The sequence below is a fragment of the Dendronephthya gigantea genome, unplaced genomic scaffold (assembly GCF_004324835.1).
Source record: "Dendronephthya gigantea isolate DGI-Jeju-01 unplaced genomic scaffold, DenGig_1.0 000033F, whole genome shotgun sequence".
In the NCBI taxonomy this organism is placed as follows: Eukaryota; Metazoa; Cnidaria; class Anthozoa; order Malacalcyonacea; family Nephtheidae; genus Dendronephthya; species Dendronephthya gigantea.
This window is the reverse complement of record NW_021163043.1, coordinates 1,431,332-1,574,881: the sequence shown is the minus strand read 5'-3', so window position 1 is coordinate 1,574,881 and position 143,550 is coordinate 1,431,332. Positions and strand designations below refer to the sequence as shown.

Here is a 143,550-nt window from a genome sequence, read left to right as displayed (position 1 = left end):
TACTAAGTTAACTAGGATTTAACAATGCAAAATGTAGTTAAAAAGTTTTATACAACCTGCCCCAGGACCTTAATTAGTTTTACACTAATTGCTGACCTTTTTATCGACAGATAAGCTGTTTCAAAAATTTTTGATGAAATATTTTGGGATTGAGTATTTCTACGATTCTTCACGTTCAAAAGATAGTAAAGATTTGGGCGTACTTGTGTTCTCTTAATAAACTGTGCATGCGCCGAACATTATGTCCCTGCAATTCTTCCTGAAGACGAGAAAACTTAATACTTTACAAACCAAGCAGAATTACAAAGATAAAATATAAAAAAATGTACATGTAAAAATAAAAGACAAATAAAAATTAATATGAGCACCACAAACATGGTAGTCAACAAGGTATAACAACTATTTATGACAGTGCATTCGACTCAGTGGAGTAACAGCATTGTTGCAAACCATGTTTGTGGCGCTAGCTGTCTAAACCCACTTCCAACAACTGGAAACACGGTATGAATTTCCACCCCCGTATCTCATTACATATCTCTACTTATTTATTACTTTATTTAGGTGACAGTATAAGTGATCATCACTTTCTCTCTTTTGAAGTTCGGTATACGTCGCCTGATCTTCGTCCACGGGGTCGTAATTATTTGCATTACTGGTTTCTGGAACATCATAAATATATGCTGAATTATTTCTACCCTCGTTTGTACTTCTGTCCGAAGTGTTTTGTGAGCTGAGTCTACGATTTTGATAAACCAAATAGGCAATGATTACGAACGAGGCAATCAGGAGAATTATGAATACAATCATTCCGACAAGATAAACTTTAGAACCAGCATCGTTTCCCTTTGACGTCGTGCGCGAAACTTGAACTAAAAAAACAACGCAATTACTATTAAAAAGAAACACCCCAGCGATTTCAAGATGACTACTAAATCTGGCTTAAGAAAAAGTAATTTGACAGTTAGATATCAACCATATCAAGTCATATTGCATAACAAGAAATGTCTTAACTATTGGGAGTTCGGACAAGCAGGACGATCTAATTTCGACAATCTATGCAAATTTGAACTATATTTATTCATTTCTTTAGAAATGGGTTGTTTTTGCAGTGAATGAACACCAAAATATTAGTTTAACGGGAATAGGTCTTTAGAAAATTTAAATGAGAAAATAGTCTGTGAGAAAAATCTGTTTCTTTAATGACATTTGAACTACTATAGTTTTTTACCGAGGTTTGACCTCGATTCGATTCGGTTTTTTGTTAGGCTATTTCTGGACAGTGCTGTATTTAAATTACAGAACAGTACTTTTGGGGTATTTTTGGATACAAATCGGGTTGATCATGTGTTCTGACCAATAAGACTTGTGGACAAGAAAACAATCGCAATACATGATGGTATTATCTGTAACTTCTCATGCAGCTCCAAATGTCACTAAATACGACAGATATCCATAAATCATTCTTTTCTAGGTGTGCAAGAGTATGGAAAGTTCTTCCAAAAGGGCTGACAACGAAGAACATAAGCCTTTGTCGATTCAAAAACGATCTTTATAACTATTACCATTCGGCCTTGAATATATATGACGCCGAAATCCTAGAACTTGGAAGTCTGTTTGTTTGTCTTGTAGCGCGTCCCGTAATTTGTCTAATTCTAACACACTGTTTTATTTGTTTTGAAAGCGCTGCTGTAATTGGCGTGAGCTGTAGCAATACCCTGCCTCGATTATTGTGAATACTCATGGATTTGTATTAATTTTGTGCTGTTCGTGTTTGTAATATTGTATGTATATCTTTCTCGCGTTTTAACTGTGTGAATAAGTCTAATTAAGCGTAGCCTTTGGTACCTAGCGCCATGTTTCGCATGATCAAACGTTTGTCCATGACCTCGCGAACTTTCCCTCGACGAATATTAAGCAATTTCTACACCTTTATGAAAATCTATGATGCAGTAAAATACAACTTTAATTGCTAATTCATGATGCAGTAAAATTCAATTTATTCTTTTAAAGAACTGGGTTCATATTTTATTATATAATAACGTAAAGAATTCAAGCAATTTCATTGGTCGAGAGCCATGATCTATAAGAGGACAGACGCACGGAATGACGTCACAGCAATTTTCTTTTTACCGGTTTAATTTTTGATTTTTTTCAGTTTTATTATATAAAACAAATAGATTACAATGAACCGTTGTCTGTTCAGTTATAGATACACGGTATGACGCCATATGTGATAAGAACAAAAGAGTGACCACTCGCCCCGGCGGCTCGTGGCCACTTTTTTTGTTCTTATCACATATGACGTCAAACCGTGTATCTATAACTGATCAGACAACGGTTCATTGTAATCTATTTGTTAAATCTTTCACCAGTGGAAATGACTGGTGATAAAGACGAGTAAAAAATTTGAATGTTTAAATTTTATTTTTAATTGTTGAATGGAAAACTTGACAGGCTATGTTTGGTACCGCTGCTCTAAATCTAAAGGAACAAATTATATGCTTTCGTTTAAGGTTAGTGGGAATTGCAAATGAACATAGCCAATATAGATCGAGGTATAGATACCTGGATGATTTGTCGTTTGTGAAACGGGACTCCAGTCAGTAGAGTAATAATCACCCTACAGGAAGAGAACAGCTTATTTTATGAATTTGTTAAAAAGCCTGAGAGTACAGACTTTAGATCCCGTAGGTTAACGCCGTCCAAACTCGTTTCTCAACTTATATCTGTATAATGATATCATCTATCCTGAAAATTCTCGTTGAATCTTGCAGTAAGAATTAACTTTAACTGAAATTATACTGGGAACAGTGTCTTGAATATTTTATAGTTCAAAGTTATAACGAACTGAAGACATTTAATTTATCTTTTCGACAAACTCCCTCGAGCAATGTACTTTCAGTTCTTTCTATGGAATTCTACACCGGCCCATGAATTTCAGTGTCAGAAATAGAAATGTTAACTACCTTCTTAAAAATATGTCTCCGGCAGACAGCCTCGCACGCCTTGAACCCCAAATAATGCATTAAACAATACACAAATACCTTGTCATTGATGATAATCCTTTGAAAAATACTGTAACGAGTGCCAGGCTCCAGCGGACCATTAAAATATTCTTTTGAATCTAAAGTATCACTAGTTGAATCACTTGTATTTCTGCCATCACCAAGTACAAACATGTCTTTTTGAAAATCGCTGGACGAGAATACTGCAGCAATATACGGTTGTGGATTGGTTAAATTTTTAGCTTCGGCATACATCACCAATTCATCGTTCTCGTAGCGGTCGGATGATAAGGGCTTCTCGTCGTCTTTCAGTTTCCAAGCCACCACATAGAAACGCCTAAAATCAATTGATACCTTGTGTATTTATTACTCCGGCGTGAGCAACGGAGTTGAAAATTGGCCTTGGTTTTGTTTTGTTTTCCTTTTTTTTTTTCGTCGTCGCAAGTTTTTTTTTACGCGAAATCTACTAGTATTTGAAATGTGTATGTGACCGTATTTATCTACGTCACAGTTTTGTCTCCCAAGAGTTGTGGTGCACAGCTTTGGTTAATTTTCCGATGCGCGATTCGATTTCGCTCGCATGATACGGCAATTCCTCCAAGAGGAACAAATAAACCGTTCTCTTGATGCTGGTCGATTAAGTTTAGATTTAATTGGGGTAAAAATATATTTAATACATGTAGATTCTGTTCCTATTTTAATAATATCGCTGCTATTTTGCCGTTTAACAAAATGTGGTCGTGTATGAGCGCGTTGACACGTCGCAGTTTGCACAGAATTGAATATTTAATATAAGCGCGAATTCCAAAGGCAAAGTGTAAGACAAAGTGAACGTATTATGCGGTTAATTTACATTTTTGAACAATTGGACTTCTATACTTTTTAAAGTACGATGTCCTTCTGAATTTCCCGATCGCATAGCATTCAGTTTGGCGAGGCATCTAAATGAGTATGAACTGTATTGTTTATGTTCAGAAGCTTTACATTGAAGACTGGCACGTGCGCGCCACGCCGGGGTTAACGCCAGAACAAGCGTCTTGTTTACTTCATGCATTGATGTGTGCTGGTTTGTCGTCAGCGGCCTCTAGTCCTCCAAAGAGGTTAAGAGGCTAAGAGGTTCTACCAAATTCGCGCGCATAGTTTTGTTTACATGCACCTGTAGGACTCAGAGCTTATTTGCCGGTGAGCGGCAGTAACATCAACTTTCGCGTATTTCCGGGACAAACCACAATATTTTGTACTTTCTTTAGTGTTTTTTCGTATTTCCTTTGTTATTTTTTGTGAATGGAAGGTGATCGAACGGCGACAGGAACTATTTATGTGGAGTATCTGGTCTCGGATATTTTTCTCCAGTCCCCTCTCTCGCAGGCCACGCTCATTTGATTAAATACTTACTTAAACATTATCGTAGGAATCTCCAAGGAAAAGTTAAGTGTACTTGGTGTTGCTCCAATCGCTTTCTTCACTGCTCCTATGATAACACATTGACATGTTTGTTAAGTAAAATCTACCGAAGTTGCGTTATGTTCAATTCATTTGGTACAAGATAGTCTAGCTAGCAACGATGCGGCGATAGTTTGCACTCGTATGATTTCGCGCCCTTTTTTTTATCTTTATGGAAAGACTCTTCGCCGATACGGGAAACGACAGATTAGGGCCGTATAGCCAGTTTAATTGGGGCGGGGTGTATATTCATAGTATACGAATATATGAATATACCCCCGATTCCTCATTAAGCTACGCCAATGCCTGAGAGATAACTTTCCAAAATATTTTCAATTGAACTTTTTGAACCGAACTTGAGAAATAAAGCTATTCTGCTTCTCCAACCTCACGATTGGCTCGCATTTCTTCTTGACTGGGATTCTTCGTGCGTTTAATGCTCAGCTCAATTTGTGATGTATAATTATTTCAGAAGTTGACTCGTCCTTCGGACTCGCGCTATTTTGCAGTCTTTAAAAATTCACTCGTGCTTGTTAATCCGTAATTGCACTCGAAATTATACTATTTCCTTTACCAATCATACACTATACACTTATTGTATGCTTCTGAGGGAAATAGTGAGTTTCGTTTTCCCAAGAGCGTGGAATCATAAGAGTGCAAACGAAACGAACGAGACGAAGTCGAGGGAAACATTGACTAGCTATTTCCCGAGGTAGTGTACATTAAGTGCTTTGTTATATAGGAACAAAAACATATACATGGCAACAATTTCATTAAAAAAAAACACTTAATATGTTATGACAATATGCGGTCAACAATTTTTCACTTGTTCCCTGGCGGGAAACATTGCACTTATTTTAAGTCATGTGACTACGGATGAACCAATCACATTTAAAATGAACAGCTCCTATATATAACAATAATGATTAAATCGAATAATTTCTACTTACGTTCATTCGTTAAAATTCCTTCACTGTTGCTGTAGTTACCGCTTCCAGCTTTATTACTGGCCAGAACGCAAACATAATATTTTGTTGCTGGTTTCAGGTTCCATAAAAGCCACTCTGTTTCATCGGTAATAAATTTCTGAAAGCAAGATCCATTTTCTGAATGTGAAAGGCACGCAGTGTAACTGGTAATGACGCCATTTTGTTTACTTTTCTCTGGAGGATCCCAGCCAAGAAGCAAAGATGATGCACTTCTTGATCTTGCTTTGATGTTCATTGGAGGACCACTTGGGGCTAAATGTTCAAAAAAACGATTTGCAGTTTTCTTATTGGGACAGCATGGGGTGTTTATTCATATACTCAGTTCTTCCTGACGAATTTCTTTTGTAAGTGCAATAAGGGTGGCGGTTATAGGGACGGCTTCAAACAGAAAATATTTCATGCGCGGAACATGACAACAGTACTAGGCTACCAAACCCTTCGATTACTAAGACAAAGCGTTTACACTTTAATTGTCATTTTGCAAAACATTAGGAAACGTACACAGGAACATTATTTTATTCATCATGGCTTGAATTTGACTTAATTTTAATCTAAAGTCATATACTCTATTTAATATCAATGCAATACAGTACACAAAGCTTATATATCATCCAATACATACCTTCTTCGGATGTTAAGAACAGAATAATTGCCTTTTTCCCGTATCCATTGTGATTACCAGCAGAAACGGATATTTCATACGTAGTGAACGGAATAAGATGGTGCATTGCATATTTATGAACAGATTTATTCCTGGTGATGTTAAGAATTGGCGAGATATCTTTCGTGAGAATAATTAAAAACAGAGAAACATGTCGCGCCCAAGAGCCTCCGTCATTAGGATTTTCAGGATCTAGCCAAGATACTTCGACACTTCGGGACGTGATGTTATTAACTGTTAAATTTCTAGGTTTGTATGGCAACGCGGCTTGGAAGAAAAGTACGAGATAAATTTTTATATTGTGCAAGACAAAAAATCTATATTCTCTGGCAGCAGGAATTAACTCTATGCCGCTCTCCATTATATTTGAATTTCTATACAGGCCGTTTTATATTGGTATTTTAGAGTGTTTCAAGAACTGTGCATTCAAGTATATCGTTATTTGCATCTGCTTAGCACGGGGAATAGTGTTTCACCGCCTTATACGACTATCTCAATTCAAAATAATATCGTAACTTACCGTATCCACTGGTCTCGACTCTCATACATGGCTGACCAACATATGCTACAGGGATAAATCTCAAAGCTCTTGTTTTAATGTAAAAATACCTCCTATATCCTCTAGCTGCATGATCGTAAGCATTTTTATTTCCTTGAAAAATCTACAGGAAAAAATAAAAAATGAACATGTTTCACTTCCCAGGTTCGTATAAGGACATTTTATTGTAAGCGACAGCATTAGTCACATTACCACTCACCCCGTCCCTGTATAGTCTCCAGATAACCAAATCTAGGGTGTAATTAAAATTATACGTGGCGACCCATTTTGGACTAGTGCTGTCACCATACGTTATTAAATGAAATAACCAATACAGCGTATCCAGGTCCACTTGAAGATAATGCTTATCATTTGCGACAGGAGCACACCAAGAACTTCCGCTTGACATTCTTGCATCGGAAGGACTGTGACCCTTTGTAGAGGCAGAGGCAGAAAATGATGAATCAGGAAAATTTACTCTATCACCAGCTAACAACGGTCTGAACTCTTCCAGAAATCCTGAAGGGCGAAAAATTTTGATTAATCAAAATTTTAATGTACAATTCTGCCTATTGAAAGCCTTTTTCGAACTTTATAGGTATTTCAAATCACGTGTGTTATTCTTCCTACATTGGCGACTTTTTTGTTTAATTCTCCTTTCATTTATCCCTGTGTTCATTCTATTAAAGCGTTCCTATCTCTTACCGTAAAAAGCACATTCAATGTATGATAACGCAGAACAAACTTTCGTGGAGGCAATTGTTGAACACTGGGATAAATATTTGTAATCATAAGAACAGGTTAAATTTCCCGAAAAAACAGCATCTCTAGCCCCCTTTGGAACAGACATATTAACCAGTAATTTTGGATAGTCATAACCAAGGTAACGACATAAGATTCTGACGTCTGGGTACTTTTTTAAACTTTTCCAACAAACATTCATTGTCCCACTATCTGTGCTAATTTTGACAACACCGTTGAAAGGTAGAGATGAATGTGTCAAGGACACATCGTGAACTACAAAGAAAAAGACCGATAGAAAAATTATCGAATGCAATTGTTAAAGATCATCGCCCGTTCATGGCCCATGGTCTCGTTTTCCATACAAAAATAAGATTATTTGTGTAGGTACACAAATGTACATTGGTGTCAATCAAACGTTAATTGAGGGGGACCGTATTCACTTTCAATAGAAATTAGCCTGGCATAACAGATTATGTGAATTTGGTCCCCCTCAATTGACGCCCATGCAAATGTATACTAGAGTCTTTCTCATTATGTCCCGTCTTTCCCTAAGAAGTCATGTAGGGGAAATTTTAATTATAGGGGAAATAATATTTCTTAAACGTTAGTCGTAAATACTTACTGCAAAGTTCTTTAAACGGTTTCACGTTAAAATGACATTGATATTCAAAATAAAGATATGTTTTCAATCCTGGACACCAGTCACTCGGAAACAAGGTGTTATCCACAAGCATACTACATTCATGAAGACCATCACATTTCTTCTTTACAAGACATGTTACATCAAGTTCACAACTATAATCCGTTAAAATCAAACCACAAGTCTTTGTTGCGAGTAATCCACGGAACGAGGCAATCTTGACCACCATGTATTGATTTTTAGGACAGTTGGCATTCTTCACCATATCACCATAACATGTCACGGAACCTTCATTAACAAATACATGCAATTTTTCTCTGTTTTAAAACTTTGCCAGAATATTTATCTTATTTGAAGGGATACCGCAATTAAAATTATCATTGTCTATTTTAAAAGAGCGTCATGATTATGTACAAAAATTCGTTTACGGATTTTTGTTAACTTTATTACTTCTCAAGATATTTTCGAATGAAATAATCTTCCATCCGCCATTTTGGATATGCATATTCTTGCTCTGATATGCATGACGTCTTAAGCTGCAAGAAAATTCGTTTTGTAACTTTAAATTAACGACCCAGCGAAGTGATAGTTCCATTGTATTACAATTCCACGTATCTCAAATTATAACGTTTGAATTATAAGAGTTCTAAACTAAAGCGTGAACATGTAATTGTTATTTTTTAAGCGTTAACCCTGCTTTCGACATCACGTAATTATAGATCTCATTATAAAATAAGATGGCGGATGTATCCCGATATGCGATGTTGTTAATCGCCAATATCTTGCGAAGTAAGAAAGATAAACAAATTTTGTAAAAAGGCTCTATAAGAAGTGTGAAATTTTCTTTTCAACAAAACAGAAATAATTTTTATTGCCATATCCTTCAAAACAACCTTTCCTGTGGAAAATATATGTCAGAGTCATTTCTTCTTTGTGAATGAATATATGCATAAATAAAGTAATTACTTCTGTTCGTTTCACAATCCTTAAAAATAATCACTAATAAAAATTTAATATAATTTTACTAATTTAATTTAATTTTACTCATGTGATATCGGGTTATTGTAAAGTTTCGAGAGGATAAACTGAATATATAATTAACACTTATTTACCGTGACGGAAGGAAACATAATGTTTTCTGTAAATAAGATTTTTTTATATACCACTTTTCCAAGAAAAAATAAACACAAGGTAAACAGTGGAAGATCTATTCATAAAAAAACATTATTTAATTTCAAAACGGAGGAACAGTCTAAAGGTCGACACAGACTGGACGCGAAGCGGCAACGCAACGCGAATTTTGAGTTTTCAGAAGCATATAAATTAAATTCTGGAAGCAAAATTTGAATCTATTGACGCCAGAGCAGTCAAAATGTATTATTATTATGTAATATACCAGAATATTATGATAGGTTAAAATTTATTTGATTTTGAAAAATAAAAAACGTTAAAAATTCGCGTTGCGTTGCCAATTCGCGTTCTCTCTATGTGGGCCTTAAAGGTCGTATGTCCAGGTGCGCCCCACGCGATTAAAGTTTTTATTATACATTGGGGGGGAAATTTCGTTACTCTTCCAATGAAACGCTACTAATGAAACACCAAACTTTGACAAGTGGTATATTGTAATAACATCATTTAAACTGTATGCAAATTAGCTTTGTAGTATTAAATACTTACGTGCGTGCCTACAAGCTAATTTACTTATACAGGGTGTATCAGAAAAAACTAGATTCTAAAATGTTCAGAGAACTATCATTTCATCAAGATATCTCAAAAATATATTTACGTCTAAGTATTTTAGCATCTTCTGGCTTATCTAACAGTAAAAACTAGCAGAAAAATTAACCTCGAAAAGCGGGAGAACGGTTTGTAAAAGCCTCATTTTTAACCGCTTGAGCAAAGAAAATGAGACGTGGAAAATCCAAGTATAAATAAACATTAGGTCAGCCGCGAAACGTTTCAAAATTGGATTCTTTTTTCCCCGTTTACTCCGCTCTCTCATAACTTTTTACACGAAAGAATGATTACATGCATGAGTGATAGTTGGAATGACATAATTACCAGCACTCTTTGTTAAATGAAAACAATAAAACAAGAGTATTCATTGTTAGTTATGCTTAAGTACTTCATTCCAACTATGCACTATGCATTATGCGATACATTGCACAAAAGATTCCAAACTTTCACCTCTTTAACTGAACTTGGATTTTCAACGTCTCATTTTCTTTGCACAAGCGGTTAAAAATGCATGAGGCTTTTACAAACCGTTCTCCCGCTTTTCGAGGTTAATTTTTCTGCTAGTTTTTACTGTTAGATAAGCCAGAAGATGCTAAAATACTTAGACGTAAATATATTTTTGAGATATCTTGATAAAATGATAGTTTTCTGAACATTTTAAAATCTTCTAGTTTTTCTGATACATCCTGTATTCATATATCACCACGCAAAATTGCAAGAATATTATCATTCAAATTCTTACCATCAACATACCAGAGAAACGTGAATGGTTAGTAAATACGATCAAACAAACAAAATTTTGCTTTGAAAACATCGAATTAACCGTTAGGGACGACACTTTTTCAAACATCCATATTTCTTTATTTCAAGCAAGCATTCTCTACTAAATGAAAAAAACGCATGAAAAATATAAGATATGTCTATCAGAGACCTACCGAAAATAAATCTTTGGTTCCAGTTGTCACATCTTGTACTCAGTCCAATGTGTTGATTGATTGCGTATTTTTTGCTAAGTTGATAGTTATATTCATAGGTTGCACACCAGGTTTCAAATAAACTCTTGCCATGCCCTTTATAATAAACAGATAATGCTCCCTGTGTGGTCTGGTTTATAGCGCGATAGATTCCCTTGTTGGGATTTTGAGCACAAGCAGCTGTGTCCAGGCTTACTGAGTCGACGTAAAGATAAAATAAATCAAGATTAAAACCAGAACCAGACAAAGAACCACCGGCAAGACAACCTTGTCTATTCAAATTCAACATGGCGCCATTTTCTCGAAACCGAAACTGAGCTGTCAGGTGAAGACAGCTGTCGCCAGAAAGTTCCAGAAAATATAAGTTTCCCCAACTGCCGTTTGACTGTATTATACCTGTGTCATTAATACAGTAGGGAACTCCACTATGACCATCCCAAAAACGCACGAAGAAACAAGCCACATCTGCGAAAGAGGAAAACGATGCAAAACTACAATGCAAAGTAATTAAAACCAAACAAGACGCCGGCTCGGCGTTTACCTTGGGTCGGTGCATATAGGGTTTGTTTGGAAACTTTAGTGTGGTATAAACCATGGTTTAAAAGACTATTAAACTATTTGCAATGCTAAAGCTCCGTGACTGCATGATTCATTCTGCCACATATGAAAATTGACCATTCCAATGTAATTGTTTACGAATCAGGGTCCCTGACCATCAAATACCGACAAAATGAATTGAAGCAATTGTGCTTGCGAAGCTATAACGTAACACACACAACTAATTATTCTTGTGAAATTTTATGATGAAGTGACTTGCAAATTTAACGTTTCATACGGATTAAATATTATTATTTAAGTATGGAGTAACAGTTGGTTTATCTAACACGCAAAGTCGAATCTATCAACGAATCTAAATTATTAATATTATAATTTCCACACAATTCTGTCATTTTCATGTGTTAATTTGCACTCAAAATAAACTTCGATCATAAATAAATTTTCAGTTTAATTTCTTGGAGATCCATTAAGGCAAATTCAATTTCATCTGTCTTCGCATCAATAGACAAGCCAGCTTTGTTAAAGATGAGGTAAAGTCCGTTCTGCGCATAAATTCCGCGCATCAACACATTCCATCAGTGGGAGCAACTTTTGGAATGTTAATGATATGCGATATTAGCGCGTTGTATTACAAACGGCAGTTCGGGAGCACAATTATTTTATTTTATGTCGCAAGGCGAAGAGGCTCGAATTGCGAGTCACGACGATAACTTATCTTATCATAAAGCTGCTAGAAAAAGCAATATTATGCTGAAAGGAATGCTCCAAGAATTTATTTGTTGAATAAAGCCCGAAATGGCGAGGCTATTTGTTGTCGCTACAGACGCCACCTTCTCGCTTGTCCTACAATTACAAATATATAACGTTTTAAATAACGGCCGGTTTATTTACAAGCTTCGCTTTATATTTTCTTCAAAATATAACAATATTTTCTTCAAAATATAATAAAAAATAAGCATATTCATCACAGATCACAGCCCGTCGAGCGAGAAGAAAATAATAAATTATAACGACGCATACGTCATGTAAAGATTATATAACCAACGTAAACAAACATTGTTATGCGCAGAATATATGCTCAGAACGGACTTTACATCATCTTTAAGCAAAACGGTAAAACGGTGTTTTGATTATGACGTAACCTTCGGAAAACTCCGTAAATGTCGTGCGATTCGAAGATTGAAGAGTAAGAAGTTGCAGTAATTTATGCGCCGTGGCCGCGAGGGAGACTGCTACCTAGAACCCCACCAAAAAAAAATAATGAAAAAAACAAAGCCGAATTTATGACCTTATGTCTACCGACCCAAGGTAATTAATAATTAATAAAGCCCACGCTACACTCAGGATTCGCCTTCGTTGACTATTCGCTCATAGACAACTCGGACTCTTTGTCTAATTGTTAAAAAAAAACACGCTTCTCGACCAATCAGCACGCGCGTACTATAAATGTTATATTGTAATGACAATTTACATACAGAGAATAAAGTAAAATTTCCAATGGGACTAAAAATTGGACTATTTAACATAGTTAAAGATGGCTGTTTACGACAATTACGATTAAGTATAAACCAGCCCGTATAGTCGCATTTACATTATGAACAACATAACTTGCAAGTCAACACGGACATGATAAGGGCGAGCAATTCACTTGCGCGCAAAAAGTATACGATGGATTAGTGCACAATGCAAACTACCTTTCCGGACTAATTTAGCCAGATATTGGCATCTCTTTTAAAACATAACTAATGCGTTACAAGTACCGATACTCTGGTTTTAAATAATGAAAGTAATCAAAGACTACATTCATGCAACAACCAAAGAAAAAGTATTCTTTGACTACTTTCATCATTTAAAACCAGAGTAGCGATTAATGCGATGGATTGTATTCCTGGTTGTCTGGACGTGTTAACTTCAATTCATTTCAAACCAAAGCCGGCAACTTACCTTGGAGAGAAAGAAAAAAAGCAAGCAAGGTAACAAAATGAACACATCTTGGCAACATCTTCAATCGGAATTTGGAAAGAAAATACGTTTTAATTCCTGAAATAATTTTTTAGAATTCGTGAATGCGAGTGAATGCGAAAGACGAGACGAAGATACTGGGAAAAGCATCGTTTTACATATTTCCGTGACTTTTAACCCCTTAATCCAACGCACCTATTGTTATTTCGGTAAAATGGGTAAATAATGTATATAATATAATAAGCTCATGCATTCATGAGCATGATAAAATTACTATACTATACCTATACCGTCACGCTTATACTGCTAGAATAATGATGGTAAAGTAAAGTGTCGTCTACCTTAGACAAGCATTCGAAGATTGGGTTTAAAATATATTAGACAACCACTCAGAATTAATTTAATTGAATGGCTTGAATACTAATGGGGATATGCAGGTCCAAACATGCTGTTAAAAATTATCTCCAAGACAAACGGGATTTGCCATATCATATGATTTTGGAAAAAAAACACTGAAAAGTGGAGAAAACGCTGACTGTTGCGATCACGTTTAAAGGGAAAACCCGCATAAGTGTTACTGTGCAGAATCCAGACCCCATCTACTAACCTTAGAGGATTCATTCAATGAATAACTTCGTGGATTTTGCGCATTGAATTATAACCATGTCGTCCATCATATCTGACTCAGGTTATGTGCACACGAGCGTCGTTTTCAAGCGTTTTCAAAATCATTTTTTTCTATTTTATTGCTTAGACGCCCTTGACCTTGTCTACACGATCCTAAAAATATTCCTGATATATTAAATTAGCTTCAACTTCTATTGTAAATTGACAGTGTTTGAAACCGTTTGCACGAAAACGAATGTGACAGCAGAAAACGCTCGGAAACGTTGCCGTGTGCACATAGCCTCAATCATAATCATGAATTTCACCCGCTCTCGCCAAATAACTTCTTCTCTAAAAGCTATTTAACGGCTTGATTTTTACTCGAGAAGTATTAGAAGGAAATTTCCGTGAATTATCCGTGATAAAATTGCGTTTAAACCAGTTTAGACAAAATATCTATAGCTACTGACATTGTATTAGTGATCAAATTTCCGTTCAACAGCGTTTGCATGAAATATGTTTGGTATTTGTGAAGGCTGGCCTCCCAGCGTGAGAAAGATAATTAATTTGACGGCATATAATATGCTGGTGGATGGATTTTACATAATCACGATTTGAGAAAGGTGCGTTTCAATATCTCTGTGACTGTGTTGGGCGGGTAACATTCTCACCGGTTTTGAAAATATTTCAAAACGCCGATGAGACTTGCATGAAAGATATATACGTGCATAGTATTATAGTCATAATTATATAGTTGTTGTATTTTTCTCCACGTACTGCTCCGCTCAAATTTCCATGAACTATGCAACTCTGAAATTTTTCTTCATCGAGCGAGATTATATATACCAAAAATTATATCCCTAGTAGTAGAGGTCATCCACCATAAAACGTAATCTACTTCGTAAGGTGTATACGTGTATGGTTCTATGGTCTATGAAGTAGGCTGACTTCGAAATCAACTTGATGTAAAATGGTTTGTTTATATGGCAACGCTCTGATATTTTGGGTTTGAATTTTTAGAATTTTAGAATAGATTCATTCGATTTTGACCAATCATCTTAAAGCTACAATTTTCAATATTCCATTGCTGTTGTAATATAGAATCTTCTTATATACCAAAGCATGTATTCTTTCTCGAATACTGATAAATATTGCCAAACCGGAATATAAACAATTAACTTCCGGCTAGAATTAGCGTTTATAATGAAGACAGACTTTCGTTTCCTCATATGTTGAGAAAGTGCACAAAATGAGGTCTAACCACAACCTCGCGCTATGGTCTAATTTCGTTGGAAATTGGAAAGTTTTGAATGAATGTTTTGAATATTCAATAATAAGTGGGAGACTGGGAGCATTTGGCCTTGGGATAACTTGGAAAGCAAAATTTGTGGATTTCACAAAGTTATAGCCATAGGAGTTCGGCAATTAACTGGCAACCCCTAAACAAAATGTGGATGTACTGTATAGGTAATGTTTTGTGAGGCAGTTACTCTTTTATCAGTATAAACTATACAACTAAGAACTGCATGTTCAGTTCCGGATGATGTATGTACTAAAAAGCTGACATCATCAACATGAAATAACTCATTTTTAACTATAGTGTGCAGAGCATACATCATACTAGGTCAAGCAGGAACCTGCACTTGTGACCGGTGCATGCATTAAACAAACAGCAAACTATATTCAAATTCCTAAAAGCCCATTTTGTTCAACCGCACCTCGATTTGGTTTGTATGGGCGTTTGATAAGCAAGTCAAGTACTATATGTGATAATGACAAAAGTTTCAATGATAATGACCAACATTTCAGTAGGCATCATACTGTTCATGCAGCTAACATGATACCCTCCTCTTGGGGGAACAGTAAAAATTTTGAATGAGAATATGCCCGATTTGAATTTCAAAATTTCCCAACTCAATTAGGCAATTAAATAAAATTAGTTTTATTTATTTATGTAACAAATCTGATTAATTAATTGACACAGAGTTATTCTCAGTTATTAAAGGGTCATTGCCACAAGTTTTTCTATGATTATATATAGTTCAGCGATAACTTTTAAGCTATTATTTATTACAATGATTTATTAGCTACTTTGTTATATATTTATTACAATTATTTATTAGCTACTTTATTATTTATTACATGTGCTCTACAATCTGAGCAGGCCTTCCACAATCTAAACTCTACCTTTTTAGATAAGTTAGATTAGGAATCTATCATTCTCATGAGTGAAAATTACTCCATCAATTACTCCATATATTTTTAAAAAACTATTCCAAGTTTACTTCAAAAGCGATATGGTGTTTCTTAAACCAATTACAACAAATGTTCAACTGTAGATTTTATAGAAAGGCAATTAAGGCATGACATCTGCACGCAATACCCCATACCTGCCTCCCTTTAGACAATTGTGTATACAGTATGTATATACAATTAGTGATTAACAACTTGTATTACAATATTCATTATAGTTATATGTAGGGAGGATTTGTCCTTTCAAAATATTTGCTGACGGTAGTAAAATATGACCAGCCATTTATAATTGCCTGGTTGAACTAGAAATTTAGCTTTGTGAGAACACATACTTGTAGCAAATCTGAGATGTTGTGTGAGATGTTGACTCGTCATTAGGTCAACTTGCTCAAAAGGCAATTTTCATGGTGATTAGAAACTATCATTCCTTTGTTATACATAGTTTAATGTTTCCATTTGAAAGAAATATTGTATATTAGCTATAAACTTTTTCATGTCAGGGAAATTGGAGTCAAGTACAGGCCAAGGGCACAGCCAAGGGCCAGGTCAATGCCAGGCAGGAGCATGGTGATCAGTAGGATATGGAGGGATTTGTCCCCAACCCCCTCCCAATAATCCACAATAATGAAATGTTGGTCAAATTTGTTATTGGTAAAAATGCAGCTTCAAATTCAACTAAATTGGCTAAAACTAATCACTGTTTCCTAAGCTTCTTGTAAATGAAAAAAGCATTTTAACTAAACATTGTTAATCCTCATTCACAATTCTCAGTAATTTTCTCAGCTCTTGCATGCAGTCACAAAAATAGAAACTGGTCAAATTTCTTATTGGTGAAAAATAAAGCTTTAAATTCAATTAAATTTGCCAAATGTAATGACTGTTTATAGTTAAGAAGAACATATTTGAACTAAACTGTTTATTCCTTATTCACAATTCTTAGTATTTTCTCAGTACCAGTCTCATCATTGGAGGATATCTCAGTAATTGCCAGATACAGTGAACATGATGGGTATCAGGGCAATGCTTCAGGTGCTGGGCTTGACAGGCTACACCTAATAAAATGTAACTAACTTTAGGTAAACACATATACCACCATTTAGTGATGTCTTTGATTAATTTACTGTGAATTGTGAAACACCTTATCAAGCTAAATTTGTATATTATACTTAAAGGGAAGCTTAAATTTGGGGGGGGGGAGAATCAAGCGTAAAAACAATCTCCATCAAAAGAGCTCAGTCGGAAGATGAATATATGAAGCTCCCCCCCCTAATGAAGCTTCTAGTCCCTGTGACTCTTTACTGTTTAACAAATGGCATATAAATGCAAATTATATCACGTGAATTGAAAATCTTGATTCAACTATTTGATGGTACGTCAGACAGAAATTCTCAGGGTCATAGCTGGCCTGCTAAAATGGGAGGGTGGTAATTCCATATATTCATTTTTACATATTGGAACAATAGCTTCCAAAAGAAATCAGTCAGGCATAAGTCGAATGTATGAATATGCACCGTTTAATTATAAGCTTACTCTTCTAAGAAATTATGGAGAACCTGGCTAGCTTCCTGTAAACTACTGTATAATTTTGCACTTTATGTTTTATTAGACATTTTATCATTTTTTTCTAGAAAAATGAAATGTTTTTTCCTTCATTCTTTGCTTGTAAACAGTGGTTTAGGCCTTTTCTCTCAGTGATTGTGATTTAGTGGTGTGAGAGGCTCTCATATCACTGATTCTTAATCTATACTTTAATCCGGCTGTAATGAAAACTTATTATTTAACTTAATATTAAAAGTCTGTTCCCGCTTATTTTGTTCCAGATGATCCCAGATATCTATTCGTTTCCGTGGACAATACCTGGACATCATACACAAGATGGCTTCGATCGATTTGCAAGAAAAAGCAAATTTTACAAGACTTAGTAGACTTTTGGTTGACAAAGGAACTGACGCTTTGAGAAATACATTTGATACCATCCATCCACCTGTTAGTCTACCTGGAGTACTGGCTGCAAACAAAACATCTCTTCAAAGAATAAAACCTCGAATTATTAATAATTCCCAGTGGGATTTACTGTTTCCTCCGTCTGGGAACCCGCCAGATTCCAAAACCTTTGATGTCACATTACTTACAGTTCTATTCCGGAACATTTGTGGTTTTCCATCAACAGGATGGGGTGTAATGCCTCCGGATACTGATAGGTCAACGCAAGCAAATATCGCAAGAATCAAGTGGTTAAGAAACGATGTTTACGCACATGTAACAACAACTAAAATCGACGGTCCAACATTTGAATCTTTATGGACGAAAATTTCCCAGGCGTTGGTAGATTTGGGCATTCCTCAAGATGATGTAGACGATTTAAAATTATGTCCTTTAGCACCTGAGGAAGAAGTGTTCGTGAAAGCACTTGAAGACTGGAAATTACAAGAGGATGTGTGCATTACACTGCTTGGAGGAATTGAATCTTCTGTAAATCATTTGACACAAATCACTGAAGAGCTTCGTAAGTCGACTTTGGAGCAACGAAATAACGCGGTAGACGTCCTGCAACGACCCATCATTAGCGACGAAGATTTGTTGCGAAATCTTGCAAAGAATAACTTCAGGGCGGAAATTAAGAGTAAAGTAAAGTTTTTTCAAACAGAAACAAGAAATTGGTTATTAAAACAAGTGGATGAGTGGTTTTGCAAGAGTGATAGTGATTCAAGAATATTGTTGGTTGTTGCTGGACCAGGATTTGGTAAAAGCGTGTTTGCCGCTAAAATCTGTGAGAATTTCGGGAAGAATGGAAAGCTAGCTGCTTGTCACTTTTGTGATCTCAGTGAATCAAATCTTAGAGATCCAAAAATGATGCTGCAGTCCCTCGCAAGTCAAATGTGTGAGAACGTCCCGGATTTTAAAGAGAAGCTTCTTGATCAGTTAAAGCGACCTCACCACGTCCAAAGCCTAAAAGATGCCTTTCGAATATACCTGCAAAATCCGTTAGATGAATTGGATTTCGACGAATCATGTTTAGTGGTAATCGATGGCTTGCATGAAAGTGCCGCAGATGATAAGAATGAAATCGTGGATTTGATTGCTGATTACTTTCCAGTTCTTCCCGAGTATGTCAAGCTTTTGGTGACGAGCAGGCCGGGAATTGCCGAGACAAAATTACGCGGAGTTCAAAAAATTGTTGCAGACTCTGATAGCCAAAATGACGTAAGTAATATTATTCGTTGTATTATCTTTTTGTACTCCGTTTGTTCAAAAGTGTGCAAATAATTTTCGTGTCATTGGTGTGGAAAACTGCAATGAATCTCGTATCTGCATGTGCACATGACAGACGAATATCGCATTTGTAGGTGCCCACGTACTTATCAGCCATTTTTCGGTGAGTGGGTTTGGGTTATAAGTGGTCATAAGTTGGGTGATAAATTCATTTTCATCAAAATTGTTCAAATTCCTGTTTAATGGCATGCTTACTCCTATTTTGTCAATCAGTCAGTAAAGCCACAGTTAATAAAAGCGAAGCGTCAATTGGTCAATTTAATCACAGATTTAATCATTTATATAAAGTTCATCAGTTTTCCAACAAATGAACAGCTGTTTTTGAATAATGAATTGCTGGAGTATTATTTTGTCAACATTTCAATTGTTTCAGGTTCTCACAATTTCTGGAATGTATTTTGGTGATTCTATTATCCAGTCTCGAATAATTAAGGGACTGTTTACATGAGCACGGTTACCCGAGATTCAACGAAGCGTGAGATGATTTTGAGGTATTGAAATGAGCAAATAACATGATCCTGACAGTCATATAATCACCACAACAATAGCATGTGCTTGTTTGGTATCATTAAGACTTATTTCAATACTTCAAAGTCATCTCACGCTTCGTTGAATCTCGGGTAACAGGGCTCATGTAATCAGCCCCTAAAAAGGCATCATCCTTAGGCCCATTTTCCACTAGGTGAATTTATTTGCGCGGCGCGAAGCGATGTCTAAAACCGGTGATGTGATTGGTTCGCGAAAACATCAGAAGCGTAAAATTAACAGCTTTCTACTTTTTATCAGTTTGCGCGAAAAAATTCGCCTAGTGGAAAACGGGCTTTTGGTATGAAAAAATATAGTTTTCAAAGGCTGCCTGCTCGCAGGTAACGGCTGCCAGTGACCTGCTTATGTTGCTAAACAACGCTCTTTTTTTAGCTAGACGTCTTCCAAGCTGATTTGAATTCAGAAGTCCTCACAAAGCTGGGCGCTAAGGATGAAAATAGAAATTTGAGAAATGATTTTGTATTTGTTAATATTGATTCTTCAAAAGCGGGAGCAAGTGAAGCTACTAACCACGTGGTGATTTCAACTGGAAACGGTCGCAGTTCTGTGCATGATTTTTTTTATAGTTACCAGGAACCACGAGGCCCGCCTACAGCTCGAAAATACACCAATAAATCCCAACCTAAAAACGATACAAGTTGTCAGGACGGTTGTTGCCCGATATGTGGTCTATTTTTCACCAATGTTAGTAAGTTGCAGGCACATGTCAATGAATGTTTAGAATCTGATTCTACTGAGTCCGTCGGAAAAAATATCTGTCCAGTTTGTCAAGGGTCTTTTTCAGATGTGGATACACTTCAAGTTCATGTCATGGAATGTCTTGATGATTCTAATACTAGAACACAAACAAAACAGCGGAAAGCTAAAAAAACTAAGTCAAGCAAAAAAAAGGTTTGTAAAAAATGTCACAGGACTTTCCCTAATTCGGACGCACTTCAGGATCATGTCATGAAGTGTCCTGAAGACTTGAGCTAAAAAGCAAAAAACACAAACAAACGAAAAGTGAAACTACTGATTCAGTCGGAAAATTCAAATGCAAACGTTGTGACGCAACTTTTCAAGATTGGGAAACACATCTAGAACATGTTACAGGCGGCGATCTTGATCCAAGTGATATGATTTGGAAGTGTCCTGATGGCTCTAATACTAAAAAGCAAGAAAAACAGTCGAAATCTAAAACTAGATTTATATGCAAACATTGTCAAGCATATTTTCCAGACTGGCAAACACATCTAAACCATTCTATACAATGCGCTGTTCAGACTAAAATGAGAAAAAAACAGAGGAAATTTAAAACTGCTGATTCAGTCGGATTATTCATATGCCCAGATTGTCAAGCATCGTTTCAAGATTATCAAATATACCAAGACCATGTTGTAGACTGCAAAATTGATAATGATGATACTTATGATAGCGATAGTGATGATACTGATGATAGTGATGATATAATGCTGGGGATTCTCCCTGATTATATCATTCTTTACACCATTTTAATGTTTTATATAATGTTTCATTTATTATTCCTTGCCATGCATGTACATACGATGCATCTCGCTAAATAAGTGATAACGATTGAATTTCGAGCTTTAGGGGCTGATTACATGAGCCCTCCTACCCGAGATTCAACGAAGCGTGAGATGACTTTGAGGTATTGAAATAAGTCTTTATGACACAAAACAAGCACATGCTATTGTTGTGGTGATTATACGACTGCCATGATTATGTTATTTGCTTATTTCAATACCTCAAAATCATCTCACGCTTCGTTGAATCTCGGGTAACCGGGCTCATGTAAACAGCCCCTTAGACAGTTTAAACATGTAAATAACATGATGACGATATTACGGACATAAGTAAGAAATAGCTTTATATTTTTCGGGATAATTGCTAAGGCCTTTTAGTTGTCTACAGGGTGTCCCAAAAAAAAAGCAACCACTTAAATATGCAGAACATTAATACAGCTCTAAAGCGCAATAGATAAGCACCTCTGGGAATTGAAAATAGCTCTTAATCCTTCATTTACAATGCTAAAAGTCATTTTAGCTGAACTATGGTGCAAATCCGAACAATATTAATATTCTTGCATATTTAAGTGGTTGCGTTTTTTTTGGGACACCCTGTATATTTCTCTCCTCGTCAGGGATGGATCCAGCAAGATTGCACTAATTTGCATTACAAAACAAAATGGCTATTTTGAGCAGTTTTCTTGTGTCGTGCAAATTAGTGCACTACAGGGTGTCCCAAAAAAACCGAAAACTATTGAAATCACCCATAACAATGCCATTGTTAGAGTTTGAATGCCTAAGCACTCTGTTGGGCCCACAAGTGTATAAATCGGGGTTGCCATAAGCATTTTTATGCATGCATATGATGCTGTAAAATTTGCTTGTTCGCAAAAATGATATTTATTAACAATATTTACAATTTACAAATATGGATAACATTATTTAAATGTGCATCTCAAGGACCATGACCTTCGACATGTCCCCTTTCTCTAGCAACACAAAGCATTTAGCATTTTATAAGTTGCATTAAATCCCCACGGCGAGCTGAAATTCGTGAACACGGTATTCAATTTTAACAATGAGTGATTTCAATAGTTTTCGGTTTTTTTGGGACACCCTGTAGTGCTGGATCCACCCCTGCTCCTCGTCAACGTGCTGAAAGTGAGAATCTGGGTCAGGTTTTTCGAAAGGTTGATAAAGTTATTCACTGGATAGTGGCTTTTTCAGCCGTCGTAAAAAGTTTTGAAAACGAAAAGGTACTTATATTAATTTATAATCGTTAGAAAGAATTTTAACTTCAAAATTGTGAAGTTTAATCTTAGCCATGTTAAGGGGTAAGGATTATTTTAACGTTTGAAATAATCATTATCCAGTGGATAACTTTATCCACCTTTCGAACAACTGCCTCAGTTCTTGATTACCTTACCAATAGGATTGGAATCATCTTGCATAATATTAGTATATAATATAATACAGGGGTCGGTTGTATGAAAACGTAGTTAAAAAGTCGTTAAAAAGTAGTTAGCCATCTAATATGAATCTTTTTTATCGCATTTTTTCCAATATTTTAGATCAAATGCTGTCAATTTTTGTAAATACGAGTCCACAGTCTCGTTCAAAATCAATAACAGCGGTGAATAGCATGGAGATACTTCCTGTTATTTGACAAACAAATAAACAAATATTTGACAAACGAACAAAATTTTGATTATTCCGGCGAAACCAAATATAATCGATGAGTTTTTATTCAAATGTTCTAGGGAAAATTTCCACACCAAGAAATGGGCGTTTCTCGTACATCAAACGTTCAGGCAAACTGTGATATTGTGATATAACTAAACACCTCAATTTCCGAATGCAATATTTACATCAAAACAGCCTTTTTTTCAAACAGCCTTTTAAAATTGTAACATTGCGGGCTCGGTTTCTTTAATATTTGTCATGTAAACGCGAAATTCAGATGAAACCAACCCCGGTGGCCACGCCCCTGAACTCGGCCAGTATCGAACCTATTGAAATTTTCCTTCGATTATCTGCCACAGAGTAGACAATATCAAGTAAAAACTAGAAATAGACTGCATGTCTGAAAAGATTTATATCCATTTCGATGTTGCCAAGGAAACCAAACCAGTACCTCGGTTGTTTATCCTTATAAAACAAGGGTGAATTTCGTTTTTGACCAATCAGCATGTTTGTTTACATTTCAGTAAGCCAATCAGAATGCATAAATCATGACTACTCACTTCCGGTATTAAGTATTTAGGATTCTGATTGGCTCTGCCTGAAAAATGTAAACAAACATGCAGATTTGTTCAAAACGAAATTCCTCCTTGTTTCCTTATAATGAAATGACCACCAAGTTTCCTTCCATGAGCGATGGAAACATACCAACACACTTTTTGCCGAAATTTCATTTATTTGTTTTAAATTTTGACCTCCCGCCAGTGTCGGAAATCTCGGTCAGATGGGGGCAGCCTTTCCTAAAACAGGCGATTAAATGGTAAAAAGAGAGAAAGGGAAATGACGTTTTGGAAAAGTGGAAACACTGGTAAGAAATTTGCACTGGAAATTTGAGATTACGCAATGGAAACAAAACCATATGGACTGTCGTGGAGGATGGTTAAGGGTGTCCCAAAAAATGTCCCCTCTATTGAAATCAAGCCTTTGTTCGAATCTGATTGCCTTAATATTATGATAAACCCAATTGAAAGCAAGACGCTTTATTTGAATGCCTCAACCTAATAAATATGCTATTTACACACTACTGCGTTGATCATGCATTCAAATTCCAACAAAAGCTTCATTTCAATAGCGGGGACTTTTTTTGGGACACCCTGTATAGGTTTGGTTAAAATGGTATAAAGAATTTTATGAAAATACTAAAATAGGTGTATGTGATAAGTGAGGTGCAGTATAAAGGTAAGAAAGGATTGGATTTTGCGCTTCATTTTACTGCTGACGGTGTTCAAAGAAAACAACACTTTAATAATTTAAAAGCCAGTTTGTGTTTAACTCCACTCTCTTTAAATGTGCGGCAATTTTGCAAAATTACAAACGTTCTGCATAAAACTTGTGATGCTCAGCAGTAATGTAAGAAAGCAATAGGCTATTTCTGATGTATTTAGAGAAGCAGCAAATGCAGCTTTGCCGTATGTGTTTCACGTTCGCCGTATAAAATTTAATGCTTGAACGGCTGAGGGTGTATACAGTCGTTCAAGACAAAGGTAGAATCTGTTTGTTGAATCTTGCCCATGTAGTGGAATTTTCGTTTTACAAAATTTAACAAGGTAGGTTACAGTTTTCATAGCGTTGGTCATGTTTTTTAAGCATTTACTCTGTGGCGCTACAGTGTGTTGTGCACCGTGGTAATAGTGACCTAAAGCATGTAGGACGGCAACACGACGACGACGTGGTTGGAATACTCCTTTATATAATAATAATACTCCTAAATAAATGTTATGTTAAAGCGTTGTTCTATATCATCAACTGTACTAATTTAACGAGATATAAGACGTTGAAGACATTGTGTATACGTTTAGGGAAAATTCTATAGAGCCTAATTCGAGGTAGCCCTCGCTGGGTCATGAAATGTAGACGTTCTACAGGGTGTCTCAAAAAAAACGCAACTACTTAAACATGCAAGAATATTAATATTGTTCGGGTTTGCACCACAGTTCAGCTAAAATGACTTTTAGCATTTTAGATGAAGGATTAAGAGCTATTTTCAATTCCCAAAGGTGCTTATCTATTGCAATTTTGAGTTGCATTCATGTTCTTGCATATTTAAGTGGTTGCGGTTTTTTTGATACACCCTGTACATAGGACGTGACGACGTTTTGTCGTTGTAAACAGAACGTAGATCACGTCTAAAGCTCCCATAGGTATTTAATAATTCATCAGTTCTTTTGAATGAAGCTTTGTATTGATAGCTGCCGTCGTCGTGTTCCCGTCCTTTATGCTTAGGGTCCCTTGTAGCATTTGCATGTCACAAGCAATTAATGAGTGCTTTCAATGCAATTAATCCTTATGCAGTTATACTGTATAGGGAAAATAATCGTTAGTATGAGTGTATTTAAACCGTGTTCAACTTGCAATCACTAAAAGTGTAGAATATAGCAGAAAGATTACGTAGAAAACTGATCTCCCAAGAAGACAGAGAAAGAGGATTTCGTGCAGTTGAGGAACCAGGGGCCGGTTGTACGAAAGCTAGAAACAGCCGAATATAGCGCTATCCATTCCACCGGTTAGTGTTTTTCAATCGTTTTAAAATCGCCCGTTGTTGGGTATAACTTTAATATAATCTTACTTTTTAAAGTACGACGTGCTTCTGAATGTCGAAAAACATTTAGGCTCGCAAGTCATCAAAATGAGTAGGAACTGTATTGTTTAAGTTCAGGAGCTTTATATTGAAGACTGGCACGTGCGCGGCACACCGGAATTATTAAACGCAAGAACAGGCGTCTTGTTACTCCGGCGTCAGCGACGGAGTTGAAAATTCGCCTCGGTTTTGTTTTGTTTCTGTTTTTTTTTATTATTATTCTTTTTATTATCTTTCGTCGTCGCAAGTGTGTTTTGGGGCGAAATATACTATTATTTGAAAAGTGTATGTGACCGTATTTATCTACGTCACAGTTTTGTCTCCCAAGAGTTGTGGTGCACAGCTCGAAATCTCTGACTAATTCTCCGATGCGCGATTCGATTTCGCTCGCATGATACAGCAGTTCCTCCAAGGAAACAAAAAAACGTTCTTTTGATGCTGTTTCATTAAGTTTAGCTTTAATTGGGGTAAGAATATATTTAATACATGTAGATTCTGGTCCTATTTTAATAATATCGCTGCTACGTACGTATCATGCGGTTTATTTACATTTTTGAAAAATTGAACTTCTATACTTTTTAAAGTACGATGTGCTTCTGAATGTCACGATCGAACATAATTTTGGTTCCCAAAGCGTCTAAATGAGTATGAAATGTATTGTTTATGTTCAGAAGCTTTATATTGCATGAAGACTGCACGTGCGCACCAGGCGCCGGTTGTTCGAAAGGCGTTTAGCTTAAACGGTGCATGGATAAGCCAAAGTTTAAAATTACTCTCATGCATCTTGTGAATGACTACATCTGCATCTTACGCATTAAATATGTACTTCCATTGACAATTAAGTTATTTACATCGAAATATCTCGGCTCAGTTGTCTCCCTTCGGGTAGTTAAAACGTAGTTACGAGTTTTATACAACCGGCCCAAGGCATCAAATAAAATATTCAATACAGTTTTTAAACAGGGATATTAGGCATCTAAATATTTCAGTAGAAGGCTAAAAGTGAATATGTTCTGTAGGAAACATATCTACAGAGGAAATCTATTTAGAACTTGTGCCTGTTACCCGTTACCATGCATGGCAACAGGGACGTTTCAAAATGGCCGCCAAACAGAGTTTAATCGCGTGTTTTTATCGCAAACGAGTTCGGTGACCCCCAATTTTTGTGCATTAAACGATTACGCTATAGATGCTTTATCTATAAGAAAGTCTTAAAAAAATTCTGTCATGGGGAATTTTTTCTATCATCATAAATCAAGCGCGACACTATGACACAAAAACCATAACCAGCAGACAAGTTAAAAAAAGTAAAGTAAAAAACAGCTTTCAAATAAACAGGACATCTTAAGAGTCAAAATATGAATCAAGCAAAACACAGGTTGAAACTGTCAACTTTTTACTTTATTTCATATTTATAGTCTCAACCTGTGTCTTGCTTGATTATTCATATTTTGACTCTCAAGATGTCGTGTTTACTCTGAATCTGTTTTTTTACTTTACACTATGACACAACCGGTATATTTATATATTTTATCGGAAAATTCTATCAAAAAGCTCTTAAATCAATATAGAAGTACATGGATGCAACACCCATCACATCCAAGCACATAATTTCTTGAGCCAGCCTGACCCAAGCTTACACAATGAAGACAATGAAGTTAGTCAAATGAGTCTCTATATAGCCAATATTGGCGATAATGGGGGGAGAGCATTTTCATATATATTCGTTCTCCCCGACGAATTTAGCTACTATTGTACGTTTTTCACCATGTTTCCGACTTTTAAATTGCAAAGCGGTGCTTGAGAAATTTGCAAAAAATAAAACATAACCCGAAATTCAGGACACGAAAAAATTGTCACGCGTAAGTACTGAGTTTCTGCCCGTCTTAAATCGAAGTCTGCAACTGCATGCAATATGTAAGATAGAAGTTGCTTCAATTTCAAATTTTGTCTCTTGCCTTATATAATTCTATTTTAACAAGGAAGCCATCTTTGATTGCGAAATCCTGGCATTGTGGTAATTATGTCCTGGATTTCTGGTAATTGAAAAGTTACATGCATGCATACATACATCCATACATACACACATTCATACATAATAAAATTATCTCATATAAACCTGCCAACGATTTTACTAAATTCAAGTTTGCAAAATTCCGGCTTTTGGAACATGCAACTTTTTTCAAGAGGAATAGGAATGCTGTTTAAGAACTAAGTCTTACTAGAATCTCGGTTACTTGCTTCGGCCTTTTTTTCGCTTTCTTCTACAGCTACTGGTTTACGTTCCCCCTTGATCCATTTCATATTAACTCACAATACTAATTTCTGACAACAATTTAAGACAGCTTGATCCGCCAGATCAGATCGGAGGGAGATTAATGTTCTCTTTCTATGCTTGTATGACTACACGAATACCTATCTAATCGAGGTGTCTAAACAGGTCCCGTGGAATGGCTTCTGATGAACTGCGAGAAAGAGCAAATTTTACAAGACTCAGTAGACTTTTAATTGACAAAGGAACTGAGGCTTTGAGAAACACATTTGATACATTCTATCCACCTGTTAGTCTACGTGGGGTACTGGCTACAAAAAAAGATTATATTGAAAGTTTAAAACCGGCTCGAATTATCAGTAATACTCAATGGGATTTACTGTTTCCTCCGTCTGGCAACCCGCCAGATTCCAAAACATTCGATGTTACATTGCTTACAGTTCTCTTCCGGCATATTTGTGGCTTTTCATCAGCAGGATGGGATGTGAAGCCTCTGGATACTGACAGGTCAATGAAAGCGAACATCGTAAGAATCAAATTTTACAGAAATACTGTTTATGCTCATGCAACAGTAACTAAAATCGACAATTCAAGATTTGAAACTTTGTGGGAAGAAATCTCTCAGACGTTGGTAGAAATGAATATTCCAATAGAGGATATTCACCGCTTGAGAAATGATCCTTTAGAACCAGGTGCGGATGTCTATGTAACGAAATTGGCCAAACTCATATTGTTGGATGAACCGTTACAACGTTGTTTAAAGAAATTCTCACAAAACTGTACATGTAGAGTAGAACGTTTTAACACAATTCGTGAACTTAGAGATTTTTCCAATTCCATTCGTGAAAAAAGTGATCTTGATTATTTGCGAAAACTTGCAAAGCATTGTTTCGAAACAACAATTACAACTAATGAGCAACGTTTCTTGTGCGGCACAAGAATGTGGTTAATAAAGAAGATTGACACTTGGTTTGGTGACGCTGATAGCGAATCAAAGGTTCTGTTATTAACTGCTGGCGTGGGGTTTGGAAAAAGCGTTCTTGCTGCTAAAATCTGTGCGGATTTCAAGAAAAGTAGACAGCTCGCAGCTTGCCACTTTTGTGATTCCGGTGACTCAAACTTGAAAAATCCTATGGTGATGCTGCAGTCTCTCGCCAGTCACATGTGTGAGAACGTCCCTGGCTTTCAAGAGGAACTCCTAGATCAGTTAAAGCGACCCCATCATGTCCAAAATTTGCGAGATGCCTTTCGAGTATATTTACAAAACCCCTCAGGAAAATTAATAGGAGATGACCCAAGTTTGATCTTAATCGATGGCTTGGATCAAATTGCTGAAGCTTATAGAAATGAAATTTTAAATTTGTTTGCTGGTCCTTCTCTTGGTCTGCCTAAGCAAATCAAAATATTGGTGACGAGCAGACGCGAGTTTTCCATTGCAAGATTAAGAAGTGTTTTAATGATCAATATCCAAGACAACGATGCCTACAATAACTTAGATCTTGCACGTTATTTTATGACTTGTCTCCCTAGTTTATTTGAAGGGAAAATAAAATTGAGAAACGCTGTTGTTAGGAAGTGTGAGGGTTCTTTTCGACGTGCATATCATGTAAAATCTGAACTAAATGATTGCAAAAATCTTTCGAACATAAATTTTTAAATAAAATTGTACATAGCAGACAGCGAACTGATTTTTCAGGATAGTTTTACAATTATAAACAATTATTGGATGAGGCTGAGCATGATATCAAGAATCATGCAGACCAAGGTCAATGTTATTTGCCGAAGCAAAGCTGAGTCCGACTTCGTCTTGAGCGATATTCACCTCGCCTTCGGCGAATATCATGCGAAAGCCGAATCCAATAATTGTTTTATTATACATTTAAAGACATCAGAAACGTGCGTGTCTTTAACGCGTAGTCTCTTGTTTGTTTTTATTCTTAGGTCATTATGTTTATTTCAATTCCGCGCTCTTTTGGGTTCAAGAAGCTGGCGCGCTAAGGTCTGGGGACGAGAGAGTCCAATAATTGTTTTTTGGATGCAAGTTGATGCAAGTTCGATACAGAAAAATAATTTTTGGACACTGAGCACGTCAGCAGTTGAAATTACGTAATAAATTTAAGATAGAGACCTTTAGTTTGACGTTTACGGCAAACGCTAAACCGCTAACAAAGTTTGTGTATTAACTCAACTCTCTTTAAGTGTGCGGCGATCTCGCTAAATTACAAAAGTTCTACATAAGATTTGTGATGTTCAGCAGTAATGTTAGACAGCAACAGGCTATTTCTGATGTATTTAGAAAAGCAGCAAATTTAGCTTTGCCGTATATGTTTTGGTACTGGCTGCAAACAAAACATCTCTTCAATGGTTAAAACCACAAAAATCACTTTTGTAATTTTAGTGATTCAAAACTAAGAGATCCTATATATGGTGATGCAACAGTCTCTCGCAAGTCAGATGTGTGAGAATGTCCCTGGTTTTAAAGAGAAGCTCCTTGATCAGTTAGGACGATGTCATCAAGTCCAAAACCTCAAAGATGCCTTTCAAATATATTGGCGAAATCCCTTAGATCAACTGGAAATGGAATAGCCACGTTTAGTCGTGATCGATGGCATGGATGAAAGTGCTGCTGATAATAAGAATGAAATTACGCATTTGATTGCATTTTTTTTCCTGATCTTCCCGAGTACATCAAAATCTTGGTGACGAGCAGGCCAGAGATTTCCGTAGCCCGCTTACGACTAAGAGGCGATCAAAAGACGGATATTACCAATGTTAACGCCAACAATAACTTGGATCTTGAACTTTATTTTAAAGAATGTCTTCCAAGTTTAGTTGGCAGCAAAATAAATCGCAGTAATGTGAACACTGATTTGAATGAGTTTTCAAAATATGTTCCTTGGGGGGATGAAGCTATTAGTGTTGTGAGGGCTCATTTCTCTATGCATATCACTTGCAAACTGGGCTAAGGGCTCGCTATGATCTTAAGAAGATAACAGATAACGATATTATGGAGTTTCTTCCAGAAGGATTGTGTTCTTTTTGCCAACGATATTTTATACGCCTTGAAGATGAGCTTACTCAGCGTAGCGACATAAAAGATGAAAAGTTTGATTTTTTAAAATTCTTAGAAATGTTGGCTGCTTTCAAAGGATCTCTTCCCCTCACTTTCTCACTTTCAGTGCTCAGGATTTTGGTTTAGCTCCAGATTGTCGCGAAACGAAAGACATCATCAACAAAATGAAACCATATTATGCTTGTTATACGCTTCAGATGACGTGTTAATTGTTTTTCACAAATCCGTTATTGATTGGCTTTTAGCAAAGGGCTACAAAGATCACCAGTATACTGTCAAGGTCGATGATGGACATGGATCGCTTTGCCGTTTATACGAAAACGTTTTTAAAGGAATTGTGGAAGGTGTTCGCTCAGGACTTAAAGTGAACTTTTCTAGTGAAATAAAATACGCTCTGGAAAATGGTTTAGAACATATAAAAGAAAGTGATATAGCGCAAAGCATCTTTTCGACCTTCTATGTCGTGATTCTATATTTTATGTTAACTCTAAACGCAGAGAAGAAAAGGTATATTAATCTTTGGAGTAGAAGTCTTCGAAGTTCTACAGTTAAAAGCGAAGAGCTACGTGCCCACATTTCATGGCATATTATTGAACTTAGCGTTCTGTATCCCGCTGTAGATTCTTCAAAAATTTCACAATTTTATTTGGAAGTCGTTCTTATACATTCTCTAGAAAGCTTTTTCAGTGAAGACGAGAAGAAAATCGCCGAGTCACTAGTTTCACAAATCGTCTCGCCATTTGTAGAGCTAAATTCCTATGAAATATCAGTTGTGCCGAGAGCAGTTTGGAAATCTAATTGCCATTTTCCATATGATGGTGTTTCAGCTGTTGCTTTATCTTATGATAGAAAAAGAGTTGCAGTCGGAATAAATAATTTTATCCTTGTGATATCCCTACCAACTTTAGTCGAAATTATGAGTTATTCAAAAAAATCGGAAAGAATTCCATGCTGCACATTTTCTCCAGACGATTCCCTCATATTATTTGGAATACTTGAAACAGCGTTTAACATTGCTGAAAGAAAGGAAGTTCCATTTTTCCCTGGAAATGAAGACACGTTCCTGTCATGCGCGTTTTCCCCTAATGGCAAAAGACTAGCGACAGTTCAAACACCATTAAACTATGGAACGTATCTAAACAAACGCTGCTGTCGTCGCTTTGTGCTGAATTAGTTATATTCAACGCTCTGATATCGATGAAAAAAGTCACGAATGAAAGAACAAAATAACGAATAGAGACTACAATAATGAGGAACATATGGGATGCGATTGTTTAAAGATAATTATTTCAGGTATTAAATAAAATGTTTGTTTATTTCAGGTATCAATAAAATGTTAATTAAATAAAATGAGTTGTTTTCTCAAAGATCTATTAGTTTTATTCGATCAGTCTATAAGGGGTTCTTCACATGAAATGGACTTTGAGGCATTGAAAAAAGTCTTTTTGAGACAAAACGACCACATGCTATTGTTAGGATGATAACATGACTACCATAATCGTGTTATTCACTCATTTCAATACCTCAAAGTCATTGTACGCTTCGTTAAATCTCGGTTACCGGGCTCATGTAAACAGCCCCTATTAAGACCAAGTTATCAATAAGATAAGATCAATTTCTTTTATGCCAATGTAGGATATCTACAATACATTTGTTACATTGTATACATATGTATACAATTATTTGCAGATGATTTTTCATCAGATCAGATCGTTTTCATTGATCTGTACGCAAACTACAGAGAAGTATTGTTTGAAGGAGTTCTAAAAAGTAATTTTGAGCAAAGATCTACCAGTGCAATAGAAAATTTTAATTTTAGTGGATTATTCTGCCATACACCAGTTCAGCCACCGCTAGTGTAAACAAGATATTCATTTTTTCATTCACGAATACAGGGTGAATAAAAAACCCCCAACCACTCTAATTTTTCATGAATATTCACTTCTTTTCATTAAAAAAGTTCCAAGGCCTCAATAGGGAACAAACCTCGTAGGGAACAAATCGGAACAATTATATCAGTTTTTATACACCCTGTATACATAACTAACAATAAATAGCCTTGTTTCATTGTTTTATTGTTTTACTTAACAAAGAATTTTGCATTGTACTCACCTGGAGAATGCTCTGTTAAGGAAACAGGTGACCAAAGTCAGTCTTTTCGACACCAACTCCCTCCAAAAACCTTGAATTGACTGGGGTTTTTTTCATATAACCTGGTCAGTATAAATTCCAGCCGGTTGAAGAAAGCCTACACCCTCAGTTACAAGAAAAAACTCTAAGAACGGCTCTGAGACTGATTCCTAAACGATCGCCAACAGTGGAAACGCCATGCAGGTTAGAATTAATGGGGGGCATTAAAAAGTTTAAAGAAATATTTTGAGGGGGCTCATTATAAGCGAAACGAACATCGAATAAAATTTTAAACTGCTTATGTAACATGAAAAGATCTGGGGAGCAACCCCCCCCCCCTCTCTAGCGTTGCCACTGTCAGATTTGTACCCTCACGATGTTAAAAAATTGTAATGCCTGACCCATCAAAAGCCCGGTCCCAGATGATATTCTAATTGAATTTTTAGGCATCTTTAAATTCCTGCACCGGCCCACTATAACGCACCAGGGGCGTGGCAAGTGAGTAAGAAGGATTGTGGGGGTGTCATGTGATTTTTACCAACTTTTATAATGAGTCCGTGTTAACCAATTTTATAATGAATCCCATTTTGGAATCCGGGTACGGGGGACAGTTTTTAACAAGCTGACTTACCATACTGATATACTCCATTTTTATTTTTGGAGGATAGCCTTATAACATTGTTTTATCTAAATACCATCTCGAAACTGCCATTATATATTTATTGGCAAGAAAATCGTTTACATTTCAATCTTCCAAATCTTCAGAAACGGCCATTTTGGGCTGGAATAACATTCAATATTAAAAAATAATCAGTGCAACAACACATTTTACTCTAATTCTGTGCTGTATTTTTTAACAATAACAAAGCATTTTGAATAATTTTTGACATTGCAAGGTATTGTCTATTAACCTGTGTCACACGACAGAACCAGGGTACAAGGTTGTCACAACCCAACCCCCGCCCCACCCACACACCAATCACGGTGGCTACGCCCCAGTACTCGGCTTGTATCTAATCTATTGAAATTTTCCTTCGATTATCTGCTACAGAAGTCAGAAGCTCTGATTTCCTCACGAGTAAGTAGACAACATTGAGTAAAAACTAGAAATAGATTTATACCAATTTCGATATTGCCAAGAGAACCAAACTAGTACCTTGGTTTCTAACCTGATGACAAATGACCACCAATGACCAACTTTCCTTCGATCCATGAGCGATTTATTTGTTTTAAATTATGACCTTCCACTAGTGGCCAAAATCTCGTGGTATGTGGGCACTGGGCACTGGGCAGCCCGCGATTATATAGTAAATAGAGAAAATGGGAAATGATGTTTTGCAAGAGTGGAAACACTGGTTAAAAATTTGAAATTACGCAATGGAAACAAGACCACATGGATTACATGGAGGGTCATCGTTTATATATTGTTTTGGTTAAAATGGTATTAACAATCGTTTCAAGATAATAAAATAGGTACAGTATATATGAAAAGTAAAGTGTAGTATAAAGGTAGAATAGGATTGGATTTTGCACTTCGTTTTATGTTGACGATGTTCAAAGAAAACAACATTTAATTTAAAGGCAAAATGGTTGGATCTGGACAGTTGAGCTAGTAAATACATGTCATAGGTGTCTATAATTAGATGGCAGCTTCTTGTAAAATAAAAAGAGGTTTAACATTTTGAATATCTATTTGACAGAACATTTATGATTTATGTCAGGGGGGGGTGCATATTTCACTGTTTGGAGTCCAAAATACTTTGCTGTATAAACTGTAACTTTGATGAGATCATATTGTCCACACATTTATTTTGTGTTCGCTTTACACTTCCAAAATTTGAAGGTGTCTGTCTATGCAAATATGAAATACTCATACCAAGCTGATGCAAAATATTCTGTGAATGATTCTGTGGCATTAACAATGGACAATTTTGCTCTGCTGACCTTGCAGAAAGCAGCCAAAAAATTATTGTCTGAACAGTGATGTGCAAATTACATTTGGTTTTTAACCACCACAGGTACTCAATGAGCTACTGCTATTGAACTGATAAAGATCAGTCGCAATCTGGATTTACGTACCTAAAGCTTTGCAATAATAAAAAATTTTTTATATTGTGATATCACAATGCAAAATTACAAGAATATTAGTTGTATGAAATTGTAATATCAATAGTATAATACCTTTTGTTATTCCTAAAAAATGTGACAAAGGAAGCTCCTGCATTCACAAAACTGGCCTATTGGTAGTTTTTGTGGAACAAGCATAAATAAAAATGGCAATTTAGCAAAGCAGGCTTACCTGGCTTTATGAGTTATGAGGCCTTAATGAATTATGATTGCCTAAATTTAAGAAAAAATTGTGGAAATTTAATTTAGAAGATGAAAGTCAATTGGTTTTTGTTAATTATAATATTTGTTGAGTCAACTAAAGCTAGAGCATGAAACTTCATATTCAGTTAAAAGATTGTGATTTTGTTTACAAATTACACATGTTAGACATCTACATGTAAACCCATAATCTATACAAAGACTCTGTAGCCTGACAGCTAGGTGACTTTGTGACAGGTTTTTAAAGACTGTTAAAAATCAAACAATTTAATGAAAGTGTTGATCTAATGTGAAGATAATTCATGAAAAATATATGATAAAATGCCTGTCTAGCAAATCTTTCATAAAAACACCTTTTACTGAAAGGCATGTTGCAAACAGCTGAATTTGGTATATGAAATTGTTAATTTTTTATTTAACTTAAGGTGGCTCGATACAGTTTCCAAAAATTCCATTGTTCATCACTTTGACTCGTTCAAACAACGCATTTTTATGATTTATTCCAGAGATATTGGGGTTTTTATATATTTTGATGTCTCTACTTTTGAATCGTATTGGTTTTAGTAACAAATCGTCCGTTGCTATGGCGACATATACGTGTACAAAATTCACTCCAAAATGACCAATTGCCTCGGATAGTTGGAAAAGAAGAAAGGTGACCCCCAATTTTTTTTCTTGCATTATTTTACTTGGGAGAAAAACTAACAATTAGCAATATATAAAATTCTATTATGCCACATTTTCGAAAAATGCATTTTTTTTGCCATTATAGAATTTTTGTATTTTTGGTATTATGAGAGACACGTGTAGTACAATTCAGCATGCACAATTTCAGCATAGGTCACCGTACGAAATAACGAGATATAGCGCGCTTTTTTGGCCCAAAATGGAATTTTTTAATGACGTGGGGTGAAAAACACGCGCGGTGTCCAAAACACGCATCACGTGAAACAAACACGCGTCGCGCGTGCTGTTCTGATTATTTTGATTCTGATAGCAGCATTTATGTTTATGTTTCTCGCTAGTTTTGGCAGTGCGTTCGAAAATATACTAGAAATAGGAATTCGCAGCATTTAGCGCCCGTGATAGGTCAATCTGCTACGTGATTGGTCAATTTTTCCCGCCAAATGGCATGACGTTGCAGATGCTGATGCGACCGAACCGGAATAAGAGAAAGTCCAACCAAAACTCTGCTAATTTATCAAATACTCTTTCTTATTGCACGGCTAAAAACTCAGAGCCTGTGGTTTATCAACATTGCATGGAACAATGTTGTGCTTTCAATATTGTTCACACTTGTCAACAACATTGAACAATATCGTTGAAAATGAAGAATCGAGTGTAACTGCAATATTGCACTGACGAAGTCCCCAGTTAACGGACCGAAAGCTTTGCAGTAGAGAGGTTAAGATACCCCGGTTCCGGTGTACAGGTACGGGTAGCCTTATTTTGTTTAATGACAATGAATGTCCATCAGTGTTTCTCAATTTTTTCGAAGATTAACTCGACAATTATTTTCTAGTAGACTTTAGCCTCTTGAGGTAAGCACTATTTGTATCTTTAAACGTGCAAACAACAAGAAATTCCAATTAACAAAATATGGCTACCCGTACCCGTATATCGAAACCGGGGTATCTTAACCTCTCTAGTTATAAATACTTACGTGGAGCACCCACAAGCTAAGTTAGCTACTTATTGATGTCACCATACAAACATACCAAGTACAAGCAGCGGGCAGCACAACATCGTTCCATCCTGTTCATCTCAATATTGCATCAACCTTAATCTTATAATTGTCAATGTAAATCATGCGTACGTCATGTTATTTACACATAATGAAACTTGACTCAAATATTCAAATACTGCATTGTGTGAACTACAGTCATGTTTCATTGTCCATGTTATCTTTTAATTGATGAACCAGCCTATTAAATTACATTTGTTATTTGTATTTGATATAGAGTGATGGAAAATCCGATACTTTATTCCGAACAACGAAGAAACAAATTGTGTTCATTGCATGAGGTGAAATTGGTTCAATCTAGAAACGGATACGTTTCTAAGCGATCATTTTAATATGGATCCTGAGACAGCAACAAACCTCCAGAGTCCCTACGAGGAACAGCCTGAACAAAATATGGAAATTGAAAATAGTAACATCAATAATAACGGAAAAGACTTTCTTCAAAAAGATGCGGTCGAACCAAAAGATGGATATACCGATGCCTGCAACCATAACAATATCTCCGACCCTCAGGTTAGAGATTGCAGTAGTAACACAAACACGGCCCACGAAAACCTCAAAAACGAGTTGACTTCAAATACGACTGCTTTAGAGAAAACAGATTTGATTATTCCAGCAGATGTTGATACGGGGGAACCTAATGTCATTTCTGATAATAATGAAGGAAATTTTGGCCACGCTCGTTCAAACAATCTTGTCGTAACCCACAACGGTAGCAACCAGTCGCTTGACAAGGAAGATGTTTCCATTGAACACAGTCTTCCTAATGAGAGTGCAGTTCCTGTCGAGGAAAATGCCAGGGTTGATTCTTCAGTGGGCTGTGAAAGCCTGACGGCTGAAGAAGGTCAGCAAACTGAGGCCTTTCCCGAGGATCTTCTTGTCGTTTTATCTATTGCTGAAGAAGACATGCGAGCGCATCGTTTGAGCTCAGCACCAATTGCTAGAGAGAGAACGAATGGTACGAATCACATTGTGGCATTCATCGAAGATGAATTCTTAGACACCTCATCGTCGAGCAGCGAGTCTGATGATTCAGATTCAAACAGGTGTGAAACATTAGCAAAATTAGTAATTTAGCTTGTAGGTACACCACGTACAGTATTTAATACTGCAAAGCTTTCAGTCCGTTAACCCGGGCCTTCATCAGTGCAATTACCTAAATACACATTGTTTGGTAAGTGAAACCGTTTAATTAATGGCACGACTAACGTGATATTTAAGTGACGTGTAGATGTGTGTTCAGGTAATTGCACTGATGAAGGCCAGGGTTAACGGACCGAAAGCTTTGCAGTATTTGATACTTACGTGGTGTACCTACAAGCTAAGTTACTTTTTGATGTAACCATGCAAACATACAAGAATATTATTAGCAAAATACTTTCAAATTATACAGCAGTTGGGTCACGAGGGGGAGAGGGTGGTGTAATCACCTCAGGGTCGAGGCTCTTTGCTGTGTTCAGGGTGCAAATAAAACGAGAATACCATTAAGTTGCGAGCTATAATGGCTTACTGGAAGAGGTAGATATATCATATAAGTTTCTGGAATGCCGTTTGCGACAATCTAGAGATTTCCAATTTGAAATTGTTTCTCTCAGGTGCCGCCTGCGGGAAAGGCCACAAACGATGCAGGGGCGGATCTAGACTATATCAACTGTATCAAATAATACAGTCAGATTTTGCCGAAAATAATATCTTTTGACTGTAAGAATTTCTACATTATTTATAAATGCTTTTATTTCATCATTTTACATCATTTGGAAATCGTTTTTTCGCTTCATAAGCTGACAAGCGGTTACGGAACAATTTTTGGCATTTCGCATTCGCCAGCCTACGGTTCACTTCTACCTGCTAACAAGCCCGCTTTTTGGGAGTTTGCTTCTTCGTTCAACTCAATAACATAACTCAGAAAGACATCGTCGTAGCAGTTGAGATAAAAATAGAACATTTTTGATACAGTCAGCGGGGGGGTATAAGCTATATTTAGACCGTTCGACTGTATCAAACCAATCAGAATCGCGATCACTGATACAGTTTTATACAGTCAGATGCTGAGTCAGCTACATTGCTCTATTTGAACGATGTCCAACATTCCACGCAAAAGGCGCAAGTCTCATTACAAGCAAACTAAGTCTATACGCAGTTTATCTGGCTATCATAGCATCACGCGCTCTGTTAGACAAGTTGAACTGTGCGCTCAATAAGCGAAATTCTTTGGCTGAGAAGGTCGAAGAGCTAACGAATATCAAAATTCATGCGAGAATGATTTTTCTGCTGCTCAAAGACGAGAATAAATCGCGAGATATACACATGTCAATTTGCGGAGCTACAGTTACCCAAAAGCCAGCGATTGCGCTCTCATAACCATTATCCCGTCAGGTAACTACAAAGCTTTGTGAATATATTAATATCTTATTCGTTGTGATGATTTTGTGAAGTTAATTTGCATTATGAGTGAAAAATCTGCATGGTTAAATTAATATTCATGTTTGATATGTATACAATAATAGCATTGCGTTAGGATCAATGCACGTGTTTATATTAAAGCCGCTATTATTAATATTTTCTTAAGGCTGGTATGCTAATAGAAATAGTGCTAAAGTCGTTACTGTCGTTAGAAATTTGCCTGAATCATTTCCTAAGCTTTGTCCATCTAGTTTTAATAGCTATGAGTTTATGAAACGGAGTTTGCTCTAAAATTTTGACTGTGAAATATGAAATGCTCACAATGGGAAATATGATACCACTATGCCCCATGAATAACCTTAACATTATATAAGTCTAGTCAATGACTGCTGGGAGTAGAACTACCTTTAATTTACTGCAACTTCCAAATTTATCAATTTGATAAGAATATATAATCATAATCATAATAAATTTTTTAAGTACGCATTTTAAAGCCGGGAAAAATCTTCTTTGCTAAGAAAAGCCGAAAATTTTGGTAAAAAATATATCAGGAAAAGTACGCTCAAATCGCGGGAAATGGCATCTCCGGGCTTCCAGTTTCAAAAATTTTCCGGGGGGGGATGCCCCCGGACCCCCCTAGTTATGCGAGACCTAGTCGGTGATACAGTCAGATTTTCGGCCAGATCCGCCCCTGCGATGATCCAACGAACAGACCCAGGCCGAAATATTGTCATATATGACCTGCTTAACCACTCGACGGCCACTTAACCACTTCGACCACTCATTTACCCATAACTATCGATATTTTCATTTGCACAGTGATGAAGATAGAGCAGAAGACAGTAGAGTCAAGAGATCAAAAATGCAAGAAGGAGAAACAAGTTATAATACGGGCCCACCTAAAACTAAGGATGAAATCATGCTTTCGGTAAGTTCAATTTGCCTTATCAACGGATGTCGCGGTAGTCACCAGTAATGGATAATTTCTGACAGGGGAATTTGAGGGAGAAAGCTCTTACGATATCTTGTTAAAAATTAGACTCGTATAAGATGAGGCTTGTTTAACTTCTATACGTCTTTGTCACTCACTAAAAGTATCTTTTTCTATCCTTTCAGGATCTCCCCAACGTTGATCCACTTAATCTTTTCGTAGATGAATCTGTTGTAATAGAGCCATTGGGAAAAATTGAAAGTATAATTTATGGGGAAGCATTGGGTAAGGTTTATGGCTTTATGCAGCCAACTATACACGCAGTGAACTATCTATACATTCTTAGCTGAATATAGTTTGCTAGTTCAACGCTCTACCAACTGAACACTTTTTTTCGTAATAACTTTAATTCTATGCAATTAACTTATTGAACGACTTGGCCCAGTTGGTAGAGCTTTTGGTTGGAGCAAACGAATATTTTGCTCGTCTGGTTTTGCCTTATTCATACTGTTACCACAAAAATGTACTTTTTATTACAAAAACCGAACCGAACTACTAAAACTATGCGATAAGATTCCAGGGATTTGCATGCACTGTGCATTAGGAAACTCAGATATGATAGAGTTCCTTTCAACAACCACTGTGATTGCAAGAAATTCAACTGCAAATATAAAATTATCCTCTTTAATTACTTCCGAAATTTGCACTTTCATTACCAGAAATCACACGCCGCGATTACCAAAATGGCATTATCATTAAAAAATCTTTCTTAATTTGTGCGTTCCACGTCGTATACCAGCTTTAGAAAGTCATTTATTAATGTGTAACTGCGAATTTGTAACGATCAATCCTTATCACTGTATGTTAAATGAATCGTATCCCACACTAAGTTCTCGCAAGTGCTTGAAACCCTTGAAGTACTTAAATGTCATATTCAAAGCTACTGTACTTGAAGTCCTTGAAAAATGCAAAATAAAATCAAGTGGCGTAAAATACTTCAATATCGCACGAAAACATACGAATGCAGTTAGTACGGTTGCAGTTAGGATGACGTGCAATTTTATTCAGTATTACCACGAGATTGAAGTGGAGTTTGACCGGGGGTCTTACAAATCGACAGAGCAAACTATTTGTCCGAGGTTCTATAAAGCAAAAAAGTCATGGCATTAATTAGAAATGCATTTTTTCGCTCAGTAACCTATACGAAACCGTTTAGGTTCATCTAAATTTGGACGACGATTAACGAACACCGGGCGTCAGTTCCATCCCTGCATGTGACAATCTTTGCATGTCATTTTTTGCCCTACAAGATGGAGTAAGATTTCAAAATAATCCTGTGATATTGTTACTCTGAGTTACCCACCGTGCAACCCACCATGCAGTACCGAAACTAGAACGGTAATTGGGCGAGGGGGGTGTTTATTCGTATATTCAGTTTCATCCGACGGTTCTCTATTGTATGATATTCCACTTACAAAAGAAATCCGTCGGGTAGAACCGAATACATAGATACCCCCCCCCCCCAATTATCGTTCTAGTTACGGCCCTGCCACCATGCAACTAGTTTAACCACGGTGGAAATCGAATGGTTTGCTAATACAATGCTCTTCCGACTGGCCTCGGTCAAAATGTCTTGACCTAGTAGCTCAGTTGGAAGCGCATTAGACTAACAAACCAAAGGTCTATTCCGGTATCCCCTACGTAGTCAAGCTACACAAAGTAAAGCAAGCTTGCCAGGTTGTGGCTCGAGTAGCATCAATTCATATACCCGAGTCATATACATCATCACTATAAAAATAATGTGTTAACACGGTTGCCACCACGTTTAAAATTATTTATTCTTTCATTTAGTCATAATCAAATCATTCGAACTCGTTCCCGCAGTTGACGCTGACAGTATCTTGCTGTTGGAAAATCGATCTGGCTTTGGCAAAGTATGATTTCTTACAGTGTAATCTGGTTATCCTTTTGCCAATTGCATTGGCGTACGAGCCTTAGAGTATTGCTTGGAAGGTGTGGGCGGCTGAAGATTCTAGAGAGGGGAGGGGTGGGGGAGTGGCAGAAACGAGATTTTTCGTTTCCTCTTGGGCTTTGCCGTATTGGTAACTTAAAGATCCCTGTTATCTGAGGTTTCACCAACAGATAATGCATGCTTTGCCAAAGTTATGGCTAATTGCATGCAAGATGGTAGTTTAATGACGACTGTATTTTGCTGCCTTGTTCGGTCAATAATGTTTAAAATGTATTGGTAGAGGGCGAGGTTCTCAGTCCGACTTAAGGCCCACAGTCGTGTTTTTATTGTGTTTAGGTTTTTGAGATATTCGGGCAAGTGAAATCTCCGCATTATTGTGTGAGATTTAACAACGATGAAGAGATAAAATCAACAAAAGTTGAAGTTGGGCAAACGGTGTACTACGCTCCGCAGGCGAAAGATGTCACTCATTTTGTATTCGTCTCCAAACTGAAAAAGTAAGATAAACAAAGCAGTGGCGTAGCCAGCATCGATAATTGGGGGGGCCCATATTCATATATTCATGTTAACAGACTGTAAAGACAATTGATTTGAAAAGAAATTAAACCCGCGTATCACGAATATATATGAATATTGCCCCCCCCCCCAATTATCGTTCTGGCTACGCCACTGAAACAAAGTAGCGCGTCTCCTAATATACCAATCTGAGGATTTTTTGCAACAAAAATTATTAAGTCTTCTAAGTTAAGAACTGCTCTATTTTAGAGGGGAAATTTTTAAATTTTCAATATTGCATAAAACTGTCTAAAGTAGACAAAAACACTTCACGTTTCGACGTAAGGGCCTTCATTCGGATAGCTATTCAGATACTAACTTCCTCACGAAGGCTCTTAGATCAAAACGTCTAGAGTTTTTTTGTCGATTTTAGGCAGTTGTTCTACAACATTTTATGCGAAATTGTTTGAAAATGCTGCCACGCTGCTATATTGGAACTCTCTGGTTATATTGGAACGTATCTTACACTATACCATTTGTTTAGTGTGAAGGGATCTGATGCCTCCTGGAAACATGATCAGGAACCACCTGAAACGGTGAGAAAATATCAAGTCTATTCTATTAAATCGTGTGTGATTTTTAATAGACAGAGGGTTTGGAAAAGACATAAGTCACGTGGGTACCACGTGATACATTATATGGTACTTCTAGTGATTGCAACTGAACGATAAGTAGTGGTTTAAGTTGAACATATCAGTGAATCAACATCACCACCATTGTTCCCGTTCACGTACCATTATTCCCATTTGAATAATCAGTGGCGTAGCCAGCCTGACGATTTAGTCATGCTATTCAAATTTTATGTTATTATCATTATTCATTTCTTTAGAAATTCATTGTTTTCACAGTCAATGAACACCAAAATATTAGCATAACATGACTAAATTGTCGGGCTGGCTACGCCACTGTAAATAATAATGATTAGGCTGCCATATGGAAAATCTGTTTTGATCCATTAGTACAGTGGCGATTGTTTTAGAATCGGGTTAGCCATATTCAGCGCTGTGCGCTCTGAATGAACACGATTGACTGGATTCTTGCTCTGAATGAGCACGATTGACTAGATTCTTGCTCTGAATGAAGACGATTGACTGGATTCTTGCTTTGAATGAACACGATTGACTAGATTCTTGCTCTGAATGAACACGATTGACTGGATTCTTGTCTGAATGAACACGATTGACTGGATTCCTGCTCCGAATGAACATGATTGACAAATTTTTGCAATTCAGAGAGCCTCCCCTAGAATGAGCCTTCTTTTTTTGTTTCAGTTATTGGAGTTCTCAGACGACGAAGCTGAGGCGAAAGCAAAAGCAGGGAGGAAAAAAGCGAATCAGCTGAAGAAAAGGTATAAAATCAATTACGTCATGGGTAAAAAAATACTAAATTATTTATGTTGGGAAAAACGTTTCCTTGCCGCATTGCATTGTGGTACCCGTATGTAGAATTTTACTCATGGATTACCTTACTTTAACAAGTCAAACAGCAGTGGTTTGATGTGTAAACGTTTTATTTGAATTATTCAACTTCTTCCTTTTAGAAATGAAGAGCACCTTCAAGAGAAAGGTAAGCCACGTACAACCCCCCCAAACACCCACCAAGAGGAATTTTATATTGCCTATAGACCCCGATCAGTTTATCTCTAACGATAACCTAGTAGCATTGTTAGAGCGCCTTTTTCTAATAAGCTTCCTCCCTTATAAGCTCCACCTATTTCACCTAAACGATTTACGTAGATTTTCGACACCCACCTCACAAGAGGGTTCATAGGGTAATCATGATTGGTTAACTAACCAAATGCTCTTTTGTTCTTCGGTCAGTTACAACCAGGTTATCTAAATTGGCGGGATAGGACTGGGACTAGTTTTCAAAAGAATATATTTCTCAGTTGAAGCAACTTAATATCTCTTCAAATATACTTCGGTTTCAAATTTATTTCATAAACTGTAATTCTCATAACTAAACGTAATCACAAAATTTCGGCTAGTTTTATGAAGAATAACATTAATATGATTGATTAAATACTGCTGAATGGATTTTGACCCAATGATAGCGATATTATCTTTATCGAACGACGTTTCGATTCTAAAATAAAGATAATATCGCTATCATTTGTGTCAAAATTGTAGTCAAAGAGATTTTTGATGAATGGATTTTATTTCGACAACCCTTCTGAACGCTGATTGGCTAAAGTATGAGCGCATGGTAGCCTGGAAGGGAAATGCATACCAAGCGCATGTCAGTTTGTTAACAAAAAAATTGAATACAGCCTGATATGAACTTTTATATTTCTCGTATTTGTTTTCCTGCAACGAAATCGACAATATTTGTCCAACAAATTTTGTTTGTTACTAAAAGGTGGGTATTTTAACAGTCTTGCCTATCCTGCTTATTGATAAGTTCAAAATTTCAGGTTACAGAGACCTATCTATGTACATGTATTAGGCAACTCATCTTTAACTATAAATATTCATATTTTTAATTCATTAAATAATTTATACTTTTCTCGATTTTGCATTTTCCAGACACGACGGAAGAAACCATAACCATCACTAAAAAGCAAAAACCGTCAAGAAAATCTTGCAAACACGCACAAACAAAATCGCAACATCGATCTCAGGTTACCCTCCGACCCTCTCAGCAGCCGTCCCAAGTTGTTCCCCGTCCCTATCAACACCCACGAGCCCTCAGAATACCACCAGCATCATTAAGATACCGAACACCCCCAGGACCCAATGTGACAAGGGGCCCATGTCAACCACTCCCCCCGCCTCACGTGGGACCACATTTTGATCAACAGTATTATCCGCAAGCTGCACACAGATTTGCCTGTGGACCGCGATACGGCCCTCCGCACGATAATTTTATGATACCTCAAGGACCGCCCGAATACATTCAGGGGCATTACAGTCAAAGGGTGCCGGGTACCGAATTTATTGGACCACCATTCCAAAATATGGTTCCACCGCCAGGGGTGCGTAGCACCTCACACAATGTGGGGCTGGGGGCTTCTCCTGTTGAGCGACCTGATCATCCAAATACGATGGCACAAGAACAAGCGACCGCATCATATTTCAATCAACCACCATCACAAAATGTAATGCAAAGACCACCGTGTATAACAGCGACGCAGCCGTGGATGAGTGGTGGTAATGTTTTACCAAATACGCCACCTATGAGCCGTTGGCCTGTCGATCAACCCCACACAAGGGTAATACAATCACCCCCACCTCTAATGCAACAACACCCATCACAGCCACCAAACATGAAATACGAACACGCGCGAAATATAAGGGAAGACCTCCCGCATCATGGAACTCGACCATCGATGACTCAAGGTAATGCTTCACCCTGTACGCCGCCTGTGAACCTCCATCGTTTGCCCACCACGCAAGGGTCTGCAATGGAGCATTCGTCACAGCCAGACCCGCCAGGTGTAAAATCACCAAAGAACCCCATTCAAACAGGTCAAAACTTTGGGGAAGTTCCTGAACCGCCTAAAATAGTACAGGATTATCTCGATTCGTAGACAGTACAGTTGAAGGGCCGTGAAAGAGAGGGAATTTGTATTGAACAGATGGACACTCCTCGTCAATAAACTGTCCCTGACTCCCTGTTCTTGTTTATATTACTTTTATTGGGTTCTTTCAGTTTTGACAAAATAAGCCACCATTTCGGGTGCATGACATGAGCCTTTTCTTTAACTGATTAGCTTGATTACTGTAAATCCGTAGTCGTGCAATTTCAGTTGTTTGGTTTGATATCAACCAGCGGTATTTTTAATTTGCCACCCAAAAATACCGACAGGGGACAAGAAGTTCGAACTATGACGCCACTAAAAATTGCTTGATCACGAGATCTGGATTTTGTTTCAAATGATGAAATCAACAAAGAAACATTTCAGAGTCTTAAATTTGTTGCATGGTGACGGTATACTTAAGATTTCCCTCACAACCGCAGGTTATTCATTTGTAACAGTACGGTGAACCAACTGCATACCAGAAAATGCCGCAATGGAGTTTTGCTTGTGCCGTTAAAACGATTCTTCCAAGTAGCATCCCTTTCCAACAATTGGCTTGCCACATATTCCTTGCCAACGGATCTTCCTGGATACCTTTTCTCTTTTTCTTCTTTTCCATGCAAAAATAATCTTATTAAACATATCTTTGAATTTGATCCCAACCTTTGAATTTCCTTGAAGAACTGTTTTGTTGTTGGCTTTTCTTGAATCGCCATACTTTTCTTCTTATTAAACATCTTATTAAACATATATTCAACGGAATTTTTCCCAACCTTGGAACTTCTTGAAAGAATTGCTTTGTTCGCAAAGCACGAGAGGTTTGGTTCCTGAGAAATCTTAAATACTGAGTTTGTAATTGCATGTATTCAAGTGATATAAGACTGATGAAAGAGCATAAGTAAATGGTCACACTATGCTTGATTCGGCAGTCACGACATATTTTTACGTTTCACAGAAAATTTGTCTGGGCATATGAAATAAAAACCTTCACAGCTAATGCAATGCCTGCAAAATTTGATCTGGTCCCGTATCGAGGGGTTAAATTCATGTAACTGCAAATATCGTGTGATTTTCGTGTAATTTTCTGTGTTTATTTTTGTCCTGAAATAGTCGACTGTATTGTAGTGATTCTGCAGCTTTAGATACACGTATATATTTGAAGAAGTGCATGGTAGTAAAAAGTTGATGTGGCCATTAATTGCTTCTTAAATAAATCTGAAGCTACTTAAAATTGCCAGGAAACGCGAAACTCTTTCGTGCTTTTATATTAAAGTGCATGCTTTTTAAATTCCTACATTGCTTTTCTTTTATCCCCCTTCTGTTATTTAGTTGCGAGGCCGGACTTAAGTAATTGTTATTAATATGGCTGCTTACCTAAGAGCGGTATATCCGCTCATATACGGTGAGTTAATGGCCTTTTTTGTTTTAGATGCCAAAGCGGGTAGAGGTTTTCTCCTTTTTGCGAATGAGTATGTTTTTCTTTGATCTGCCCAGGAGTTGGTCAATTTAACGTGTAAACATTCCGCGAAAGATTGACTGAAATTAAGGCAATAGCTGATCTAGTTAAATTTTTTATACAATATAGTAGCTATATTATGAAATAATAATACCACTCGCTCTCGTCGTATATAGCTGATAGCCAACTCGTTGGTACTTATGCACCTCGTCAGCTATCAGCTCATATACGACTCGAGTGGTATAATTCTTACTTAATTCCCACGAACGAGAAATTTTCACTAAAATTTTTCAAGTGCCAATGTTTTCTTTTCTTTAGTGCTCTATGTTGTCCGCGTCTTCTTTGTTTTAAAAATCCAGAATTAAGAAGGCTCTTTAATTTTTTCACATTTCAACTAAAAACAGGAGCTGCGAAAATAATTGCAAATTATTGGATATCTGGGACGGGGGGGGGGGTGTAAATCAGGTATTAAAATTAGGCTTTTTCACAAGGACACGTCTCCAATTGAGATTTAGAGGCAATATCGCTTGATACTTGAAGATGTGGAATCCGGATCAGAACAATGTCGTTACGTCTGGTTTTTACCAGCTGCGTAAGAACTCCCAATAGTCGCAAATACAGGCAAAACCTAACAATATAAGGTCTCGACGGCTTTATAGAGAATAGAATTTTCATTTTCACTGTATACTGCTTAAATTGAGGCATTTCGAAGTTCAATAGACTGACTAATACTGACAACTGACTACTTTTTTATCCATGCAAGAAAATTCATTCGGATTAAGAGTACTAAGAAAGATTAGTAAAACTATTTGGTCTCGGAATATTGTTAAATGAGGAAGGTGTAGCGTTGTACTTACGTGAGAAATGAGCTAACCCGTACCAATCGATCTCTGATTAGGTGATGCTAAATGATCAAATAACTAGGAGCTACTTAGTAATTTTACTTAATAATTGTACTTTATTGAATTTAACCATTAATTTATAATATTAGATTGTAGTACATGTATAACAATGCCTGATTCCAATGAGATAATAATAAGAATCAATCAGAAAGCGTCCTCCGATCGGTACAGGATTCAGTACTGACGGAGACAGGCAAGTCATTTTTACGATGGCCTTAACATTATAAAATGGCCTCAACAGAGCCCCTCCTCCTGGAACTTTAGCCCAACCCTTAAGTGATTAACGAGTGGAAAAATTCCTTTTAAATTGAACTATTTAAAACATCCGCAAGAATATGTATAAATAAAGCCTGTTTCCACTAAGGAAGACAGAAATTCTTCACCTCCGTCAGGAATTTTCAGCCTTGCAGACTGTGCATCGAATTTGAAGATTATGTTTCGTTGTTCGATTGTGTTCTCTGCGCTTCTTTTTTTCTCCACTGCACAAAATACCGATAAATTCATCAAACTGGCTCTATCTGTGTCGAAAGCTGCCTATCTGCCATTCTCAACTGAGCGGTTCATCAGCAACGGTTATATCCAAGAGAGAACGACACGCCATGGTTACCGAAGATCCTGCAGCATCGGAGATTGGGTGGCAAAAGGCTACGAAAGACGAGATACCGAGGTTTTGGTGTTTAGAAATCACAAACAAAAATTAGCTGTTTTTGGATTTCGTGGAACGAATACCTTAAATGATTGGTTAAAAAATTTCAACGTAGTCCTAGTCGAAGTGAAAATTAGGGGAAAACGGTTCAGAATTCATCAAGGATTCAGAAATCGTTACTCCGACATAAAGAAATGGTTTGAAGCCGAATATCGTTCAATCCCACGAAGTTACAAAATCATTGTAACCGGTCATAGTCTTGGTGGAGCGATGGCAACCGTGGCCTCTACATTTGTAAGTGGTCATTATCATCGGCGACCAGATGCCGTCATATCATTTGGCTCTCCAAGAGTTGGGAACGACGATTTTCAGAAATATTACAGCCGTACCGTTGGATGCAAGAATACATTGAGGATCGCAGCAAAATTTGATATATTTCCTGATCTTCCCGGAAAGAGTTTTGGCTACACAGATACATGCAAGCCCCAAAAAGTCAATAGCGGCGTCTTCCCGTTCAACCCTTTCATGAATCACGACTTGTACATTGGATATGAAGGAGGGTTGAAAAGAAAATTCGGAAATGATATGAAATCTATTAATTCTGGTTGCGATCGCATTCATCGCGGACGCTAAAATGATTGTACGAACAAATAGTAGTTTTATAGCCTTGTTGTACGTATTTCAAAGTAAAGTGTTGTGTTAAACGCTCTGCCTTAATAAGATTAAATACGCTTCAATACATAGTAATTTTGCATCAATAAAAACTCGTCACCGTTTTCATTCGTATTCGTATTATGCAATTCAGAAGTCCAATCCACATGCACGTACTCCAAATATACTGCAGACGCATATATCTGTTACTGCTGTGACTTGGATGGCTGAGCTAGGCCCGATCGTTTTACTTGAATGCTTCATTATTACCTAAGAAAACATCCTACTTTGCCCTTGCTAAGATAGCTGCAAATATTTAGCAGGGTTTCCACAATTTAAGGAAAGTGTCTTCAAAATGAGAGAGGGAGGGATCAGTGTTGATAAGATATAATATGCAGTCTTCAAAAGTGATAAGATATACTATGCAGTCTTCAAAAGTTCTTTGTTTTCCTCTTATGTCATTGCTATCCCCCTATGAAGACAGTGATATGCAAATAAGTTGCGGGAGCCCTGATATTAAGGTTTTGTAGGTTCAGGAATTTTATCTTCATCTCTCAAGCCTGGGTAGATATTTTTAACATATGTCGAATTTACCAATTTTGATAAACTTCCTTACAAGTTGTGGCTAAAAATAAAAGGCGTCTTTCTTCAAGCATTTCATGCACATACAAAGGCATACACTTAGTCTAGTCTCCAGGCAACCTTGTTTCCTGCGTCTTTTCATTAACTCTAGGCTTCTTTATTCAAAACTTTATTATTCAAAATGGCCGGTCTTAGTTTGAGGTTTTCGTTTAACGATTACTAAATTTGCAAATGCTAAATTATTTCAACTGACTATCGAGTGATTTATTACAGCTGAATGTTCAGTTGAAACCAATGAGGAAACCGGTTTTCTTTTTGGTTCAAATTAGTAACAACCAGCTGATCTGGGTACAAAACTCAGCCAATCACAATTAAACTTTTCATTTCTTTCATTTTTTTATAACTTCATTATGATACTCCAAATTATGAATGATCCTCCTGTTGTTTTATGTCTCAAGCAGTTCGTTTATTGACAATTGTAATATAGTATTTAAATTTTGCTCCATGCATTTATGCTCTTATTAGGAAAAACGGGGCAAATAGACCTTTTGGCTTTGCATAATAAACGAACTTTTGATTTAGGCGGGAAAGGGAATTTCTGAAAAGTGCATACTATTAAAAATTGGTAAAATTGCAAAGTTTAGGTGCAAATATTGTGAAGTATGGATTTGTATTTTGTATAATTCTGTATTACGGGCGGACATGTGTAACAAAATTAGTTTTACACTTTAGCCCGTAATAGAAAAGTATACAAAATTTGCCCACTTTTCTTGGCTATATTTTCCGAACTACTCGACCTTTCTCAACTAAACTTAAACTTAATTGGCACTGATTATACTAATTTTAGTATGCTCTTCTTTTTAGCTATCTAGCTGATGTAATTTATTTCCTGCTTGTTGCCTAGATCATAATCGAGTCTAATTTGCAAGTGGCCATCAGTAATAACTAATAAGTCTGTTTTGTCGTGGCGCCCTTATGACGTCATGATCTCAGATCAGCTGGATTAGTGTGACACTCAAGCTTCGCACTTAGCTCGCACTTTAGTCATCAATCGCTGATAAACATGTTCCGTGATTTCACGTCATTTACGTAAAAAAAACCATTTACGGCTGACGGTGCGAAAATGGACGAATGTTTTTTTTTTTGCTTCTCAACTGAGTCTCAACCACTGACTTTTAGTAGCTGAAAGCAATTTGTCAAATCGGGTTGTTGTTTAATGGTTTCATATTTTCTATACTGTGGAATAGTGTAAACTATTCCTGCACGATTTCCGGATGTCTGAGAACCGGTATCTAGAGGTTGACGCCATAGAATGGTTGACGCCAATCGAAAAATTTAAACGTCTGAATGTTCAAAAAAGTCTCTTCGAAGTCTAGTAACCACATTTTTATAGCAAGAAATGAAACATCGGCCTAAATTGCCAGCTTTTTCCTGCGATTTTAGCCATGTCGTGGAATTTTCAGCATTATAGTGCTTTTACGAATTTGTTTTCCATCTGTTGATAGTAATAGTAATAATTCCATAACAGAAAGCAGGAACATAATAGTCCTTTTGGGTTAGTAGGAAGCACGTACAAAGTAACAGTTTGGCTTCTGTGGGTCGAAGTGGATTGACTTCGAAGGGTTGTTTGTTTAAATCCGGGCCGATCTGGAGGTGAAAAAGAATTAAGCCATTCCAAATGGAAATTAAATTTAAATCCTATCCAATCTGAAAATTTTCACACATGCGGACTAAGCATGGAATAGCCGCAGAGAACTGGATGTAAATTGTCAATTATATATATATATATATATATATATATATATATATATATATATATATATATATATATATATATATATATATATATATATATATATATATATATATATATATATATATATATATATATTTATTGAAAGACTAGCTTAGCTACTCGGAGTTTCACGCTATAAAGCGATCATCAGGCTAATGGCAGGTCTGGTTGCTATTCTCTATATTTACATCGTGATATAAGGTGTCGAATTACGTGTCTACATTTCGTAAAGAGTTCAGAGCGTTTGTTCAGCAGTGTTCTAGTTTTGTCTTTCATGATATGGAGTTTCTCCTCAAGGCAGAGGTTGCATCTTCTTGAACCGGCTTTGTAGGCTGGGACAGTTTTCAGTAGGGACCATGAAATCGAAAAATCTTTCTTAGCTTCCTTCAGCTTCCATATGTGTTTCGACAGTTCCGTCTCCTTGGCATACTTCTTATTCGCGAAAGATTTTGCGTGATTTCGGTAGCGTGTTTTGAAAACGTCCGCAGTGACTCCGATGTACCTGGCTGGTGGATCGTTGTTGCGCGTGGACACTTCGGCTTGGTAGACTACGTTTGATGTGAGGCATTTACCTTCAGCTGGGCATTTTTCCGGTAGTCTGCAGTTGCATTGTCGTTGTTTGCTTGTGTCGTTTGTGTTTGCGTTTGTCTGTTTTGTGTGTTTGTTCAGTATTTTCTTGTTGTGTTGTTTATGAATGAGCGCATGTTGTCAAGACAGCCGTAGCTGATTCGTACGTTATGTCGATTGAAAATTTTATGGAGTTGATTGGAAGGTGGGAAGTGTTTGTCTAACAGATGTAGGAATTGTTGTCCGATGTTCGTTTTTACGTTTTTCGAATAAGGGGGGTTATACCAGATTATATGGCGATGCCGTTTACGTTTTTGCGTTGTGTTGCTGCTGTCGATGTCTACGTTGTTGGTTGGTTGCTCGTACGTAAGTGTTGCGTCGTAGTTGCTTTGTCTCAGTGCGTTGTTGTACAATTGAGACGCAGCGTCAAAAGTTGTTTTGTCGCATGATAATTTGTTGATTCGCTTGTTGATGGATGATGGAAGTTGTCGTGTGATAGCGGGTGGGTGATTGGAAAGGCGGTTGATGTATAGTGGGTCGTCGTTGGGTTTTCTGTAGGGTTTGTATGTTCCGTTAGCCAAGTCAAGTGTGACGTCAAGAAAATTTACCCGCTTCAAGTTGGCCGTGGCGGTGATTTTCAGCCCGAAATTCGAGAAAGTTTTAGTCAACTGTTTTCTGGCTTTGTCACATAATCTGCCTGATGTAGTGCGTATAACGGCGAGGCCGTCATCGCGGTACAGTCCGACGTTCTCCAGTTGCCCTTCAAGTTTATTCAAGATGAATAGACCGACGAGTTCGCAGATTTCGGCCCCATCAAAACTTCCCATCGTGACATCAAAAGCGTTTGCGGCATTCGACTTTGTCCACGTTTGGTTGTTGTTGAATAATAGTGATTGTCTGGCGTGCTTGATTATTTTGATATCCTGATCGCTAATTTTGGAAAACTGTTTAGCCCATTCAATTGCTTTGTCGAGTAGTTGCTCAGTAATTGATGGGTAGAATTCACATATGTCAAAGTTCAGGAAAGTGTGTTTGTCCTTGTTTTTGATATCCTTGAACCACGCGATCGTGTCATCGGTGTTGCGCCGATGACACGATCGCGTGGTTCAAGGATATCAAAAACAAGGACAAACACACTTTCCTGAACTTTGACATATGTGAATTCTACCCATCAATTACTGAGCAACTACTCGACAAAGCAATTGAATGGGCTAAACAGTTTTCCAAAATTAGCGATCAGGATATCAAAATAATCAAGCACGCCAGACAATCACTATTATTCAACAACAACCAAACGTGGACAAAGTCGAATGCCGCAAACGCTTTTGATGTCACGATGGGAAGTTTTGATGGGGCCGAAATCTGCGAACTCGTCGGTCTATTCATCTTGAATAAACTTGAAGGGCAACTGGAGAACGTCGGACTGTACCGCGATGACGGCCTCGCCGTTATACGCACTACATCAGGCAGATTATGTGACAAAGCCAGAAAACAGTTGACTAAAACTTTCTCGAATTTCGGGCTGAAAATCACCGCCACGGCCAACTTGAAGCGGGTAAATTTTCTTGACGTCACACTTGACTTGGCTAACGGAACATACAAACCCTACAGAAAACCCAACGACGACCCACTATACATCAACCGCCTTTCCAATCACCCACCCGCTATCACACGACAACTTCCATCATCCATCAACAAGCGAATCAACAAATTATCATGCGACAAAACAACTTTTGACGCTGCGTCTCAATTGTACAACAACGCACTGAGACAAAGCAACTACGACGCAACACTTACGTACGAGCAACCAACCAACAACGTAGACATCGACAGCAGCAACACAACGCAAAAACGTAAACGGCATCGCCATATAATCTGGTATAACCCCCCTTATTCGAAAAACGTAAAAACGAACATCGGACAACAATTCCTACATCTGTTAGACAAACACTTCCCACCTTCCAATCAACTCCATAAAATTTTCAATCGACATAACGTACGAATCAGCTACGGCTGTCTTGACAACATGCGCTCATTCATAAACAAACACAACAAGAAAATACTGAACAAACACACAAAACAGACAAACGCAAACACAAACGACACAAGCAAACAACGACAATGCAACTGCAGACTACCGGAAAAATGCCCAGCTGAAGGTAAATGCCTCACATCAAACGTAGTCTACCAAGCCGAAGTGTCCACGCGCAACAACGATCCACCAGCCAGGTACATCGGAGTCACTGCGGACGTTTTCAAAACACGCTACCGAAATCACGCAAAATCTTTCGCGAATAAGAAGTATGCCAAGGAGACGGAACTGTCGAAACACATATGGAAGCTGAAGGAAGCTAAGAAAGATTTTTCGATTTCATGGTCCCTACTGAAAACTGTCCCAGCCTACAAAGCCGGTTCAAGAAGATGCAACCTCTGCCTTGAGGAGAAACTCCATATCATGAAAGACAAAACTAGAACACTGCTGAACAAACGCTCTGAACTCTTTACGAAATGTAGACACGTAATTCGACACCTTATATCACGATGTAAATATAGAGAATAGCAACCAGACCTGCCATTAGCCTGATGATCGCTTTATAGCGTGAAACTCCGAGTAGCTAAGCTAGTCTTTCAATAAATATATATTATCGCTCTGCCAGTAATGGTATTGAGCGCTCTCCAACCATTGTCAAGTTCTGTGATCTTTTGTTACAGTCAATTATTTGGATATATATATATATATATATATATATATATATATATATATATATATATATATATATATATATATATATATCCGGAAACTCGTCTACAGACATTTTGTTGATGCTGACTATGGATGGCACGTCTATATTAAGTATGGACTGACAATAAATTATTGCATAAATATATTCATTGGTTTCTTTTTCAGTTTTCTTTCTTTAATTGGATAAATTATATACATATTAAAAATGAATGTAGAATGTTATCATGCATGCATACATACAACTTCGCCATCCATTTCGTGTTCGGGGTCAGAGCATGCCTAATTTATGTCAGTGAAATTTTCCGATTAGAACTCTACGGTGGGGCTGACCGGGCTGTGGAAAATGGATATATTTTAAGCATATGAAAAACGGATGTGACACGGATGATATGGCTGGATAATGTAGGCTCTTTGGGGATATTCTGTGGTTGAATAAACCTATTCCATGCAGGTTGTGTAAACAGTAAACTCTTAGCCACATGATGGGTAGTTCAATATTGCTGTCAGCTTTAAGAATTAAGATATTTATTGGCCAGACATCTCACTAACTATAGTTAAAAGATAATCACCTTTTCAACCGGCCTCCGTGGTTGAGAAACTATAGATTTACCGGCACATAGCCTGAAATCTTAGCGATAGCCCGGTTTGCGCACCGTGGAGCGTAGGTAAAAGAGCCGGCTGACTTGCGAGGTTGCAATAGCACTGCGATCCCCCCGTTTAATTCTGTATTGCATTCTGCCTTTTGGATGGTTATTTTTCACGGCAGAAAATATAATCAAAGACAAAGGGAAAAGAGATCCTCGTTCAATGATTTCTCATATCGTGGCTAGGATATTTGCAGAGGTATATAATATACAGTTATTAAACACTGTCAAGTCCGTCTCAATTTTACATGACCGTAAGTCCTTAGTGCCCTTAGTACGTGCGACAGAGCATCAGAGCATGCTCGAGAATCCATGCCAAAACCGACATAAAATTGAATCATTAGACATATTTGATATTTCAATATCGGCATTGAAACGTTTACACTCGTTTATCTCATCGTGATTGTTCGCCGGCAGTCCTGAACAACTGCTCTTCAGATCGCCTTTGTTAGTTGCACGCATCAATGAAAATCCGGCACAGTTTGAGACTTGTAAATAGCTGTGTGAGAGCAACGCTCTGTTTTTAATCGTCTGAGCACCTCAAATGTCGCTGTTTCGACGCAGATGGCTTGTCATTGACCTGACACTTTATAATGTGTCATCTTGCTACCATGTTTGGGCCGATACAACTCGAAATAATCCTCGAGAAATGAGAAATATGGCAACGTCACGCGCTTGGAATGAATTAATTATAGCCCGTTGTAATTGGATATCGATTAGATATTATAATGCTGTGTGTTTGCATATACGCATGTTGACGCTTTAGAGCTGTTGTGTCTTGACAGTTGAGGTTCGCTCAGACAAAGACGGTATAGTCTGTTCGCGACTTCTGTGCTCTACGAAAACGTTAGCAATCCACGAAGTGCAAAATCGTTTAGAGCATGGCTAAGGCAAGCATTTTACGTGAGCAACGTCGCGAGATGACGGACACGTTTACCGCAATTCGAGAGAAAATTGCGAACGCCCAAGTTGCCATTCGCAACTTAAACATGAAAGCTAAAGATCTGGAAGAGCAGAAAGTCGATGCTGACGAGCGTGGTGGAGCGGCTCGGGCGAAAATTATTGATCTGAGGAATATGATCGCGGATCGAGAGCGGGATTTGGCCGACGCAGAGAGCAAAATTCCGCTCGCTAAATCGAAGATGCACGAATTGGAAAGCATGCACGGAGAAAATATACACTTTGAGAAGGTCTTGGAACGGACACGGAGAGAAGTAACGGAACTCGAGAAACGCAAGAACGAGGTTCACGCGCTGGCGAAGGAAAAGACCGAAGATTGCTGGCAGGCAAAGCAAAAGCTGCATAAACTTGAGGTGCGCATCGAAGACGTGGACAAGCGAATTGAATTTAGCATGCGACGTATTCGTTGCCCAAGAGAAAATCGCGGCGGTCGAAGCGCAAAGCAATACCGTTAGCAAGAACTATAAGAGCTCAGCAAAACGAGATGGAGAACCAGTTTTATGAAAAGCAATTGATGGTGAGCCAAGCGAAGGAGAGACGCAAAAGGGCCGAAGAAATGGCGATGAAGTTATCCTGGCAGTCAGAGGAACTCGAAAAGCAAGTAGCAGATTATCAATCTAAAATGAAAGAAATGTTTAGCGGACAACGGGAATTGGCATCGTCCAAACTGCTTTAGGTTTTTAAATGATATACTATTCACCGTGCATGAGGGGATTGGGGGGTCCGTAAACAGACCAATGTAAGAAACACATGTCTCGTACTGTGCCTTAATAGCGGAAATTGACTTTATGAACAAAACAGCAGGAATGTTATATAGATAGTTTGGATATATTTGTTATAATGTACACAATTGTTACTAGAAATACAGAAATTTATTTTCTTTCACGTGTATTTGTTAATGACATGGTAATAAGTGGTAATTTTCGTACGGGTCCCCGTTTCCTTGCGAGCATAACTCTGTGCGGTATTTAAATCCGTGCGCTAATGTAAACAGTTTGATTACTCTGTCGTTTTGTCGAAGCCGGATCTATATCCAAATCTAATATCTGTTTTCAAGAAACGCTGCTTATTGACAGTAGTCTGCGCTGATATTCTTATGACTATATTTAATGAGGTTAATCGTTGAGTTATCTCAACCACGAATAATTTTCCAAGAGATGCGACGCGCGAGCGATAATTTCAACAACAGTCAATGTCATTTCGGCTTCGAGCCAAATTATCGTACGAGTATTCCCGATGATGGCCCGAAGTGAAATGAACAAGGTTTAAAATTCGTGTTTTCCACTTTAATTGGGCGATAAAACTTCGTTTTCATTCAAAATGCAGTCCAGGAAAAGTCGAGTTTTCCTCGATAAAAAGACTCATCATTCTGTATAAAGATATAATAAATTTATTTATTTTTTCGATATTCCGGTTTTCAGTCAATCCGGGTTTTAAGATTCCAGTTTTTAGTAGACCGTTTAATCAACGTTTCATCCGGAAATGCAGATACCCAGTCGATGAGAGACTGCATGAATAACATCATCCATGCATTCTTCGCCGTGGAGGCTGGGGAGAACCAACATGAGCGTTCGCTAATAATTTCGTTAGCCCTGAATTGCCGATATTTGCTTTCGCAAAATGTGAAGTGACGTTATTTTGTCGGTTAGTTTGTCGGATTTCCTGCAATCTATTGGCTGCAGCACCGGGTGGCTTTTTATGATATCTTGACCGTGGTACAAAAGTGTTATTTTTGCTTTCAAAAAGTGCTGTTTAAATTTTAAAATTGATTTAAAAGCCATCTAAATTGTTCCTGGAGAAAGTCTGACTCGTCCCGGCCGAAGAGTTAAACGTTCACCTTTGTCGTTTCATCATACCTAGTCCATAATGAAAATCGTACAAACGAGCTGACCATGAAGTAATTTGCTTATTAAGAGAAGATATTTTTCTATGTCGCGTAATATATGCTCAAAACCTCAGTTATATCTTCATGCAGCAGTACTAAAATTTTCAACATTAAAAATGTTTGGCAAACCTGAAAAGCATCTACAAAGTATGTTTAGTGACCGGTCAAAACCCGATCATTTTTGACCGAGGTAAAATGAAGTTGCGCGGTCACTTTGACCATGCGGAGGTATCTCAGCCGTTATTTGGAGCCCAGCGAACGCGGTAAAGCAATTAAATTAGCACATACCAGCGTTACAATGTAGCTTTATTTTAACCGTGTAATCATGCATGACACTATTCCTAAATTCCTGTGCAACGTTTCTATTACATGATCCTTTAGATAACAAGATTTCCCTCATTTTCCAATTTCTACTTTCGACAGTCTAATTCATGTTCTACGCTAAATGAACAAAAATATTGTGCAAAAAAATTACTTGTTCGTTATGTTCCTAAATTCCTGAACAACGTGTCTATTACATGATCCTTTAGATAACAAGATTTCCCACATTTTCTAATTTCTACTTTCTAATTACTACTCATTTCCCTCATTTTCTAATTACTACTAATTCATGTTCTACGCTAAATGAACAAAAATATATCGTGCAAAAAAATTACTTGTTCGTTATGAACTGTTGAAAAATTATTTGTTCGGTTATAAATTGTGCTACGATATCTCATACACCTGGTTCGCCACACCTTGTGCAAGCTTCATCCAAACATCTTGTGAACGGTGGGCACTGTGGTGGAGCACTACCTCTGGAACACTTTACGATCTGAGGTTTCCACACCATCCAATGTTGGTCAACGCTTTTCCTCGTTTTCATTTGAAGCTGCCACATGCACCCTCCGGTGAACTCCTGATTGTTGCCATAATTTTCACAAGTGAATGAGATCTCCTGGGTCTGTTCTTGGCTCTCGGTCCACTCCCTTGCCATGGAATGCGACACTGTCGTCGTGACAGACGCCCCACCAAACTTAAAACCGGCCTCGATGGTGGCACTCACCTCGACTGACGTTTCTTCACTGATCGTCGACGAATAGCTTATAGTATTGCTTATTGTTTGAGTGACTTGCCCGTTCTCGTTACAGCCTACCAGAGACCATGATGCAGTTGGGATAACCCAATTTCCGGTGACCCATCGGAAGCGTTGATCTTGTTCTAAAGTACATGTATACGTGCCAACATTTGCATTCACTGCGGCTGAAGTATCGGCAACGTCCAAGCACTGTCCCGACTTTCTGTTCAGAAAGGAGCAGTACTCTCCATGGCAGAATTGTCTAGGACTATGCCACATTTGATCCCTGAGATCCTCACACGCATACATATTAACATTGCCAAATCCACTGTAGTCGTCGACGTCTAGACACATTCTGGACTTATCATTAACCACTTCGCCATTTTCGTATTGGCTAAAGTACTGATCAGCAGAGTTCTCGCAGTGGTATATTCGAACATTGTCCGTTAAACTTGGCTTTGAGCCGCTATCCACATCGAGGCATTTACGAGATTTTTCAACTTGCAGCCGGCCATGATTCAGCACCATTCCTCGCGAGCGGAAATAAAAGTATTGGTCCTCTGTGTTCTCGCAATGATATGTTCCAATGTTACCGTGCCCGTCGTAATTTTCGACGTCCAAACACCTTCCGGATTTCATGTTAATCATTTCTCTTGCTTTCTGTTGAATGCCAGCAGTGTCGGTGAAGGTTCTTGTTCTGCCATATCTCCACTTTTGGTAGTTAGGAATTCTCGGGTACACTTGGCACGTGCTCGAATGAACATTTCCATCACCATTTACCCCGGCTGTAAAACAGTTATATGGGGCTTTCGTGTTACGTAACGTACCATCGCCGCACCAGATGATTTGTTGGTCATCAAATCCGTCACATAGGTAGGTGTGAACATTTCCTCCGCCGGAAAGGTTATCTATGTCAACACATCGCCTCGACTTCATTACGCGGAATTCGCCGATTACTATTGGATCCACACATACCAACTGAGCTGCCGTTGTTGCAAAAGTGGCAATGGCAATACCAACAAAGAGAATGCTTCCTGTGTAAGTATTTCTCGACATCTCAACTTGCTCAGTTTCAAATTAACCTTAAGAAAAACGTTGAATATATTTTACTTTTAAATTCCTTGAATTAGAAACGTGGAAACAAAGGGAGTGTTTTGATTCTAAGATTTGGCATTCCTTTCTGTAAAGACAGATCTTCTGCTTTTCTTGAGGTTCGTTGGTTGTATGCATTTCTATCTTTGTCTGGAGCAGACTTATTAACGAATTGCAATGCAATTGTTTACATTGAGAATGCATGAACCACAAGCATGCAAGACCTTTCAAGGGCAACTTTTGGCCCTTGAATGTGAATGAATAATTAATGAGCAGGAAAACCACTAACAAACTGACATTTGATCACAAAATCGCATTTGGATATCTCGATGATAAACCTCGCTAATAATTGTACAATGCATTTATCGGCATATATAATTACGAAATGTGATCAAAATCACTGGTGGTTTTCATAGGAGTACGAAGTTGTGTATTTACTAAGAGTACGAAGTTGTGTGTTTTGAAATATGACCCTCGCTAACTCTGACAAATCCACAAGGCATGTAATACGTTGTTTTTTATTAATTAGCGGAATATAGTATGTCTTTCCTGGGCATTGTGATGAACCCTAAAATGAGCGAAAAAATCAAAATTCCGATCTGCGGATTTGAAAGATTTTCTCAAAATTTCTCAATTTCTCAGTTTGAAAAATCCTAGATCCACCCCTGCCGTAGCCCATTTCGTAGCTATTTTCTTCGGTGTCTGTCCTTCCAGGCAACTGCCAGTGAATAGAATTTGAAATCCATATACCCTCTCATATATGCTTTTGATCTTTATACTGAGTCAAGCGTCACATTTGAGTTCTTTTGAGAAGATATTAAACAACTCAGCGGAATTCTAAAGTATTAAGTTTTGATAAAAGTCCTGTAGGTCAGTGTTAATACGCTTAGAAGAATATTGAAACTTCGTGCGAGTTTCTTTCGACACGCGGTTGACGAAAAATTAATTCGGGAGAGCTTCCGCAGCTGACATTTTTAAACTCTATTTTGAATGCACAAAAGTGGAAGTGGAGTTATACAAATAATTTGGCGTAAAAGCGCGCTTGCAAGTTAACAAACATTGATCGACGATCGAGCTTGTAAGAAAGCTAATTTTTAGCGCATATAAAAAGGGTCAATCAAGAAAATAGTCACGAACGCCAAGGGTTTATTACTCCGTGGAAACCCTAAGGAAACTCTTATCGGCGGTTAATTAAAGAACATACAGAGTATTTGCATAACATACAGAACATATGTAGAAAATTACCTATCACTGCCTCCGACGGGATAATTTTCCACAACAGATAACAAATATTTATCTATAATATCGCTTCGACTCACATTCACATTCGTTTTTGTACTTCTCTAACCATGTGCTTCCCGCCCAAAAGTTCACCCGATTTTAGGGTGGGCCCACGCAAGTTACCAACACATACAGAGATTGCATGCAGGTGAGATTTCCACGGCACATTATGTTCATTGTTCACCAGTGTAAAACGATAACGAATATCGACCGTATTAGTGACAAGGATTTATTTTTTACTGTTCAAATTTTGATCGCAACGCGCAAATCCTGTTTGTGCGTAAGAGACCTCTTCGCCTTCGGTGAGTATTGTGTTTATTGAATATTGTGTTTTCTACATTTTTTTAACGAATTTCCTTGTGATAAGTTAATGGGTTATGCGTTAGGCATGTATGTCCTTCAAGCTTGTCCATGAACAAAAATATCAAACATGATCTTGAGGCTGCCATGCATATTAATTCGCAGCAGTCATGTGTAAATTGCAAATTTTGCATATGAATTTCAATAATAGTAGGTTTATCAAGTTAGATTAAATGTCATGATATGATTTCAGTTGATAAATTGAGATTTTGTACAGTTCTTAAAAGATCAGGTACATGTGATTTTTTACGACATTTAATCATTTATTCAATATTATTGCTGTAATTAATTGCAAATTATCTAAATCACCACAAATTGGTTGCAGAATATGTAACAAAAAACACAGTCTGTCATGGACTTCTAAGCCGTTATGAAATTTAATCTTTGTTAATTTCTAAGTCTTCAGTCTTTCGGCAAACAGTTGATAGCTACACTGTGATAAATACTTAACTTTTTAATTATCGCAGCAATGTTGCTGTAGTATATATGAAACATCACTGTTCCTGGTATATGCATGTAATTATATTTATGTACTTAAAAAAAACACAGTCTGGCTTGGACTTCTAAACTGTTAAAGCCCGGCGTACACTGGAGGAAACAGCTGAGCTGAGCGTCACTCGTTGACTGAACTGTTTCCTCAAGTGTGCTGTGTTGTATTCTGCGTTTTCTGGCACGTGTGCTATCGACGTCGGATATTCAACATGTTGAATAATTTTGTGCACTAGTGAACATTTCCTCACAGTGTGCACAGCAGTTGGTGCGCGAGGAAACAGCTCAGCCAACAGGATATAAGAATAGAATGCCACTCAATGAATCATATAAGTGATTACTTGTAATTTATTTGGCAGTGATTTTAATGATTTCCCTACTAGCCTAATTAGGTAATTTAAGTTAAGTAAATAAATTACAAAAAAGTTGTGCTGATGCCAACCATAAAAGCGTTTGTCTCGCACTTTTCTCCGTGTATGTTTCTTTTATGTCTCATTTTGACATCATATATTGAGTTCAATGCACGCCGAGACCTTTTAAAGTTTTAATAGTCAAAAATATGGACGGAAGCTGTTGTCAAGGGTGAACCGAGGCATGATTCCACGGTTGCGAACCAATGTATAGTTTCACTAGATTTGTACCGCCAATATATTTCTTTATGTCTGATATTATTAGTTGTGCAACTGAATATAGTCAAAACAACTCCAACTCAAGTTTGTAGGTTAGTTATTACTTATTTCATTATTTATTTCAGTATGTTCGCGCCGCTATTTCTTAGCGCCAAAAATTTCATCAAAATGACGGTAAGGAAATTTTAGTTACTCGTAATTTCCTTTGAAGCAGGAATGCTAGAGAACGGCGAGGGATAAGCCACATAAAGTTCATACAATGGGCTTTATTCTCTATTTTTATACACATATGGGACTTGAATTTAAATCTTATATAACATATAGGAGCGTACAGGAGTAAAAATTTATACATTCAATACAACCTCTCAGATCAATGAAGATCATGACGTCACGAGGCGCCTGGGTAAAGTTATCCGAGTTATCATACGTGCTTTGAGTCATTTGTCCCCTTTCTTTCAACTGTTGGTATCAAGGGCGAAAAAATCAAATTCTAATTTACAGTTGAGTATAAAAAACATTTAAAATTTTCCAGTGTTGAAGTCATGTAAATTGAAGAAAATGATGATTCAGTTTCGTAGAGGATCTGACTTCTGATTGGTTGATTTTTATATTCAGATCAGCAGGAAGGGTATATTTGGGCGGATATATATGGGCAAGTCCAAGCCGCAAACAGGAAAAATCAGATCAAAATTTGTCATTGAAATTATAGGTCCTGGTCATGTGTTCAATGGCGAGCGAAGACAGTACATAAAGCCTCGATTCTCGTTACTCGGTAATCTATATCGTCAATAGTGAACACTAACAGGCGATTGCGGAATCGCAGCAAGGCTTTACACAGTATATATGCATGTGTATTTGGCAGTATAAACAAATTACCGGCAAATTTTTACAGTGAATACTAACCGTATTCGAATTGTACTCGCTCGTACTATGGATACTTGGCTTTTCATGCAGTGTGTTTATAATATTTTAAACAAAAATGATTTCATGCTATGCATACGAATAGCTTTGCATTTTCCGAACAAAAAAGTGCGAATTAGATAAAGTGATTTAAAATAAACTGATGCGTCGATCGTGCGTTTTTATAAACAATTCGCGATGCAAAAAAATGTTAACTCACCTCTATATGCACAATATCTTGGTATCTTGCGGACTGAGTTCAGCAAATGTTCTTGACCTGAGAGACCGTGGCCCCGATATGAAGTTAACACTCTTTGGCCTGACACTTTTATCTGCCGAGCATGTCAATTACAGCATGCAAATGAATGGAAATGAAAATTTCAAACAAGGAGCACTTGTCACGAATTTACTGATGTGCTTTGCAAATGCTATAGTCAATGTTTCCCCTATGATGATAATTGAATATTAATGTTAACTTAAAACATGGAACACAGCTTTTAGAAAAACGTTTTCATTATATAGAATATTAAAGTTTCGTCTAATCTCTAGATATATAGTGAATGAGTTAGAATTTGGTATATCTGTATGTATATGCATATTTTATATACATAAAATGTATAACATCACAAGGATATAGGGGAAACATTAGATATGCAAAAATGTAAATCATATCAATTAACAAGGTCATGTAGGCGGGGAAACATTAATCACACGCAACACAGTAAACAGTCTGCAAGAAATCTCCGACACTCAATGCAATTGAGTAGTAACAGCCATTTCAAACAAGGAACATTTGTCACGCAATTAATAATGACAACGATTCTTCCTTGAAATAATTGATTATTAAATGTGTATACTATAGAGATCAATTTGACAACGACACGCTTTTAATATACAAAAACACAGCGAGCAACAAAAATCGAATGCATCAAAACATATTTCAATGGAAGTTAGATATTCTTTCTGAAAGATTTGAGAATGTGCTGAATGTAAAATATCTTGAATATGAGAATTATGTTTTGAATCTCACTCCTATATTTCGACGCCATCTTGAAAGAAAATGTAAACCGGCAAATTGCCGCCAAAATGACAAACGACAATTTTTCACGTGTGAAGAATATCGTACGTCCATGCAATCAAAAGCCGTGAATGGTACTTTTTCACACGTGAAATACATCGTACGTCCAGTCAAATAGCATGAAATTAATTTACACAGTGAAATACAATTTTTATATCATCATTCTGCTGTGCATAAATCTCTATACACATATAATAATAATGTATAGCTTAAAACGTGGAATACAGCTATTCAGACTGAAAACGTTTTATCCTATAAACGTAAGTTATTGAGTTAGAATTTGGAAATTCACTAAAGAACATCACAAGGTTACAGGGGAAACATTAGATATGCAAAACATATCAATAAATATATCAATTAACACTGATTATTATGTAAAACATATCAATTAACAAGGTCATATAGGCGTAGAAGCGTTAAGTATACAACACAATAAACAATCGACAAAAAATTGAGGGAAACACGATGTAATAAAAACATATATATAGCTACCTTAACAGTTAACGCATTCATCACTTAAGAAATAAAAAACATTTGCTGTGTTTCTATACAGTTATAGAATAACGCTTCGGAGTTTGGCACAACGAGAATCGGTTCTCGTAAAATATCGTGATTTGTCGGTGGCTCGCATATTAATATTGGATCTATACTCCCCACCGACAAATCATGATATTTTGCTCGACTTTCTCGAATAATTGATTATTAATTGATCTGTTTTGTGTACATGTCTGTCTTCTTCATCATGTTTCCCCTATAACCTTATTGAGTGTTTTTACATATATATAAGGGAAACATTAAACATGCAAAAATATAAATTATATCAAATAGCATGCTCATGCATATAGGGAACATTAGATGAGATACACGAAAATAAAACAGTCAATAAGGTTATAGGGGAAACATGATGTGTATATATATATATATATATATATATATATATATATATTATATATATTATATATATATATAACATATATATATATATATATATATAATATATATATACATATATATATATATATATATATATATATATACAAAACCTTTATATATAAGTCTAAAAAAAGCACATTAGCTACGTATACAATAAGGCTATAGGGAAAATATAGATACGCAAAAATATAAATCATTAATTAGCATGGTCATGCATATAGGGGAAACATTAGATATACAAGAAAATAAAACAGTCAATAAGGTTATAGGGGAAACATGCATGATGAGGAATACACACGTACATATTACACAAACATATGAATTAACAATCATTGAATAAGGTTATTAGCGCAACATATATAGAACAACGTATGTATATATATAGCTCGGTTCGGATGGGAGCAATCTATGACAATATATTCCTAGCGTGGGGATAATATTACGCCGCCCGTTGGATTACCGAAACGGCAAGGCTTCACATCAGCCGTGTTTAAAAACATCTGAAACGTTTGCATAACAGTTCCTGAGCTAACAAAGAGCAGTGATGCTATTTCATCATAACTTCGGTCATAAAACAATCGTTGGTAAATCATTCTCCATCGTAAATCATCATTCAGGCATTTTTGATTGACAATAGTGAGCTTAAGCAAGCGACGTTTTTGACAACACAAACCGCATGAGTAACGTGAAAAGACTGGGTCAAGGATTGTGATTGGTGAAAAACAAAAACTTTACTTCCGGTGAACGTACGTGTTGTCAAAAACGTCACTTGCTTAAGCTCACTAATAACTAGTGTACGCGGCTTCATATATTGAACGCGCAACTATCGCGAAAAGACCCACGCGAGTCATGCATATAACAAATCATGTGATCGATATTTAGATTTTTAGGCATATATGTATATGACAACCTTTTTGATATCGACTGTTTAAGGTCCCTTTTAAGGCAGAGCGTTTAACACAAAATGTTTTTTCGCTTTCAAATACGTAGTACAACTAGAAGCTTAAATTGTAGTTACCTAAAAGGCAATGAAACCAGAGTTAGTTCGTACAATCATTTCAGCGTCCGCGATGAATGCGATCGCAACCAGAATTAATAGATTTCATATCATTTTCGTATTTTTTTTTCAATCCTCCTTCATATCCAATGTCCAAGGCACGATTCATGAAAGGGTTGAACGGGAAGACGCCGCTATCAACTTTTTGAGGCTTGCATGCATCCCTGTATCCAAAAGCCTTTTCTGGAAGATCAGGAAATATATCGTATTTTGCCGCGGTTCTCAATGTATTTTTACATTCAACGGTACGGCTGTAATATTTCTGAAATTCGTCGTTCCCAACTCTTAGAGAGCCAAATGATATGACGGCATCAGGTCGCCGATGATAATGACCTCTTACAAATGTAGAGGCCTAGGTTGCCATCGCTCCACCAGGACTATGACCGCGGTTACAATGATTTTGTAACTTCGTGGAATTGAATGATATTCCGCTTCAAACCATTTCTTTATGTCGGAGTAACGATTTCTAAATCATTGATGAATTCTGAACCGGTCTCCATTGATTTTCACTTCAACTAGGAATACGTTTAAATTTTTTAGCCAATCGTTTCTGGTGGTTGTCCCACAAAATCCAAAAACAGCTAATTTTTGTTTGTGATTTCTAAACACCAAAACTTCGGTATCTCGTCTTTCGTAGCCTTTTGCCACCCAATCTCCGATGCTGCAGGATCTTCGGTAACCATGGCGCGTCGTTTTCTCTTGGATATAACCGTTGCTGATGAAACGCTCAGTTGAGAATGGTAGGTAGGCTGCTTTCGACACAGATAGAGCCAGTTTGATGAACTTATCGGCAGAATTAACTGGCTTTTTGGGCGGCGCGGGCTTTCTCCGGACCCACCATCCGCTTGCAGTGGAGAAAAGTAGAAGAGCAAAGATCACAATTGAATAACAACGAAACATGCTTAATTCCCTTAAATTTTACGCACAATCCTCAAGTCTGACAGTCATCGAGAGAAACAATATGAGTGTGCCATCCTTCGTTAATATATAGTCTCTGTAGCGGATGCTCGGCATATTTTTTAAGTTATTAAAACAGGAAGAAATTCGAAAATTGAAAAAGGAACAATCAGTTTGCACGTAGACTATTTTAGGGTTGGGCTATAGTGGAGGGGGTGTATGCTATATGTTTTTTTTCTTTAGTCTTTTTTTTTGTCTTGCATAATTTTCAACTCAAAATAGACCCATTTCCTCAAATTTGAGTTCCTGTTTGGTAGGTCAACGTGGGAGGATGATGCTTCTGTACTGAAATATTAATTGTAATTTGTTTTAAAGTGTCAATGCAATGTTGAAGTGTTTGGGGCCCATAGCTCCATAGCTTTAAAATGTTCTACCAGAATTGAATTTATTTGCATCTAAAAACTGAGAATTCGCGTCGCGTTGGCAAATCGCGTCCACTAGCGCGTGGGTCTTTAAAGCACAGCAATGCCAATTTTACTGGTATCGCAGAGGACTTGAGTCTCCTTGGGTCTCGAATTCTGTTACAAGCTAAGATAAGATTAAAGAATATCATCTCTCAATTTTACAGCTATAATTTGACTATAGTTAATACGTGATACACAAAAAGAACTCTTTCAAAACAAGATATCAATGTGATACACCCACAAGAAAACGTCAAAATTGTCCCATATAAACGAATTCAAGTCTATTTTGGTGAGCCTTGGATGACAGAAGACGCTATATGTATTCACTATTTACAAATCATTCTAAATCGGTTGTTTGGAACGGAAGTATATTCGCATAATCCGCTATTTTGTGTTTTCCTAATCTACATTCAAATGTAATGCTCAATTTCACAGCAAAATCGTTTATTTAATACTTTTAACTGAACTCTATATGTGAACTGGAACTATCGCCCACCATGCCAATATGAAGCCGAATCGGGCACCAGTGCCAGTCCATTTCAATGTTTCTGTCTTCCGATCGCACCAACAAAAACAATAGAAAGGGACTGGCACTGGTGCCCAATTCGGGCTATTCGGCATGGCGGGCTACAATTTTAACTTATTGGGGGCTCTGGTTTCGAGATTGTAAATTAGCTTCATAGATGGCGTTCAAATCACCCTGTGAGATACCCGTGACCCGTCAGTTAATAGAGAGGTCAGAGGTTAAGATACCCGGGTTCCGGTGTACGGGTACGGATAGCCTTATTTTGTTCAATGAATATCCATCAGTGTTTCTCAATTTTTTTGAAGATTAACTCGACAATTCTTTTTCAGTAGACAGACAGTAGACAGAAACCCAGACAAAAACTTTGACGTCTGTAAGAAAATAGCTATTTGTGGAAGCTATCACCACGATTTTGCCAATTTTGCCAACACGGTTAACATACTCATAGAAAATATTCAATTTGGAAGGCCTCCCAAACCCTTTAAATCAAAATATTTTCCGAAAATCTGCAAATGAAAGGTATCAAACTCCCCAAAACACCACGGTTCTTCTTCTGACGTATGTTATTTTGCGCCAAACGTTGTCGGCATGTCGCTATGGCAACAAGAGGCTAGTTGTTGCCAAAGAGAAACAGATTTTGAGAGTTGTGCGTTTAGAGCGTTTTAAAAAGTTTTATTTTCGCCAAAATGATTCCTCCAAACGCATCGCTTGTCAAATACGATAACCCGGCGTTAGTGAGCAGAAATACTGATAAAAAATCACCGCGGGTAAGTTTCAAACTTTCATATTCTGATCGTCGAAACATAAAATTTTGGCAGAAAAGTAGCAGTAAGGCGCTTAATTTCTCGTCTGTTCATGGTGCAAATGACTAAATATATGTCAAGCGTGTTTTATTTAGCATGTTTTACAACGATTTCTACGATGTGTAGGCCCTATAAATGGGAGAGAAATTGTATTAACGATTTGAAATAGTTTAAAACGGCGATTGAATTGCCTTTAATATGAACTTTGCCTAAGGATAATTTTGCAGAACTTATGTGTTGTTTTCAAAGTATAGATGTCATAGGGCATGATGGCTGCATGGAGTTAGTTATTCACGATTTTTTAATGTTGAGTTTACCTTCTGCTATTTCCACTGAGAATGTGAGACCTACGATTGTGACTTCAATATCATCAGCATTATGAGTAGTCTATTTTGTGGTTACATCCTAACATTTTATAGTAAATCAATTTGAACTATGACATGTTTGTGTTCTTTGGAAGTATCAAAATTTTAACTAGGCAGAATAGGCCATGATCAAGTTAGGATGAATGACTGAAATATACCTCCATCTTTCAGTATTTTTAAGCAGCCTGTTGCCAATGTCAATAATTTTGCCCTTTGATAAAGTTCATGCAAAGGCCATGTGAGAAAGGCCATGTGGAAAGAAATGGGAAAAGGAATGATTTACTTTGTGGGACACCAACCTTTAATTAGCTGATAAAATTTAAAGTGAAAGTCAGGTCATTAGTCATGCTAATGTAACAATTAATGCAAGGGCTCTTTGATATTAAATTTACCTAAATTTAGCGTAAAGTCTAGTTCATGTTTATTTTTGAAGCACAGCAAACCTGATTAGATATCTAGACAGCACATCATATTTCACACAGTATAAATTATATAGAAGTTCAAAATGTAAACAAACCATTTGTTTACAACTATATGTACATATAGACCTGAGGCCAGTTGTATAAAATACTAGTTAACTGTCAACATTTAAGGACAGAATTGGCCAATCAGAATCATGTATTTCTGAGTTAACTGGGATTCAACAATGCAAAATGTAATTTAGGAGTTTTATACAACCGGCCACTGACCTCCATAGACTTCCATCAGGCAATATTTGCTATCATTATTTAGTCCCGGCCATTGAAAGTTAGCCAGAAACAAGATGTGAATGGAAGCAGTCCTATACCACCTCCTCCCAAGACAACAAAAATAACTGCTAATGATGTTCAAAGCAAGAATCAGCAAACAGAGGAGATCCTCAATTCCATTTTACCACCAAGGTATATGGTCTATTTTATGGTACCAACATCATAATTGCAGCTCTGCAGTATTTAATGGCCCATCTATTCTTATAGTACCAGTAAACTGCAGTAATTAAGATATTATTGTATAGAAAAAAACCTGATATATAAAAATGAAAATCAATATTTCTATATTTTTCTGCCATTAACATTATAGCCTTAACATAGTACCAAGTTGTCTTTTAGTATATAACAGCAAATTTTAAATAGTTTGATAACACAATTTTCATTAGAGAATGGACAGAAAATGGCCAGCTGTGGGTTCAACAAGTATCAAGCACACCTGCAACAAGACTTGATGTTGTGAATTTACAGGTTAGAAACAGGAACCTAGCATGATAATTGCATTGGGGGGTGGTGTTTGTATTTATGCAGTTCTGCCCATCAAATTTCTTTGAAGTGCATTATTTTACAATAGAAATCCTTTGGGCAGAACTGAACATAGGAGTGAACACACCCTGATTATCGTTCTAGTTACGCTGTTAGTTAGAAACTCAATAAATTGTGCATGGTTATTGATTTATGAATAAAATCAATGGACTACCACAAAGACATAGAATATGGTTGGTTGAACTAGAGAAGGGTACAAAGTAATTGGGGTCACTCTGGAGTATGGAGATATTATTTTTTTAAACTGGATTGTATTCAATGTCGTAGCATTCAAGATTTGGGACTTTTAATTGCCTACCAGGACTGAGTGGTTGAATTTTCAGTGGGGGTTATGCACACCTTTTGTTTATCTCTGTATAGCATATGCGAAATAGTCTTGTAGATTGGTACAAAAGTGCATGAATGCAGCTGCATGGGCATGCATCATGCTTAATCTCATGAGCTGTACTCAATGCAAATGATTTTGAACAAATAACTGAAAGATCATTGGCATTAGATTTGCCTCATAAAAGGCACAGCATCTACACTGGCCCGCATCAAGTAGGCTGTGCTTAAAGTATTTGATATTTTAAACTTCAGGAACAATTGGACATGCGCCTTCAGCAAAGACAAGCAAGGGAGACTGGTATTTGTCCTGTGAGAAGAGAACTGTACTCTCAATGCTTTGGTGAGCTTTAATCAAGCATTGCACTACAGGCGTAAAAATCATGTTGATGCAAGTTGTTAAAAACAGGAGTGAACAATGTTGTGCTGCACCCTGCAAACAGTACTGTTAACAATGTTGTTGAAGCTTGTTGAATCATCAATGTTGATGCAACTTGTTACAACAACATTGCATCGTGATTGCATCAACATTGATGATTCAACAAGCTTCAACAACATTGTTAACAATACTGTTCCCAGGGTGCAGCACAACATTGTTCACTCCTGATGCGACAACCTGATCAATCTTTGGCCATGTATATATTAGAACATGTACTGTAATGTACATTAGTGTCTTGATTGTGCCAGGAGTCCGAGCAACTAGTTCAAGTGCATGTGATGCTGTGCCATAATTGATCTCCATTCAAGTTAAAGTTATTTAATGTGAACCTTGTACCATTTGGAAGCCCCATATGAGTTTCTGACAGTAACATCAATCAGCTCATAGTCAGTCAAGATATGTTTGGAGAAAATTCCTTTTGGTTTCTTTTTGGGTCATAATATACATCTATCTCAAAAAATGACATAGTGGATTTTAATCTAGTAGGATATGAATACCGGGAATGTATACATGGTTTCCATGGTTAAAGGAAGAAAAGTTAAAACAACAAACAAGGCCGAACACAGCGGTGGGGAAAAGGGAGGGGGTCAGCTGGCCCCATAGAAAAAGTTCAACTTCATAGAAAAAGTTGTATGCAATGTCATGTTTATAAAAATGATTCCCAAGGGCAAAGCGGTTCGCGTTGTCGGCGCTGCAGTGGTCCCCAGCCAAGGAACATCACTTCCCAACCCGGCTGAAAAATTCTGCGTACAGTCCTGACACCAAATATATATATATTTGATAGTTTTTTGTTTGTTTAGATGAACTAATTCGTCAGGTCACAATCAACTGCGCTGAGCGAGGATTACTTCTCCTAAGGTAATTAAATTTTGCACAAACCCCTTAGACTAACTGACTAAGGTCCAAGAGCTGCTGGTGTTTCCACCCTACCTTAAGCATGTTTTTCACTAAGCCAACGTATTCATGCAAACAGATATAAAGTAGGAACCGATTCTACTTTTTCGCGGCGAAATTTTTCGCCAACCAATTACATCGCCGGAATTTAGATATCGCTTCGCGTCGCGCGAATATATGAATTCGCCTAGTGGAAAACGGGCTTTATACGGGCTGCGGTTGGCCTGTGCCTCTCTCTTTCCGCTACAAAACCACACTGAATCCATCCCTCTTCATTCTATCTTTTTACATTACAGAGTACGAGATGAAATACGAATGACAATCGCTGCTTATCAAACGCTTTATGAAAGCAGGTAAGGCGGTGTTGAAGATTAGTGACCTTGATATTGACGTTTACGGCAAACGCCAAACCAGCGCTATTCAACTTTGTGTTTTACCGACATATGCGCTGCGGAAGATCATTTAAGCGGGGGAGGGGAAAAATATTCATATATTCGTGTTAGCGGACCGTAAAAACAATCAATCTCAAAAACTAATAATGCTGATCGTGAACATATGAATATTTGCCTATATTTATTACCTGAAGTGGATTTTTTCTAACAAAACTGGAATTTTCTGGGAAATCACATCATTCAAAATTTGCTTCCATGATGGCTGCAACGTGTTTGGCCCGCTTTCCCCCAACAACCAATCAAATTAAGTTGCTGAAAATTGCCTTGTTACATAATTAATCACAACACTTTAAAAAGCTGCGTCTATCCGGCTTGTTAAAACGTAATATGTAAGATCTATTTGCTATATGAGAGATATAATTAGATCTAGAATATTGTAATACGTAAGATCTATTTCTGCGGATTGTATTTTTTGTATTTTGCTGGGTATTTGCAACCAAATTTTGCGACCAAACCTAAAACTTCGAAATGTTCTTTCTAACGGTACTGATTAATTTACTGCACTAGTTTAAATCTTCGTCTTTATGGCCAGTGTTCCAGTTCAAAATAGAGTACAGTTTTTTACTACGTAAGTTCCCTGCCTCGCACCAGTTGCCACAACGCGCGCGTGAAAGACGGACAAGAGGACTGGGCTAAAGTAGGACACAATCACCATGACGAGGATGAGGTTAGCCAGCAAATGTCGTTTCCAGTACTTCGTCCACACGCGGCCAATTGGAATATTGTAATAATGGATTTGCACAAAAATGGACAGCACGTTAAAAAAGAAGTCAATAGCGATACCAATAGCAGTGTTTCTCAAAGCCTCGTAAAAAATGAGCGAAACGGACAACTCAAAACTCTCAACAAAATACAGTACGAAGTATCCTTGGCTCAGAACCAACGTGCTGTACTCGAAAAGCATATCTTGAATTTCTAAATCCGCCCTTAATCGCCTATTGTGCGGTGTATTGCATGGCATTTCGTTAAGTCTTTTGCAACAAATCGTTCGCTGCAACCGCGCGATGATGCATCTCCACATTTTGAATCTTATACGATGGCTCGCTTTCTTCAAAAAGTTCAAAACGCTCGCGAACAACGAAAGACCGACGAACAGCCAAATGTCAGTAAAGTCCGCTTGCATCGTTCGGTATAGGTAAATCACGCCGCCCCGGACAAAGTACGCTAGTACAAAACTCCGGCTGGGATGTACAACCTCGGAACTTCGTCTCAGCGCAATGTGTCTGCAGATTGCAGCAGGAATGATGGTCAACGCGGGTGCCATAGCCGCGATCATGAACTTGTATTCGGCTTTCTTAGTTCTATTGAAGAAGGGAACTATGGCGTATCTGTAAACGAACGACAGCAAAGAACAGACAAGAAATTCCATCGATACTAGCACAAATATATGAAAATTAGAATAGGATACAGTCTGTCCGCGGTATCGAATATTGTGCCATAAAACCATGCCAGAAACGATTATCCCCGTCAGGAAAAGAACATTTGTAGGATATCTATAATAGATGTGCGTGTCGTATACCCCAAATGCTAGTAATAATAGGTAATAGATTATTACCATTAGTCCAAAGATCACAGACACATAAAAAGTTGAGAAGTATTTCGTTTTGAAAACCTTCCAACCGAATAGCACCGCAGTTGTTGATGGGAACCATAGGTTCGTTACCATTGCTTCAAGGCTGTCCCCAATTACCCGAAGTCTTTTAACAGCCGACGGCACAGTGTGGTTGTGATGTTGCCATTCTCTGCAGTTATCGGTGGTCTTCAAATCCAGATATAAATATGCCATCGTGAGGGCGGTTGGCGCCACGATAGCAATTGTCATACTTAGACTTGTCGTTACGCTTCTGGAAATGGATTCCAAATAACCGAAACGACCTGATGTGAGGTCACTAAGCCTGCGATAGGGTGCTGAACTTTGGTTAACGATTTCAAAGGGCGTCGAATTCCATTCGTTGTTGTTATCTGAGTTTTCATACTCTTTGTTGATATATGGCGGCCATTGATGTTCCTCCGAGGGCCTGCTCTCGTTAGAGTTAGCTTCCTGATCAACCTCTTCTCGGAAAGAGACACGTGGGGTTTCGTGTAAAAACAGCGAGAACATTGACAGAAACATGGCTATAATTTCTTCCAACATGTTGACAGATCTCTGTAGTGACACGATTGCAAAAAAAAGCCGGAATAACTGGATATTTTGAGCAATGACCATGTACAATCACCGATGTTTTGTCACCCCTGACGAAAGGTCAAACGATATCCTTTTGTTGACTAATGTCCGAGGATCTGCACATTGACCTGTTTACAGTTTTGCCAGAATGTATATGGCAATAGGAACAAAGAAATTGGAAGATTATAAACAACAAACATGAAACACTGTGGTCATTGTTATGGAGGATAAATGGTATGAGATGTCGTGAGATCACTGCCATTCAAATGTTGCGGAATTTGCATACCACTTATTAAACATGAAAACGCTCATAAAAAACTCGTGTCGCGATTGTTAAACCTCAGCACGATTCTTGACCGTATTTATTAATATAGAATGGTTGTTTGGTACGACGTGGCAACGGGGGGGGGGGAACTATTTTGTAACTTTCGTTTAAAAACGTCGAAATTCATGCATGCAGTTTTGTTGGCCGTTGCTGAAGGTAAAAATAGGACTAAATCTTTTTAAAGAGTGCCATAGGTCCATAAAGTGACAGCACTTCGTCAAGAGCTCAAGTGGCAAGCTAGCTTGTGTCGCCCACGTGTCAGATGCGTGCATGGATTGTGGCTGAACTGAATAGTTAATCTGGCTGAACAGAACTGAATAGCTGTAGTACTGTACGTTTATTTAATTTGGGTACCGGATTGCGATGGGAACAGCTCGAATTTTGAAGTTAATAAAAGACAGTGAAATTTTTAATGTCCAACACATGGCTGAATAAGTATGACCAAATCTATCAAGTTGATAAGCATTTACTAATCACGATTGCTTCATAACGACAAACGAGGATGTCGAGACGAGCGCATCCGGTACCGTGTGAACGCTGTCTTGGTCATTGTTTGTTTGGAACCTTTTTAATTAAACTCCACGCCCCTTCTCGCTGCCGAATATAATCGCTCGCTTCGTGAGCCGTGATTCGGTAGGTCTTAATCTTGCAGTTACATACTGTTTGTTTTCAAATTAACAAGACGCCTACTAGGCGTTATATGATCGCGTCGTTCATAGCGGCGTAGTTAGCCCAGCTATGCAAATTTTGTGTCGTAAATGTTCTTTAATAATAAAAATGAACAATATACCGAACTATAGTCGCATGTTGAAAGCAGGAGAAACACACAACAGCCCATTTCGAAACTGCTTGAAATCCTTTAGTGCAGGCTTACTCTGCTCGGCGTGTGCAGTTAGTTGTATGTGTAATGAGTGTAAAGATAAAGATAGCACTTGCTAGCATTTTGATCGCTTTATTGATTCTACTTTACTGCTTCGAAGTTCGAAGATGAAACGAAATATGCCCAAAGTGAATACAACACGTGATATAACTAGCAACTTACCTGTGCGCAGGTTCCCGATTAGGGTGATATGGCCTGCAGCTAGCGACGCTGGGGGTCGACCCTAGTTGAGCGACCGAGCGAGCTTGAGCGATCGAGCGTAGCGAGATTATAGCTAATTTTGAGGTGCCCTTTTCGGCTGTAAAACCCGATATATATTTTCCTATATGTAGTTTTAAATTAAGTTAAAAAGATTTAAATGGCCCATTGCCTGAACAAACTTGCACAGTGATTTTTACTTCATTCAAACACTATTGTAAAATAACATGTATATAACATGTGCTCTGATTTATCGGAAGCCCGTGTTTAGATCAGGCCATCCAAACACGGAAATTTAATTCGCTTTTTGAAATGAAACTTGAGAGACTATTTTGATTTTGCTATTTGTAAAAGCGAAATACGGATGGCCGGATGAGGCCATCCAAACACGGAAACCATTAAGTATTTTGTTTATATCATGAAGAAAATTTACAAGAAAAACATTTTAATAAGTGTTTTCATATGTAATAAAAACTCAAATTTCAGGCATGTTGTATTTCTGAGCTTGCACTGCATGGTTTCTTAAAATGCAACTTATTTCTTTAAATTATTTTGCCATTGCATGCAGAAATCAATATAACACATTTATACACTTTCAGTTCGCGTGTGTGTTCTATATCATATGTGTTAAAACACTATTAAATACATTAAACAATTATTGGATGAGGTTTTTGTGATATGCAGAGTTATCAAGGCAGGGCTGATAACGCTTACCGAGACCTTGATAACTCTGCATATCACAAAAACCGAATTCAATGTTTTATTATACATTTGAAGAATAGTAAACATAGTATTAACGAATAAAAAACCTTATTTAATAGCAACATTCAAAAACACATCAATTATGAATACATAAATACATTTAAATGAATACCGCTTGTTAACCAACGCAGGCTGACTTACAGATAACTCAGTTATCTGCTATAACTTAATTTTGCTTGATTGCGCGATTTATCTGTCAACTATTAGGCAATCAAATTGCTTTTACGACTATAATGTATATTAATATGTATTATACATACTTAGCATCAAATGTGGTATAACAACTGCCTAAATAGACAAAACACTTCTCGACGTTTCGACCTGAGGGCCTTCGTCAGGAGAGTTAGTGTGAAAATTATTTAATGAACTATGAAAAACATTTTCATACTAACTCTCCTGACGAAGGCCCTCAGGTCGAAACGTCGAGAAGTGTTTTGTCTATTTAGGCAGTTGTTATACCACATTTGATGCTAAGTTGTTTGAAGACGCTGCCACGCTGCTCCTTGGTTATATTGTATTATACATAGTTAATTCATTGTGTTGCAGTGTTGCTTTTGGCATGCGAAAGGCTTTACAGGCAGAACAAGGGAAGGCTGATATGGAACAGAAGGTAAGTGGCGAAGTGGCGAGTAGATAGACAGCAAAAAACTACAATTATACAGTTTTGTTAAAGATGAGGTAAAGTCCGTTCTGCGCATATATTCCGCGCATCAACACATTCCATCAGTGGAGGAGCAACTTTTGGAATGTTAATGATATGCGATATTAACGCGTTGTATTACAAACGGCAGTTCGGGAGCAAAATTATTTTATTTTATGTCGCAAGGCGAAGAGGCTCGAATTGCGAGTCACGACGATAACTTATCTTATCATAAAGCTGCTAGAAAAAAGCAATATTATGCTGAAAGGAATGCTCCAAGAATTTATTTGTTGAATAAGGCCCGAAATGGCGAGGCTATTTGTTGTCGCTACAGACGCCACCTTCTCGCTTGTCCTACAATCACAAATATATAACGTTTTAAATAACGGCTGGTTTATTTACAAGCTTCGCTTTATATTTTCTTCAAAATATAACAATATTTTCTTCAAAATATAATAAAAAATAAGCATATTCATCACAGATCACAGCCCGTCGAGCGAGAAGAAAATAATAAAATTATAACGACTCATACGTCATGTAAAGATTATATAACCAACGTAAACAAACATTGTTATGCGCAGAATATATGCTCAGAACGGACTTTACATCATCTTTAAGAATTCAAATCTCAAACAGGTCTAAATTTTGTGAATTTGTTGAGTTATAAGAACGATATAGCTCTGACATAAATTTGAAACCGAAATAAAGTATATTTCATGAGATATTAGTAAGTTTAATCGAGGATTTTGATTTGGTCAACATACGTGTTGTCAAAAAGTCACTTGTTTAAGCTGACTACTAAAGTGGAAGTCAAGTTCGTATGTAAACAAACTGTTGGTCTACATTTTGACCTTCTGTACTTTTGTATTTTTGAAATACGATTGCCGTTTGAATATCTAACACTATTCAGGTAAAATATGTATTAATTAAAGTTTATGTTCTGAAAAATTCCAACATGCGACATTTATACATCTGGGGCCGGTTGTATCAAGCCTGTTTAGCTTAAACGGTGGTTAAGTTCAATGATAGAAAAGTAAGTCTATCGTTTTATTTAAGAAGCAAAGTAAATGTTTTTAACCTTAATGCAAAGATACTGTTTACAACTACATATTCAGTGCATAATATTCAAGTTGACTCATTCAAGAGGGATGTAAAGCCTGGTTTTCACCACTCGCAGATAGACGCCGATGCTCGGCGATGCTGACTTGGCAGCAATCGGCGAGTATCGCAGAAAGGCGGTTTTCATCATCGCAGTTTGTCGGTTCCTTGGCGCGGCAAATCCAAATTGAGGCGCCAATCGCCAAAGTGCATACAAAATGGTGGACGCTCTTGACGATATGCTTGTAATACAGGCCAATTTATTACTGGTCATAACACTTTTGCGAAGAAAAAAACAACTTTTACAACGGAAACCATACAAGAAGAAGCGTTTTTGGGTGCGGCAAATATTCGAACGGCGCAAAACACTCGGGCAGTACAACACTCTCGTACAAGAGCTCAGATTTCACGATCGCGAATATTTCTTCAGGTATTAAACTGGTGTAATTTACTAAATTTAGGTGAGCAGAGTCCAAAGAGGTAATTGAGTGTGAGTGAAAAGGTGAAGTGCAGTGCTAAATTGTGCATGAACTGAATTAGGTTTTATCTTCAACACATGTTTTTCCTTCAGATTCCTGAGAATGAGCCCTGATCGATTTGAAAATTTACTTCAGCTTATTGCACCCCACATAACAAAGAGCTGTAGGGGTCGTGAACCGATCTCAGCCTCTGAAAGACTAACGATAACGCTTCGTTACCTGGCAAGCGGAGAGTCTCAACAGTCTTTGTCCTTTAACTTTCGAGTTGGAAGGACCACTGTCAATAACATTATTAAAGAAACATGTGAAGCGATTTGGTGTGCTTTAAATGACATATATCTCAAAGCCCCTCAAAACCAACAGGATTGGATGAAAATTGGTGAAGGATTTTTCAAAGAATGGGATTTTCCAAATTGCCTTGGGGCCCTTGATGGTAAGCACATCGCCATTGAATGCCCAGGTTATAGTGGATCGGAGTACTTCAATTATAAAGGTTTTTTCAGCATTGTTCTGATGGCCATGTGCGATGCAAAGTATTGTTTCACACTAGTGGACGTTGGGAATTATGGAAAAGATAATGACGCCCAAATATTCAACAACTCTGAAATGGGACGAGCTTTCATAAATAATGAAATAGACATCCCACCTGCCAAATCAACACATGGCCATGTTCTTCCACATGTAATAATTGCAGATGAAATATTTGGTTTGAAAAAATGGCTAATGAAACCATTTCCTGGAAAAGGTTTAACTGAAACACAGGCAATCTTTAACTACAGGCTCAGCAGAGCTAGAAGGACAATAGAGAATGCTTTTGGCATTTTATCAGCAAGATGGCGCATTTTCCTCAAACCCATTAAAGCTAATCCTACCTTGGTAGACAACATAGTAAAAGCTTGTCTTTGTCTTCATAACTACCTAAGACTTACAGACAATGCTCGGTATATTCCGACTGGGTTTGTAGATTCAGAGGATAGTTCCGGTAAGATCATACAAGGTGATTGGCGGTCATTGGTGGTTAATGAAGGAGCATTACTCCCAACAGCAACAGGCCGTGCATTTAACAGATCCTCTGCAGGTGCAAAACAGACTCAAGATTTATTTAAAAAGTACTTTAACAGCCAAGAAGGGTCATTGAGTTGGCAGCAAGCTTATGTTAATAGTTTTTGACAATTATAAACAGATAATTTACTAATATAATTTTCAAAAGGATGTCCCACAAAACCCCACAAAGCTATTAAAGTCACTTGTTGTTAAAATTTGAATGACTTGTTTGAAAATTTTTGCCTGTGGAGATTAAAACAACTTATAAAATGCAAAATACAAAACATTTTAAATTTGCTAGAGAAGAGGGGCATGTTGTGGGTTATCATGTTTGAGTTAAAAAATTAAATGTTGCTATTCATATTTGTGAAGTGTAAATGTTTGGTAATAAAATTCATTTGTGGATACAAAAAATGTTTACTGTTATCATGCATAAGAATGTCAAACACTTATACACTTGAGGGTCCCAACAGGGTCTAGCTATTATATTGTTATGGGATATTACAATAGTTTTGGTCACCATATATAGTTTATATCTTTTATAAATATATTAGTATACTATGTTTAAGACAAACAACATGAATAATAAAGGTCACAACCAAATGATTTTTAATTTTCATCAGCAAAAATTGTAACAAAATGCATAAGTGCAATAATAAATTGACAATATACATGCCAACAAATAATGTTAATTTAAATACATGAAAAAACAAGACCAATGTCAAAGTTAGTTGAAGATGAAAACTTTCTTTACATTATTTTAACCCAACTGTTCATCCAAGTCCAAATAAATTTCAAGAGCTTGAACTTGAAGCATTCAAGTTTGCACCAGACCAATACATGGTTTGGGTGTCTAGTCCTTGAGGGGGAAATTGCATATAATTTCCCAGTTGAGGTTGTTGGGGTGTACTGCAACATCCAAGCTCAGCATCAAGGAACACCTTTTCAATGGAACTTCTCACTATTGCTTTCTGCCTTCGATCAAGGTTCCTTAGGCGATTGGCTAAACTCAATAGATAATACTCATCTTCATCCATCTTCTTTTCTTTTGCAGACCTTTTGTGCAAAGTAATTGTCTCACTAAGATTAGTCATTGCTTTATTCAGCTGGGCATCTGTTTTCTCAAGCTGTCTCTTTCTGCTTTCTTTTTTCATCCATGGTTTTACTGGCTTGTCATTGGATGATGCTTCAGCAACTGACTGATCCATTGTCTTATGATCAGGATTCAATATATTCAGGTAATCTTCATCTTCCTCATCTTTCTCTGATGACGGTGTAGGATGATCAGTGCTTTCATCATTTGAATCCTCAGAAAAAGTGTCGTCAATTGTCACAGGTGTCACAGGTGTAACAGCTCTGAAGTTTCCTGAACTTGCTCTGTTTACGATATAGTTACTCAGCCATCGCAAATGCTCATATTTTGGATCTAATGGTATTATATCACCACTGCCACATCCTGATCTTCCTTTTCTAGATTTCAAATACTTTCCAAATTGTGTTCGTATGGTTTCATACCTGCGCTTGACCTGATCTATTGGTTGACCAACTTTTTCTGCGATTGCTTTCCAGCAATTGGACTTTTTATTTCTATCTTTAAATTCTTTCAAACGTCGATTATAAACTGTAGGAAACTTTTGTACAAGTTCCATAAATTTGACATCGTCGTCAAAAACATTTTCTGAAGGTTCCGCCATTTTGGACAAGAAGGCGGGGCAAATTGGAACACTAGGTTCGAAATTAGGATGATTAGCATTTTACGATTGTCGCCGAGGTCCGCAGATGCGGTTTTCATGGTTTTATCAGTCGCAGCCGATCTGCGACAAACGCCGATCGTCGTAACAAAACAATTTTTTTTGTTTTGCTACGATCGTCGGGGACTGTCGCAGATTGTTGCAGATGTATTACGATGAGCGGTTTTCACCAATTACGATGCTCGGCATCTGTCGTAATTTTGATATCGGCGTGCATCGCCGACTATCTGCGAGTGATGAAAACCAGGCTTAAGCGTGTTATTTAATTTTGACTTATTCACCGTTTAAGCTAAACGGGCTTGATACAACCGACCCCAGGAGTCTTCACATTGTTGTGAGCGTAACCGATGCGGAGAACCGTAACTCTAACTTCCGCTTTAAGTTGTTTCAACCGAGAAATAGATTTTTACTTCATTTGTGCGAGTTCTTTTCGGCCATTTGAGATCACCTGGATATAAAGAAATCGAATAAAACATAGGATTTAGTTCGATATTCTAGAAAATCAGTTCACTTTTCTACGAAATTTATACCAAAAGAGGCATTGCTATCAAATGATCAAATATTACTTCTATAGCCAACAAAAATGGAACAGAAAAGATTCTAAAAACGCCCAACTTTTGGGAGTTTCTAGATCTACGAAAATGAGAGCTGGTTTTCATAAAGTTTTATGGGAATTATTAAAACAAGAATTTATTTCAATATTACTGACTTCAAAGCGGGAAATCATATGAGATCTTTTTCAGTGCCCTTTTGCTGCAAACAGTCACCCATGCATGCATGTATATACGGCTGGCCCGGTTATGAAATGATGGTGCTTTATACCAAAAAAATTATATGTGATGCTTAGATTGAAGAGCTGGACAACGACAAGAAAGAGTTGGAAAGGCAAGTGAACGAGCTGAAAGCGAAGTGCGATGCGATTGAAAAGCGCGAAGCTGAACGTCGTACCATTGAAGAAAAGAAACACGCTGAGGAAATTCAGTTCCTGAAACGGACTAATCAGCAGTTGAAGGTATGAATTATGATCTAGTCAACGAGTACACAACAGACACATTTTGTCCACAAATAGACATGTTCAGCCGTTCGAAAGCTATATACAGCCAGGGCGTAAGAGCTGTTTTCCACTTAGGGGAATTTTGCGCGCGGAGCGGAATTTTTCATTATCTGCAGGCTTTCATACAGAACTATAATGTGAGAAGAACAAAAAAATTCCGCTCCGTGCGCAAAATGCCGCCTAGTGGAAAAAAGGCTTAAGGCCTGCCTAGGTTATACGTCACACTTTGGTTGCGTCGAATGCAATTCGAACGTTATAATAAGACGATAGTGAAGCTTATTATATATGGTTTCAATTGCATTTGACGCGACCAAAATGCGACGTATAACCTGGGCGAAATTTTCCGCATCAAATGTCTATGCCAATGTCAGGAGTTGTGTTTTACGTTTACTAACTCTACTGTTTTAGACCCAACTTGAAGGAATCATTGCGCCAACCAAGAAATAGAACATCATTTTGGAAAAAACAGACTTGAACATTGTAAGAAATGTATGATATAATGGTTCAAACCCTAAATTTGTTTACTTTCGGATATCATTCGTTGTTCATGTATTATATTAACATAATCGTTATGGTAATGAATTATAATTTAGTTTTACCTCACCTGATGGGTTGGTTCAAATTTTCAACCCGGCACTAGCCTTACTGGTTCATATCAACATATTGTCGAAGCGTGATCCATTGCCTTTGTTGTTGATATGTAATTGACCAGCCTCGTACCCAGGCGCTTTAGTAGTGAAATATGTAACGTTGCATTCAGCTATTCTATAGAGGTCAGCTGGAAAAAAGTGAGCGCGCGGGGGTGTTTGGGTGGTTTGCAACGTTATATGTTTTTTCCTTAAAGCGCCTGGGTACGAGGCTGGTAATTTACGTTGTTCTTGGATAACTGATCTTGTTTCACTGTGATGTTCATGTGTACAGTAAATATCTACCTATAATGATCGATTCATTCTTTTAAAAGTCAATTTCTACAAGTAAATTAGCTTGTAATTACACCAGGTAACTGACGTGAGTATACTTACGTGATCTAGTTACAAGCTAATTTACTTATCACCATGAAAATTACAGGACTATTGCTATCGTCAATCTCGCGTAGATACCGACTCCATGTGTACTAATACCGTGTGTTAGTGTACTGTGAGAATATTTCGGTATATTTAAAGCATCTATTCCGGCCAATGTTCATGATCAGGCAAAAACTTTATCTCGCAATGGGCGGCTTTCGGCTTCGAAAATGTTTTTTTTTTGCAATTTTGAAATGGGCCTATAGCCTTCGTGAATCCATAGGAGTAACCTTAAAAAATTATTGCCTCCTTTTTTATTCCAAACAAGACGCCTATTCTGGCGGCTACTGCGTCGCGCTAATCGTTGCATGCAACTGTGCCCCATTTCCTGTCAATATTTATTCCTTTAGAAAAATGTTTCTTTCTTAGGTTTTCTAGTAAATAGAGCACTTCGTACAGAATATACGGGTAAAACTGCATTATAGGTGCTAGGCATATGTAGCTAACGATATACGTGAATAAGGCTGAGTTTGGAATAATGTACTCTGGGAATCAGTTTGTACTGAAATTCAATAGGATCGGTCTGGCCGTTTTTACCCTTTAAAGGAAAGTGCGGTTTGATTGAAAAATGGCATAGAATGGTATATACAAGGCTTTCATAGCATACAAGGCTTTCATGGCATACAAGGCTTTCATGATTCATGTGATCGTTGTCTGTAAACCCGTTTCAGTGCAGGTTTACCATGATCAGTGTGTGCTAGTGTATGCAGAGTGAGCATATCAAACAAGACAAGTCCCAGCATTATGATTACCTGTGCGTATTTTCTCGAACGACAGACGTCTAGATTTCCTGCGCTATCGGCCATGCACAGCGACTCGTGTACGTGTTATTTTATATGACGTGTATCGTGCATGCTGTTTCCTGCTTTTGGTTCGCACGACCCGAGTTCGAATCCCGGCGACAACAAACTTTTTCAATTTTTTGTTTCAGTAAAATATTTCTTTTGTGGGGGTTACTAGGCTTAGATTACTATTTGAAGTGTGTTTAGCACGAAAATATTTCGATACGAAATCAAACGAGTTCAAAATACGACTATCTTAGTTAGCCTGCGCGGCCAGGTAGACCGGGTCGAAAACGTAAAAAACACAAAAAAAAAACAAAACAAAACACCGACGGCAATTTAAGACTGCGTTCGCGCAGTGCGCGACGCAGTAATTACACCAGGTAACTGACGTGAGTATACTTACGTGGTCTGGCTACAAAATTACAGGACTATTGCTATCGTCAATCTCGTGTAGGTAGGTACCGACCCCATGTGTACTAATACCGTGTGTACTGTGAGAATATTTCGTTATATTTAAAGCATCTATTCCGGCCAATGTTCATGATCAGGCAAAAACTTTATCTCGCATCAGTAATGTCAACGCGCTAAACTTTAATGTCGACAACTTTAATGTGTTTTTTTGCGGTGATGACGTGATCGTCAACCCTGAGAAAAAAACGATAGAAGTGGATTGGGACTAAATCGGCTTCGGAAATGTTTTTTTGGCAATTTTGAAATGGGCCTATAGCCTTCGTGAATCCATAGGAGTAACCTTAAAAAATTATTGCCTCTTTTTTTATTCCAAATAAATTTTTCGCTGTTGGCACGCAACGTAAGAAGTATGCATCCGTCTTTACATGCAGGCCGACTAAGATCATGCGAATTTTAAAACGTGACAATTTCGGTGTTCGGATCTGCATTTCCGTGGTCGGCTCAACGTGTCGTGTTAATAGGAATAGCCTATTAGGAAACATAACCCTTTCAATTTACACTTCATTCGCTTTTTCCGTGCCCGACCCTATTTCAAAACGACTTCGAAAAAGACCGCGGTTTCTCACCTTTCTTACTCACAAAAGCGCCGTTATCTACACATTTTTTTGCCTGATGCGTTTGCTAGACTCAAACTATTTACACATTCAAAAGAATTCACTAACGAATCGTGTACGTCGCTCAAAAACGTGTAAACTTTCTTGGTATTCCCTGTATACCCATATCCGCGATCAAATTCGCGACGTTGATGCCTCGAAACCTGATATCTTGTAGCTAGGGACGAAGAACCAATCAGAAGACTGGACGTCATGCGTAGCGGAATTGTCAGTCTCGCCCATTTCAACTTGACAACAACGAAATTCAACCCGGGCTGTCAAAATTAGCAAGCGCTTGTAAAGAGAAGGGTGTATGAGCTTTGCGTTTACAAAGTTCATGCTTTCGACAAAAATGCGTTTCGCGCACATGAGATTTGCGCTTTCATTTTGCGCGCTTCTGGCGTGCTTTCAAGCAAGTCTGGCGCAACTAAGACAAGATACGATAAACATTGCGCAGCACAAGACGATCAGAGCGAGCGCAACTTGTGGATATGATCTACCACCGGGCACAACAGAAGAATTATACTGTAAACTGGCGACGGTTCCTGGGAAATTTGGTATAGACGGTTTAGAATGCAGTACGTGTAATCCCAACGTGAGAGCAAGGGATCATCGTATTCAGTACGCTATTGATGGCTCAGAGAAATGGTGGCAGAGTCCTCCATTGTCCAGAGGTTTGCAGTACAATGAAATTAATATCACGATTGACTTGGGTCAGGTATGTTGTTGCTGTTTATTATACTCGATTGTGATTCCGTTTATTCTGATAGTGCCGCTGTGTGAAGCTCCTTAAACGGGCTGTTCACCTAAGCGCTGAACGCGGTTGTGTCTAAATGTTGGATAAGTTGAAAATCGGTTAGGTTTATGCACTCACAAACAACTGCGTTCAATAATTTAAAGTCAAGTTTATCCGGCATTTCTACAGATTCGTGTTTACTGCGCATGAGGTTTAATTTCGATCATTCTCTAAATGTATTACACCATACTATAATTTTTACATTTTCAGTGTTTCATACAAATTCTTTTCGAATAACTGGTGTAACTGATGCTGGGGTATTGCGCGCCAGGCTATTACCATTTGCGCTAAAAGAATCTAGGTTAAATAATTTGAGCGCGGGATACGGCATCATTTTTCTATGGAGAGAGCGTCTCGGTTTTTCAAATAGGCAAATACAACAACATCCTGTGTTATTTCACCCTTGCGTCCTAAACGCAAATTACTTTTACGCGAATATATTTTGTTGCGCGCGTTTATACTTGAATGCTGATACAAAAACCTGCGTTGGCGGTCACACTGTACTCACGGCGGGTTATGTAATCCATCACGAACAATCATGTTTCATCTGCGGTTTTCAATGTTAATGTTAACAATTCGCTGAACTCTTAGCGCGATGATTTGCGTGTCCACGCATAAAAGACAAGGAAAATTGTATATTATTCACTGCTCAAATGCACACACAGCGCCTCGAGTCAATTTACAGTTGAAATACTGTAAATATGCTGGGTACAAGAAAGACTTCGAAAATATGTTTTTTTAAACCGCGTTAGAGTTTTTATATATTCAATACGCGATGTATAAACTTTGTATGTGAAAGCACAAATTTTTGAGAGCGCGTCAACTCTTAAATCTGCCCTTTTTTGTCGGCTGAAATCTGAACTGTATGAAATATTTTAGGAACGTTGCCAAAGAGGGGCAACATTCTGTCATATATGGTGTCTTGTATTTCATCGTTTCATAAATGTTTTTTTCACTATGCATCATTAGCATTGAAATTTTACAATTGTCACAGCTAGTGTTTTGGTTATAGCACTTGGAGATTTGATCAAACAATGCGAGTATTGTAGGTGGCTTTGTAGAGGCAGTTTTGCCTTATTCTGGTGGGGTCACAATGGAATGTCGGTGCTAAATATATGGATGATACTTGCTTCCTAAAGAAAACATCCCAACCTGGCTGGGTGCGCCAAATGGGGCAAACCCATAAATTGCTAAACCTTTTATAGGAAAGCGCATCATTTTCGTTTATGGAAGACAGTTTTGGGAAAGTTGTTCTGCGCTCTACAAATATAGATAAAAAACCCTGCCAAGCTTAGTACGTTGTAATAGCATTGCCAATGTTTAGAATTGAGGTTTTTACCTATCAACTATAACAGCAGTTACCATTGGAGACAATAGCCTTAAGGCCGAATTAAAATGTCAAAGTTTTTGCTATCAGTGATCACGGTTGAAATTTTTCGTTTTGAATTATTTGTAACAAAAATCAAGCTGAAATGACGCATTGTTAAAACACTGTATTAGTCCCCTTAAGCATTTTGAGTATATTTCTTGAAGTGTGGGGAATAATTATATAATCAATGCAATTTTCAACAACTGCATCTGCATGTGTGATGTGTTCACAAAAACGTGATGGTGTATACGAGTGCATATACAATGCCGCTATGGCTAAAAATTGTGCCTGACCTCGAAGGCTCAATTTTACTTGAAGATATTTTTCGTTCTATCTGCCAACCAATATAACCGGAGAGGGAAATGAAAGCCTGAAATTTAAAGCGTTATCATTTTTCGTTCACCCTATAGTCTCAAACGGAAAATAGAACTTAACTGTAAAATCTCTATTCTGAATTAAAAGTAGTTATGTAGATCTTTCGTGTGTTTACTATCGAATGAGTCAGTGAAAAGTGAATATGAGTTTATGCTAAAAAAAAAAATTGAAACCTGTCTAAGGTCGTCAATTTTAGCTGCTGTAAATCCACTTTAACTTCGACCATGATTTATAGTTTCTTGATAACGTTTCGATGATTTTATGGTCATCTAGTTTTGATTCCTGTCAAATCAAATCCTTTTGAGCCCCATGCCATGGACGACTTGCGCTTTAGATTAATTTCTTACCCCGGCGATAAAAAGGACATTTTCTGAAAGATCTTATTAAAACTGCCAAGTTTGTCTCCCAATTGTTGTAAATTTCGGAAAATATAGCCATGCGAAGTGATCAAATTTTGTATTACGGCCGGAAGTGTGTAACTAATTTAGATAGACATTTCTGCACGTAATACAAAAGTATACAAAATTTGATAACTTCGCATTGCTGTATTTTCCGTATCTTAGAAAATTCCGCAGCCAAACATTGCATTTGCACTAATTTAAGTAAGATCTTTCTCACTATGATCATTTATTTTCTTCTTGTTACTTCGATCAAAAATAAGTCTAATGCGCAAATCGTCCATTCATCCCTTTGAGAAGATATGACGAAATCAAATAAAATCCTATAATTATATTTTTAACTTAGCATCAAGCAGCCATGCTGCTCCCTGGTTATATATTATTAACTATTATAATTAACGATAATTTTGTCCCTAGGTTTTCCATGTTGTTTACATTGTTATCAAAACAGCCAACTCTCCCAGACCAGGAACATGGGTTTTGGAAAGATCAACAGATTTCGGTCAGACGTACAAACCTTGGTATTATTTTGCACCATCACGTTTCGAATGTCTCGACTTGTTCAAAATCAACACTCGCTTGCCACTTGTGGAAGATGATCAAGTCATGTGCACAACGAAATACTCCCAAATACCACCTTTTGAAAATGGCGAGATGTACATCTCCTTAGTGAATGGAAGACCAAGTGCATTGAGAAATCAAGTCACCCAAAAATTGCAGGTAAACTTGACATTACACTAAGGTGTGGGTACTAGTATGTATAAATAGTTTTTGGTTTAGCATCACTGAAAGAAAATATTCTTCTGAAGACACCTCTGTATCCTCTACCACAATTGACTCCACAATTTTAGTTACAGGTACTTGCCAGGACCGTAGCTTGAAACCGTTCAACACCCCCCCCCCGGACATTCATATATTCATGTTTACATATCATAGGAACAATAGCGTACAAAAGTAATCAGCTGGGTATATGTATGAATATGCACCCCCCAATAAAGATTTTAATTACGGCCCTGGTTCTTGCGTAGTTGGTGGGAGCTATTTTGTGACATTTACTTGATTGTAGACAATGGAAATTTAGTTTGATGCATCAGTTTCATTTCATTAGGATTGGATGCAAGCTACAAACGTGAGATTGCGTCTTCTCCGAGCCAAGACACTCTATGGAGAATATTTGCCTCTAGCCAAAGGTGACCCAACCGTGACACGAAGGGTAAGTAACTTTACAATATTCCGCCAAAAAAATTGAAATGAAAGTAATCATTTATTAAAACCAGTGTAGCGATAATTACGATGGATTATATACCTGGTTGCCGTGAACTCATTATGTTCTTTCCAGCTGTACTGGTGAAAATTCCTAGCTTTAAATTTAGTTTAATGGGGGGAAATAGGGGAATGATCCATTAATCAATGCATCTAATTCTTGTGGTGATAATCATTTTATGTTTTATATTATTCTAGTATTTCTATTCAATCAAAGATATTACAATTGGTGGTATGTGCGTCTGTAATGGTTACTCAGATAGATGTGTCCATGGTCCCAGCGAGGAACGCACTTCTTGTGTATGTCAGAAGAATACCTGTGGTCCCTCTTGCTCAGAATGTTGCCCCGGGTTCAATCAGTATAAATGGAAATCAGGTTTTGACGGTGGAGAAGGGTGCGAAGGTAAGTGTGTATGATGCAAATGTACTGAGCGATATTTTGTTGTCTTGTCAGCGCATGCGCATTGTCCCCAGGGCACCGCATACTGCAGATTGGAAGGGGCACAGGATGGACTCTAATATGACTGGAACGATATCTGGTGATTAACATGTGTATATTCGCTTGAAGCCAATGTAGTTTCTTTACGTTTTGGGATGATATACGCTTGACCCAAGTTTGACACGGGCTTTATGTCAAACTAAAGATGTTGAACTGTTCGCAATTTGTCGATTTTGTCGGTTGTCGAAGTTCTAGCAGTGGGGGCCCGACTTTTCTTCAAATTATTAATTATATTTCAATGTGTAGAAGAAGTTGATAAAATGAGGCCAAGGCTACTGTAAAAAAGTATTTAGTTAAGCTTTCGTCGTCCTGCGACGAAAACTTAGCAAAGTAAATTTTTTAACAAAAGCCGTGGCTTAATTTGACTTCATTCATTTATAATATGCGAATACTGCAGGACAACTTTACTCGTTTAACATTTCAACGTATTTTTTAAGCTTGTAACTGCTTCGGACATTCGAGCAAATGTGAATACAACGAATTGGTAGAAGCCGCCAACAGAAGTATCAACCTTGATGGCGAATACCGTGGCGGTGGAGTTTGTATTGATTGCCAGGACAACACGTTTGGAAATAACTGCCAATTTTGTAGACACAAGTTCTATAATCCAACCGGCGTGCCTATGACAAGCAAGAATGCTTGTGTCCGTAAGTAGTTGCGTGTACTTCAATAATACTGGAGACTGAAGACAAGTTTATTACTTCTCGTTTCTGTTATTTTTCAGCCTGTAACTGCGATGAAAAGTTTTCAACCGGCGAATGCCAAAATGGCGATGGACAGTGTAAATGTAAACCAAACTATACTGGGAAGAAATGCGATCGATGTAGTGCTGGTTATTATGACTTCCCGGATTGCAAACGTAAGTTACTTAAAACATTGCACCCTTCTATTATTATAAATACAATGTACTTTCATTATCGATCTACTTAAGACACTCTCTATTTTACGTGCAAATAGATAAAAAAGATCAATGCGATAAAACGACGAAGGTTTTTACAACCTAAAAAAGAATGAAATATGTCTCACTTTCACCGCCGTTTATTCCTAATGTAACTTTGAGTATTGTGCATCAAAAATCACGTTCATTTCCTTGTTTCCGCAGCTTGCCAATGTAATGCTGCTGGCACGAAAGATGGACAATGTGAGGCAAATGGTGACCAATGTCCTTGCAAAGACAACTACTCCGGGCCAAAATGTGATCGGTGTGCACGAGGATTCTACAACTTTCCACAATGTGTTGGTAAGTTGTTTGTGAGCAGCTCATAAGACTGCAAGTAGATGTCCCATAAAACAACTGCTTAAACAGGCCAACCGAAGCTATATCGAGCCAAGAGTGGGTAGACGGACAAAAAGGGTAATTTGCACGAGCCCCAGGATTTTGGAGGGAGGTTGATGTCTTACAATAGATAACTTTAGTAAGAACATGACTTTAAAATATAGATGTCTTGTTTGAATCATATATTGTTTCTCAAGATGTCTGGTCTATTCGGAATTTGTTTTTTACCTTCCTTCTCTAAATTGTCGGCTGGTCGTGGTTTTTGTTCAAATAAACGAAAATTGGTTCAAACTGTGCCCATGGGAAAAGCCCGAAAACCGATAATTATCCGTAGCAGAGATGTTAAAAAAACATAGATTTTAGAGCAGTTTGATGCAGGAGTGACTAAATGCGGACGTTTTAAAGCCGGTTTTCCACTAGGCGGAATTTTTTGATCAAACGAAGTTTTTCGTCTGATATTCTTTTCAATTGTGAGAATTCGACCCTAGCGGATCCTTTAACCTGTCACAATTGAAAAGAAAATCAAGCCAAAAATTTCCTTTGATCGAAAAATTTTTGCCTAGTGGAAAACCGCGTTAAACTCTACCTTTCAGAATGCGACTGTGATGAACGTGGATCTTACACCGACGTATGTGCGGTTGGTAATGGTCAGTGTCCCTGTTTACCAAACTTCAAAGGCCGAAGATGCGATCAGTGCGCTGATGGCTACTATGAATACCCCAGATGTCGAGGTAAGACGCATCTCCTGGGCTTCCAAATTGAAGGAAATTTCCTGCTAAATGATAACCACGAGGGAAGAAGGAATCTCTTTTGATAGGATATATTATGCATTCTTTTCAAACGTTTTTCACAATATATTCAGGACAAGGGCGTCCTTTTAGACCAGGGGCGTCCTCTTAGACCTTGGCTGGCTCCGCCAGTCACCTTTAAATATAGGAGCAGCAGCGTAAAAAGAAATCAGTCTGGCATGTGACGAATATATGAATAACACCCCTACCCCCAATTTAGCTTCTAGTGACCCTGACAAGAACCTGCTCAAGCTCTGAACCTAAGAATAGGGTAAAAAATTGTGTGTACTGTGATTTTTATTAGCTTGTTCATGTGATGTTAATGGTGTGACTGATGAAGTGTGCCACAAAGATTCTAGTGCTTGCATTTGTAAACCTGGATACAATGGAACTCGATGTGATGTTTGTGCCATAGGATATTACGGTTATCCAAATTGCCAAGGTAATATTCATTACTCTGATTAATGTACAGTAGAATGATAAAATGAAACTCGTTCTTCATGCAGCAAATCATGCATTCGTTCTTCAATCAGTCGCTCATGTAAACAGCCCCTAATATCTACACTGTCTTATTCATCACTCCAGCTTGTCAGTGCTTTGGCACCGGTTCAACGGGTCCTGAATGTGATGGAAGTGGTCGTTGTAGTTGTAAGCCGCAGTACACTGGTTTCAAATGCCAGCGTTGTGCAGTGGGATATTATGATTACCCAAGATGCCTTCCGTGTGCTTGCGATAGACAAGGCTCGTTTGGCGATAGTTGTGATCCGAATGATGGCCAGTGTCAATGCAGAGAAAACTTCTCTGGGACATTTTGTAACCGTTGCAAACCTGGCTTTTACGGTTTCCCTGATTGTCAGGAATGCGGCTGTGATCCTGCTGGCGTGCGACCATTGCCTGGACGACCATTGGGAGACTGTAGCTCCTCAAATACGGTACGTTCTATGATGAACATTATCTGAAGCTTATTATAATACTAATAACAAATACTTTATGTTTATGAGTGAAATGGTAAGAATATTTTTATGACGGTTGAATGAAACATTCCATCTTTCGCGAATGAAAGTATTCCTACCATTGCACGAATGAAAGATTTCTTTATTTACATGAAAATCCCATCGTTCATATTGCTCGGATTCGTGATCAATGCCTGCGAGCACGGTACGATTAATATTGTGAGTGATTGAATGTAGTGGATACAACGGTGCAAAAGAAAAAAAAAGCATGACTAGATTGTGCAAAGGAAACCTTCGAGGTAGTCGTACCGATAGACACTTCCTGAATTTGTTTGAGTGCGCACAAAACAATACCTTGGAAACGAGGCGTTAAAAATCTAGGTAATAGGTAAAATAGGTAAAAATCTACGGAAGTGTACAATATCAGAGCAATAACAATATTGGAGAGGCAACCATATAAGTGAATGCACCATATCAAATGGATAGTCAGATAAGAGACCATATATTAGTGTGGTCGCCATTCAGTTAGGGACAAGACCATATTAGAGAGGTGACCATGTTAGACTTGTCCTTGACGGAGACTTTTTGCATTGCCATTCTGAGAAAGATGTTATGTTTCTTGTTATAAAGAATTAAGTACACTAACAGCAACATCGTTACTAAAAGGTTGTTAACCTACCACCGCATTATCTGTCGATAGCAAAGTAGAGTTGTGCTGAAGGAACCTTCGTAAACTTGATTACAAAATAATGTTGGCTAATTCTCGTGCACAGGGCCAATGTGACTGCAAGCGGTTTGTTCAAGGTCAGGACTGCAGTGAATGTAGGCCAAAGACGTTCAACCTTCAAGCCAGCAACCCCTACGGTTGCGAGGAATGTCGTTGCAACGTCGCTGGTGTGATTGGTGGTATTGAAGTGTGCGATGAACAAACTGGACGCTGTTTATGTAAAGAACGTGTGGCTAGCAAGAGATGTGAAATATGTAAAGATGGTTTTTATGCACTCAGGCAGTCGAATGCATTTGGTTGCTCAGGTAACAAACGTTTTTCATAATAACGTAAAACTAGGCGAATTTATTCCCGCGACGCGAAGCGACATCTGAAATCCAATGATGTGATTAAGTATCGCCGTGATAAAGTATGATGTTTCTTAAGGCCCACACAGACAAGACGCGAATTGGCAACGCGACGCGAATTTTGAACGTTTTATATTTTTCAAAAGCAACTTATCAAAATTTTCTTGTAGATTGCATTAAAATAATAAATTTTGATTGGTCTAACGTCCATAGATTCCAAATTTTAATCCCAGAATTTAATTTATATGCTTCTGAAAACAGAAAATTTGCGCCGCGTTGCCGCTTCGCGTCTGGTCTGTGTTGGCCTTTAAGTTACCTACAAATTTGCCTAGTGGAGAACGAGCTTTATAGCCCGTTTCTGATTTCAAAATTTCTGTGCATTAAACCTAAAGATAGCCCGTTTCTGATTTCAAAATTTCCGTGCATCAAACCTAATGTTAATGAGCTAAAGCCTTTTTGCATTTGATTCGACACATAAAAAGTTTGACGTCCAGATGGTCGCTATAGCCTATGTGCACACGAGCATCGTTTCCGAGCGTTTTTGAAATAGTTTTTGTCTTGTTAATTGTTTTGACGCCCAGTTCACATGATCTAAAAAGAGGTAAAGTGCTCAATGTACTGAATTATCCCCAACGTCCATCCTAAATGCAACCGTTTTGGTGTAAGAACGTAAATAACAACGCTTGGAAATGTTACCGTGTGCACATATGTAGCTTTAGAGAATGATGCAAGTCTTTGGCGTGGGGAATTTAAAGAGATGTGCATGTTATTATAATTGTTAATATTTATGTAGGTTGCAATTGTGATGTTGGTGGATCATACAGTCAGATATGTGGCAAGTTTACTGGGCAATGCAAATGCCGTCCAAATGTTGGAGGACTAACCTGTGACAGGTAAAATGGCTTGTTAGTACATCAGATATGGTATAGAAACATTTTGAAAGTACATATCAAGTGTCGCAAGACCCATCTCGAGCCCGAGACCGTCCCAATTTTCTGTTGAAGTTGAAACGATCAATTTAGTTTGGTAATGCCCCATTTCAAAGTAAAATCGATTTTCTATTATACTACATTAGATTTGAAAGTATTTCAACAGTGCCTTATTTTTTCAATTACTCCACAGGCCTTTTCCAAAATATTACCATCCCAATTTGTATCAACTGCTGTCTGAGATTGAAGATGGCCGAACACCGGAGAATACGTCAGTACGTTTCAGATACAGCGAGCAAGAGTTTCCAGGTTATTCTTGGAGAGGGTATGGCGTTTTTTCAAAAATCCAGGTATGGGACATCTTCGCATGGAGATTCTCTCTGTTAATCAATCGTTACTACGGTACTACTTATTTATGCTAGGTACATAGAGTAGGTACATACAAAGTTGTAAACTGGACTTCCTAAAAATTCAGTAAAGCTAAAGTAAGCTAACTTTATTTATACTGGATAGCTCTATCTGTTCTAGACAGTTCTTTCCCGATGTCCAGTAAGGATCATCTCTTATTAATCCAGTGTTACTATCGGAGGAAACCTAAACTAAGCTATATTTATTTATACCGGATAGCTCTATCAGTTCCAAACTGTTCTTTCTGGAGGTCCAGTAAGGATCATCTCGTATTGATCCAGTGTTACTACAGGAGGATACCTAAACTAAACTAACATATAAATACTAACTAACATACAATACTGGATAGCTCTATCAGTTCTGAACCGTTCTTCCTAGAGTAAAGATAATCCCTTTGATGCCTTGTACTACAGAAGGAAACTTAAACTGGATAGTTCTAATACTTTGAAGCAGTTCTTTTTAGATGTTCAAAAAGGGAAGAAGTTACTGAGTAATTAACGAATTTCTTCCCTTTAGCGATCCGTAATCGCGCAAGTGAATGCAAAATGGCCGGAAAACTATCACATTGTGTATCATTACGTGCTCAACGACACATCAGACGCAACGGGTGAAGTGGTTGTACGTCATGTAAGTGGAAACAAAGGCGTCACACAAAGAAGTCGAGTCACATTTAAACCAACTGTGAACGGTTCACACGTCACCAGCGGCTTCGTTGTTGTCGCCGAGAACGGATCATCCACACAATTCGCCATGTTGGATGGTAAATACGACATCCAGTTCACAACAGACTCTCATAAATTGTTGCTGGTATGTATGATATTAAAGATGCACAGGTTGAAATCCAAGTGAGACTCTTATGGTCTATTGTTCAATCTTGTTGACAGAACCGAAAAAAACACTGCACAACTTGCTACTAAGTCTATATACAGAGATACGTTATTGTGTATAATTACTGCAGCAAGTTGTGCAAAGTTTGTAAATATATGTTAAAAATTCATTTTGAAAGCCACCGTTAACCGTGACGTTTTTATCACGTTTGTTTATGTACATTTCAAACGTTTGGGTTTGACCGGAAACGTTGAATGTTAAACTATAAACCAATCAGGTCACACTGTAATATTTCGACAATTAAGCGGAACCTGTCAAAACTGTCGAAATATCACAGTGTAACCTGATTGGTTTATATAACCACGGAGCAGCGTGGCAGCGTCTTCAAACAACTTAGCATCAAATGTGGTGTAACAACTGCCTAAATAGACAAAACACTTCTCGACATTTCGACCTGAGGATCCGACGTTTCGACCTGAGAGGAAGAGAATTTTAACATCAAAATATGACTGGGAGATGATATAAAATAAGGAACATATACTCAAACACTCGCAAATTTTGTATTACACATGGTAAAATACTTCATGTGTTGGCTTCGGTTCTAATCTGCTTGAAATTGTCCCTCTCCGGCATTCATGCATTGATTGAAATCTTTGTCGTTCAGGATTACGTCTCAATAGTGCCAGTCTTCTACCCCGGACCCGATCAGACTGAAGGTATTTCAGAGAAACGTAGCGAGACAGTTCTCGCGGAGCCCGTGACTCGCGCTTGTGAAGTGAACGGCGAAAATGAACTCGACGATCTCTGTGTCCAGTATTCATTTGTCGGACTAAACAAACCTGGGTTTGTTAGGATCCAAGCTGAAGAGGGATATACGTACGACAGAGTCGCCATGAAGGAAAAGTCAACACAAGTATTTTCAGATCAAAAGATACTCAAGGAACTCGATTTTTCTGCATTGGCCTTGTTGGACAAAAATCAGGTACGGTATGTTTAAATGATGTCCATGTTTATTCATGGTCTCGCGCCTCCAATGTCTAAGCCAAAGACGAACAGTCGGACGTGAATAGAGGATGTCGTTGTTGTAGTCTATTTATTAAATATTTATTAAATAAACAACGACATCACGACTATAACATGCAGGATAGGTAGCCTTAAGAAACGTGATCGTAGAAGTAAAACGTGATTCCAAAGAAAATAGGCTCCCCAAAGTACCAAATATTAGCCACCCCATCCGTTCTTAGGGCGCATCCCTTTAGGCGGCCAAAATGGTCAGAGCGGTCATATTTTGAAACGAAATAGAGTATTTCGTTACGAATACTGCATTCCTGTGCTACGAAGTAAATAACGATATACTATAATAATATGTAAATAACGATATACTTGAATGCAGAGTTCTTGAAACACTCTAAAATACCAGTATTCTGTCTGTACCGAAATACAACAGGACCAATCTGGCCATTTTTACCGTATAATAGTTAAGGGTTTTTACCATATTTTACTTTATTTAAGTGAATTATATTTGTTGAAGACATGTTCATACATTCTCTTTGCAGAGTCGCATGAGTGTTAAGACGAGAGTGCCTGAATCAGGGAAATATGTTGTGCTGGTTCAATATTTCACGACTCATCCCCGCACGCAGTTCTTGGACTTGTACGTGAGAGCACGTGAACAATCCTTTGCCAGATTCCGCCTACCATCATGCAAATACACGTTTGGCTGTCGCACTGTCGGTCTGACTGTTCATGGCGCTGTACAACCTATTGATATGAAAGCAAACGTTGATTATGTCCTAACAGCGTTGACCAGCCCTAGCGGGAATGTCGCTGTGGTATGTACTTAAAGTTTCTCTGTCACAAGTTATTTGAAATCACTGACACAATATCGTCAAGTTCTCGAATGAAAACAAACTTGTTTGACGATGTTACATAAGATGAGAGAATCATCCCGTATTAAACTGTCGAACGATGAAAATTCATCCTTATACTGGGTTTTCCTTGACTGAAGAAAGCATCCCAGAATTAGTATAATTAAAAACTTTGGTTGTGCAACGTTAAAAAATGTGGAATGATAGCTATGCGAAGTTTGCGATATTTTGTAAATTATTACTTCGAACGATTATATTGTTCCGAGGAAGCTGTGCGTTACTTGCATAAAGGTTTGCACCCGCACGAGCCTCAACACTTTTTAAAAAGTGGTAAGGCTCCTTAGCATATGCAAAAGAGTAATCTATACAAAATTTGCAACTTTCTAATGTTTGGCAACCAAACCATTGAAATTACCCGTTTTTGGATGGTCTTTCCAGCTGTAATGATGAATTTTCGTGGCCATGGAATGGTCAATTGAACTCATTTGGGACTTGGTTGTAATCACTCTACCTGTCTTGTCTAGGATTCATTTATTCTCATTCCGTATAAAGATTGGGTAACGGATTACATCATTCCCAGCAAGCTGTGCGTGACCCGCATGAAGGTTTGCACCCGCACGAGCTACGGCATGCCCGGAGATGCGGTGATGGTGGAGGCTGGAGACGAGCAAAGCACCATTAAACCACCCAACATATTTGACCCTTCGGCTTCTCTTGTTTATTTGGAAGGAAAGGTATATTAATTAAATAGCGAGAAAGCTTTTAGAGCTCTTCAACGTCAACTTGTACCCGTTCACAACGGTCCATCTTTGTCGGATCCAATTCACTCCTGACGTATGGAATATAGTTTGTTATTGATAAAGCAGTATTGCATTGCCTTTAGTTAATTTGCTGCCCATATACATTTTAAGTCGACAGACTAAAAAACATCTGTCAGAATTGAATCGGATCAGACAAAATTTGAATCGTGTGAACCGATCTTTAAATCTTCATCTAACGATGGTCTTATCTTTTTTGTGTAACCTAAATGTTATGGACTCTCTCAAATACGTTTTTAGGGTTCCTTCGACAAAGAAGGTTTTGTTCCTACGACTGGAGACTACGCAGTAATTGTTCATTATTACCAACCCTATCACACAACAGTCGAATCTGACACGACCGTGAGCAGCGTGGCGACTGGACGCGGCAAAACGAGTTTCAAATATTGTCCAAACACGTCTGGCTGTAGGGCTGTCGTGAAACGACTGGATGGTGGAGATACGTTTAGGCTTGGAAATAGAGTCGCTGTAAACTTTAAGTTACCAAAGGATAACCAGCTCTGGATTGTAAGTATCAAATTACTTACGGCTAAAAATGGGGCTAGGGGCGCTTTTCATTAAGCGGCCAAAATGGTCAGACCGGTCATATTTTAAATTGAAATAGAGTAATTCGTTACGAATATAGCGATAAAACTATATTTCCCGTGCTAAGCAGAAGTAAATAACGATATACTTGAGTCCAGAGTTCTTGAAACACTCTAAAATACCAGTGATCTGTCTGTACCGAAATACAACAGGTCTGGTCTGACCGTTTTTTCCGTATAAAGGAAAGCGCCCCAGGACAACTGATGAAATATAAAGTAATAGAAACTTCGTAAAAAGTGAACATTTTGAAGATTTAATTTCAGCGTTTCGATTCACCTGTAGGCATTTTCTGGAGAAGCATGATACCTAAATAAAATACGCGTAAAGTTCTCCGTTATAACACATTGTTTTATTTTGATCCGCTGTGATTTCTTTTCAAACTTAGGTATCAAACTGGGTCATGTTAAAAACCCCAAAAATATTCATCTCCTCTCCTTATATCATAGTAATGTTACTTATACTAAGTTGCCTCTTTTGGAATATTTCTAAAGTGGTTTGGGTGTTGACATTGTTTGCTGCAGTTTTTGTTATATTCTTATATCTACGTATACGTACATTCTTACTCCAGGTATGTGATGAGCCCCCTAAGTTGTATTGTTTTTCCTGTAGGACTATATCTTGTTTGTACCAAAAGATTCGTACTCGCCTGTATTGGTGAGTGGTGAGCCTGTGGATCGTACAAACGACTTCGTTGAACACTGCTCTAAAAACGACTTGCACGTAACCAAAGATGCGAAATCCTTCTGCACACAATCCGTCTTCTCGCTCACAACTTACCACAATAACGGCAGTTTTCCCTGCGAGTGCGACACGCGTGGGTCGCGAAGTGACACGTGTGACGTGTTTGGTGGACAATGTCCCTGCTTCGAGAACATCATTGGTCGAACTTGCTCACGATGTAAAACTGGGTACTACGGATTTCCAAATTGTAGAAGTAAGTATTCAGCTCGTATTTGGCGATTCCGTCTTGTAAAATCAAGGCCGACCATCAAACAGCGTATGAATTCTTGAGTCAGAGTTACCACCACAAATGTACAAATTCAAATTACGAAGGGCTTGTTACAACGCCGGAACAAATGTTTTAGAAATTTTCTCTGTTAAAAAGGTTTTACTTTCTATAACGTTATAATATCTAGTATTTCTAAAAATATTCCTTTCCTATATATTTCTTTACACTAAAAATTTCACTTTTTTCTAAATACTTCTGCTCTGGAATAATATTTTAAGGGTAGTTTGACTTGGATTAATCCAGGATGTTAACCTGCTTAAACTACCATTTCTTGGTTAAAACTTAATCCAGGATTACGGTTTTAAAACCACGCCGAGAGAGGTTAACGCTTTCATCCGAAAAGCGCTTTCATCACTTAACTCACACTAATTGAGTGTGAAAAAAATTATCAATGAAAAAAATCTTTCTTCATCGAAAGAAAGGTTTAAGGTGAAACACTGAAAATCAAACCCTTGGTCGGGTACAGATATTAATAGCTACCGTGGAAACGTTATGAGAAAATTGAGATCTCCCACTCGAGAGTTTAGGCGTGATTGAACTTTAGAATACACGCATAAAGTTGCAAAACTTGTTTTAACTTTTTAGAATGTGATTGTGAGAATTGTGATCATTTAACTGGTCTTTGCGAGTGTCCTCCGAATACAGCAGGTGATGATTGTACGTGTATCAAAGGCACGTTTGGATACGATCCGGTTCAAGGTTGTTTGCAATGCGACTGCGATGCTACCGGCGTTGTTGATGCCGGCGATTCGTGCGATATGACGTCAGGTCAGTGTTCATGTAAGCCTAACAGAGCGGGTCGAAGATGCGACCAGTGCAAACCAGGGTACTATGGTTATCCGGACTGTAGAAAATGCGATTGTCACGAGGATGGTATCACTGGCTGTGATTCAGAAACTGGAAGATGTATTTGCAAAGTAAGTTGTTTATCAAAACCTTGTGTTAACCACTCACGTGCTCTGTGAGGTGAGGGGGAGTCTTTGAAACCACAGGGGTAGCTATTGCTTGCTTTTAGCAAATATTTATCGTGTAAAGGGCTCAAACCAGTGAACTCTAAAAACATTGGTACCATAACCCAAGTTTCTTGTAATTCCTCCTTGTTCGTCGTGACAACTTGTTAGAGATGACCAAGTTTTTCCCCTGTTTCCCATTAATCTCCGACAGTAGGCGATTCATTGTTGGTGGCCTGTGAGATTTGAGGTAATCTCTTAAAAAGACAATCATTTCACTCGTCAGTGATCACCAGCAATAGCCATCGCCGACTGTCCGTAAGAATCAGGCTTCATCATCCATCATCATGCATTGCGCGTTTGAAAGGTAGACGGGAAAAGCGCATTTTGGGAGCTTTTTTATCTCAATCGCTAATCGTCTGTTTCGCATTTTGTTTTTAAGGAACATGTTGCAGGAAGGAGATGTGACTTATGTAAGTTAGGATATTTCTATTTGAGTGGCGACAATCCCAAAGGCTGTCTTGAGTGTTGGTGCTCTGGTCAAACTAACCAGTGTTATGCTGTGGATTCCCCAGATGCAGTATAGTAAGTTAATTTCTATAAGGATTACAATTGGTGTAAAACATACCAGGTACCAGGCTTGTATGCGACACATTTTAGTTTTCCAGACACATTTTAGCTCTATGTTCTGTGCTCTGGTTGGCTAAACGTCCAGGGTTTCCACAATTCAAGGAAATTTTCTTGCAATTGGTAACCACAAGGGAGGGAGCGATCTGGTTGAATCGAATATTTTATGCATCCTTTTCACAAGTTATTTGTTTCTCTCTTTTGTCATTGCCATCCCCCTATGAGGACAGCCATATGCAAATAAGATATGGAAACCCTGTAATCGTGTCACTGGTCTATATTGTCCAGGAAAGTAATAAAAACGTTATGCTGCAATCTTAATAGTTGATAATTCTAATACGTAACTTCACTGGATGTAGAATTTTATTAGTCAATTTCTACGTTCATATACGAACAAGGAAGTGCTACCTTTGTTTTTTAAACGTTAACTAGCTGTTTCTAAGCAAGCATGTGCTATTTCGGCATTTGTTAGTAAGTATATTTTTGTTCTAGTTCCACGGGTGTAATTCTCGCAGATTGGGTACTGCAGAAGAGTCTTGATTCTGCATTCTACTGGGTTTTGGAATTTGGAGATTTGGTAAGTCTTTCTGATAAACATGTAAAATGTTGGTAGAATTTTTATTCAAAACAAAGGATATAATGATTTTAAAATTCTAAAGACCAAGCTTGAGACACGGTGAAATGTGTCTCCGATCCAGATACAGAATCTATGCCTGTATGCTTCAGCGCTTGCGAACGGTAGAATTTTGCATAGTCAGTCATATATTAGGATGGAATGATTTTTTGTAGGTTTTCTCATTCAGGGACGTAACTGCGGATTTCTATTACATTTAAATACAAAAGAGATCCGTCGGGCAAAAATGAATGTGTGAATTATCGTTCTTGTTACGCCACTGTTCCAATTGGGACATTTTTGAAAACTGTAGAGTGAAATAGAGACGCAAACAACAGAAGTTCTTCTCTTTTGAAATTGTGTTGACAAATGGTATCGATAATTTTGTTTGTGATGATCGCATGCATGTTTCATACGATTTCTTAGTTTCATAATTCTATTTGCAGACAAACGCCCACGGTAGAAACCTACTTTTGCAGCTTGGTAAGAATGTTTCACGCACTGCTCCTTTGGCGATTATCGAGGTAGGATGTAATACTTTACAACTAGAAATACATGCATGCAGCAACCCCTCGCTATTTCAAACCAAGTACACAATTTCCTGAGTTAACCTGACCTAAACTTATATTATGAAATGACACAAAACTCAAATCAGTCCTATTATATTTTACCGAGTATATTATAATGTTTCCATCATTCAATACAAAAATAATCATAAAGCTAGTGTAAATATTGCCCGTTCAATTTTGCTGCATTATACCATGCCAGCAATTAAGAAACGGTTTAAAATCGAAGTTTCAAACGATTAAAACAGTACAAAATCTTCACAGACAAAGAAAAAACTTCAAATGTTATTTTATTCTGTAATTGCAGTCGACGCCGGCGGCTAAAAGTTTTATACTTTATAAATATAGTGTGTATTTTTGATACCAAAATTCAAATTACACTTTCAAAAACACTTTTTGAAGTTAAAGCAAAGGTGTAATAGCCTTTCACAGGTTTATGCGTTAGCATAAAAAGCTCAAAATTTAACTAATAAACGGCATACAAAGCCGAAAAGTATACAAATACGGCTGATTCTTATCGCGAAACAAATACGAAATAAACAAAGTAAACACGTACCCTTTGTCTTTGAAAACATTTATAAGTTTGCAGATTATGAATTATTCCTCTTACACGGCTTTGTCTTGACCGTATCCACGTTCATCTCTGCTAACTGTCATGCTTCATACATCTTGTTTCTTCTCGTTTTACTTTCTTTGCACAAAGTTTATGAAACGCTTTTACAAAAATGTTTACGAAATGACAGTTAATATAAATTGCTGCCGTTCGCATTGAAATACAAACTTTCTGTCTTAGCCAATCAGAACGTTCTTTGATTACCAGACGTTACTCGCGCATGCGCATAACTTACAAAACCACCCAACGTCGACCGTCCATGACAAAGAATTTGGACAACTTTGGATTCGGCTATGTTCTACCGGGTTCCGGGTGTAATTCCTAATCTCCGAGCGGAATTAGTACCCTCGCAGGCGCTCCGCGCCCGCTCGGGGATTATTGAAAGAGGTTGAACACGATATGAAGAATTATCAAGCCGAAGTTTGTCAAAGCCGAGGGCTGAGGACCTTGAGGTTCATAACGACAAACCGAGGCTTGATAATTCTCCATATCATGTGAAAACCGAATTCAGTAATTGTTTTATTATCTATTTAAAAGAATTAAGATTACGACTTTGTTCCCTCGAATTCATGTCAATTTAACATTCCCGCTCTTTTGGGACGTTTATGTCTTCGTCATCAGTGTGACGTCAAACGTGGGATACAACAATTAATATCGTACGCATTTGATAAAAAGAACAAAAAATTGCATTATTTTCATCTAAAGCCATTTTGAGACATTTATTTATTACAGTGTAAAAAAACTTTGCTATTCGGCAGTTTTTATTTAAAAAAAAACTTAATATTTTTCTTTTTTCTGCACCTATATATAGTCAAACGGAGAACGTATATTCCACAAAGACTCTGTTTCTACACTTGGTTCACGACCATCGGAGATTTCCCTGACTGCAGTACGTATATTAACTTCATATGTAGATTCTATTTAATCCTTGTCGCGAAATTTACTCATTTATCCGCTTCTCAGTGTTCAGGGTCGTCGTTAGAAGCTTAATTGGGGGTATTCATATTCCGACTTATTTCTTTTGTACGCCATTGTTTTTATGCCTTCTTGCATGCATGAATACATGAATATACACCTCCCCAATTAAGCTTCTAGCGACGGCCCTGACTGTCATTGAAGAAAGCCAAAATATTTAAAGCCAAAGGCTGCACTATATACGTCTTATAATGATTTCATTTCACTATACAAAATGGGTTGATGGGTATAATGCTTTTTTTTTTAAGACTGACTGGATGAAGAGCGATGGGTCGTCTTTATCTCGAGACGAATTCATGAGAATGTTAGTTCAAGTTGATCTTCTACATGTTTTGGCGGATGAAAATGAGCTTCTAAGCCTTCAATTACCTACTATGAAACCCTTAGTTGTCTCTCAAGTGGAAAAATGTGTCTGCCCTCAAAATACCACCGGACTATCTTGCCAGGTACTTTATTTTCATCACAAATACGGAAGGTATTCGCTTGAATATACTCTAATGGAAATTTGCAAAGAGTGTCCCAAAATACCCTATATTCAAATGGCACATTTTGTTATGAACATGTGCATTTTTCTCTAGGAATATTTATTTCTCTTGTTCTCTCTCGTATTTCAATAATTTTTATTGATTGGCAGAATTGTAACGCTGGTTACTACAGATCAGGCGAGGCTTGCGTACCGTGTGAATGCAATGGTCATTCTTCAAAATGCGATCCCCAAACTGGGGAATGTTACGAATGTCAGGATAAAACAGCAGGTATTTATGAATTATCTGAAGAAACCAAATCCATTCCTATCATCTAACTTGACGGAAACCAGCAAAGATTATGTTTGAAACATTTTAACAAACGTAAATAAAAAGATCGATCCCTGGCGGGATGAATTTATTATTTTAACCAATTTACAGTATATTCTAGCTTTGCAGAAAGTGTTTTTCAAGATAAACACAAAGATGGCATTGTCAAATTGAACGCTAAACACATAAAATAAACAAATCTACTCGTTGGAAAGGATCGCTAGCTAGGCAGTGTGTTTTGCGATCTCGTAAATGAAAATCGTACACACTGGCCAAATATGAACTAGTCTTTATTTAAAACATGGAAATGCTTGCATGAACTGGCACGGCTCACGAGTTTATATCAGTGTTTCGTATGCATGCGACAAGCGACGTGAGAAAAAATACCCATTTCGTGTTCACGTGCGTGGCTTGTTGTCCCCCCTGCCGTTAACTTTCTGTCTTTGTTTCACTATTTCCAGGCCCCAAGTGTGATAAATGCGTTGAAGGTTTCTATGGCGACCCAACCACTGGCGAAGCAGATGCATGCCAAAGATGTCCTTGTCCAAATAGTTCGAAGAATTATGCCACGTCATGTTTCCAGGAATTGGATGGTTCGTTCAACTGCACATGTCGAGAGGGTTACACGGGCAAGCTCTGCGACGAGTGTGCTGATGGGTATTATGGGGATCCATTAACTACTGGCTGTAAACCTTGCGAATGTAATAACAACATTGACTTGGCCGCAACTGGGAATTGTGATCGTCGTACTGGGGAGTGTTTGCGGTAGGTAATCAATTTTAATTAATTCATGGATTAATCAATTTATTTTAATCGTTGGATTTAATTCATTTTAATTAATTTCAATTTTTTGGGTCGATGCCAATGAGCTCTGTGTGGACTCAAACGATAACTTTCGCCTCTATCTTGGAAGCCAATTTTTAGCTGAACTGGACGACTAGTGCCAGTTTGGAAATTGTTGTTACACAAGTGAATGCGCCGACTAATTGACAAATATTTTCGAATGAAATTCTTATTAAATTCAACATTTCTAGTTGCGTCAATAACACTGGCGGTGAACGTTGTGAGAAGTGCCAACCTGGTTACTATGGTAACGGACTTCTACACAACTGCCGCAGATGCGACTGCGATGAATGTGGGTCAGCAAGCAGTATATGCAATGACGTCACAGGAGAGTGTTCTTGTAAAACTGGTGTAGCTGGACAACGTTGTACCGCTTGTCAGGTTTGTATTTCAACCGTCTGATTCAATCGTACATTTTGAGCCCTTGAAAATTAAATATTTCATGTATTTAAAATCTTTGTTTAATTGCAGTTTGTTTTAAATCAGAATATTTTCTGTACTTTGAATCTGAAATTGTGCTGCGGGAATTTATTTTGACCAATCCTGATATTCATTGGAATAATTCATTTCAAACAGCATAAAATGTTTCGATTAAAATCAACTGAAAAAGCAACGGCAAACTGCATTAAAATATGATTTACTTGAGTTTAAAAAAAGAATCAAGAGTGGGAATTTTCAACAGAAACTTTCGTAAAGGCATCATTTGTGCACGTTATCTTTTATTTTCTTTGTATATATAGTCTCCCTTGCCACCGTTTTTGTTTAAAATATATATAGAGCAATAACCCAATCCGTATATAGCAAAAACCCTATCCAATAAGTGCTTAACATTATTCGTTTCAAGGCCTCCAAATGGGACTTTAATTCGTGTAATGGCTGCCAGGATTGTGGATGTTCAGCAGCGTCTCTGAACGATGATTGTGATCTCGCGACAGGACAGTGCGTCTGTAAACCTGGAGTGTCTGGATTAAAATGTGACAGATGTAAGGAAGGATATTTCGGTTATTCTGAGGAAGGATGCAAAGGTAAACGATCATATAATTCAAGTAACTTGTCCATACCGTTTGACAACAACTTCCGACTGAAGAGAAGTGAGAATGAGAACAGATGCTTCCACCGACTAATTTTCGTCGACTAAAAGCAACTTGTCTTGAAATGTGGTTCAACATCTATTTAAAATACACAAGGGAAACTTTCCAAACCCTTCTGTTTTTCCTTTAGCAGTATTTTATCGAAAACCACGCTCTCCAGGTGTATAAATAATAAGAGTTCACTGGTAACCACCAGCGGTTGTTGGAATTGATAAGATAAAACAAATTTACTTTTCTTACAGCGTGTAACTGCCCCACAGGCCAAGTGTGTGATATAAACGATGGTAGATGTTGCGAAGCCAACGATCCAACGTGTCAAATCTGCCCACCTTATCATATACGAACAGCTGATGGGTGTGAATACTGTGGGCCTTGTGAGGAGAGATTGTTCAAAAGGGTGGACAGAATGCTCGGAAATTACTCGACAAGCGGCGGAGATGGCGTTGCAACTGACGAATCGAGGAAGCGGCTGAACAAAATTGAAATCGACATCAAAAAGTATGTTAAGGAACAGGATTTAAAATGCATTTCACATGAGATCACATAGGATTTAACATGCATTTCACACGAAATCTCACACGATTTAACATGCATTTCACACGAAATCTCACAGAATTTAACATGCATTTCACACGAGATCAGATATGAAACACATGTTATCATAAAAATAGTTTTCACACGTGTCTGCAACACAGTCATTAGGTTCTTTTGTGAGGGGAGTTTTGCTGAAACATCTCAGTGTTTTAATTTAAGGCCTTTGGCCAGTAAAACTGGAGTAATTTCAGAGTTTACAAATATAAAGGCTAGCGTGAAACAGTTGGAAGGTTGAAGTTATTATCATTACAAATAAATGTGGTGTAGAAACTGCCTGTAATAGACAAAAACAAATATAATTTTATATGTTTCTAAAAGTATTCTAATTAGACGTAGGTTTCCCTTGTCTTTTAGTTTACCTTTTGAAAAGGTTCGTTAAATCTCGTGTAATGTAGTTGAAATTGCATTTTTAGTCTCACAGTTCGTGTGGACAACTACAACAAAAGTATTAGCAATCTTATTGACCTGGCTGATGGCAAGGACAAAGGTTTGTTACATGATATTATTAAATTTCATTCGCGCTTTATGTCGCAGTCGAAAACGTTCTTTAAGTTTGCAAAGTTCAATATTTCCCCGCATTGCATTGTTTAACTTGACTGGTTTGTAACCTGGAATTCATTCACGGTTTCACGTCTCCTGAGCCTTTTTTCCACCTTAAATATTTTATTTTACAAGTATCCAACGCTTGTGTTCTATTCCTATTAACTGACATCAGATCAGAAGCAATGATAATTACTTAAAATCCTGGCTTAAATTTCTGCCATATTGTTTCTTTAATTATTTTCGCTATAACACGACAGGAATGGTGGTCACCAACTTTTTTTATTTTTTTTGTTTTCTTTTTTAAAATAGCTACACTCATACTGCATAATTATTTATTTCCGATAAAACATTGAATTAATTATATATTATACACTATTATACACTATTACCACTTTTTGAGAATAGGCTATTGTCTGTAGTAAAACGACCTACCTTACCATGCAGCTATTTTAATTCGTTTTGTTTTTCTGTATAGATTCGGGTGAGATGATAATTGGCAGTGGGTAAGTGTTATCCCTTTTTGTATCCTGATTTGTTCATACAACAAAGACTCTAAGTGAGTGAGCTTGTCAGCCTGACAATGTACGTCTGTATTCCAAAAACTCACTCACCCAAATTCATTGACTGGGAAATCTTAATCTTCTCATAAAATTTCCATGGAGGTATTTTCAGTCGAATAAGTGCTTGATTTCCAGTGCTTTACCTTAAATCTTTCCATGTTTAATTAACATTGATCAGAAATAACAAAATTTCGATGTCACATTCAATGAGTGTGAGTGTGAGTTTTTTGAATATAGGCGTTAGTCCCATGTCCGACTATGCTAATATTTGGTTGTTCATCGACTGTGAAAACAATAAATTTCTATTTATCGGTGTTTCTGCCATCGGCATTGGCAAAAGCTGCTAGTAACTTTCTGGCGATATTTTTATAACCGTAGAGATACCACAGCGACTCCAAAGCCTGCGGGAAAACCGCTGGAGAACGATGCAAAAGATGTGATTGACGAGAGTATGAATATTGTTGACAAAGCAAACGATGTGAATAACCTGAGCGATGTTGTCAAGAAGAACGCAACGAAGACGAAAGAAGATGCCTATGATATTGAAGAAAAGCTTAGGCAGTTACTAAAGGAGATTCAAGGTACGGTTCGAAATTTGGTAAAGCTTTTAGACAGGCTGAGCGCCTTGCAAGTTTGCATGATAAAGGCTGTTTACATGATACCACTTAGCCGAGATTAACTAAACGTGAAACGGCTTTTTAACCGCGGGAGGACGGTTCAACTTTGCCGCAAAGGCGCTAGCTGACTTATCGGGTCCAAGCTGACGGTGGGCAGATGTAAAGTTAAATCTTTCCATTTCAGGGTGTCCGGCTGCAACCAGTTTCTGTCCAAGCCAACCAGAAGAATCTTGTACTGAGGATTCACAATGCAGCATTGGATCAATTTGCTGTCAGCTGTCTGAATGCCGTCCAACCAAAATTTGTATGGGTGAGTAGATGATAGTAAACAATTTAGAAACCTATCATATAGAAATAGAAACCTATCAGAAAGTCAACTCTGTTATTTTCTCTTTTCTGCGTAAGTGTGATTCGTCATTAATTTGTCACGCTTCAAGTGACTGACAATCGAAAATCAATCTTTGCCTGACGAATCACACTTAAAAAACAATATAGAAGACTTTTTATATTATAGAATATAGGTTTCTCTTTGCTGAATAGCGCTATGCGAGCAAATAGCGGTTATACGCATGCAATAGAGGCGTTTCGGACGGAAAAAACTCGTAGAAAATAGCCCATTGTTACGATATAAGTTTATTTCAAAACTCAATTTATTGCCACAGAACATTAAGGCAGCGCATGGGTATATAAGATTGCATGGTACGGGTGCTGTGCTGATGGCTTCAATGTAACAATAGTCAACGCTATTACATTGCAGAACCTACGATTGACGCCGAGCGGGTTTTACAAGAAATGCGAAATGGAAATTTAAATTCTGTGAATATCTTGAAGAAGATCCATGAAATTAGATTGATTGTTGAGGGCCGAAATTATTCTGAGCTCAGAGCGTTGGTGGAAGAGGAACTTAGAGAATCCTTCAGTGCACAGAGGTGGTCCAGTTTCTATCTCCTTGAAAGTGTGATGCTTCATGGAGAGGTATTGAGTAACAAGGGCCAGTTTAAAAGTTTAGAACCAATATTCCGAAATCAACTAAAGAAAGCCTCCGCATCTGTCCTTGATAGTCGGATAGCTCAGGAAATCAACAAGAAGGCGCTGAAATATCAACCTGATGTAAGTAGTGATATTCATTTATTAATATTCTTGAAATTTTGCATGGTGAATTGATAGTTGAATAACGGTTTGCAGAAATACCACGCCATGTTTTGTGCGGAACATTCGATCCGTTAACCCGGACCTTCATTAGTGAACTTAATGGGGACCCGGGTTTAGGGACTGTGAATCTATTTGCTTTCCTTAAATAGTTATAACTACATTTCCACCCAAAATGGCGGAAGCTAGACTAAGAATTGTGACTTCAGTTACAAGCGGCTCAATAGCATTAAAAGGACTTTTTAATTACCAGAATAGGCAAAGCCAGCTAGAGCAGATGTTATTATTCTACAACCGTATAACTCTTTATATACACTGTATCAAAATTGCAGGGTGTCACTTTTTCCTGAAATTCAATGTCCGAAATATTATGCACCCGTGCATAGTAATAAAGCATTGAAATTCTAAAAGAAGTGTGATTGAAAGGAGTGTAATTTTTTTGTTACACCCTGTATATCATTATACATCATATCTTATCCTTATAGTTCACTTTGTATATCATTATACATCATATCTTATCCTTATAGTTCGCCTTGTATATCATGATACATCATATCTTATCCTTATAGTTCACCTTGTATATCATTATACATCATATCTTATCCTTATAGTTCGCCCAAAATGTAAACAACCTTCATCTTCGGCAATGTACGTTACCACCTATTAAATGGCAATATTTATACCATTTCTTCAAACCTCTGGCTTTTTTGTAGGCGGTAATTCTCAAGGCAAAGTCGCAGAAGCAAGTCGCTGATCTGAAACTGAAAGACGCCTTGAATGTTTTGGAAGAAGCAAAAGATATTTTGAAAAATATCAAGTATCCGGTAAGTGAATGGAATTTAAAGAATTGTTTAAGTGTATTGACGAAGATGAATACTTCTAAAGGAGAACCAATCTGTTGTATTTTTTTAGAAATTTTCTTATAGAAACAATTCCCACAAACGTAACAAATTTGAAGGCAATTTTTTTTTTTTTGTTTATAGAATACCACCGGTAACACATCTAGCCTCGTTAAGTATTTGAAAGAATTCGACAAACGCATTTCCGACACGAAGAAAGATAATGCCTTTTTGGAGGTTTTGGTGAACAACGCGACAGCTCACGCTAACTACCTAAAAGAAACGTCAGATTTCTTGCAAAGCCTTTTGAAGGATCCGAATAAGTATGCGCAAAAAGCACTAGAGGCTAGTAATGCCTATGATAATATCGTCCAGGCTATTGAGGAAATTTTAAAGATAGCAAAAGAAGCGAACAAGAATAGTCAAGATGCTTTGCGAAAGGTAAGTTTTTTGTTCTTAAAAGGACCACTCCATTTGGTCAAAACCCTTTAAGGAATTTTGCCATGATTCTTTTTGAACGACCTCTTTCACTTATGAGATATCTTAAGCAAAAGTCCCTCTCCCCCTCCCTCCCCAGGCAAAGAATCGTGAAGAGACTCTGACTCTTAGGTTACTCTGTATAGCGATAATACATTAATGCTAACAGCCTAGTTTCTTAGTCATAATTTTGAATGATTTTGAATTATTTTACTTTTAGAGCAAAGGCCTTGGTGCGAAAGCCACAGAGTCTAGAAACACCAGCGTGATATTGGATGGTGACGCAGAGGATCAAAAGAAGAGAATTCCAGGGTTGACTAATTGGTTGAAGAGACTTGAAGATCTTATCAAGAAGATTCGCGATAACTTCAGGAATGCAAACAACACGTTGAAAGAAGTAGTAGCTCCTTTCCCTGAATTCGACGACTTAACATCAAAGTTAGGTATGTTTTTGTAACGCAAGCAACACGCTCAAAGAAGTAGCTCCTTTCCCTGAATTTGACGACTTAACATCAAAGTTAGGTATGTTTTTGTAATGCAAACAACACGTTGAAAGAAGTAGTAGCTCCCTTCCCTGAATTCGACGACTTAACATCAAAGTTAGGTATGTTTTTGTAATGCAAACAACACGTTGAAAGAAGTAGTAGCTCCCTTCCCTGAATTCGACGACTTAACATCAAAGTTAGGTATGTTTTTGTAATGCAAACAACACGCTCAAAGAAGTAGTAGCTTTTTTCCCTAAATTTAACGACTTCACATCAAGTTAGGGATGTGTTTGTAACCAATCACTTTATATAATCAAACGTTCGATCTTTATTCTGCCTGTTACACCTGGCACTTTATAAACAAGCGTAAGCATCGTGTGTCTACTGCATTACTTTCTATCGCGTTTTGCTATTAAGTCAGCTTAACTGGAAAATTTATTCTATGGTAAGAAATAGCTATTAAAAATTTTTCTTTTGCATTTTGTTATTTAAATGAATATAAAAACGAATTTAGTTGCCGTAGCAAATATAAAGCCTCGCATTCCATCCTTGCCACAGCCTTGACCGTCATTTCCCTCCAGGGAGTTAGCTGCCCCACCCCTCTCCTTCCCTCCGCCTTGCGGCGCCGAGGTTCTGACGATCTACGCTTTTCTTCCTCAAGGAGGCAGAACGAAGAAAGTGGAAACAGACGCGAAGACTTCAAAAACTGATTCTGACGATGCGAAATCTGTCGTTGACTCCATAACGGTACGAAGTATTTTTAAGCGTCGTTGCAATAATTATATCTGCAGAATTTGCGCTCACAAGAAAGTGAAGCTTTTGACGAAGTATTATATGTTGAAGATTATTAAATACGAAAAAGGAACTGTAATACAGTTTCATATATATAGATCAGTTTTGGATCATGTGACTTTTGTCAAACACGTTGTTATTTCGTTTCATCTGGTTTTATCAGTTTATAATATATTATCTCATGAATATGTAGTGTGTTTCTTGCTTTAAAGCCGAGCTATACAGTTCAAATTTAACATTATACAATTGCCTAATTGAACCTTACTCAAATCAATGATGTCCATTTTCGAGTGCCATATATAAACTTTGTTTCAAATTGGATCAAATTCCACACCCTAAAAAATCAATACTGAGCATTCTCTAACGAATCCTGTTCGCCCAAATTGGCGCAGATCATTCGTGAATTTGGTATTGGCTGAGCTAGAAAAGGCCTCGCGAGGCTGTTAGCTCAGCAAGTTTCTCTCGTGTGTGGATGGTTTTCGGGCTGAGCTAACAGGTCGTCAGCTCAACTGATGGCTCTTGTGTGTGGCCGGCTTTATCAGCTGTGAGATTTCAAGCTTATAGTCTGACTCCACCAGGGTGATTAGAGTGATTCAAGACCACTTAATCCCCTTGCCTCGGATTAAAAATCTAATCATAATTCTCCTTCAATCCACGCTATCACATATATCAATATATATGTTCTCATCTCTAGGTCCCAGGTATAGAACCTTTAGAAGAAGGTTACGAGAACGCTTTGGAGTTGATCGATCGCATTAGAAATTTAACAGAACAAAACGACGGTTTCATACAAGAGCTATCCGAGACAATTAATAGGGTGAAAATTAACCAGAGCCTGACAGAGGATGAAATTGAGACCGAAGTCGTCGAGCGTATCAGACGTATCCGCTTCAATATCGAACGCGGGCGCGACAGGATTCGTACATACCCAAGTTCTCGTGGCGAATACAGTAATAACACCTCGGTAGAGCTGAGAATACCCCGGGCAGCATATGGTCCTTCCAGCCAGACTAGCGTCTCGTTTAATCTCGCTACGGATCAAGACAATGCACTGTTGTTGTTCCTTGGGAACGCGAAGGAATACTTAGCTTTCGAAGTTGACGATGGAAATCTGAAGATTGTATCCCGTAATTCCAAAGACGTTCAAACCGTCGATACAAACTTGGACGTCAAAAAAAGACCCGTAGAAGCAGTAACGCCTGGCGATACATCAAGAGATCCAATTGGCTGGAGAACTGTTCAGTTTGAACGGTAAGAACAAAGCTTAATTTTCTCATCACCAGTTCTTTTGGCCCTGAAATCAACTTGTAGATTAATAGATTATCGATTATAGATTATAATTGTCGTGAAAAAGTCATTTGTAAATTTGTCTTTATTTCTGTATTTAATATCGGTCATTGCTGTCGGTCATTGTTGGCTGCACTCACATAGAAATATACAGTCACATCAGCCACCTTGACATGTTCACTTACGAACGATGGCCGACTGGACTATATATAGTGAATTTTGACTGGATTCGCTACCTCTCGACACACGCAGAGGAATATTGGTTTTGAACATTCCGAAAATATCGCGTTCGGTGTAGGACTGTAGGTTAACCTTGCTGTCTAAGTTCTCGATCAATTTTAGGCCTTTCCCGATTGTGCTCGGCAACTTTTAAGCAACTTTTTGAAATTTCAATAACTGTTCTGTTTTCCAGCTACCTGGAGCAACTTTTGCTTTTTTGGGTAACAGGAAGCAACTTTTAGGCTTATACATGATCCATACTGCTAATTGCGCACTAATTATTAGATAAAATCTCGACTATTAAACTAATTATTTATTCACTGGCACAATCGGGAAAGGCCTAATCGATTTTTTGTTTGCCCATTTTATTTCAGCTAATAATGCTCAACGTGATTATATGAATATTAGCCCCCCCCCCCCTCCACTTAGCGATGGGTTACAATCGGTATTGTAAACAAAGGCTTTGTTTACATTTTGAATACGCTATATCTACGGTGTAAAACATCCTGTCCTATCGGAATATTTATTACCATTTCAGTTAACTGTATTCTTAAATGAATAAGAGATTGAGTTTATGTTCATGGGAAATTCAAAACATACGAAATTTGAACAATTTCTAACTCACAGAGTCCTCCAATGTTATGAGCAGAACTGATGCGCAGAAGCCGCTGTAATCTTTCACCATCCTTATTCATCCAATCATCGTTAACTCTATCACAACTAACGGAATATTTCTTGCTTCTAGGACTGGTCCTAATGTGATGGTGTCTGTGGGAGACTCGGGTAATGAAACTGGAAGCTTACCTTCTCAGTTCAACGTGGACGCCGACGATTCTTATCTTTTCGTTGGATCCCCGCCTGAAGGTTTTCCTGAAATTCCTGATGAACTTAAATCCACGACCTTAGTCGGCGGTTTCGACAAACTCTTCATTGATGGACGCCAAGTTGGCTTGTACGACGCCTTAGTAAGTATTCTGTATGACAGCATGCTGCGGCTAACAAAAAACACACTCTGAAGAACAATTTCTTTAAAAAGGTAGATTCCAAAACAGCAATTACAAATTATATTCCTGCTCTTTTTAAAAGAGATTGTGAAACGAGAATGAACGATATACATTCAAGCCAGCGAAACAGTTTACTCTGCTTTCAGAATGACTAACGCCTGTATTCAAAAAGCTCACTCACACTCACACTCATCGAGTGTGACATATAAATTTCGTTAATGCTGATCAATGAGAAAGTTTTTTCTGAATAGATGGAAATATATAAGGTAAATCATTGAAAATCAAGCCCCTGTTCGGCTGGAAATACCGCCATTGAAACGTTATAAGAAGATTAAGATCTCCCACTCAATGAGTTTGAGTGTGAGTGAGCTTTTAGAATACAGGCGTAAAACTAGTACAACGAACTTGTTTTCCTGTTTCAAAGCTCAAGTTTTGAGTTTACAAGTTGCTGTTCTTTGAAGACTGTTTATATTTTATTGAAGCATCTACTAGTATGATAGTTTTTCCTCTCAATGTTTCATCTGCCTTTGAACATAACATAGTACCTGAAATTAACATATTTTCTTTTATTTTCCGTACTCTACAACATTCCTCAGCCAACTTGGCAATTTACTATTTCCAGCGGACTCTTACCAGTAAAACCATTTTCCCGCCGAATTAAAAACAGCCTAAAGGGCAAATTTTCTATTGTTTCACGTTTTACAAGTCTAGGCGACGCTCTTTTCAGCTGTGCTGTCCTGGTCGTACTTGTGAATTTTCCAAGTTCAAAACTTTCACCTTTTTTCATTGTATTCAAATCTTAATCCATATAATCTCTGCCATTTTACAAAAGTTTGCAACATTTCGGGCAATTTTACTGTCCTTCTTCTGGCTTTGCATTACATATGCTGATCAACAAAACATTGCAAAAATATGAATCTCAACCTTTGTTAAATCCCGGAGATAATATGGATTTAAGTTTGAATAATCATTCCTTATTTATCATTCCTTGTTTAAACCTCTAGAATTATAACAATACAATTGCTCCTACAAAGGGAGGAGCGCCTCAGGCATTATCTTTCTTTGCAATAATTCCACATTTTTTATTATTTCTTAATATTTAAACCTGTAGAATTACAACACTACAATTGCTCCCACGGGATTACGACCCAAACCTCCTAGCGCAGTTACAGATGACGATAAATGGTTCCAATTCAGGGGAAATGATTATCAAGGTTGGACTATATCCCCGGCAATCAGTGGTAGTGATGTAACATTGGATATACGGACAGCAGCAACAGACGGCGTTATATATTTCAATGAGCTTTACTCTCTCGATGAGCGGCGCAAATCGTATCTGATCCTCGAAATGATAAATGGTACAATTGGGTTCAGGTGAGGTCTTGTTATCTATGTAAACGGTTTAATATGTGATCAGTAATCTCTAATAAAGCTCGGAGGGTCGAATACAATCTGGTTTGTGGAGGTTGCCGAGTTTTAAGTCGAATTACTCACATGGAGCTACGTCAAATTACTCACTTGCAACTGTAACTCAAAATCTTCTAATTAGGGCCCACAAAACCAATCAGCAAGTTTGTTTACGTTTTTAGTAAACCGATCAGAACGTACAAATATTGACTATTCCATTAAAAAGGGCATTATTTGCTATTTTACATGAAGTATTAAAAATTTAGGCAGTCTGATTGGCTTAGCCTGAAAAACATAAACAAATTTGCGGAAATTAGTTGAAAACGAGATTCCTTCTTATTGGTCCACAACTTTTTAACAAAAGGTTTCGATGTAATGCAACATTTTTTTGCCGAAAGCTTGAGTGACATTGCCTGTGTGAATTTTGGGGGATTCAAACGAATAAAAATTTATTTTGGTTAGTTTCCTTTTCAAACGGAGAAATCAATCATAGTAGATTCACTGGAATGAATGAGAAGAAAAAGGAGAGAAGGGGAAAATGTCATTTCATCGAGAATTTCGCCAAGTGGAAAACCGCCCCGAGTTCCTAGAATTATCCTAGTTTCATGAATTAAAAATGAATTCGTTAATTTACCCTCATGCTATATATATTTCGTGGCAGGTTCAAAATACGTCACGATGACGTCGTATCAAGGTACACATCTGGACGATTTGACGACAACGCAAAACATAAAGTCACCCTTAAAATCGAGACAGGGACGATTACACTTAAAGTTGATGAGGGAAATGAACTTAGCGCCGATGGTATTAGTTACGAAGGTTATGCCCGCTTCTATACAGCATTCCTTGGTGGCATTAGTCGAGAAGCTCGCTATTACAATATGTAAGTCTTTCAATGTCTTATATTTTACCCATTGAACTCTGTGTGAACTGAAACGATAGCTTGCAATGGAATTTGCAAATTATATTGTTCGTTGTAAAAAAAATTGAAATTCTATCGCTTTACATGGTGCCTTTCGACGAACTAGTATATTTCATAAGCATAATTGAACACAAAGTCGGAAAAGAGTGTTTATAACAACACAAACGCCAGTAAACATTTTTACCTACTTTTTATCATATTTCAATTGAGGCTTTTCTCATGCCAGGGACTGCTCATTTTTTACACCAGGGGTTGGAACCGGGAGAAATGGGTTGGGTGAGCCTTTCTCCTCGGAATATGGAGGCTTGGGTGATGATATTTAAAGAAATCGGTATATATAGGTTGCAGGAGCACACGCGCTTATGCTCAGAAACGACCATTTCAGTAGATTTGGAGAAATCAAATTTTAAAACATTTCCTACGACCCCCAATCCTTAACATCTTTTTACGCCCCTGACGTGCGTAATTGGTTACTGGAGTCTTGCACGGTTTAGTACGGAAGAATAGTTGATCGCAAGAATTCGTGGTGGTTCTGTCCATTTTCGATTAGTCTCTCTTCCGTATCATCTTCGGTTTAAACAGTAAACATTTGTTGAGCACCGTTAGTCGATTGAGTCAGGTCTTCAACGTGTCCAAATTAACTCAACTATATTTCATGTATAGAATAAAAACGCCATTCTTCATCGGGTGTATAATGGAACCAAACGGATTCCGCGAAGCGCTCGACTCGTTGGGTGTGGAGCGTGGTTGTCGTGGAGAATTGGTATCAACTGCCGAATTCTCAGGTGGTGATTCGTCACTTGAACTAGCGCAGTCTGTAGAGTTGAGCCCTGATTCCCAAATCAGTTCAATGATTAAGACAGCCGAAGATGGTGTTATTATGAACATGGAAGGCAAGGTAGCGTAACGTCTTTTCTATCCCACTTTTTCTTACAATTATCTCTTTGAAGAGGCTGTTTGTGGTGATGGCAAAGGTACTGGTACTTGTAAAGGTTGTGGTAGTGATTGTGGTTGTACTGGTGGTGGTGGTAGTGATAGTGGGAGGGGTGGTGGTAGTGATAGTGGTGCAGGTAGAGGTAGAGGTAGTATGAGAGGTGGTGGTAGTTGTAGTGGTAGAGGTTGTAGGATAGGTGGTGGTAGTGTTAGTGATGGAGATAGTGGTGGTGGTAGAGGTAGTGGTAGTGGCGTGGTATTTGTAGAGGTAGTGGGAGGGGTGGTAGTTGTAGTTGTACTGGTATAGTGGTAGTGATAGAGGTAGAGGTAGTCGGAGAGGTGGTGGTAGTGTTAGTGATGGAGGTAGTGGTAGTGGTGGTGGTAGAGGTAGTAGTAGTGGTGTGGTATTTGTAGAGTTAGTGACAGAAGTGGTAGTTTTAGTTGTAGTGGTAGTGGTATAATGGTAGCGGTAGTAGGAGAGGTGGTAGTAGTGATGTGTTAGTGGTGGAGGTATTGGCAGTGGTGGTGGCAGAAGTTGTGGGAGTTGTAGAGTTAGTGGTAGATTTAGTGTTTGTGGTAGTTGGTGGCTGTGGTTGTAGTAATGATTGTGGTAGTGATTGTTGTTGTTGTTTTTGTTTTGGTAGTGGAATTTAAATCTGAACCTCGCTTATGTCTCTTGCAAATCGTTGGAAAAAATTGTAATATTTTACTTTCATTACCTAAATAGGACGGGGACTTCGTTTCTATCACTACCGAGAATGGCAACATCAAGATCGATGGTAATCTTGGTGGTCTGTTGTTTGGTAACTTGGACGAAACACGACGACGTCGCAGCGTGGATGGCAGCAAACTGAACGATAATAAATGGCATACAGTTTCGCTGAGAATAAAAGAAGGAAGTCTTGAAGTTTTGGTCGACAACAGAGTTGTATTCTCGAAAAAGCTGACCGCCAAAGCACTAGCTTCGTTGAGTAAAGGTATTTTTAAAAAAAATATGTTTCACAACACTTAATGGAGTTTATGTTCAGAATTCAGAACATAAGAATTTGAGCCATTTTGAATAACGCACACTACCCAGGGCGTGGGAAAAAAGTGCCCTTTTCGTGATGAAAAATTCCTTTTTGGAGAAGCTGATGTAGCTGTAAATACTATTTTAAAATCGAAGGTGCCCTGTTTGGTTCCTACGTGCACCCACTTACACGTGCTATTTACACAGTAACAACTTTTTGTAGAGCATAAGTTGAACCACATTAGTGGTGTCCTTGCTTGCAGCTTTCGCAATAAAACGTCCCATGATCTTTAGCTGCTCTTTTCATTAACCATGCAAAAGTGCCCCCTGGAATCTGGTTTAATCCTCCCCCTCAATCTTGGATGCTCTCTACGCCCCTGACCCTACCCATTGTTAATAAGCAGGGGTAGGGTTAGGCAAGGTTTAATAGGGTTGGCTAAAGAGAAATTGGCTGGGTAACTGAAAAAAATACTGTCCCAAAGTAGGGTAATCTTTTTTCCTCTAAATATACTCTTTGCTTATTCGCTATTTTGCAGGATTCAATCTTAGTTTTGGTGGCGTGAAGGATAAGAAGAAGAGCACATCCGAATTAGTTAAAAAATCGCCATCCTTCAAAGGTCAAATAAGGGATCCCGTTCTAATAAAATCTGGCGAAGCGAGGTAAGTATTAGCGTTAGGGTGGTGATTTAGGTTTATGTATCATTTGGGTCAATCCCGTAGTAGAAACTTTTAATTGGCCAATTCTGCCCTTAACTATACAGTTAAAAGTTATCTAGGTTTTTATGCAATCGACCCGTGCAATATTTCGACCCTTTAAGGACATTGAAATATGTATAACGTCTGCATGGAGCATATTAACGAATGCGTTCAAGACATAGCAACTACAAGAGAAAATATCGAAATTTTGGACTTGTGCATGAGAAACTGCATGGATTTAACGTAGGAATCCTATGTAAGTAATGTAACGTCATGATTCTCTTGTTTTTAGTATGATTAATCTAGCTGATGTCAGTTCTAAGAGTGATGTTAGTTTGGGAATAAGAGAAGTCCCCTATTATGAAAAGGTGAAAGATGTTATCAAACCTTTACCTGAAGGTATGTTTTTTATGTCTTTCAGATATAAAGCTAATTATTGCATAAAGTTTGTCCTTTCGAAACTGTTAACCCAAACTCCAAAAGGGATGATGAGTTTTAACCCAGGAAACGAATAGACATCTAGTTATGTTATCTCTTTCGTCTTAGTTACTCTTTACCCATGCCAAATTTCCTAAAACTTGAAATGTCCTCTACGCCCTTAAGGTTAAAATTGTTTCAGAGGAACAAAAATATGTAATCTACATATCTCATTGTGATGAAGTCCCATGGCTGATGCGATAGAATATTTCTATTTGTGTGCAGTCAACAATGACCGAGTTGACTACAGAAATAAAGACAAATTTACTACCGGACAGACAGTTCATCTCTCCTCGGTGAAAATGGCTTGCCCACGACAATTACCATTACTGGGAACTACGCTTAATTGCTACTTCAATGTATATGAGCGGCAAAACAACGGGTTATGGCGTATATTTCTCAAGATGAACATTTTTTTCATGTGTTTAAGAACGACGTTTTGCATCTTTGCACATAGCTTGTGAGAGCAAAACTTGAAATGAATCTCATATAAGGTGGTTTTAAATTTAATACGATAATGTTGTGACGTGATTATCAAAAGGGTCTAATGGATCTGGCGAAATTGGACCGTGTGAACAGGCCTTTGCAATGTTAAGCAATTTGTGTAATCAATTTTCAGAATAATAATACTTTTTTCCTGTTTTTAAATATCAGTTTCCACTCAAGCTCCCACGCAAGCTCCCAGCATTGAAATCCCAAGTACAACTGTAATGGCCCCCACAACAGAGCCCATGATTTCTGGGTCAGGAACACCACTAACCACAGAAGCCCAGACCACCTCGGACACTACCAAACCTGCCGAGCCAGAGACAACGAAGGCTGCGACTACGAGTGATATTACCACAGCTGCTGCTACTCTCAAACAAACGACCAAGCAAACAACACCAACTACCAAACAAACGACACAAACTACCAAAAAAACAAAACCAACTACCACGAAAACAGCCCCAAATACCACGAAAAAAGCACCAACAACCACGACAAAAGCACCAACTACCACGAAAAAAGCACCAACTACCGCGAAAAAAACACCAACTACCACGAAAAAAGCACCAACTACCACGACAAAAGCACCAACTACCACGAAAACAACACCAACGAAAGAACCCTCTACAACACCCACTACCCCTGAGACAACCACGATGATTCCCTCAACCACCACTTCAGCAGCACCCTCGACAACACCAGCTCAAGTCGATCCATCAGTGAGTATTTAATTGTTTACAGGATGTATTACAAAAGTAGACTGCTTCAAGTTCAACCATATTGCATTGTTTTGTTGCTAATTTCGACAGTGGATTAAGGCCGGCGCACATTAAAGCTTTGTGCTTGGCAAAAAGTCATTCGTGGCCATTGGCATAAGCCAGTCGCTCTCGTGTGCGGGCGACCTTTCCGGCAGCTTTGGTCATTCGTACTTACAGCAAATATCTAGCATGTTTGATAATTTCTGCCTCGCGCGCCGAAATCTCACTGTGTGCGGCAAAATGAAAGCTATCTGCCTACGGATTGTCTTAACAGAGCATGCGTAGTATACGAAAGTAAAATCTAATATGGTCTCAGCATCCAACTCATTGTGGCACGAATGACGAAAGTCGGCGGCACACCAGAGCAACTGGCTTAGGCTAATGGCCACGAATGACTTTTTGCCAAGCACATAGCTCTGGTGTCCGCAGGCTTTACAGTGATTTGAATTTGAAAAGGTGTGCTGCAATCAATCAATTTGTCACTTTTGTGGTATTGATAATATATTCTCCATTGGTTTAAATAAAATTTGTAAAAAGTCAGGACTTTTAAAATGCCAGCTTGTTTATATTGGCCCGAATGAATAATTTTTCCACTTTTCCAGGGATGTTCACCAAACTTTGAATATACTGATGCCATTGCTGTAACTGGAAGAGGTTATGCTCAGTACAGGGTAACTGAAAAAGGATTTGGTAAGAAGTAAGTTTACCTTCAGTTTATTAAACATTCACACCCAATCTCTATTAGTTAGTTGGGGGCCCAAACGTTCCTGAAAATGTAGGCAATGCTCTCACTTCAATCATCAGTTGTTACTGAAGCTGTTCAAACATTGTTATCGTAAACTATTTTATTTTGCTAAGGATTGCATTTTTAATCGACATACCAAATTATGGTGAATGCTTGAATGTTTGGTTTAACAGGGGGTGGCGAACCGTATTTTATTTTGAAGAGGAAGAGAGCTAAATTTATAAAAACGTTTCGTTGCTCTGTGGTTTGATAACATTGAATGAACCAACTGTGAACCATCACGATGGATTCCTCGGGTTCTAAGTCTTGAATGCAAGTTCAGGACATTTTGTGAAATTTTGTTGAATTCGGAATTGGTCCAATGCAATATCTGAGTAATAGAGCTACTGGTTAACGAGAGGGACATGTCGCAGCTCTCGGAAGCTTTCGTCCAATTGGATAATGTTTTTCTATGCTTTCTAAAGAACGAAGCTATGCTATTGGTTGAAACAGAAATGTATTGTAAAGCTCAGCCAATGAAATTCATTCTTGCGAGAAGCTGCGACACTACCCTAACGAGAGAAACGGAATAAGTAAGCTTTGTTTCTTTTAGGGGAGGACTCTCATTTGAATTCAGGACATTCGAAAGCAATGGCATTTTGTTTTACTCTGCGGACAAGCCTCAAAATGATTTCATATCTTGCTTCTTGCAAGATGGAAAAGTTAACTTCGGATTCAACACCGGATCTGGGGATCTTTTCCTTTCAACAGACAATACTGTAAACGATGGAACGTGGAAGAAGGTATTGCGAATACACGGGGCGTTTATAAGCACATCGTACTTTGGGGCTGTAGTGCAAGTCTAGATTTTCCGACAAAATTTACGTGGTTTATTGCAGTGTTGAACCACTGTTGGGTGCTGTCATTTATCGTCTCTAGCAATCCCAGTGTACGCTATCTTTATTCACCGACAGCTCAGAATATATCCGAATTTTGCCGTCAGATTTTGCCCCCTCTTTCGCTACGGCCTTCCTAATACATTAAATTTTCAATTCTCTGACATCAAAAATATCACAATGTGAGCGTGGAGCATACTACGAAACTTGTAAAATACTAGGCCGGATTACACCTGAACTCATTAAAATGGTGTATTCATTGTATCGAGATATTCATAAATTTCGAGCACTCAGCTTGACAAACATTTATAGTTTGTGCGTGTTTCGTGAAGATGATCTCTCCCATGCAGCAGCCCCAACAATATCGCCCTGATTGAACTCAATCCGTGTCTTACTTGGCTCACCAAACTGCATCAACGCTACTAGTGTCTAATATTTTAATTATAAATTCTTACATTTTTTTAAATTTTATTTTGCAGGTCACCATTTTCCGTGACAAAGTCGACGCGGAACTTGAGGTCGACGGTGTGAAAGCTGTTGGCAAAGGCAGGCCAGGCCCAACCGTTGTTAATGGAATTCCTTTCTTATATTTTGGTGGCTACCACCAAAATGTCACGAAAGCAAAAATGAATGTAAGTAGGCTATATACTCGCAATTGCTTTGTGTGATTAAACCCACACCACGAAAATTGGTAATACTTCTCAATACTTACGTCTGTATTCTAAAAGCTCACTCACACTCAAACTCATTGAGTGGGAGATCTTAATCTTCTCATAACGTTTCAATGGCGGTATTTTCGGCCGAACAGGGGCTTGATTTTCAGTGATTTACCTTATATCTTTCCATCTATTCAGAGAGAACTTTCTCATTGATCAGCATTAACGAAATTTATATGTCACACTCGATGAGTATGAGTGTGAGTGAGCTTTTTGAATACAGGCGTTAGGCTTCAAACCTGGCGAGAAAAAAAATTATAAATCAACTCAACAAAATATGTCTTGCACAAAAGATTTGAAGCTTGCACACGGCATATACGAATTGTCTAAATCAATAATCTTGTTAGCATCAAATGTGGCATAACAACTGCCTGAAATAGACAAAACACTTCTCGACGTTTCGACCTGAGGGCCTTCGTCAGGAGAGTTAGTATGAAAATGTTTTTCATAGTTCATTAAATAATTTTCACACTAACTCGGTGTTGAGAAGTGGTTTTTTTCTGTTTAGGCAGTTGTTATACAACAGTTAATGCTAAGTTGTTTGAAGACGCTGCCACGCTGCTCCTTGGTTATATTAATAACCTTGTGTATACTTTCAGCCTCAAAATGGCTATTTCATAGCTTTATCGGAAGAGTATGATGAGCTGTCAAAAGATTGCAGAATGCGTATTTCAGAAGAAAAATTGAGCGTTTTAAAGTTATCCAATAGTTTTCTCTTTGTTAGCGATACAGAAATGCACATTGTGAACTAGTGATTAGATTTTCGGGTTGAAACTTCGTAAACACCAATTTCTGCGGCATATTGATTAAACGCCAAATAAATAAGGTGTTGCATTCGGAAATATCTATTCTTAATGATTATTTTTAATAATTCATAAATTTATTTATCAACTAGTGGCCGAAGAGAATAAACTCATTACCAGAAATTTGCGACATGATAATTTGCATTTATACTAATTTGCATTTAACTTTCAGCATAATGGCCTTCAACTTTTACTATAAAATACATATAGTAAATATACAAAACCTAAAAATGCCGTTGCCGTAGACCGTGCCTACTGTTTGCCGACCTCTGGGTCAATAGAACAGCCGTTTCCCAACGTTTTAATGATCGAATTACTTACCTTAGGTATTTCTACGTTCGGCCAACTGATTGTGAACAAATGTGTATATAGCCTTCGTATTGTTCAAGTTCCTGATCAGACTGATAATATTTTTTAAAGTGATTGCAGTGAAAATCCGAGCCGTACAGAAAAGTTTATACGCAAAAACAAAAGACAATATCTTTAACAATTTTTTTTGGTATATTACACGTCAATTTATCAACTACCTGAATCGAGATATTCGAATCAATGTGAGCGATCTTATAAGTTCGTTGACAGAACACGGATAAAACTTTGAGCAATATATTTTTAAATTTGGCAGATTGCAGAAATGCCGAAGCTAAAAAAATTGGTCACCGAAACGTTTCTAAACAGCTGCTCTACCGATCTAGAGGTCGGCAAACAGTAGGCAAGGTCTAAGGCAACGGCATTTTTAAGTTTTGTATATTTACTCCATGTATTTTATAGTAAAAGTTGAAGGCCATTATGCTGAAAGTTAAATGCAAATTAGTATACATGCAAATTATCATGTCGCAAATTTCTGGTAATGATCGAGTACGTAATAGTTTATGCCGGTCCTGAAAACAAGATATTTTTTCTTAAAAGGCAAAATCTCGTGTGGCAATCTCGGCTTGTTTCCGCGCACTTGAGTGGGAGAGTGGCACGAAATTCCCTGACAAACCATTCAAGGAAGTGTTTGTGAGCAAATGTTCCCAGGAACAGAGAGAAAAGAGCGTGTATTTCCAAGGTGTTAACAGTTATCTGCTAGCAGGTGAGTAAATGTATTTTATGTATTTATTTTCGTTATGTTTCACGCGCGGAATAAATAACCGCGTCTAACCCAGCCCCTGACCCTTCTGCATAATTTTCCACAGTCTTCTTTTGAGCGCTTTTGCGTTTTGTGAATTCATCAAATTTAACGTTTGTTCGGTGAAATCCTTTCGAGTATCACACCAATGTTAAAATCCTGTTAAAATCGTTAAAATAGAGTCTTTTCAGTCAAAATCCAGCATTACTGTGGCATAATTTTAAGTTTCAAAGTACTTGAACCGATCTATTGAAAGCATATTTTGTAACTCAAATCCACCAATGAAATATGTCAAAATGTGAATTGTTACAATTTGCTTCCACCGCTACTAAAGTTGCCATTGAGTCGCTTATAATTTTTGAATATATGCAAACTTGTTTTGCACAACGTGATACATAATATAATTGTCTTTCTCACACGCATTTTTTGTTTTCATGCTTTTTAGTGAGCGGTTTCTATGTTGGTCGTTCCAAGGTAATTAGTCTGGATATCAAGCCACGAGCCATGACTGGTTTGATCTTCGCCATTGTAAATCCGAAAACTCCCACCGGCGGAGATTTTGTGATCTTAGAACTCGTTGAAGGAAAGGTAAGATCGTTTTTAAACTATATACCTCATAAATTTAATTTGCATTTAGGGCAAGTAACAACATGGGCCAATTGTTTAAACTTAGGTTAGCGTTAACCCTGGGTTAAATTTTAATCAAGTGTTTATATGCTTCTGAAGCAAAGTTCGTTTTAAAACTTCAGAAAATATGACTTCTATCGGTCCAGAAAGTATTTATGAAAAAAGATGAAAAAACTTTGTAAAGAAGCGATAAAAAAAATTATTGATAATAATAATAATAATAATAATTAACACATATTCTTGCACAAATTGTGAAATAGAATATGTTTACAAATATTTAATTCATATGTAAAAAGCAAGAACTACACTACAGGGTGTCTCAAAAAAATGAAAACTATATTGAATCACCCATAATAACGTAATTTTTAGACTTTGAAATGCATGCCTAAGCACTCTGTTGGGGTGATGTTGGGGTGATATCACAATAAACACCCGTTCCGCAGTCAGCTGTACCATTTTCTTTCGAAGCAATAACAAGGCTCATTCAAATTTAAACGTATTCACAATTTCAATTTTTCGTATTTAGCATTTTATAAGATGCATTAAATCCCCACGGGCTAAAATTCGTGAACACGTCATTCAAATTTTAACAATGAGTGATTTCAATAGTTTTCGCTTTTTTTGAGACACCCTGTATATTTACAACCAAAAATAATATAGACGATTAAGACGTTAACAAGTTTCTAAAACCTACTGACTAAGGGAAATATTTACAATTATCATATTATTATAAAAATATTTATAATTATTTCGGTATATAATCGTAGGCCATTGCCGGGATGAAAAGATTTAATTTAACACATGCAGGTTATGATAACCCCGGATTTTGAACAACCGGCCCCAGGTCATTTAAGATGGGCATCTTAAAGCTCTGGGGCCGGTTGCTCAAAAGACGTTTGGCTTAAAGCCAAGGACGTTTGGTGGATAAGCCAAGGTTTAAAAATACTCTGATAGATCTTGTGAATGACTAAACCTGCATCTTATGTATTAAATATGTACTTCCATTGAAAATTAAACTATTTGTATGGAAATATTTCAGCTCAGTTGTTCAATAATAGATAAATGCATGATCCACCGTTCGAACAACTGGCGCCTGTAATCAAATCGTGTTAACTAATCGTTACTCAAAAACATCGTTCAGGTTGTGGTCAGGGTCCAAAATGGCGACGGTGTCATGACGGCAGTCTGGCAACCAACAAGTGAAACACCATTATGTGACAATAACTGGCATAAAATTGTCGTTTCCAAAGCCGACGCAATGGTTACCTTGCAAGTTGATAGCCACTCACCAGTAACGGAACAGAAGGGCAAAAAGACTGTGACCAACGGCAAGCTTCCTCTGTACATTGGAGGAGTGCCTGGTATGTACTTTCATTGACTGTTTTTGTGTTGATTTATAATCGGTTATGTCAGGTTTACACTGTCAATATTTCGGTGATCAAAAGTTGCAATTTTTAAAATGCAAATTCTGATGCCCGGTTTAAACAACACCGCGGAAATTGGTAAGATTCGGAGGCAGTTCTCAATACTTACGCCTGTATTCAAAAAGCTCACTCACACTTACACTCATTCAGTGTGGCATATAAATTTTGTTAATGCTGGTCAATGAGAAAGTTTTCTTTCAATAGATGGAAAGATATAAGGTAAATAATTAAAAATCAAGCCTCTTTTCGGCTGGAAATACCGCCATTGAAACGTTATGAGAAGATAAAGATCTCCCACTCAATGAGTTTGAGTGTGAGTGAGCTTTTAGAATACAGGCGTTAAGCTTTAAACTTGGTAAGAAAAAAGATTTATAGATACTACACAAAATATGTCTTGCACAAGAGATTTGAAGCTTGCACACGCCAAAAATGAATCATCTGAATTAATAATAACCTTGTGTGTACTCATGCGCAGTTGTGAGCACAAACACCAATTTCTGCGGCGTTGGTTTACAATAGACCCTTTCGATAATTACGTCACAACATTACCGTTTTAAATTTAGAACCACCTTAAGGCGGTTTAAATTTAAAACGGTAACGTTGTGACGTAATTATTGAAAGGGTCTATTGATTAGCTATAAATGAATACGAGATGTTCAAAATTATTCATGCATGTATACGTAAATTTTTTGATCGCAAAATTTCGTGAAGTTTGAATACAAAGTTAAAGTGGAGTCAAGTCCCTTCTGCGCATCGGCTTTGCTCATAAGAATCTGAGGTCCTCAGATATTAATTTTACCCAAATTTCGCAGTTTGCAGTTTTTCTCATCAAAAACACTAGTTCATATTCATTTAAAGGCATAGCGAACCTATATAAATATTCAGACAGCACAACGACAACGTACTTCAAAACGTATAGAAGTTCTAAATGTAAACGAACCATTTGTTTACATACGGATTTGACTTCCACTTTCAATAAAGAGGGTTCTTTTCTTTTAGAAAACCTGAAGTTTTATGGCCTGGAAGTGAGGACGTCTTTCCAAGGATGTATGCGAAATTTCAGAATTAAGCAGTCGTCAGTGGTTGATTTGACGAATCCTGTCTCAAAGTTTGGTGATATATCCATGTTTGGTTGTCCCATTCAACCCCGTTAGAAATAAGCTAGAAATAAAAGTGCGGTCATTGACCATGCATTAGTGTTGAAGTAAACTTATGAAGCAATAAAAGTCTTTTTGCATTTCTAGTATTCGTTGTTTAATGAAATTTATTATTAGCATGCTAAAATTACTGGACGCTGATTGGTCGAGAAAGGAACAGTTAGCTAACTGAGGATTTTGCCAAAATAAACAAAATGGTGCAACAATATCAGTTTGTATCAGTGGTTTGCATGCGAACTAAGCAGTATGGTGTTTTAGTTAGAGGTGGTTTTACACTAGTCGAAATTTTTCGATCGGACGAAATTTTTCGCTCGATTTTCTTTTCAATTGTAACAGGTTAGCCTATCCGCTACGGTCGAATTCTCACAATTGAAAAGAATATCGGACGAAAAAATTCGTTTGGTCGAAAAATTTCCCGTAGTGGAAAACCGGCTTTGAACAGGTCGGCGTTAGATCATATCGAACTAACGTACATGACGTCATAAAATTTTCAATAATCCTAACCCTAACCGTAATTAAGGTAAAGCCAGAGATACTATTACATAAGTATATGATCACTCCTATACAGACATTTACACTTTCTTGTACATTTATAAATGTATAAATGTATCATCATTCATCGCCATTTTTATTTTATCATTTTTATGAACCAGCTCTAGAAAGACTTCATGTAAGACTTCTGTTATTATACTTCCGTTATTGCAAAAATTATGACGACATGCACGTTAGTTCGATATGATCCTTTGAACATGTGGATAAAAGAGACTTCTGTCCGGACGATAATTTTCAAAATTTGTATTTCAAAAGAAAGCGATCGCAAAAAGTCGATCGCACGACATTTTGCACTGAATGGAAATCCATCACCCTTAAAAAAGACCGCTCTCCCACGCGCGATTCAGTCGAATGACGTCTTTACACCATCCCAGAATCAAAATGTTCTCTTACTCCATCCGCTAGGAAGAAATTTTCCTTAGGCCCCCAAGGGCTTGTTAAGTGTTAACAGTATTTTTAAAACTCGTTTACCTGACATTGAACACCACGTGAGATGATTCATGTGTCGAATTAATGTCATGTGAATTACGAAGAATTATGACGAATCATGTTATATGAAAACCAGCCTTTGAACACCCTGTAATAACTGTATACTCATTTCATGTTCAAATTCATTTTACGCAAATCTCGGCTAAACGGTATCATAATAAACAGCCCCTTGCTGTTGACTATTAAGACAATAGTTAAGAGAATAATGAAGGTTAATGACCTGTATCTCGCTAGCTGTGGTCACGGTGCGAAAATTTGAAGTTGAAAAGGCCTACAAGAGGTTTACACAACCGGCCATTGGCAAATAAACACGTCGAACATGTTTTTTCGTCATTATTTTGGCGATTTGACTGTCGTAAAGCCGAGTGGCTTCGCTGAATATTCCATACACTTTGCTAAATATACCACCGATCAGAAATACCGGTAATATAACACCACATGCAACCAAATGTTCTGCATTAAATTCGGCGTGTATTGTGTTATTGTCATTTTCTTTAACGGGACTTGGTCAGTTGGTCGTATATGCAAATCTCGAGCGGATTCTTCAAGATGGGTCGCAGCAGGATTATGTCTTTGAGTTTTCTTTTATTGGTTTTCGTGGCTATGATGACTGTCACTAGAGGCCAAAATATATCTACGGTAAGCACTGTCTTTGTGAAACGACGGGGGCTGTATAATAGTATTGTTCGCGTTTTAATTGTCAGAGTTTGTTGTGATGTAAAGCTATGTGGGTTTGGTGAGAGTTTATAGACTGGAATATTCCTTTCCAACAACTGGTATCAAAAAGTTTTGGCTAAAATTGGAAGTCTTTGAAAGCGATTTTAAATTATATAAACCTTAAGACTGATCTGCGCTGGGAAACACCATTACACCAACGCAAACAGCCAATGTAACATACATTTAAAAATATATCTACTAGTTTTCTACAGCTATATAAGTTCACATTTCATGCTTAAATTATCATGGACAAATTGTACTAAAAACAAACGGCTCGTAGTTGACTAAAGAATGCGAATTTAAGTTTGCTCGGTAACCGTCAAATGTGTCCACAGTTATATTAACTGTGTCTCATGTATATCATAAACTTGGAAAAGAGCCAGGATTCCTATTATTTTGTACATTTACATGTACAGCATTCTCGTATACATATCTTGGAAAATATTGCCTGAATATTAAACTGGCTGCATTACATTGAATCCTCCTTATAAATGATAGGGTATTTGCTAAAGCCGTCAAGCGTAAGTATGATCGAATACGTATTACGATTTATACCCGCCATTGTCGTTGTAATAATCGTTGGCAAATGCTGAAATGCACAGATACTACGTTCAGTCAAAACTTTGTAAGATGACTAAGATCGAAGCAAAGAAATTTGACGTGTGCATGCAGACTGCAGAGCTTAGCCGGTAAGAAACATGAGATGATTTTGAGGTATTGAATTAAGTGTTTGTGATTTATATATTAAGGATGACTACACTCAGCATCTTGTTTTATACTTATTCTTTAATGCCTCAAAAGTAATTCCACGCTTCGTTGAATCTCGGCTAAACGGATCATGTTAACAGCCCTTAACGTCTTGTTTCGCAGACCTGCCAGATCCTCTTAACCAACGTTCATCGTGGCATCGATTTTGTCATTAGCAGTTAAAAATCCTTACACAAACAAAATATTTACCTGCAAACTTGACCTAATCGTGACCTTGAACCTGAAAAATCTCTGGAAGTGATATCAAACAATTGCTCGATCGAAATGTGACTCTCTTGGGATTTTATAATTACTGTTGAAAGGTCCAACTTAGCATGTGTTAATGAGTTGCTGTTGACGTGCATAATTTATCAGGAGTTTTTAGTATGCAGCGTATCTTGCAATCGCATCCCATTTGAAATTAAGCTTTGATTTTTTGGAATTTGAACGCCAGAAACCAGCCACTGTAATAGCTTCAACTTTCAACAACATATATGTTAGGAACACCTGAAGCTACAAAAATTCAAACCACCCCAGAAACCAAACCCGCCGAGCCTGAGATAACGGAGCCTGCGACTACCACTGATAACAAAACAAATGGCAATGCCAACAACGTCAATAGGTCTGTCAGCGAACGAGCGTCGTTTCTAGCGTTTTCAAAATCGTTTTTGTCTAGTTTATGGTTTTGACGCCCTGTCCCCACGATCCAACGAAAAATATGCTGAATATATGTTAAATTAGCTTAAAATTCTATTGTAATTTAAGGGTGTTTTAAACTGTGTTTGCATTGAAAACGAAAATGAAAACGCCAGAAAGCGCTACCGTGCGCAGTTTCGAAAAATATTTTTTTGCTGTTGCGGCTTTTTTTAGACCTCCATAAATAACGCTGTCAAATTTTCACAGGGGGTTACAGCTAGTTCGCTGAGCACTGAAATCTTTGACTTTGACACGTCTGGTTCAGGAATGCCAGAGACAACAGAGGCCGCGACTACCACAGTTACTACAACGCAAATTACTACACCAACAATACAAACTACCATGCCATTAGCAGCAGTAAGTATTCATTTCTCTACAGGGTGTGTCACAAAATTAGACGACTGATTCCTTCAAGTTCAGCCATAGTTTGTTGTTTGCTGTTCCGGTGATACGACAAGGGGTTACCATTAATTTGAACTTTGAAAGGTTATCTAGTATTAATTTATTTGTCGCTTGTGTGATTATTGATAATATCAAAAGAAAACAAAGAACTATTGATCTATTGTTTGAATTGCGAGTAATTGCTAATGTTCACAAGGGTCGTTTAGCTCAGCACACCAGCAGATAGATACCTCTAGTGTGCGGCGGGCTTATACCTCTAGTGTGGGACGGGCTTTTACCTCTCGTGTGCGGTGGGCTTGTGCGGCAGCAATGGCCTGATAGCAGTGGCGTTGCCGGACCTGATAGAGTGGGGTGGGCACGAGGCGCGCAATCAAGAAATTTTAAAATATGGACCTCTAGATCGTCGGAAACAGCCTTTCCAGAGGCGTAACATTTACAGACACGACCATATTTGAACATTGAAATGATGCCTCTTACATGCTGTAGAGTGTATAATGCCAATAAATCAATGATACTGTAATATGTAAAGTGAAAAATGTAGAGTAAAGCGCGGGTGTATGGGGTTACCGCACACCCGAACTCCCGTACACCAACCCCCCAACAATTTTCTCCACGGATTTGAAGAAAATCAAAAAGGACCCGTTGGAAAATGGGGTGGTCCACCCTGTGGTGACGCCACTGGCTGATAATTGTATATGTAATATTTTTTACATTTCACATTACCTTTCACAGCATTGTTCACAGCAAGTCGAATGTTCTCACGATGGTATGGCCTTCACTGGAAAGGGTTACGCTCAATACAAAATAAAAAAAGGTTTTGATAGAAAGTAAGTGTTACGACAGTTGTTTTCCTTACTTTATATAAACTGAAAGAAGTGATCGCGTGTTGCCTATGCATACATTTAATAAAGGAGGCTCAAAATAGTTTAATAACGTCGATTTACAGCTATTTAAATATATGTAAATATTAAGCATCACGGGCTCTGTTGGTAAAATTTGTGGACAGATGGAGCAGAATCAACTCTGTTCTCTGCTTTTTTGTCCTCAACGATGAAAATGTATCCACATTTACTTTCTGTGCATGATGTCCAAAACACATAACTAGTTTTTCCCGAAATGCAACGTGGTTTCCTAAACGTTTTCACTTCAATATCACTATATATAGCTATATATATGGTCTCTCCCTATAAATAAAAATGATCGGGTGTATACTTGTATGTTCTTGTTCAAATAAGCGTAAAAATAACCCCTATCAAAAAAGTCAATCGGGAATAACATGAATATGAAAACACCACACAATTCAGTAAGGTTCTATCAACGGCGACCATGCACGAGAACCGGTTGTTCACTACTTCCGTTCTTGTTTGTGAAAATTTATCCGCATTTCTGTCAATGATGGAACTTGCATCAAGAAGTTCTTTAACCGCTCGCCTTTTTATTCACTCAATAGGGGAGGAGTCTCTTTTGAATTCAGGACATTTGCAAGCAATGGTATTCTGTTTTTCTCGGCGGACTATTTTCAACGTGATTTCATATCTTGCTTTTTACGCTACGGAAAAGTTTATTTTGCATTCAATACTGGAAGTGGGAATATTTATCTTTCAACTCGAAATGTCGTCAACGATGGAAAATGGAGAAAAGTATCGTATATATTTTTGTGCATATTCGGTTTAGTAAACGTTTTCCCTCCCTTAATTTGAACGTTGTCTTCAAATTTTATTATTGCACTAATATCTTAGGATCGATGATATACGATAATATTTCGAATAATATATTAAGCTCCTTGTTCTTCTCGAGATGGCACTGTGTCTGAAAAGCAATGATTTTTAGGTGACCGTTTATCGAGAAAATCGCGATGCGCTTCTCAAAGTCGATGACGAAGTCGTTAGGAGACGAAGTGCGTTAGAAAATGGTCTTAGTGTTATCAATGGAATGAACTATTTGTATTTCGGGGGATACTTTACCAGAGTGCAAAGATGGACAATTGTAAGCATTTTTCATAATTCATTCCTTGTACTGTATAAGAAATCGCGTATCAATTGAAATATTTAACAATTATTACATGAGTCGAACATGGTATATAAATTACTTAATTGTTTATGTATTTGGATGGCCTGATCCAAACACGGGCTTCGACCAATCAGAACACACGTTATATTCATGTTATTTTATTATCAAGCAGAGGTTTGTCGTTAAACAGAAGCCAAAAGCTGAAGCTAATAGCGACAAATTGAGGCTTTATATTTCTTCTTATCACGCATGTGAAAACAGTGTTTTATTATTTATTGAAAAGAATGAACATTATAACTTTGTTCGCTCGAATTTATGTCGATTTCACATTGCCGCTCCCTTGAGATGTCGTCGCTATTTGTATGACGTCAAACGCGGGATAATATACACTTAATGTATGCTCCCGAGGGAAATAGTGAGTTTTGTTTTCCCAAGAGTCTGAATGTTTCCCGAGACGAAGTCGAGGGAAACATTGAGACTCGAGGGAAAACGAAACTCACTATTTCCCGAGGTGTAGCGAACATTAAGTGTTTTGTTATATAGGAACAAAAACATACATGTTAGTGATGTTACACGACAATTTCATTACAAAAAACACTTTGTTATGATAATATGCAGGCAATTTTTCACTTGTTGCATTTATCTAAAGTCGGTTGACTACGAATGAACGAATCACATTTAAAATACATAGCACCCATATAACAAGCTTGTTTATTACACGGTATGACGTAATACCGTGCACGAAAAAATGTCGAATCATACGTGCTGACGTCACTCGGACATGACAAAATTTCCACAAGGCTACTAAATAAATAATTATGTAGATTATTCCACTGATCAATGTTATGTTACCTTGCGTTACGTTGCGTCGCGTTACCTTAGGTTATGTCAATTTTCTTACTTTTTTTCTTTTTTTAAGAGGGGATATGGTCCGTTATCAAGTAAGGTACGATGAAGTTGTTTCAATAGTGAAAAAAACAGCGTTGAAAAATGTTGTGTTGTGCTGCCTACATTGTTCAGAGTTGTTATTATCAACGAACAATATTGTCACATCAGATTCAGTTTTGAGATATGGGTCAAACACTAGTGTGAACAATATGGGCTGCACGACATGTAATCTGCCACATTGCTAAACGAGAAAGTTATCAAAACAAGCTTCCGGCGTCTTTCGGCAGTTTCCGAGACTGAATATTGCAAGTCCGCATAAATATCGGTCCCCGGTCAGCCGGGAAGGGCATATTTACATGGCAAAAAACATCCCGTTTAAAACTGAATCCCACTTGTCGAACCAGGGATCCCGCGTATGCAGGACAGGATGAAAGTTCGTCCCGCGGTTTCATTTAAAGAGAATGCAATGAATATTATCAGCCTCATTCCCAGGCTCTTGGAAATTTTCGCGGATACAGCCCCCGCGCGCTCAGTGCTGTATCCGCGAAAACATCCAAGAGCCTGGGAACGAGGCTGGAATATTATAGAAATACATACATACTGTCCCGAGCATCGTCGCATCCAGGCAAACATCCGGTCCCGTCTCTCATAAAAACAGCCCCTGTGTGAATATGAATTGCGTGAATAGTCATAATATATAGTTTTGTTTGTTTCTTTATAACAAATGCTGTAGTTTCAGAAGAAAGCAGCCCTTCCGATCTCGGCATGTTTCCGCAAGCTTACTTGGCACGATGGCGAAAGATTTCCAAGCAAACCTTATTTCGAAAAGTTCATGACAAATTGTTGTGAAGAACAAAAAGAGAAAAGCGTACACTTTGGTGGTGTTAATAGTTACATTACTTTAGGTAGGTTTCTTAGCCTGAAGAGCACAGCAGAAACTTATCTCTGCGCTTGTTGGAAAGTCTGTGTCAAGTGTTCAGAACAAAAGTTCAAATCTAAAGGTTTAAGAAAACCTTTTAAAGTCGAGCTTCTTAATCCATTTTATTTTATAATATGCAGTGTTTTATTGACGAATCCGCCATTTTGACAAGCGATAATAACACATGTACGATTATTCATGATGATAACACATGTGCGATTATCGTGTTTGATCCACCGATCTGGAATCAGGAAGCCCCTGGTAGCTCAATTGGGAAAATATGGTATACCAAACATGTATTTTCTTATTCCAGCGGAAGATTTCTTTGTTGGTCGAAAAATCATGTTTACGATGAATATCAAACCCACATCCTCCACTGGCCTCCTCTTTGCTTTTGTAAATCCGTTTTTTCCATATTTTGGCGATTTTGTTGTCTTGGAGCTTAACAAAGGAAGTGTAAGTATAAATTTTATAAATAAACACGTATAAGAAATTATTCGTAGATTGTGCATGCAGGTATATGTCATTTAGTTATGTCAATTCTCGCTATAAGCAGATACAATTTCGGCCTTCTTTTCGTGAGTGATGTTCCTACAATTAAAAACAAAACATTGATTTTGTGAACAGACAAATATATAAATTATTACTTTGAACAGTATTTTTATGGAGTATGTTGGAGGTTCCCACAAATGTGGGAGCCAGGAAAAAATTGGCAATCACAATCGATTTGGGCTTCAAATATTGAGTAAATGTGTCAACATTTTCCTTATACGTTAGTTTCTTTTAGGTGCTGTAATAGATTGGAGAAAAGCATACATCTAAAAACATATCCTGTCGCAGGCTTGAGCATTTAGTCGCACAGCTGATAGATTGCTTGTATATGATCAATAGCGCGCATAATGCCTGGTTTCCATTTAGTCGTGAGTGTCGTGAACATGTCAAGGTGGCTGATGTGATAGAATATTTCTATACGTGTGCAGTCAACAATGACAGATTTGAATACAGGAATGAAGACGAACTTACATCCCCACAATTTCTCATCGGTGAAAATGACATGTTCACGACAATTACAACTAAATGGAAACCAGGCTTTAGAAATCAGATGCATAGAGTGAAATGAAAGTTTGCTTAAGTGAACGTTGCATAATTTAGCGCAAATTTTCCCAAGAGTGTGTGAAACACAATTCATCGTACTCATTAGCTTAATATTTCTCAGGTTGTTGTTAGAATTCAAAATGGCGATGGTGTCATAGAAACAGCCTGGAAACCAAGCGATGGCGCGACATTGTGCGACGGAAAGTGGCATAAAATCATCGTCTCCAAAGTCAACTCGATGGTCACGCTTCAAGTCGATAACAATATGCGTTCGAAGCAAAAGAAAGATGGACTGGGAATTACGAACGAAAGGAATCGTTTGTACGTCGGAGGAGCGCCTGGTATGTGGTTAACTTTCGTTTATATCTACATCATGGCCAGTTAGCAACAATACCGGGTATATGTATGTTCTACTGCCCAAATTTCAAAACAATTTATTTCTCCGAATTTTGATTGAAAGAAACTTCGATATCTTGTACTTTGCGACAAGTCCAGCGAAAAAGTTAAAATGCACATGATTTTTAAATTCACAAAAAGAAAACCAGACTAAAACTATCGTGTACCTCGCCACAAGCCTCTCGCTCTTTTTTGGTTAGGTCTATTGTGTTTGTGTGGAGTTGCCAAAATCCTTTTTGCAAAAAAGGTCTGAGAAGTTCCTTAGAGCAAGATTGCGTTATCATAATTTAGAGCAATCAGTGGCGTAGCCAGCCTGGCGATTTTGTCCCGCTAAGTAAATTTCGAGTTATTATAATTATTCATTTCTTTAGAAACTTATTGTTTTCACAGTCAATGAACACCAAAATGTTAGCATAGTGGGACCAATCGTCAGGCTGGCTATACGCTACTGAGAGCAATTGAAATAAATTTCCGTTTTCCTTTTTGCCATATAAAAGCTAGATATATTATAAGTGCATATACCCGACGAACAGGGCTTATTTGTCCGTGTATAGGATACTGCGACCAGTGATTGGCTGCGAATCGAGAATAAATTTTCTTCAATAGGAGTTTATTTATTTCAGAAAATCTCTGGTCCTATGGAATTAAAGTGAAGACATCCTACCAAGGATGTATTAAGGATTTCAAAATCCGGTGGAAACCATCTTTAGACTTGTTCAGTCCGGTCTCAATTTCCAATGGTATTTCAATGTATGGCTGTCCGATTGTTGAAACCAACGACGCGTTTGCAATAAAATGAAATACAAATGATCGAGTTGTTGAAAGGTCATATTTGTATCCTTTTAACTTGTTCAATGTTCGTTCATATTACCCTAATCAACAATACATCATATATTAATCAATTTTCCCCTTTGCATTGATATATTTTCACTGACCTGCAAGACGTAAAGTAAATGACGCAATCTCGGATTAATTCTGGGGGAGTTTAGTTTGAGAAGCTGAATAGCTTTTATTGTATTCCAAGAGCGTAAATATATGTACATGTTTTAATGTTGTGTAAGTTTCATTTTAAAGACGTAATATTTCTTTATTGATTCTGCTATACAGGGTGTCCCAAAAAAAAGTCCCCCCTATTGAAATGAAGCCTTTGTTGATTTGAATGCATGATCAACGCAGTAGTGTGTAAATAGCATAGTTATTAGGTTGAGGCATTCAAATAAAGCGTCTTGCTTTCAATTGGGTTTATCATAATATTAAGGCAATCAGATTCTAACAAAGGCTTGATTTCAATAGAGGGGACTTTTTTTGGGACACCCTGTACAGGGTGTATAAAAAAATGAAAACACTAAGGCCTAGGTTATACGTCGCATTTTAGTGATTCAAACAATAGATAATGAGATGATAATGAAGTTTAATGAGGTTTACCATCTCATTATCTATTGTTTGAATTGTATTCGACGCGACTAAAATG

The 143,550-nt window shown here is 37.7% G+C and overlaps 7 protein-coding genes across 7 annotated transcripts; 5 read left to right on the top strand and 2 right to left on the bottom strand.

Moving 5' to 3' along the window:
* Window positions 1–6,790: 6,790 nt before the first annotated feature.
* LOC114525101 lies at window positions 6,791–13,345 on the bottom strand. Its single transcript, XM_028546310.1, has 4 exons — window positions 13,234–13,345; window positions 10,693–11,196; window positions 8,003–8,308; window positions 6,791–7,155 (listed from the first exon to the last, which is right to left on the bottom strand). Exons 1-4 carry the CDS (start codon window positions 13,289–13,291, stop codon window positions 6,791–6,793), a joined length of 1,233 nt encoding a protein of 410 aa, XP_028402111.1. The 5' UTR covers window positions 13,292–13,345.
* A 24,266-nt stretch (window positions 13,346–37,611) lies between these two features.
* LOC114525221 (H/ACA ribonucleoprotein complex non-core subunit NAF1-like) lies at window positions 37,612–47,079 on the top strand. Its single transcript, XM_028546447.1, has 9 exons — window positions 37,612–38,345; window positions 40,522–40,630; window positions 40,819–40,918; window positions 42,485–42,567; window positions 42,942–43,102; window positions 43,645–43,696; window positions 44,432–44,508; window positions 44,701–44,726; window positions 45,686–47,079. Exons 1-9 carry the CDS (start codon window positions 37,633–37,635, stop codon window positions 46,687–46,689), a joined length of 2,325 nt encoding a protein of 774 aa, XP_028402248.1. The 5' UTR covers window positions 37,612–37,632; the 3' UTR covers window positions 46,690–47,079.
* A 12,726-nt stretch (window positions 47,080–59,805) lies between these two features.
* On the bottom strand, window positions 59,806–66,085 carry LOC114525156. The gene is made up of 2 exons (XM_028546377.1): window positions 65,540–66,085; window positions 59,806–61,650 (listed from the first exon to the last, which is right to left on the bottom strand). Exon 2 carries the CDS (start codon window positions 61,622–61,624, stop codon window positions 60,227–60,229), a length of 1,398 nt encoding a protein of 465 aa, XP_028402178.1. The 5' UTR covers window positions 61,625–61,650; window positions 65,540–66,085; the 3' UTR covers window positions 59,806–60,226.
* A 4,824-nt stretch (window positions 66,086–70,909) lies between these two features.
* Window positions 70,910–85,837, top strand: LOC114525212 (33 kDa inner dynein arm light chain, axonemal-like). The gene is made up of 9 exons (XM_028546437.1): window positions 70,910–71,041; window positions 72,175–72,323; window positions 72,578–72,659; window positions 73,314–73,401; window positions 74,298–74,355; window positions 74,688–74,744; window positions 79,719–79,782; window positions 85,032–85,196; window positions 85,647–85,837. The coding sequence occupies exons 1-9, from the start codon at window positions 70,961–70,963 to the stop codon at window positions 85,683–85,685; spliced, it is 783 nt and encodes a 260-aa protein (XP_028402238.1). The 5' UTR covers window positions 70,910–70,960; the 3' UTR covers window positions 85,686–85,837.
* Window positions 81,462–82,613, top strand: LOC114525211 (protein ALP1-like). Its single transcript, XM_028546436.1, has one exon. It carries the CDS (start codon window positions 81,492–81,494, stop codon window positions 82,557–82,559), a length of 1,068 nt encoding a protein of 355 aa, XP_028402237.1. The 5' UTR covers window positions 81,462–81,491; the 3' UTR covers window positions 82,560–82,613.
* A 2,609-nt stretch (window positions 85,838–88,446) lies between the features above and the next one.
* LOC114525064 (laminin subunit alpha-like) lies at window positions 88,447–133,255 on the top strand. The gene is made up of 55 exons (XM_028546271.1): window positions 88,447–88,869; window positions 91,507–91,809; window positions 92,198–92,302; window positions 92,551–92,755; window positions 93,289–93,498; window positions 93,576–93,710; window positions 93,954–94,091; window positions 94,721–94,858; window positions 95,220–95,357; window positions 95,501–95,847; window positions 96,642–96,900; window positions 97,736–97,835; window positions 98,065–98,221; window positions 98,796–99,086; window positions 99,772–100,089; window positions 100,664–100,939; window positions 101,500–101,709; window positions 102,034–102,300; window positions 102,988–103,312; window positions 103,973–104,304; window positions 104,780–104,922; window positions 105,457–105,541; window positions 106,024–106,101; window positions 107,568–107,645; window positions 107,980–108,177; window positions 108,366–108,486; window positions 108,987–109,290; window positions 109,560–109,749; window positions 110,213–110,393; window positions 110,702–110,957; window positions 111,467–111,540; window positions 112,072–112,099; window positions 112,535–112,737; window positions 112,958–113,083; window positions 113,531–113,883; window positions 114,636–114,746; window positions 114,906–115,202; window positions 115,459–115,681; window positions 116,385–116,470; window positions 117,210–117,766; window positions 118,767–118,986; window positions 120,137–120,399; window positions 121,094–121,315; window positions 122,018–122,252; window positions 123,015–123,264; window positions 123,833–123,956; window positions 124,285–124,391; window positions 125,124–125,674; window positions 126,316–126,410; window positions 127,051–127,240; window positions 127,813–127,965; window positions 129,759–129,924; window positions 130,406–130,548; window positions 131,729–131,948; window positions 133,011–133,255. The coding sequence occupies exons 1-55, from the start codon at window positions 88,465–88,467 to the stop codon at window positions 133,163–133,165; spliced, it is 11,445 nt and encodes a 3,814-aa protein (XP_028402072.1). The 5' UTR covers window positions 88,447–88,464; the 3' UTR covers window positions 133,166–133,255.
* A 1,033-nt stretch (window positions 133,256–134,288) lies between these two features.
* LOC114525213 (laminin subunit alpha-4-like) lies at window positions 134,289–143,146 on the top strand. Its single transcript, XM_028546438.1, has 10 exons — window positions 134,289–134,848; window positions 136,577–136,726; window positions 137,504–137,598; window positions 138,222–138,411; window positions 138,602–138,757; window positions 139,701–139,727; window positions 140,403–140,574; window positions 140,902–141,044; window positions 141,805–142,024; window positions 142,703–143,146. The coding sequence occupies exons 1-10, from the start codon at window positions 134,732–134,734 to the stop codon at window positions 142,876–142,878; spliced, it is 1,446 nt and encodes a 481-aa protein (XP_028402239.1). The 5' UTR covers window positions 134,289–134,731; the 3' UTR covers window positions 142,879–143,146.
* The last annotated feature ends 404 nt before the right edge of the window (window positions 143,147–143,550 follow it).

Excerpts from the sequence above, each read along its gene's own strand:
- LOC114525101 (XM_028546310.1), bottom strand. The coding sequence starts at position 13,291 with ATGTTGCCAAGATGTGTTCATTTTGTTACCTTGCTTGCTTTTTTTCTT. Across the intron at positions 11,197-13,233 it reads TTTTTTTCTTTCTCTCCAAG|ATGTGGCTTGTTTCTTCGTG; the intron begins GTAAGTTGCCGG and ends CCTCTTTCGCAG. Across the intron at positions 7,156-8,002 it reads ACCGTTTAAAGAACTTTGCA|GATTTCTGGAAGAGTTCAGA; the intron begins GTAAGTATTTAC and ends TTCGCCCTTCAG.
- LOC114525221 (XM_028546447.1), top strand. The coding sequence starts at position 37,633 with ATGGATCCTGAGACAGCAACAAACCTCCAGAGTCCCTACGAGGAACAG. Across the intron at positions 38,346-40,521 it reads GATGATTCAGATTCAAACAG|TGATGAAGATAGAGCAGAAG; the intron begins GTGTGAAACATT and ends TCATTTGCACAG. Across the intron at positions 43,697-44,431 it reads ATCAGGAACCACCTGAAACG|TTATTGGAGTTCTCAGACGA; the intron begins GTGAGAAAATAT and ends TTTTTGTTTCAG.
- LOC114525156 (XM_028546377.1), bottom strand. The coding sequence starts at position 61,624 with ATGTCGAGAAATACTTACACAGGAAGCATTCTCTTTGTTGGTATTGCC.
- LOC114525212 (XM_028546437.1), top strand. The coding sequence starts at position 70,961 with ATGATTCCTCCAAACGCATCGCTTGTCAAATACGATAACCCGGCGTTA. Across the intron at positions 73,402-74,297 it reads ACTGTACTCTCAATGCTTTG|ATGAACTAATTCGTCAGGTC; the intron begins GTGAGCTTTAAT and ends TTGTTTGTTTAG. Across the intron at positions 74,745-79,718 it reads CAAACGCTTTATGAAAGCAG|TGTTGCTTTTGGCATGCGAA; the intron begins GTAAGGCGGTGT and ends ATTGTGTTGCAG.
- LOC114525211 (XM_028546436.1), top strand. The coding sequence starts at position 81,492 with ATGAGCCCTGATCGATTTGAAAATTTACTTCAGCTTATTGCACCCCAC.
- LOC114525064 (XM_028546271.1), top strand. The coding sequence starts at position 88,465 with ATGAGCTTTGCGTTTACAAAGTTCATGCTTTCGACAAAAATGCGTTTC. Across the intron at positions 88,870-91,506 it reads TCACGATTGACTTGGGTCAG|GTTTTCCATGTTGTTTACAT; the intron begins GTATGTTGTTGC and ends TTTTGTCCCTAG. Across the intron at positions 99,087-99,771 it reads ACTCTCATAAATTGTTGCTG|GATTACGTCTCAATAGTGCC; the intron begins GTATGTATGATA and ends TTTGTCGTTCAG.
- LOC114525213 (XM_028546438.1), top strand. The coding sequence starts at position 134,732 with ATGCAAATCTCGAGCGGATTCTTCAAGATGGGTCGCAGCAGGATTATG. Across the intron at positions 136,727-137,503 it reads CTACCATGCCATTAGCAGCA|CATTGTTCACAGCAAGTCGA; the intron begins GTAAGTATTCAT and ends TACCTTTCACAG. Across the intron at positions 137,599-138,221 it reads AAAAAAGGTTTTGATAGAAA|GGGAGGAGTCTCTTTTGAAT; the intron begins GTAAGTGTTACG and ends TTCACTCAATAG.